The sequence below is a fragment of the Pezoporus flaviventris genome, unplaced genomic scaffold (assembly GCF_033815535.1).
Source record: "Pezoporus flaviventris isolate CSIRO_AGI_PZ_B2104156 unplaced genomic scaffold, CSIRO_AGI_Pfla_v1 ptg000007l, whole genome shotgun sequence".
Taxonomy (NCBI): Eukaryota; Metazoa; Chordata; class Aves; order Psittaciformes; family Psittacidae; genus Pezoporus; species Pezoporus flaviventris.
The window spans coordinates 5,905,294-6,049,472 of NW_026892555.1; positions in this window are offsets into that span (position 1 = coordinate 5,905,294).

Sequence of the window (144,179 nt, forward strand, 5' to 3'; positions counted from 1 at the left end):
GTTTTTGCTTGGCTGAAATCCAGGCAAAATATGGTTAGATGCTGAAGTGCAGTGCAGCTCCAGTGAAGGTGGTTTGTGTAGGTGGAGATCTGGCTTTATCCAAAATGGTTTGGCTCTTGCATTGCTAGGCTGAATATCTTACACCAACCCACAAACTCTTCTTCAGAATGAAACGTGATTAACCGTGTGTTCCCCAAATCTCTCACTACAATGAGTTCAATAGACATAGCATTTCTACAGGAAAAGTGCTTTAGCAGAGGTCTAAATATTGTGCCATTACTGTTCCTGGGAATAAGTCTTGCTTTCAGAAAGTGTATCTTAGTGAAGAAATAAGGAATGGAAAAGATTAATTATATGGAAATGGTTCATATGTTTGTTATTTTAACAAGCAGTTAATCAGCACTGTAGCATTTCCAGGAAACATGATCAAGTTTAATTTATTAATGCCTTAATAGCCTCCAACAAACACTGGAAGTAATTAGACCCTTGCTACTTCAGACTGATGTTTTTTAGAGATGAGTGAGTCTGATTGTCTTGAGAGTGAATAAATCCAGCTTCTGGATGCATTCAGGTAGAACTCCAGGTATTGCTAGGTGAGTTGGGTTTTTTTCTGGTTTGGAATAATAAAGCTGAAACAAGACAGTGAAGAATGGAGATTTGACTCAAGAGCAGTTGACTGGGATATGAAAGACTGTAGAAAGAGTAGGTGAGAAGAAAAGTCTCCTGAATAGAGTTTATAGACCATATTATTTTGACAAACCAGAGACAGTGTTTTTCCAAAACCCACGTAAGTGACACAAGAGCCGAAGGCCTGGTTTTGAGCATGAAATGGATGAGCAGGATTGTATTTTAAAAGAGTTTCAGGTCCTTTGTTCCATGAAATCATTAAATATTTAGAAGTCTGCCTATTTTTAATTGCAGTCTTCATAGCTTTCATAAGATACAGGTTCTTCTTTCATTTTTATCACAACTTTGACAATTGTTTTTTGTGGACTACAGAATTAAGTCCCTTTTAGCTTTATACATACTTGTTAGTGGCTCATGGTAAGCGGTCCCCAGGAGGTTAATGAAACCTCATAGTTACAGAAAAGTGTATGGTGTTTTGAGGGCTGACAGTGTTCTCTGAGCCTTATGAGCTGCTGGTGACCATGTTCAGGAGGTGGATGAATATGCATTCCTTGACAGGAGCAGGAAAGTGAAGAAACACAGAATGGAAGAAAAAGGTGTGTTGGCAAGAGATAGGGAGAGGGAACTAGACTGAGATACTCCAGACATGCAGGTCAGCTGTATATGATGTCTACTTTCATGCAAAAATCTCTTATTTCATGAAATCCTAACTTTTATTTTCTTTCTCTCATTTTCTTTCTGCATTTTATTAAGGAGATCTGTAGTCTCAGATGTGAAAAAGACTTCATAAATGATATGTTGTTAATCTGGGGTTTCCTCCTGTCCCTCCCTATCACAGGAGACACAAAGTCCTTTGTGAGTCATTAACTGAAAGTCAAAGCCCCTTTGTTGGAGAAAAAAAGATAAAATGCCATTTTTATTTTCAAGTTAACCTCACCTTAATGAAAGGTTCATGGCACGACAACCCTTCAAACTAATGGCCTCTGATTATTCTCTCAAAAGACCAAACACAAATACATGCTATTATGAGCCTTCAGATGCTGCATCAACTTTGCACTCGAAGAATCAATTTTGACTGGACAATACAGAGCAGTCTACAAGTATAATATTTGTCTTCCTTGTCTTTAACCATTGAATATTTTACCATTCATATTACACTAAACCACCAGACTTTTCAGTCTCTACTGCTCCCTACAGTCTGTAGAGAGAGAAGTCTTTAACAGTGTTATCCAGCATAGGTGATTGGTTAGTTGGCAGTTTGTATCTCCCAGGGAGTTACATAGGCAGCCCAAACTTACCCTCTATTAGTGACTTTTTTAGGCCGAGATCATGATTTTGATTGAAAAAATGCATAGAATCATTCCAAATTTTGGACTGCATCTGGAATACTGTGTCCAGTTTTGTTTCCCCTGCTACAGGAAAGACATCTACAAACTGGAACAAGTGTGGAGCACTGAGATGATCAGGATCAGAGCACTTGTCCACTGAGGAGAGGCTGAGAGACTGGAGCTTGTTCAGCCTTAAGGACAGCTTTAGAAGACCTAACACCTGCCTCTCATGAAACTAGAAGGCCTCACAACCTTGCAGGTTAATCTAAAGGTAAAAATATCTATATGCTTGTATCAGGGCTTCTTTCCTGTGACCCCAAAATGTTGGTTCACCTTTTAATTTAAATCAACATTTAGTCATTTCCAGCTGTTCATTCTCTGGGGACTTTTGCTGTACTTTAGTAATTCAATTTAGTTAAATTTAGGCACAAATATTGCTGTAGGAAATGTGCTGTAGGAAAAAGAATAGTGATGCTATCTGTGACAGCAACGTTGTGACAGGAAGAGCCACACTGTGACTCAGAGTGGAACTATGAGTGAAAATACTCTGTTAATAGGAAAGTCAATTTTTTGGAGGTGTAGGGCAATGATGTCATCTAAGGTGAGTTTCACTTAATGTATGAGAGTTAGAATGGAAAAGGCATTCCCCCAAAACTCCTTTAGTTTGGATAAAGCTTTGTTCTGGGATCCGTCTCAGACCTTGACCGAGAGTACATCATAGTCTTAACTATCTAAAAAGCTTTAGGTGGAATCATAGGAGTAGATTCCAAAGTTTGAGATTTAGGTACATGTGGAATAGATGTAAGGTCTAATTTCCCAATTTAAATACATCCTGCAAATTAGATTAAGAAAATCTCATCTCAATTGTGGCAGTCACAGGGAGAACACAGATGTTCAGTGTTTGCGGAATAATGTTTAAAGGCATCAGTCATTCTTTGCTAAGTAGCTCAAATCAACACATTTCCATCTCTTCCAGCATAGCTATACCAGTTATCAAATTAGGATCTGCAGCCATTCATTTCAAGTGCTAGCTTGGCACCAGTGCTTTGCGGGCACCCTGATATAAAGACTACTTGCTAACAGATGCAATTGGTTCTCAAATATACATCATCCAGTTTTATTCAGCATTTACCTGCCTCAGTTATCTTTATGCAGCTAATTCACAGATGCAGCAAACCGCATATTATTTCATTTAACTGAAGGATCACTTATCCTGGTCCCACTGCCAAATTTGCACAGCATTGGAAATATTAACTTATTATTGCTAGGGATGGCTTTGTTTGTTTTCTTTTTTAACTGTTAGTATTGGAATAATTAGGTTTTCCTTGGAAGGATATAGTAATAAAAAAACAAATATCAAAGAGTTCCAATTACCGACTGTTTCTGAATGGCACTTGGGATAGTGATCTGCACTTAGATTTTATGGTGGGTTAACATTGGTTGGCCATCAGGTATCCACCAAGCTGCTCTATCACCCCCCTTCAATCAACAGGACAAGGGGAGAAAGTATGACAAAAAGCTTGTGGGTTGAGATAAGGAAAGGGAGATTACTGATCAGTTGCTATCATGGGAAAAAAAAGACTAGAATTGGGGAAGAGTAATTCAATGCATTGCTAATCAAAATCAGATGTTGGATTAGAGCACATCCTCAGATCCCTCCCAACCACTTTTTTATTCATTATAATGATACTTTCCCCAGTATTTTCTCTTTCCCTTCACTAACTTATTGTGGAAGAAGGAAGTCTTGAGACAAAGAAAGCTTTTATTTAGTGACCTTTAAAGAGTGACCTTTTTTTTCCCCTCAGTGTTTTAGATAAGAAATGTTTTCCATGGTGAATTTCCTACTAGATAAACTAGTCTTTGAACTTCAAAAAGGCTGTTTGCAGGATTGGATTCTCCATGAATTTTTTTTCACTTTCTGTCATGATTCTGAAAATAAGTTTCCCAAATATTTGGCCTATCCTGCAAGCACATTTCCCCCCCAAAAAAGGGAAACTGGAAAGATCCAGTTTCTTTGATAACCTCAGGCTGTGTAAGGGAGCTGCATGACCAGATACCAGTATATTTATGTACGTGTCCTTATTCATTTTTCCATTTCTATTGTGACAGCAGAAACAATAAGTAATTAGCAATTACTTATTGCAATCACAATAGATAATTAACTGTCATGAACATCAATGGCAACAATAAGTAATCAACTGTCATGAAGATCAGCCCTTAGGGTGCAAAAAGTTATTATCCCCCTAAACAGACCCACACAAGAAATTGCTGTGGTCACCAGCTTCCTTTTTGTATTAATAAACTGCTGATATTTGTAGCTTAAGAGACCATTGCTCAATGTGGACCGGAGGAGGGAGGAAATAATTAGCTGCTGGCAAACAGGTGGGAAGGAAATTTATTGTCATCACAGAAAAATGGAAGAAGATGCTCTCAGTCACAAATTGTTTCAAGTAAATCTCACACACATTCTACAGGTCTCAAAGGTCTGCTCATCTCACAGAAGACTGTGTGATGAATTGAGTGCTGGAGTGTCGCTGGGATTCCCCAGTGACATGGCTACACTGACTGTGTAAGCAGCTGAATAAACAAGGATACCGTAAAGTATATTGACATCTATGAACTCTCTGATGATTCTTTTTAACAGGAGCAGGTCTGGATTTGTCATGGGTGGGGAAATAACAGAGACAGGAATGGACAGAAGTGAATGTAGCATACTTTGCCCCCTCAGTTTGTATGATTGTGTCTACTGCTGGTTACAGGTCTCCAGTTTCTCACGCCCCAGAGACATTGGGGCAGGCCCCAGAAGGTTCTTTTATGTCTTTTTGTACCAAATAAGAAACGTGACTGAGATCGATTTGCATTGTCCATGTCTCTTATAAATAATGCTCTCTTGTTACTGGCAGGCAAGAAAATCAAAACCATAAAAAGTTAGTCCAAGGATGGTCTTAGAACAGATGAATGCACAATCCTACTTGCTCCCATCCCCAGGGGATTGCCAAACCATAAGATACAATAATAACCTAAAACTCCCACTGAAGTCTTTTGTCGTACTTCTAGCCAGCTACCACCTCACTCCTTTTCCTCTTCTGATCTGTCAAGACATGTATGAAACTCTTGACAGCAGGTAGGCAGCTGGTGGGTCATGATTGTGGCTTACGACACTGGTAATGATTGCCCTCTTGATACCTTGTGTTTCCACCATCTGTCTGTCATATTTGCCTGCTGTTTTATGTTTTATCTTTGTATTGTAAAGTCTTTGGCTTTCTTTTGACATGTATTTCTGAAGTGCCAAACACAATAAGCTTCTACTTCAAAAGTCCTTGACTTTTCCTATCTGACATACAGACAATAATAAATAATAATTCACTATTTTCTTAAGTAGTTAGAAAACCAGTGTCTGGGTTAGTCATATTCTCAGAGATGTATAAGCCTGTTCCTAAACCTGATAGAATTTATGACTTATAGGAAAACTAATAACTTTTGTAATTTTCAAAAGAAGAAAGCTATTACACCTGGAAATAAAATATTAAGCGAAGTGGCCACAGGAGCTGAACTGGAGCATTAGTTACACCTGCTTTTCTGTCCCAGCAATATGAATGTGCTGGACACATTCAGTATGTGATATCTATTTCCCCTGTTGCTCTTTAATAACTACTGCTATATAGCTTTTTCTCTAGGAAGAAAGAGTAATTCTCCTGTCCATCACACAAGATGTAACTGCATGTAGAGAAAATAAAAGCATTGGTGTTACAGATGTATCTTTTGTTGCACTTATTTCCTTCAATGTCAATTCTACTTTCAACATGCCCCTCAGCAACAAGTGCTGAAACTAAACAATTAAATGTAACTTGGAAATTGAATATCTTTGCTTTTGTAGAGGTACAACACTTACTGCATGTGCCATACCTGAAAGCACCTTCTGAGTCAGTGTACTTATTGTAGTGAAACACTGAAAACTGATAATAAAGAGCAAATAAGACATGAACATGTGTTACAAGACCACAAAGCATTCAGTAGCACTCTGTTAGCCTACACACACAAAAATGTGAGTAGTAAATTGGTTGTTTCTCACTCAGAATATGGCTGGAATCTTATTTCCAATTCCAAGTTTAAAAAATTCAAATTAAAAAAAAAATCAAATGAATTTGGATTTGGGAAAAGGGACTAACAAAAGAAGCTATGCACAAAATCTACAAACACCTATTCTGTTATTTCCTTAGAACTATTCCTCCTTGAAAATATGTTCTTCATTAATTTTCATCTGTTCCTCTTCTGCCACCAGTAAGTGGGTAATTCTCTTTCTTGATTCCAATACATTCTGCAAATATCCAGTTCTTTGTGGAGGCATCACTATATGGAGCATGGAGTAAATACAGAGATTCAGTAAGGAATAAGTACAATCTTAGTCTAAAGAGATCTAATGGTAAGGAAAATACTTTAAGATAAACATACCTTGTTATTGCATTCACCTATGTACAACCTGCGCAGCAGAAGATTACATTCTGCTTCTTTCTTTGTTTTATTAATGGGTGACTTATGAGCAACATATGTAAAGATCCATGAGTTCAGTGAAATTATCTGAAGATTTACAACTTTCATTATTCCCTAGGAAAGATACAGAGAGAGAGGAATGTTGAGGTTCCATTTCACTGACACTGTAATAGAGATATAGCCATGACTAGTGGTCTGGCTTCTGGCATCCAGCAAAGCAAGCATGGAAATACCACTCAAAAGCTCAATTTTCACATCTTTAGTGTCCTTCCACTCTTTTGTCTTTTTTCTTCTCTGATTTTTTTTTGTTTGTTTGTGTTTTTTTTTGTTTTTCTTTTTTTTTAATATTGTTCTAATCTCCCTAAAAAAGTCACCCAACGTGGACTTTCTCAATGTCACAGGGGCTGGCATGGAGGAGAAATGTGATCAGCCACAGTACAGAGAGAGACTTCTTTCCTGGACAGGTAGTACCTTATGAGAGCAGTGTATACCAGTGATGGAAACTGTCACTCTTTGTGCTAAAACCCAGATGGCACAGTATCACCACTGTTAAGAAAAATCTGATATTTACAGTGAAATGATATGACAGTTGGATGGTTCAATAACTTTTTTTGTTCTGTTCTGATTCCTGAGTTTACCCCTGTGGAGGATTTCTCACCATCTCTGTCTACCGGAAAATACTGACATCATTACATTTCCTATACTACTATAAATAACACCTTTTAAACATTCATCTGCAAACATGCATTCTAATAAATTATATCAAGAGTACTATGATTTACTACAAGTTATTGAATCTGAAAGCTCTGTGAAACGTTTTTGATTTGGAAAAATCTATGCATTAATTTTTATTTTTTTAATAATGTGAGAAAAATAACAAAGTTTGAGTCATCTGTTGGGATACATCTGTGCCACCTGAGGTTTGGTCTAGCGTTATCGAAATCAATAGAAGCTCTTCTGTCAATTGCATTATGTACTGGATCAGACCTGCAGAAAATTATGCATCTATTTGCATTGATTACAGGCACTTTTTATTCGCACTCCCAAAACTGGCTGCAGTATTATCACTGCTTTTTAGAAAGGGCAATGTAGCATGTCAGTTTGAAAGATTGGTGCCTTCTGGTCATACTCAGGAATAAACAGTTGTAATTTCATATTTCCCAGGTCCAGCCTCATAGTGAGACACTACTCCAAAGCACATTCCCACTTCTTTAAAGCCATTGTTCCCATCACCCAATTGTCCCTCTCTATGTCTTGACTGCATCTCTAAGATTGCAGTCTCCTTTCTGCAGGGCTCAGGCTTCACTTCCTCACACTGAGCAATCACACCAAATGTCCTGAACCTGCAACTTCTTTAGCTACTCTGGGAAAAAGTCCTATTCTGTTTAAAATTTATCACATTTTAGAACTGTGGAGCATAACCTTTATGGTCTAAAAAGAACAGCACATTGGAGGTTGTCAAAATCCGACAAGAATAAAGAGCTAGGGGGTTACTGTTTCCTGGGGATCATGGGAAGGTGGGAAGCCTGGGTCTAGGACAATGTAGATTAGTAAAGAGAAAACTGGGCTGGGACAAGGATTCCACTTCTGTCACTGGCTTTGTGATGTGATGGTCTAACTTAAGCTTAGCTTCCTTATGGCACAACTGATATAAGCACCACTCTCATGCAAAGTTACAGGAGCTTTCCAAGAAATTGGAATAAATTTTGATTTATTCAAGGCTGAAAGTTAAATCTCTCTTAATTTTGCCTTAAATACTTTCTTGCATTTAAATTTATACATGGTGACATGATAAAGCAACTTGCCACAGACTTGAGATGGTTGTTCACGACAAAGAGGATTTTAGAACTTGCCTCTGTCATTAAGCCATAATAAAACAATAATAATAAAAATTATTAAAATAAAAAAAATCTTCATAGTTAAACTATCACACAGTGATTTATTAATATGTGGTCATTAAAATCAATTTACTGACACTGACTATCGGCATGCCTAAAAGCCTTAGAATTTCCCATAGGAATTCTATTGGAAAAGTAAAAAAAGAAACCAAAGTTGTAAAATCTCACTGGAGCAGCACAAGAGTCAAAACCCACCAGGTGCTTTTTAAGGAAGAAAGGAAGGAAGAAGGACTTCTTAAAATTTATCAAATGCCTTATAACCAGCATCTTTTTGTGTGTTCCTCAACCTCACCTTTATTAACTTTTACTGACATTTTGAAATATGACAGAGTTAGTTAATGAAACTATCAATAACTCCCCCCCAGTTGCAAATACAGTACAGTGTATTAGATTCAAAGCCTTCATTTCTGTTTTGCATAATTGACATCATTATCTGTCAGGTTGCTGGGCTCAGGTTTGCAGTCATTACAAGATCATTAGAAAAATGGTTGTAATAAGTTCAGAAGGCCAATCCGTTCTATTCTAATCACTGGAGAAGAGAGTGCTGATAGGGGCCTCAGGGAGAAAGTATTGAAGCAGCTAGAGGATTTTTAATGACCAAATCAGGTTAGGAAAATACCACCTGTGCTTCAGTGAACAGGATAATTTTCAGCTTAGAGTGAGGATGAGTGTAAAATGGATTTGTAATCACTTTTACTTTCTCACTATTCTTATTTGATTTTTCTTTTTTCTTTTTGCTTTTTTCTTTTTTTTTTTTTTCCTTAAGGATGGGATTGGTGACTGGAAATCTACAGAGCGGATCAGAAAAAAATAGGCAAGAAAAAGCCAGAAAATAAGGTTATTGAAGGAGAATAAAAATAATATCCTGCAGTAGATGAGTGATGAGTTGCAGGTCAGAACAGAGAGTTTGACGGAAACATCAAACATTTCAAAATCAAGGGGAAACAGTTCTGTAACCTAGAAATAAGAAGTGCAGTCTTTTGTTCAGTAATTAGTGGGGAGAGAAAAGCATTGCCCACAGATGATTCTGTCCATCATAATTTAAGCGTCTGATGCGATTGCATGGGTAACTTGTCTGGGATAATCTGCTTTTCTCCATTCACTCTAGAGTGAATACAGTTGAGTAGCAGAGCTAATAAAGCTAATTCTTAGACAGTTAAGCACTCTCTCCAATAGTTAAATAACTCTAAGTTATGATTAACTCTAGTAGGCTCAGGCACACTGACTCTGCCTTAAACTGGGCATTGTACTATTCAGTTCTTCATCCACAAATTGCTACTCCTCTCTTTTATCTTGCACATCCAGACATCTCCAAATTGCCCTCTTCCATATTGTCTCTTCCTATTCTTTGGAGATACCCATATAATATTTTTTTCAGAAAGACTAGAGTTCATTTTATCTATAGTCCTGAGCAGACGCCGTAGGAAACCCTAAGCACAAGTTAACATATAACATCCTTTATCAGCACTCTGTAGCTTTGACTAAACAACATGTTATTTCTATTCACAAGGCTTCTAGTTAGGCAGGCAGAGAAAATTTCCATCTGTTTTGGATGCAAATAGAATGAGCTCATGTCTGCTCAGAGGGCAAGAGCCCATGTAGGTGTATCCTACGTCTGGCTTATCTGTTAGATAATAAATTAATCACAGCAAGAGCAATCTCCTTTTTGTGTGTTTGTACAGCCCTCAGCACAGGAAATTATGAGTTCTGCTGAGGTCTGAAAAGGCCACTCCATTATGAAAACTAAAATTTAGGAGGAATGCACTGCCATCCATATATTGATTAAATAAATAAATGGAGGACACGAAAGCCAAGGTGAAAAATATTCAACAGATATATTTCTAATGGAAAGATAATTTAATTGAAAAATAATCTGTTCACAGTATTCTCATATACGCTATTTTATTAGATCCTATCACAAAGAACCCACTTATTCTGCATCCTTTGGAGGATATTATAGGGAGGAGAAAATTCAGACTATAGGAATGGATAATATGGGGGATGAATGAATCTTTCTGTATCTTTCTTTACTATATCTTAGATTAACTGAGGTAGGTAATTAAAATAATCTTTTTAAAACCAGTTGTAAGGAGACTGAATAAGAAAATGATGTCAGGTCTTTCTTTTTAACTTTACCATTTTTTTCTCTCCGTCAGACTGTTCTTTCTTTTTCAAGAGAGGTTGGTAGCTTGAACACTTCTTTCTTTCTCTCCTTTTTCCCCCCAGTTCCTTTTTTCTTACAGGAACCTTTGACTTTATTATGAAACACTGCCACCCGTATGAGGGGCTATTTAAAGCAGGGAAACAGATGGTAGTTCCCTTCCTCTATTTATACTATCAGGTTTGTGTTTTATTTTCTTCAAAAATAGGGGTTTGGGCCAACAAAGAACAAGTTATGCTGCATGAAAGTACTATATATTACCCAGTAAATGAATCAATAATGGTCCTACCAGTTATCAGGGAAATAAGATTTTACTTCTCAAGCACACAGAAATATGAACCCGATATCTTCCCATTTCTTTTTTTTTTTCTAAAGTTTGAGGAATCAGACCATCTGACCTTGGTCATTCCCTTTGAACTTGATATAATTTGATATAATTTGATTGAATTTGTTCCTGCAATCATTCCAAAAGATAATGAATTATTGGGAAAGTTGCATTTACCGGAAATACCAAAAGCTGATGCACTTTTTCGACATTGCTGCTTTTGAGATGTGTTCTCTATACATTTTCATTAAATGTTTTGTGGTTTTAATGCATGTTAAAGTCAATTTATATAGTTGAATTTTTAGCACACCTCCTACCTTTGAGACTCCTTAGCTAACCCTGGATTGTTAACGGCATTTTCAGCACTAATGTAAGATTTACCTCAGTGAACTTGAAAATTGTAAACTGTCTCCCTACTTAGTCATTAAAAAGAAACAGACACTTCTGGCAAATAATATTTATGTATGTTAGATAGGATGACAGCCATTTGAAGGAATGTTTATCCATTGACTATAGCACCAGCTGACATCCATTTATCTGTAACTTCACATAATCTGAATATTCATAAAACAAACTTTTTTTTTTTCCCCATTTGTTTCTATGGTCTTATGTCATTGTGTGAAGAATGACAGCTTGAACCCTCTGTATCTGAGACCACCAGTAGTTCTAGGCATTGCATTTACTCAGCATTGACCAAAAACTGTGGAAGAATTTCCACTGAACCAGGCCACTATGCCAAAAGAATATCTCCTTTCGCACTTAACATCAATAAGCAAACAATTCTGTAATTATAAAATCTACAATCTGAAGCATTTAGTTATGTCTGAAGAAAAAGATATTAAACACATGCTAAAACCACAATTCTCCTCAATAGAGAAAGCATGCATCAGTATGCATGACACATACAACCTCTATCAGCACACAGCACTCATATGAAGAACAATTTAGCTCACAGTCGTGGAGAAGTGTTCCCACAAAGCTCAAATTCCTATTTGAATTCCTTGCCTAATTTGTGAATCATTTTGGTTCTAAAGCTCATGTCAAGAATTTAATACAAGAAACTTGCTACGGACTATGTTCATGCTGAGATTTGCTCATCGCCAGAAACTCTTTAAGGACTCTAGATGAGAACAATTAAACAAGTGAATTTAGTATGTGATCTGATTCAGTTACGGTCTCGGGCTCTAGGCTCAAGGTACACGCAAAGCTGTTCCCCTTTTTTGCATGATACTGTTTCCAAAGCTGCTCCTGAGTTGTGTACGTGTCAATGTATCACGGTTTAGCTGATAGCTCTCCTTGTACGGAGCTTTTTGACCTCAGTCCTTCATTAATCTGCCTTGTAAATTCTGCTACCCTTTTAGGAGATCAGTATGCTCTTCTGGAAATCTGTCCACCTGACAAAATACATCGCCCTTACTCAGAGAAGTGCCTCGCTATGTAGTGCCATTGAAATTAATGACTAAGCTGAATAAGAAAATATTGATACAAGTAAAACGAGTAACAGAATATGGGCCATAATTGGCACAGATAGAAACTAAGGTTTTAAATTCTTCCTTTTGCTTCTTTTATTTTAAATGAGATGTTTGCATAACTTAATTAAAATCTCAGAAAGTCTTATATTTTCCTGGCAGAGATTTTTTCTTTTTAATGAGGGCTGTGATTTCCAGTGATGAATTTGGAAACCCACCACATTCTGTTATTGATGAGTCCCCTTTCTTAGCCTTTCACTTGATCAAGTCAGTATAAATTTAGTAACTGCAGACTGAAGTTAATATTTTTCTTTGAAAAATCCATTTTCTACAAAATCGAACAAACATTCACCTTTCTGTTGACAAGTGTGGGCTTGTTAGATGGCCTTTCCTGATACATGAATATTATACTGCTAATTGGATCTGCTTTAATATTTAGCTTTGCCAACAAGAGCATGAGCATACTGAAGTAACCACAGAAAATATATCAGAGCCAGTTAGCTTCTTCAGGCATCTTCACCCTTTCTTTCCCTGCTTTTATCATAATGAAAATGTGCTCATTTCTAATTATTATTTTTTACCTTATAAACAAATCTCTGAGATTAAATACTTCCTCTGGAAATAGATCTCTTGCATGAGAGCTGGCAGGGCCTCAGTGGCATTTACGGATGAAAACTTCATGAAGGTTTTTTTTATCTCAATTGGAGAAACCACTTTGGATCAACTTATGCCTACTAAATCCATCTTGTAGAGATTTCCTCCTGAGCAGATATTCATTTTTGCTTCAGAAATGAACTTATAGTAAAAGAATTTTTAAAGACACTGAATGTCGGAGTGAATATCATCATCATCATCATCAGCAGCAGCAGCAGCAGCAGCAGCAGCAGCACTATTATTTTATCACCACTATTATTACTATTATCACTATTATTACTATAGCTCTTATCTATTTGCAAGGTATACAGACTTTAAGCTAACATGCAGATATTTTGATCTGAGCACACACTACTATACAATTGCTTGGGATTATGAGAGATTCAGTGTTGATGTAAATTGTGCCAAGAACATCTTCCAACTTTTTGTCTGTAAAGAAAGGTTTTGTATCCTTCACGAGACTACCTGTGGCTCAGCACCTGTCAGAAGCTTCCAAATGAGACTCTTTCTGTTACAGCATTCTGTACACTGCCCAGCTGCATCACATCATTGAGAAAGAAACTGCAAACAGGACCACGAGTGGTGTAGAAGTGGGAAACAAGGGAAGTAATGTGCTGGTTCATGGCAGGAAAGTTTTACTAAATTATGTTGCATAAATGGGCAAGTGAAAGAGCATGACCAGCTCTACAGTTTCTGCCAAAGGCTCTGAGATCACAGCAAGTCACATCTATAGAAGTAGACTGAGAGGATTCTGAGAAATCATTCACTTAGTGGAAAGAGCTGTGGTCTACAGCAAAACCAAAGAAACACACATAGCTGCGTAAGGATTAGATCTGAGCTACCAGGCTTCATTTAATTGCCATTTCTTCTCCAACATTTGGCTTCCATTAGCAATATATGATTACAAGAGTGCTTCCTACAGAAAAAGGAAAGGATAAAAGGGGTTGTTGACCACAACTCACTATTCTATAATAGCTAACAATGGTCAAGCCTTGCAATATGTAACTCAAATAACCAGGCATATTATTCAAATACCTTAACAAAATATCTAATCCTTTCTTTGGGGTGTCTTATACTTGAAATGACTAATAATCAATGTTTTATGTGTCCGATTCATGCCTAAGTAATTGTATTATAATTTTCCTCCCACAGAGCATATCTGCATTACAGATCTTGCTTCTGAAAACTAAAAACAAACTTGAGGAAAGAACAATCAACCAGCAGTGTTCAACACTATGGAGCTTTTCATTTTCTTTTTACTAAAACCTTAGACAGGATTATACTTCTTCCATGAGAGCTGATTCTTTCAAGTATTTAGAAAACTGTAGTAACTGAATGCGTAGAACACAACATAATACTCTGCCATCTGATATGTAAGTAATAAATTTCATTTTCCTGTTTTTCTAGGGAAAATATGCAGGTGACAGAAGGTAGGTAAAGAGAAGACTTTGTTATCTGACAGTGTCTGAGAGTGATCTAAGTTTCCTCATGACTTTCCCATGGAAAAGCATCTTAATTAATGGATGAAATGAACATTTTCCATGAAGATTTGAATTCTAATTGAAACTCTGATTATAATCCCCAAGGCCAAAGCTCCTCTTCCATTTTGCATTACTATACCTTGAACTCCAACCCCTAGAAAAAGTCAGAGTTGTTATTCAAATTTTAGGTGGAATTCTAATTCTTGGTGTCATAAGAACTTAATTATATTAAGCATTGTAGAAATACATAATTCAGGAAAGTTCAGATACACCTTTTGAGTATATGTGATTATCAAAACATAGGAGGGGATATAAGGACACAGAATTATTCAGGCATCAGTGACAGAACAGGAATTGCTTAAGGTCATAATAATTCACTGGACCTAGCACTTGTTATTAGCGAAAATAGAATTTATGCTCCATCAGAAATCAAACGGTCTCTCAATTAGATCACAGTATCTCAAATGTCAAATCTCACCATTTTCCCTACTTCTGGGAAAGAAAGTTGTAATGCCAGAAAGATTTTATTACTAGTGGTTGTATTCATATATTTTGAAAAGGAACATAAATATTTAGTGTGGAGGGCAAAAAAAGACTGTTCTTTTGTTTACTTACCTACCATAATTTGAAGGAAGTATTATTCACCTCCACCATCCTTGCATTTTAACTTTTCTATTTGCAAATAATATAAACGAATGTAGATATGAATGGTTTAAAAACAGACATGTAGATACGGATGAAGTACAAAAATACCTACTGTCCTTTATCACAGATTTTTGTTGGTTCTGGAATTACATCAGCAAAGCAGTTACTGACAAATAGATCCTCCTGATAAGGGAATATTGCAAGATTACACATTGCTCGGAAAAGTTCTGTTATGAAGCAGAAACTAAATAAAATTTAAGATTCTGCAGCTGAGGATTTTAAGTCAAGGCAATATCCTGATCCTCAGTATTGTGACCGTGTTCTACTACCTAAACAAAGAGAGAAGGAAGAGAAAAAAAGTGTTGACTTTGCATTACTCACTAAACACTTAGCACACATGACTGGGCATGACCTTTCTGTTCAAACACATGCTCTCATCAACCAGGACAATAGAAGATGTCAGGCTGTAATGTTTGATATATATTCCACATGCTTGGTGAGCTGGATATGGCCCATTTTACTTTCCAATGAAGTAAGCGGTCCTGAACACACAATCATTTCTGGTAATTGCTTTTCTTCTTTTACTTTTTTTCTTCCCTCTGCATTGCAACGTTGGATGAAATGGTTTGGGTTTATTCTTGTGTTTATGCCAAAGTTTATACAGCTTTCTAACAAAGGCATTTGCCTTTGTGCTTAACTTGAGGTTTCAATGAAAATAGAATGGTCTTTATGACCAAATGTCATCAAGTGAACACTCAGGGAGTTGATGACATTTTAGGGGAATTTCCTGTTAGATATGAAACTAAGATATTTATTTCTTATGGACATGAATCAGTAATAGGTTGTACCATACAAAAAGATTTCACATTTAAATTAGAAAAAAATAAAAAAGAGTAGACCAAGCTGCTTTCCCATAGCAGCAATGCTGACAGTGATAAGAAGACTGTGTAACCAATTCCTTGTGCTCCCACTGGAATCAAAATCTCAGCTGGTAGTTACAAGGGTAATAAATTACCTATTTTTCATCTTCTTCTCCATTAAGTCTTAAGGATTTAATGGTGCCTTTGATCACTGATGGAAAAGCTGGAGAAAGAGGGAGAAGGTGGGAGGCAATTTCTTCTATTGCAACAGGAGTTGCACCCTGATGTTATTTCTTGTATTTCACCAGGATCAGTTACAAAACTTTAGTTATTTTTATTTTTTTTTCCTACCACTTCATTTGCTACCTGAAATATTCATCCTCGTGCTTTCTGACAGAAAATACAGCACAGTGGAAACAAGACCCCCTCCACTACTTTTTATTCCCCATCACCTTCTTTCTTTAATCAGTGGTACTCCTGGGCTTCACAGCCAAGCCAGAGTCAAATCTGAAGCACAAATTATCAAAGAACCAATACCATCCTCACCAAATTCAAATAAAGGCTGTAAAGGCATACACCAAACAAACGGGGTTCTTTGCAACAGCTTTGCTGCTTTATAGGGGTTCTTTTGGTCTTCAGCAGACCTTAAATAACACATCTTTGTGATACAATGAGAAAAGCTCTATTTTCCTTCTCTGATTGTTTTTTTTTAATCTTTATTCTGTACAAAACCCTCATGGTTAAGTTCATATGATAATTAATATAATATTTTGTGCATATTATATCCTTAAAATCCATATGAGGGTACCAAAACATGAAAGTTGCTTCACCCATATCCACCTAGTAACTGTCAGTAACGTTACATAGAAGTCTCATAAGCAATGGAACCTGAAGAATAATCTGCACTGCCACGATGTAATAGCAAAACTTGGATTTTGGCCATAATGTTTAAGTCCTGGCTGTATTTTTTTGCTGAGAGTGTAAAGTTCTGTAGTGAAAACTCCAGACTTGGATCTTGGTTTGGCTTTGTGTGTCTTGCAAAATATGGCATTTCAGCAGATAATGTCTCCAGTCCAACAGAGCAGGTTTTCTAGCCAAATTCTGACACAGTGTGATGCAGGAGTATTATGAATTATTTACCTGAAGGAAAAAAAACCACAAACTATTCAAAATGAAATCTTCTCAAGATTTGATTGGCTGAGACGTGCTTCTAAAGAGGTGATTGTCAGGCACTTCTTATGTGCACAATTTGTTTATTTTCATCATTTCATTATTGACCTATAGTAGGGGCTCAAACCAGTGTCTGTGGGAGTCACAAATGTTTCTGGCACTGCAGCAATCTGCAATAGATTGTCGCACTTTTTAATTTCTATGTAATGCATCAGGACACAAAGACCAATCCCAAAATGGAGTTCAAGGATGAAGACAATGAGAAGTCTGACCAAAGCAGAAGACATGCTCCCTTGGAGAAGTTGAATACCCAGGATAGGTTCTGGTGTCTTGCTTATTGCTGCTTCCTTGCCTGAATGACTGAGAACCAGATCTCTATCATATGCAAGTTGGGTTACTGTGAAAGCAATATAGTAGAAATCAACCAGAAAGCTGAACAAAAGGTCTGGAAAAGCATATGTAACACATCAGGGATTGACACAATGGAGCAGTAAAACTGAATCCTGAAAGCAAGATGGAAACAATTGTCAGATATAAAAAGTAGTACGGCTGACAGATGACAAACTTGTTCTTAGCATTATCACTCAGAATTACATTCAACTCAGGTTTTCATGTGGCTTGCATGTCTATAGAAAATCTCGTGAGAGGTGGATATCACACAATCTGCCTAAAAAGGCTGTATTCCCATTTTACACACATTATGGTTTTCTGTTCTCCAGATGCTTCCCCTGATCATCCTGGTGATGCCTTATGTGTGTTCCTCAACATACTCTCTGGTCAGATAATGAAGAACTTTTCTCCTTGGAACATTTTTTCCTTTGGAACTCAGAATCATCTTAGCTCCTAAGTTTGAAAATGGAGCTGAGCAGATATTTCTGCTGCTATTTCCTCTGGTCATGTTTCAAACAGAAAAACTTCTATCCAATCAGCCATCTATTTTCAGGACATGATCTGCCTGAATCCCAAATAGGCAGAAGCCTCCATTATGCAAAATAAGTTTGGATACCTAAGCTGCACAAAACTAAGTATCCTTCTCTCTCTCATCTTTTTTTATGCACTAGCCTAAATGTATTCTATGCCAGTGATGGCCTTCTGGATGCTTCTTCATTGGCTATTTGGAGAAGCTAATACACCTTAATGCCTCATTTAGACTGCTTTATCTGTTTGGGCCAAATACCCGTCTACATTTCCTGCTGTGCTGGCCAGTAGCAAATACTCATGGTCACAAAGAAAATCTACAGTGAAGCAAGAAGTAGAATCTGTGTACTTCAAACCCCAATTTATAACTTAATAATGTATTATTCCTCTAGAAAACAAACAAACAAACAAACAAAAAAAAAAACAGAACAAGCCCCCAACCACTGTACTGTGAGGATTTAGTACCTCCTTTTTAGAACCAAAGAGAGGATTATTTTGCCATCAATTTTCTGGGACTCATTTATTCCAATAGCACCAAATAAGGCTCATTCCGGAAACATAAACTTCATTGTGATTTTAAAGAAACTAATCATATGTCTTGTATTAAGTACACATTTAAATGTCTGTGTGACTCAGGATTAAGAAATTAGACTGTATTATTTTCATATTCCTGCCCCTCATTCTCCCAAATCATCCTACTCCTTCAATTCCTTCTTATTATTGTTTTCATTCACTTGTGTTAGTTTTCAGGACTGAAAGCTTTTCATGATAATAGTTTACTTTAATTTGATTATTTTTTTCTATGAAGCCTAATACAATAATTAGTAAAATTTTGCATGTTAAAACACATAAAATAGTTTGCATAATAAAATAAAAATTATAAAACCACAACCATTAACTTCTGGAGAGGGAATTGGGTGACAGCACATCAAGAAATCTATAATGTAATACTAGTATTAGCAACTTAAACATTTCCAGGATGATTCCCTGATACTGCAACCATCTGTCACAACATCATATGTATCCACATGATTAAACTCCGAAACTACACAGCTAAATCCAAGCAAGTTTAGGAATAAAAGCTACTAAAGTGTGTTTAAAAGCTTACTCAGTGCCAGTTGTCCAAGGCTAAAACCATCTGAAGAACCACTCTAACAATTCAGTGATTGAACATTTCCTGATGCTGTTCAACTTCCTACTCTTGACATCGTCTAGATATGCAAAAGCTAACCAAAAAATCTGTAATAAGAAGCCATTTAAAAACAACAAGGATTGGTCAGTGTCTGATATATACAGAAAATCTAAGCTGAGGTCTGCAAAGGACCTTAAGATCATCCAGTTCTAACCCCCCTGTCATGGGCAGGGACACCTCACACTAAACCATGTCACCCAAGGCTCTGTCCAACTTGGCCTTGAACACTGACAGGGATGGAGCATTCACAGCCTCCCTGGGCAACAGTGCCTCACCACCCTCACAGTAAAGAATTTCTTCTTTATAACCAATCTAAACTTCCCCTGTTTAAGTTTGAACCCATTACCCCTTGTCCTGCCATTACGGTCCCTAATGAATAGTCCTTCCCCAGTATTCCTATAGCCCCCTTCAGATACTGGAAGGCTGCTATGAGGTCTCCATGCATCCTTCTCTTCTCCAGGCTGAACAGCACCAACTTTCTCAGCCTGTCTTCATACGGGAGGTGCTCCAGTCCCCTGATCATCCTTGTGGCCCTCCTCTGGACTTCTTCCAACAGTTCCATGTCCTTTTTATGTTGAGGACACCAGAACTGCACACAATACTCCAGGTGAGGACTCACGAGAGCAGAGTAGAGGGGCAGGATCACCTCCTTCAACCTGCTGGTCACGTTCCTTTTGATGCAGCCCAGGATACCGTTGGCTTTCTGGGCTGCGAGTGCACACTGAAGCCGGCTCATGTTCATTTTCTCATCAACCAACACCCCCAAGTCCTTCTCTGCAGGGCTGCTCTGCATCTCTTCTTTCCCCAACCTGTAGCTATGCCTGGGATTGCTCCCACCCAATTGCAATTGGCGTGGTTAAACTTCACGAGGTTGGCATCAGCCCACCTCACAAGCATGTCAAGGTCCCTCTGGATGGCATTCCTTCCCTCCAGCGTATCAACCGAACCACACAGCTTGGTGTCATCAGCAAACTTGCTGAGGGCGCACTCAATCCCTCTGTCCATGTCAGAGACAAAGATGTTGAACAAGACCGGTCGCAACACCGATCCCTGAGGGACACCACTCGTTACTGGTCTCCAGCCGGACATTGAGCCATTGACCACAACTCTTTGTGTGCGGCCATCCAGCCAGTTCTTTATCCACCGAGTGGTCCATCCATCAAATTGATGTCTCTCCAATTTAGAGACAAGGATGTTGTGTGGGACAGTGTCGAACGCTTTGCACAAGTCCCGGTAGATGACATCAACTGCTCTACCCTTGTCCATCAGTTCTGTAGCCCCATCATAGAAGGCCACCAAATTGGTCAGGCAGGATTTCCCCTTAGTGAAGCCGTGCTGGCTGTCACCAAGCACCTTGTTGATTTTCATGTGCCTTAGCATGCCTTCCAGGAGAATCTGCTCCAAGATTTTGCCAGGCACAGAGGTGAAATTGACTGGTCTGTAATTCCCTGGGTCATCCAAATTCCCCTTCTTGAAAATGGGGGTTATATTTCCTTTTTTCCAGTAGTCGGGAACTTCACCTGACTGCCATGATTTTTCAAATATTATGGGCTTTCATCGTGGTTTAATGACATGGAACTTACAGTGATGCCCTTAGAAAAAAAGTGAACTTTCAGTTCTCATTGAGCTCCTATACTCAGCTCCTGGCACTCGAGGGCAGCCAGCCCAAATCATTTGGTGGAACTATAGTGGGAAGATCTGAGAGCACTCTGAGACAAGAAGCTCATGTTATTAATTTAGGCTCAGTTATTAAAATGTTAATGAAATATCAGCCACAGTACAGAGCCAGGGCAATAGAAAAACGAGTAAGAAAGCAAACCCACGGGGTGAGAAACATTGTGAGGAGCCTCAAGTGAGGTTCAGCTACACAGAAATCTGTAAGGCAGCTTGCTTTAGAGGAAAAGACATATACACACCTTTTAAAGCGGAATAGGCAAAGAAAGGCTGATGGCTAATCTATGGCATTTTTTCCATACTATTTTTCCTTTCCTTCTCTGTACTTTAAGCTCAGACATGCCCCTAGGCACTGTGTCCTTAGGCACCTCTGGCTTAAGGCATGCATAATATGTTTGTCATAAATGTCCATAAATTTAGAGTCCTACCTGCAACATCAGAAGACCAATGTTTATTTATGCCTTTGAAAAAGACATTCAGTAATGCTGGCTGGAAGATTTCTTATCTTTGAAATGTAAGTAACTATTTTCATCTTTATTTCCCCAGAAGCATTACTTTAGCAGTTGAGGGCTTGACCATACTTATGTGCAGCACTGTACTTTTTTCTGCCAGGTCTTCTGTAAGTTTTACATACCTGTAAGTTTTGCATTTGAATACAGACTACTTGGAAAAGTTTATATGAAGTAAAAGACATGGTTACTTTGGACTTGTTTGAGCAGTGTGGTTAGGCAAGATGAGCTCCAGAGGTGCTTTCCAATCTCAATCACTCTTTGTTACTGTGCTCCAAACACACAAATACATCTGTGCTTGAGAATGTGCTTCTTTAAGTCTTTGCTTTCTGGTATCACCCTTATTTCAGTCTCCTTATCCTGTGGATGGGTGTGTTGTGCAGCAAGGTTTGTAAGCGTGTAAGTGATTAAAACCCCCCAAACAAGAAAAGCAAAGGAAGAAAGACAGACAAAGCCCTTGGCAGCAGGACAAATTGGAGATTCAGTAACAAGAAATCCAGCTTTGCCTTAATGCAGTTCATCACACCATCAAAATGAACCCCTGGCAAATATGGGACAAAACTTCTGAACACAGAAGGACCCTTTGGTGGCAAGGGACTGTAATGAAGCATCTGCTATGCTGAACGCATATAGATACAGGAAGGGCTGGGGAAGAAATATTTAAGGAGACAATAAAAACTACCTAGCAACCAGCACACTGCTGAAAATTAACTACTGCCTCATAGACCACAAAACGAACATCCTACATTTCCTGAGCCACTGTATAATACATCTAAATTATTGGCTTTCTTCTATTCAGGAGTGATATGGGATATATTATACATGTTATCTGCTTTATCAGAACAGGTGCCAATTGAGAAACTTCTTAATATGCTACAAGAATATATAGTGCCTTTACTAACCACTGCAGGGGCCCATTACCCTAATGCTAAAGACATTAGTGAAGTCTACAGTGCCATAAAGATATCTGAAGAACACAATAAAGTGTAATATAAGGATCCCTCTACTACTTCTGGGCAGATTGGTGTATCCCTAAAGCATGATGCCCTACCACCCACTGACTGTAATGAGGATCTGGAAGGCAAGAGAGAAAACTTGGATCATAAAGACTTACTGCATGGCTTTTGTCTCCACCAGTTCAACATGAGTTGTTTGTTCCTAGTTTAACTTGCCTCTGTATTGACAAAGCCTCTTGTCATGTTAGCTTTCCATTTACATGCATGAAAACAAGGATGAATGCATTTCTAAGCGCTGGAAAATATTCAAATAGTGACCGGCACTTAGGTCTGTGTTTGTACAGCACCAAATATAATGAACAATGCACCCGTATCCATAAGTTCCAAATTTTGTCACATGAGAAATAATAACTTCCATTGCAATTATTCTGTGCTTTGTTTTAGAGTTATTATCTACTTCTCTCATAGCATTGTTCATATAGTCTATTCCTCATTAAAGAGACATAAACAAAGATAAAGTAAAATAACAACAGTTGCCAATTTAGGGTTATCTTCAGCCATAAACTCATGTTCCAATGTACTCTTCACATGTATTTATTCTAGGCTGGGAAGCAAAAACTGAAATAAATTATACCTCTTCTGTTTCCATACATTGAGATCTTTATTTATCAGCATGAAGCTGGTGACTTAAATCAACCCAGAGGGGTTCCAGGAAGCTTGAGCAGCAGGAACAGAAAGCAGACAAGAATAAGCGAAATGATAGCTACTAAATGGAAGCCTCTTGATGGGAGCTAGAGAGAAGGTCTCAGATTTCCTGGAAAGTTGTCAGAGAAAACAGATACTTACTGTTCTGGACCAATACTCACTACGGTGACTATGTTGGTAATACTGCAGAGCAAATTGTTGAAAATCTGGAAAATCCTTCATTAACAGTGATTGCCATAATCCAAAATCACTTTGACACTTCCGGGCCACCATATTGCAGCCAGGTCATATTAAAGTAGTCTTTCCTTCACCACCACAACAAAAAGGTCTCATTACTGCATCTAACTGAAGTATTAGAGTAAGAAAAACCAAACCGTGAAGAAGTTTGAGTATCACAGGAGAATTATCTCTTTTCACAAAACCAGTAGAAATTTCACTGTTTTTTTCCAGTTTACTGAACATATTTAACTGGCTGCAGTCCCTGCAGTGTCTGAGAGCCTCATAATCTTATCCTAATCACACGTCTGCAAGACACAAAACTGTAATTTTTCCTATTTTACTGGTGGTTCTTTTTTAATATTCCAAATGGGTCTAGTTAATTATTTAATGATTTGACCAGTGTTGAAGAATATTTAATTTGGGGGCTGGAACTAGATGATTTTAAGGTCCTTTCCAACCCAAACTTTTCTATGATTCTGTGATACTATAACTAAAGCACTGGCTTTTTTTTCTCCCTGTTTTTGCTTTTTTTTTTTTTAATAGTTATTGCTATTTTCCACAGAAACACAGATATTTCATTGAAATTATTGAATGTATATGAAATCCAGAGAGAAATCTCTTCACACTGTAGCTACCTCTACACCAATAAACTACGTGTACCCAGAAGCATTGCCAGACACTGAGATAAGTTGGCAAGGAGACCTGCATCTATGTTAATGAACTGTCAGTCAACAGAAGAGCTCAACGGCTTGGAAACTGCTTACTGGGATCTCTGGAATGGTCTAATTGTTAAATCTTGTCCTTTGGGACAGTGTAGCTGCGCTGGGTCAAAATCACACCATAAGAACCCTCTGAAATATTACTAGTAGAGGTATGTGAGAATCCTGAATAAAAAGACTTGACATTTTAGGACTAACCCAATTTTACTTTCTATCTCTCCATTACACACACTGAGAAAGCAGAGATTGGTCTGATTTCACACAGTTCCCAATTATCAGAGGATAAAGGACCAAGACTACAACATTCAGTAAGAAGGCACACTGAGTTGCCTGTAGGAATAGATATCAACTATGATCACAGAGCACAACTCACTGCAGTGTGTCAGTACCAGCTCACATGCCAGCCTTCTTCTACGGCAATAGAGTGAGCCTAACACCACCCAATTATGGTAATAACTCTTCTGGATCTGGACTTGTTCATATTCAACGACCTTGATTTTCCCCATACTGGTGGATGCAAAGATCATCTACAGTGACCGAGAGACTTTTCATGGGAAAACAAGTCAAAATTGAACCATGCAATACTTTATCCCCCTCCTTAAAAAAAAACAAAAAACATTTTTGTGTGCTCCATCTCCTACCTATATTTATACAGTGGGTTATTTTAACCTTTACTCTGTTTTTCTTTATATCCAGAGTGTTCTGTTTCATTGTAAAGATACAATCAGCCCATAATTTTTTTTTAATTCTATTAAGGTATTTCTGTGGAAATAAAATCCAGTAGCAGTGAGACATCCTGTTTGCTTGTAATGCTTAAATTATCATGATATCAGACCATGCTTAAGACAAAGTCTGAAGCAAAGCCAGAAAAAAGTTTGTTTTACCTGTCTCTTACTACAGTCCCAGTATGCTCATACCTTTGGTGCAGACAGGCATATTTGTTACTGTTTGATGAATGTGTGTGAATGAGCCAGATTATAAAATCTGACTTTCTCTTCTTATATTTCAGGTGGTAAACCTTTGTGGGAGAAGCAAGCCTCTCAGTTTTTAACACTGTCACTGTCTTCAGTTGTGATTGGGAAACACTCATGCAGAAAGTTTCAGACTTGGAAGACTAAATCTTAAGTGTTTGTATATGAATATAAGTTTCTAACTTTAGAATTGTAAGCTTTAAAATAGTAATAAAATACAGAAAAATAAGCATTTCTCATTGTTAAAGATGGGTAAAAATTCAAGAAACAAAATAAACTCAAAGACAGATATGTTGACTCAAAATTCCAAACCTGTCCTCTAGTTAGGCAGATATACAGATTATGTTATCAACAGAAATACACACTACCATTGTATTGCAAATGTAATTAGATTAGATATTTACTTAAGTTCATTTCTAGCAGTGGCCAGTTGTAAAAAATACTTTTTCTGTTTAAAAACAAGCCTCTATTTTTTACCAATCACCTAACAGGAATAGAAATATAGAAATTACTCTCCCTTCTAAATCATATTCTTGATGGGATCAATTAAAAATCATTCATAATTAATGCAAAAACTTGTTTGTTTGTCCGTTTGTTCAATAATGAGATCTAGTATAGAATATAAAAGTTTTTTTTTTTTAATATATCTAATTGGAAATATTTTTTAGAAAATAGAGATAATTTCTCTATTTTTTATAATAATTTTACAATAATAATATAATTTTATAACAATAATAGAACAAGATAATTTTTAGAAAATAGAGGTAAACTTTTTAAATTATAATCTATTATTTGGTTTGAAATTGAATTCAAGGTATATCATGTTTACTGTTGTGGGTGCTTTGCACTTCCTCATTTTTTCAGCAAGAATTTGTCTCATATAATGTGCTAAAGTCTCTGCTCTGGGTGAAGGGAGATACTGTATCATGAATGTTTCACCTTCTAAATGCTTCATGGTAAAACTCTGTTTTTAGGAAGTCAGACCAGTGTAAAGATGAGATAAATGAAGTAAAATTTCTCTAAGAATACATATGTGGGATTTGTCTTAGAAAATGAAAATGTTCCATATGAAGCAACTTCCATTAAAGGTCTGTTTGAAGGTCTGTGGGACAAGGTTTATTTAAGACTTTTTGATCTGCTTTAAATAAAGAATTTCTATTATTGAAACCCCAGATCTGACATTTCACATAATAATCCCTGAAACAGATTTTGCATTATTTTACTTGATCTGATATTGGAATTAATTTCTTCTTCTGTTAACACTCCTATGAATACTTGTATTGTTAGCCTGACTCTCTCTTCTCATAGCTGTCTTTCACCACACACAGCAGAAACCTACAGATCAAAGGAAAAACATTCCATATTATACAATATGATTCTTCTTTTATCGCTGTTGCTGTCAACAGCAGCATTTTTCTTTAAAATGATAAGAGAGAATATGAAATATAAACAAATTGTTTTCATCTACAGCTGTTTACCATATCATTCAATTAAGAATTTTATATTAATTATTAAAAGACCTGGCAAAAATCCCACTAGAACTCCAAAACTTTAGTACACATGAAATACATAAGCCCTACTACTTCCACCAATAAAGATGGTATTAGCATGTGCTGTTCATAAAGTATTCTAAAACACAGAATAGTTAGGGTTGGAAAGGACCTTCAGATCACCCGGGTCCAACCCCCCTGCAAAAAGTTTAATTCTTCTGAAATCTTGAATTCATGCTAAAAGCTGATTGTGCCTTCATCTGAAGAAAACGTACATATTCTCTTAAAACTTTGCTGTTTCATTGCTTGGCTGCATCAGAACCAATAACTGACAACACCTATAGAAGGAGCTTGAAACAGACAGTTGAGAAGTGCCCAAAAGCACTCAAAGGCTCTTCCAGATACCCAGTAATTAGTTATCTTATTGAAAGCCAGGAGGCTCAGATCTTACATGCAAGCTGTAAACCTTCCTGGTTTACAGGAAGACCAGGTTGGACGAGGCCTTGGGTGATATGATTTAGTGTGAGGTGTCCCTGCACATGGCAGGGGGTTTGGAACTTGATGATCTTAAGGTCCTTTCCAACCCTAACTATTCTATGATTCTATGATTCCTTTTCTGTTCTTTACTTTGCATAACCTGAAATTAGACAACATCTTAGGTAAAAATCCTTACAAATGCACATTTTAGAACCTCTCAATCAAAAGCATAATCAGGGAAGAAATGAGCATGTAAGAGTGCTGTAAGAGTGGTGTACTTGCAATTTAGAGTGTGAATGAATGAGGAAATATAGAAGAACTGGCCAGGATTTTGAGAGGAGCATTTTTTGACTGTTTGGAAACACCAAGGAAATAAATCTCTGTAAATGCCAGCGCACTAATTTTAGAGTACAGAAAGATGGGAGTTTTGATTGTTTTGGTCATTGCTAAAAGCACTCAGTTGAAAGGGAAGAAGTTTCTAGTGAATTTAAGCCATGAAGATAAGAAGATGGATGAGAAAACTGTCCAGAGAAGAGAGAAAGATGGAAGAAAAAGAAGACGGGATTCGCAGTTCCTAGAGCTGAGGAAAGATCATGGTCATTGAGGAGGAGAAAACAATAACAAAGAATGTGTTTCTGTTGAACAAATCAGGATTTTTATGGTGGAATGATCAGAACTCAATGAAAACCAAATTTGAAGAATAGCAGGTTGTTCTCAAGACTTGATACAAGGTTGCAGGTCAGTTAAACCAGTACAGAAATAGGCCAGAAAAGCTGCAGCCTTTGAGTCTTGTTGGCCAGCTGTAAACATGAAGAAATGCAACCTGAAGACATACTTCTTGTCTACACAAAGTCCTATGTATCAGATCCAGGGATCATTCAGCATTTCCTTACACACTACTTGTCACTAGTATTACTTGGGTGACAAAAGATCCATTCCTTTGATGCGTTTCTGTATTATCATTCAATACAACAGACTAATCTCTACATGTTTACTGGGAGTAAACGTATAATGCTAAAATGGAACATAAGCATTTATTACTTACATATCATTCTAAAAAAGAGTATAAAACTTTTCCTGCAAAGACAAACTAACTTCCTTTTTGTGTGGACTTACACATACTTTTTGTGTAGGTAGTTCTTGCACATACTACTGTAAAGCCTTCATGCTTTCAGAAAGATCTGTTTAATACTAGAGCAAAGCCTGAAGGTAGCATGCACCTTTAAGTAGTTAAAAATCAATAATGGATGCAGGGTTTCTCCAGAAACACTGATAAATCTTGTAGTACTTTAAGAGTTACAAGGAAAATCTTGCTTGATGGAGGAACAAGTGAGATAGATGACTTTAAATGGGATAGAACAGGGCAGTTGCAGTAATTTTTCATTTCAGTTCTACTGCATTAAAATATTACTGTGAATTTATTGGCCTGACTTGATTCAGAATTATTAAACTTAATTTCTACATAAAACTTTACTGGGGTTTTTTTGGTTGGTTTTTTTTTCTGCTTTTTATAAGAAGAAGGGAATTGTGTATTTCCCATTAAATGAAAAATGCAGTTCTTGCCCTCCTTTATTTTTAGCACCATTTCTTTGAAGAATTTGTGCAGGGAAATTGTTAATTGAAAATCCTGACAGGATCCCCAGAAGTCAAGAATCCGACTTAAAATGAGTCCAAAGTTTTACTGAAATACCAGTAGTTCTTAAAACTAATTAGCCTCTCTTTGTCAAATGCATGCTAATGAATGAAGCTGTTCCATTCACCGCTTCAACATAGCTGAATAGTTTTCTAACAAGTATTTTCTCACTGTTATGTTACGAATATCTTGCCAGATTCATTCTGCCTGAATAGCACTACAGACTAGTATCAGTAGTTAAGGATTTATTCATTGAAAAACAAAGGGAAAAATTCCCATCAAGATCTGCAATTCCTTTGTTTACCTTCCTTCTCAACTTCTTTTTTCCTTCTTTTTTCCCCTCTGGGCAAGGGGCATGTGTCTGTGCTTTTGAAGGACTGAAGGTCCTTCCTAGCAAACAGCTCCGTTTAAAAGGCAGCCTGCTTAGTAGGTGCTGACAGCGTGAGTCCCGTTCTACTCCATGCACAGAGTAGCTTAGCACTGCACAAAATCTGAACTGTAAGCCTCCTTGCTGTGCATACTGCTGATCTCAGGCCTAGAGAATAAATTAGCATCTGTCACATAGGCAAGGCACCCCAAATTAAAACAAGTGTCAGATCAATTGCCAATTTCTAAGTCAACACAAGGAGGTTTTCCTATTTGCTCTTTGATCTGTGCCATGATTCTAGGATTTTCTTAGATATTTTTGTTTTAATTACATGTTCTAAGAAGCAGTTCTTTCTGTCTATGTTGCTGGTTGCAGAGGAGCTCAAGCATAGATGAGGTCCTAGCTCTGAGGTGGTTCAAACATCCTGCAGAAAGATGGTCCCAAACACCCCACAACTCAGGTCAGATTCAAACCCCTAAACAAAGCCTGAGCCATGTGCATTTATGCAATTTACCTGGACTGACCCTCTCCAGAAAGCTCCCAAACATGGCTCGTGGCAGTGATTTCTGGCACAAGTCTGAGCATTCCTGGTGCACCTGAAAGGTCAGGCTTGGTTTTGGGAGGAGAAATACTCATGTTGACCTGATAGAGTGCAGAATAACAGTTAGTGGTCATGTCAAGTATTTTGAGCCCCACTGCTATGTTCCATAATAAGAAAATGGAGGATTATTTTGTTCCTGGTTCCAATAGAGCCCCAGGTTTTAATTGGATTTAAGATTTAACCTTATCCATCATTGTCTGGAAAGGATTGTGTTACTGTTACACAAGGTAAACATCCATCAGCTTATCCCAGGGATCCAGTAAACTTAAAACATTTATGAAAGATGTATTTGCAGCTGAAATCAAGTAATTGATCTCTGTGTAGGTTACGTCTGCTTCACTTTTCATGAAGCTCAACAATAAAACAAGTTCATTAACAAAGTTATGATAATTGAAATATTCCTTTAAATATTAAATAAATAATTCACATTTCATAACTGTAATGCTTTTGTCTTTCTAGTGCAATGTTACTTGTTATGCTGCTGTCCTGTTGCCTGGCAAAAAATATTTTATTAGCCAGACTTTACTGAGCTTCAATTCTTCGCATCATGTATGAGCTCACATTACAAATACAACTGTTTTGATCTTATGGAAAAAAAATCCAAACCCAAGTCAAACCAAACCAACCAACTAAACAAACAAAAACCCCCACAAAACACAAACAAACTAACCCACAACACCCCCAAACAAGAAGAACAATCCCAAACACAAACAAATAAAGAAACCCCAAACCCTTGAGCAACCCTTTATTTGCAAATGCTTCCCCCTGAAGATCATTTAGGAATAGCTTTTTATTAATAATAATTTTAAAATACACTGACATAACTAGGATGTAATCTGTGTCTAAACTGTGATTTGAGCACTGGTCCAGGCTTAGCTTATCTGCAGAATAGCAGGAGACCTTTTGATGATAACTTGAATCTGGAGTGGACCAAACCTGAGTGAGGTCCTTGTTTTACCCGTATTAAGTATAGCAGCAGCCACAGCTTCTGTGCCTAACAGCTTGGAGTCTAGCTCAGACAATTATCAGACAGACAGAGGACAGGGAGATGCAAAGATGGAAGTGATTCAGCTGAGGTTACATGGCCAAGATTAAAAGTAAAGGTTTTTCAATCCCCTTTCTCAGGTCACCAAGCCCCACTGCCCTTCTCCCTGGTAATGTATTCTGGTCTTTGGATTTGACAATGTCCTTTCAGAGCATGGGATGATGTCAGTTGATTAATGTTGCAGACAGGAGATTGCAAGATCACCCAAGGTTAATATGATAAACAATTAGAGAACTTAGGATGCAGCAGAAATCATACTGTCTGACAACTGTAACAGTGGTGTAACTCTGAAGCAGCCTCCCTCCCCAAATGCACACAGTCTGCCCCAGCATCAATAATAATTCACATCTCAGTGCTGTCAGAGATAAATATTGCTGATCTCAAGGCCACTGAAATCATCCTGAACCGATAGTTACAGCTGTCAGCACGATAGAGCAATAAGAGGAGACAACACAAAGAGAGCAGTTCTTAGCTTGCATTTGCCACCAAAGCTCTCAATGACTTTTAGTAAAATCAAGTCAGTCATGAAATAAAATACTGACCATGATGCTTACAGCTGAGATCCCAGCTTTGTATATTGGGCACCCTAACAAGAGTATTTTGTGTTAGAAGTGCTGGGAGTTCACAGTCCTCAATGAAGTAATATGACTGAAAGTCTGTCCAGTCAAAAACACAAATGTGAGCACTTCTGCAAGTCAAGCTGCTGCCTCTTTTTAAACCAGACTTTGAAGGAGGCAAGAAGGGCCCAAAAGACTGTCAGCATACATAAGAAAGGAAGTCTGAAGAATGGGAACAGTCAGAAAAGGGTCATAGGCACTGCAATAAGGAATGTACTGACACAGGGATAAAGGAACGGAATGGACTTTACAGTAATGGGTACAAACACATTTACCGAAAACAGCTATAGATTGGGGCAATGGTACAGGAATGGACAGCATTAATGTGTCTGTTCTCCTCCACTTTAGTTCTATTATGTCAGTGACATCATTGTCCAGTTTTAGTAGTGTGTAGGTCTATACAATGTCCAATGATCTCTAAAGTTAGGCTATCTACATCCTTGTCTGGTAAATCTACATTACAAATAAGTTGACATGAATAAGAGAAAATGAGAAACAGCTTTCTCAGAATGCTGAAGAAAACAGTGTTCAGGTTTAGTTAATTTAACTATGTTTTAGGTATTTAGTCTTTCTTAAACAATTCACAGTTTAGCATTTGGAAATAAAAACCTCTTCAAAAGCTGAAACTGAGAAATTATTCAGTGTATGTTGAGGTTAAGATTGGTTTTAGCTGAGCAAGGTTTTCATCAGAAGTGATGTGATGGGCCCAAGCTCATTTCTTAATAAACTATTCATGCAAAAGATGCACCATATCAAAATTCAAAGATGTCAACATCCCAGGCTAAAAGAGGCAGCAGTGTCATGGCAAACCTGCAAAATACCAGATAAATTAATATCTCACAGTTTAAAAGCCTGAGTATCTGTGAATTTACCAGACGAGTATCTGAAGTAAATTTGAACAATGAAATCTGCTGACTTCAGATCATATTATTTAAATATCCCTACAGAAAAAAACTAAAATGAAACAAACCCTCATATACCTTAATAAATGAAAATTGATTTTATATATATTAATTTTCATCAAGTCTCTTTAAGATCCAAACAGCTGTTCAGTTAGCTGATACTGCCTCAAAGTGTCACTCCTATTTCTTCAAGAAAATAGGTTGAAAATGGCGACCTGCCAGTAGCTCTTAGATTTATTTATTATCACGGATGTTTAAGTAGGGAGTGATGGGAAAAGCTTTTAGTAAGATGGCGTGATTTCATGCTAGAAAAGCGTTGATTATCTGTTTAAAATTTTGGAACAAGCAAGTGTACATTGATTGTACAAATAAAAAGTATCAGAAGGAATTTTTCCAACAGGAAAGAACTGAAGTGTAGAACAATTTTTAAACAGATTACTGCTAAAATTAAATGTAAACCAGACAGAAGTTGGTAAAATTTTTAGTGCCTGTTTAATAATATTATTAAATAATAATAATAAGGCTAATATTTAATAATAAATAAACCTTTACAAAACACCAGAATTCTGCAATTTATGGCAAAGCATTATTGGTTTATTGGGTGCCTTTGTTACTTCTAATGCTCTGCACTCCTACTGTCACTGCCATTTAAACCTGTCTTGGTATGTACAGGAATTCCTTTGGTATGTCTTTGACAATGTTGTCTGCATAGTTGATTATTATTAATAATTATTAATATCAATATTAGTAATTGTTACTACTAATACTAATCATATAATTTAAAGCAGAAATGTATGGCTTGCTGCCAGGTCAGATTCAAATAGTTATATGATAACACTAAAAAGTCATGACAGGAGAGATCCTTTAGCTTAAAAAATTAATAGTTTCAGACAAGCTGTCAAGTTTTTAACACTAACGTGCCCTAAATCTAAAAAATTATATACCCAGAGACCAAGATTCACACTTGATTGTACCTGACTAAGAGGTTTTCAATTTTGTAATGATTTTTGGCACTAGAAATATGCCTGTAAGGTTCAAACACTTTAGAGAAAAATTGCCTGGCAGATTCTCTGCAGTCTTGTTTGATGACAAGATCAGAGTGAATTGACTGGAGATGTTAGCAGCAGTTTTAGGTCCTGGTTTTAGAAACTTTGAAAACATACTGTGAAAGACCATGAAAACTTATGAGGAAGTGCAAAACGTCACTGACAACAACTTTATCCTGGATGCTGTGTTGGGTCATAAAGAATATTGTTTGACTCCTCACTGAGCTATGGGAGTTACAGTTTCACCACAAAAACCTCACCTTAACACTCAGCAAACCAGAGCAGCGTCAATTTTCTTCAAGTGTGAGAAAAGAGGAAGACTTTATCAACAGGCAGTGTGATGTTTAAAGCTTAAGGAATTAAACAGATATAAGCTGTTCTAGTTCTTCACTTTCCACTTAGAACTGGAAAGAAAGGATTTCAGGTACAGAGCTTTGTCTTTTAAAATCTATTCTATTTTTTCTGCTTTTTCTGATGCCAGCTGAGTGTCACGGTTTCAATACAGCTACCAACGGAGTACCCGCAGCCACATGCTCACTCCCTGCTCCTTGGTGGGATGGGGAGGAGAATCAGAAAAAAAGGTAAACCTGTGGTGTGAGATAAGAATAGATTCATAATTAAAATAAGTGAAATATTACAATAATTATAACAAAACAACAACAATAACAATACTACTACTAAGTATAAGAAATAAAGAGAAAGATAGGAATAAAACAAAGAATGACCCAAGTGACTCTCCAGCTGCTGACTGATGCCCGGATATTCCCAGCCAACCCCCACCAGTTTCTATACTGGGCATGATGTGCTGTGGTATGGAATACCTCTTTGGCTAGTTTGGGTCAGGTGTCCTGTCTCTGCTTCCTCACATCTTCCCGTGCCCCTCCTTACTGGCAGAGGATAAGAATGAAAAGTCCTTGATGGGGTCAGTATTACATAGCAACAACTAAAATCATCGGTGTGTTTTCAGCATTGTTCTCAGACTAAATCCAAACCACTGCACTGCACCAGCTACTAGGAAGAAAATTTACTCTATTCCAGCTGAAACCAGGACACTGGGAATTGAAAAATCAGCTCCAAAGTCCTGTGGGAAAAGCTGCTTTTGTAGCACACTCAGACTACAGAGAAATAATGGAAAGGAAATCTGATGATAAATTTTAATACAAAGCACTAAAAAAATTCCATAATTATTTGTTCCTCATGGCCAGAAGTTTCTGAGAAATGAAATATTCTGTGAACAGATTAATTTGGAACCTTTAATCATGAGCTGGGAGATTTTTACCAAATTACTGCAAAATATGAACTTTAAAATCATCAAACAAAACCCTAACTCTACAACAGCAGTCACAGGCACTTCAGGTGTGACACAAGCACTTGTAGCGTGCTTATGGCTGACTGACACTATTAAGTATGAAGAAAACATTGTCAAAGACATACGAAAGGAGTTCCTATACATACGAAGATTGGTTTGAATGGCAGTGACTGCAAGGATGTAGCACATTAAAAGTGACAAAGGCACACAACAAACTAATACTTTGCTATAAATTGCAAAATTCTGGGGTTTCTAAAGAATCATTTGGTACAAAAGCCACCAGGGATTGAAAATGATGCACTACACTGAAAGCTATAAATAGTTTCAACAGCAACACATATTTTTCTATGTAAGCCTTTCTGAACAGAAAGGTATTTCATTTGTGGTGATGGAAAAATAATAATTGTCTGTGATTTATTGACACTTTCCCAAACAGATGATAGATATATATGTTGAAGGAAACGAAGGGAGGGGAAAAACTCACAAGTAATGGAAGAAAACATGATATTTTGCTGTAATTCTTTTTGGTGATCCCATAAATGAGGTGTGCCCTGGTATTAGATATATAGAGTGAAAGAGTTAGGTGGAAAGGGCAAAAGCTAGAAAAATCCATGAAGCAAAAATGAAGCCAAGATCATTTAACTCCACTCACTGTAAATTAATCTTTCCTCAAGTTACCGGAAGTGTAATAATCAGTATTTTGTTATTAATCATTTTCTGATGTTACAGTCTCTGAATCTTGTTCTGCATAGCAGTAAAGGAAATACTGTATTTTCCTTTTAATAAAAATGGCTGCTTTGAGTTAAATGAATCCATGGGAAAAAAATAAGAAAAATTAGTCAAATAATGTTACAATCAGAGCGCTTATCAACATTTTAATCTTACTCTGCAGGCTTTTTTATGTACTGTAACATAGAATATAATTGTGTCATTGAATTGCTGAGGTGAGCAGCTCGAGAGAGGACGCCTTCAACACCGGAGCGGGGGGAGATCAGCGTCCAGGAGCCTCAACTCAGAGCAACAAGAGCCACCGAGGGAGCCTCAAGTCCTCGACGGGACCTGCCCAGGAGCCGGCAGCTCAGCTGACGAGAGCGAGCAGCTGACTCACAGGGGGCGGAGCCAGGAGCAGCGGCACCAGCCCTGACTGGGTAAAAACCTGCCCCAGGGAGCGCGGAGAGCAGAGCGGGTGGAGGCCGTTTGTGTGGGCAGGAGAGCGGGATGGTGAGCCCTCGGCGTGTGATGGTGAGCCCTCGGCGTGTGATGGTGAGCCCTCGGCGTGTGATGGTGAGCCCTCGGCGTGTGATGGTGAGCCCTCGGCGTGTGATGGTGAGCCCTCGGCGTGTGATGGTGAGCCCTCGGCGTGTGATGGTGAGCCCTCGGCGTGTGATGGTGAGCCCTCGGCGTGTGATGGTGAGCCCTCGGCGTGTGAGCAGGGCCCGGTCCGGGAGCTCCGCTCTGGCTGCCCCGTCGGTGGCAGCGTAGGCACCCAGACAGAGCCGATGAGAGGGGAGGCTGCAGTGCAGAGCTCGCGGTGTAGAGAGTGCCTGCACCGGTCTGGTGAGGGGAGGGGGCACAATGGGCAGGGCTGCACTCGGTGCTCCCTGGTGGAGGTGCTCCTGCAGCAGGGGCTGAGCTGCGGGATGCTGTCAATAGACTGCGAGATGTCAGGGAAGCTGAGAGGAAGCAGGAATGCTTGCTCCCGGCCCAAACTGTGCAGGGGCCTCGACCTTCACCTCCAGCTCATGGAGGAAAGAAGGAGGCCGTTAACCTGGGAAGCTGGGAATTAGTGACAAATAAAACCAACAAAAAGAGAAGGTAAAGGACAATTAAAAGCAAGGGGCTTCCCCCTAAATCCCCTGTCCCCACGCAGAACCGCTTTGCTGTCCTGCAGGGGGCTAATGAGCCCGGCAGAGCTCGGAGTGCAGAGAGTGCTTGCGCTGGTCTGGTGAGGGGAGGGTGCACAATGGGCAGGGCTGCTCTCAGTGCTCCCTGGTGGGGGTCCTCCTGCAGCACGGGAGCCTGCTCTGCCAGGTGGATCTGTGGCCTGTGATCCAGCTGGGGCCGCATCCTGCGCCCTGCCCGAGGTGTGGGTCTGGCTGTGGAGACCCTGAGCCTGCCGCTGATGGGGCTGCTCTGCTCTTTCCAGGTCTGCTTTGTGTGTGGCGAGAGGGGGGCCACCATCACCTGCCAGGAGGTGGGCTGCGACCGCAGGTTCCATCTCCCCTGTGCCGCGGAGGGCGGATGTGTCACCCATTACCTCGTGCCGTACAGGTATCCCCTCTACCCTTCTCCCCATCGCGAGGGAAGGACCCAGCGCTTCTCGTCTCACCCATCCCTCCCCTCTTTCCCTAGTTCCTTCTGCTGGGAGCACCGCCCACAGCAGCAAGAGCTGGCGGCTCCAGAGGGCATCAACTGCATCATCTGCATGGACCCTGTTGAAGGCAGAACGACCTATGGGACCAAGGTGTGCCCAGCATGCAAACATGCCTGGTTCCACAGGGCCTGCATCCAGGTAGGAGCCGTTCTCTTGCCCTGAGCACAGCAGGCTCTCAGCAGCACCAGAGCCTCACTCACGCTTTTTCTGTTTCTCCTGCAGGGACTGGCTATGTGTGCTGGTGCTTTTTCCTTGCAGTGCCCTCTGTGTCAAAATACGAGACTGTTTCTAACAGAAATGTTCTTCATGGGGATCTGAATCCCAGTGAGGTTGATGTCCTCCTGGCCAGCACTGCGCCACGCCTGGACCTGCCCCCGCAGTTACGGCTCTCCGCTGACCCCCAAGTCTAGGCTTTAGCTCCAAGCAGGAGTTTGAAACGGGGTGTGGGTGGAAGAGCGGGGAGGCCCTGCATATGCCTTATGCTGTGGCAGCAGGGGCTCATCAAGTTTCCTTTCTCCATCAGACAAGCGTCAAGGAGAGACAACAATGCATACGCAGAACTGTACCAGAGGCACAGGAGCTGCGATGCCAGGGAGTGCCTTTGTCCAGGAGAGAGAGGGGTGGCAGAGCCAGATGGGTAAGTTGCCAAAGATGCACCCCGGGGCTCGGCATGGGATCTCTGTCTCAGCAAGGGCTCAAAGCAGAAGAGCTGATAACAAGAGCTCTGCTGGACAGTCCCGTTCTGTGGGCACTTTATCCTTAGAGACATGAACCCATTTCTTTCCCCAGGCCCTGGCAGCTCTTTCTGTGCAGCTCCTGCGCTGCTGTGGGCACTCACAGATGCTGCTCCAACCTGGGGAACAGCCATGAGGCCAGATGGGAGTGTGACAGCCATGCTGGCCTGGGCAGCTGTGTCAAAGCACCCGGGTGCTCCTGGGCTGGGGCCAGGGGCCAGGCAAGGCTGGGCAGTGGGTGTCTGGTGTGGGCTTGGCAGAGCCTGTCTGCTCCAGGAGGGCTGGGGCACCATTCTGGCCTACACTGCCCCAGGCTTGGGAGCCAAGCCATTATTGTTCCTGCTTTCCCTTGTAGCCTCTAGTGCCAGGTCAGAGCTTGCTGGTCCCAGCACTACCGGCCCAGCAGCATCGGGGCAGTCTCCTAGATCTCTGGAACTGGAGTTCAGCAGCCCCAGCACCAGCAGCCAGGCAGCATCAGAGCAGACCCGCAGGTGCAGCACCACCAGGCAGCAGCCATTGGTGGCATCCCTTGGCTCTGCACCACTGCAAAGAAGCAGGAGCAACGGACCCGGTGAGCCCATGCGAGTGTGAGACTGCTCCCGTGTGCAGCGTCAGGCCCAAGCTCCTTATGCACAGCCCAGAAGATGCTCCCAGGGCAGCCACACACCAGCAGCATGAGCCAGGAGGCAGACAGGCTGTGTCCAGGCTGTCCCAGCGCTCACCAGCACATGCGAGCCACAGCCGCAGCACCGCAAGACGGCGGCCGTCAGCACCATCCCGTGGCTCCAGAGCACGACAAAGAGGCAGCGCCTCAAGATCCACCAGGCCCGTGGGGGTGCGAGACCGCTCCTGCTCGCAATGCCGGGCCCAAACTCTCAACACACGGCGCAGAAAATGCCGTTAGAGCACCCACACGCCAGCACCACGTGCAAAGAGGAGCACACGCAAACAGGCTTTGTCGCAGCTATCCCAGTGCTCCCCAGCACGTGCTAGCAGCTGCTGCAGCAGTGACAGCCAGGAGTCATCAGGGAGCAGGAGCTCCAGCACTGACAGCCAGGAGGCTTTATAGCCATGACACAGTTGCCTGGCACCAGACACTGGCACTGCAACAACTGGGCCATGCCATGGCTCCCCAGTGTGCTCCCATTTGAACTGTCACACCCAAACTGCCTGCACGCAGCCCAGAAGACAGCAGAAGAGAAGCCAAGCGCCAGCACCACGTGGTGAAAGGAGCACCCACAGCCAGGCAGGGAGGGGCTGTCCCAGTGCTCTCCAATACCTGAGACCAGGAGCCCCAGAACCATCAGGCATCGGCCATCGGCAGCATCCTCTGACTCTGCAGCGCGGGAAAACGGCAGCAGCTCCATCCCCACTAGCCCCACATGGGTGTGAGACAACTCCCACTTGCAACATCGGGCCCAAACTCCCAATGCATGGCCTGGACACCTCAGTGAGACCAACAGTCTTTCATCTCTGAGCGACCACTGTGATCCCCCTCCGTTGGCACAATAAAGGTGGCCCTTCATCTCTGGACTGGGAGATTCCAGGCTCCTTGGTTGGCTTCCTCCTCCTCTGCCTTTCTCAAGGGGGAGCATCAGTGGTGGACTTGGCAGTCCTAGGGTAAAGGTTGGACTTGATGATCTTAAAGGTCTAGCTGATTCTAGTGATTCTAGTTGATTCTGTAATTCTATGTACTGTTGGCAGTCACGGCTGCTCAGATCCCACCACATCTAGGTGCTGCCACACCTCACTTTCATCATCATAACACTAGTTCCCACAGAGAATCAAACTCAGCACTTCAGAAAGGCACATTTCTCAAATTAGCTATCAAAATTGGCTTTTATCATATTATTGATGCCATCTTAGCCATTCAAGGAAGAGATCTCTTATTCTGCAGGTTTTGTCTCAAAAATTCTATTAGCAATGAAAACAAATAGTTTTATTAATTCACAGGGTAGCAAGGCAGGGAACAGTCACATCATTCCTCTCCGCAGCAGTTAGCAATGGAGAAAAAGCAGAGCTGTGGTGTTTTTTTTGCCTGCATTGGGAAATGGTACAGATACCTCTTGCAGTACAGCTTACTCGGGTAATCCTATATATAAATACAGCATACCTTTTTTCTCCATAAATTCTGTCCAGTCCCACTGAAGAGGCTGGATAGAGTAAAAGAGGAGAAATAGCCAAAATTTACATCAAAGAGAGGTAATTTCCAATTATAAGTAAGTCTGATTGCTCCACATACAGTAATTCTTCTAATATGTGTCATTGCAACTTCAAATTTATGAGACTTTCACCATATTCTGTAGGAAATACCTTCACAGTTCAATGGATCTTACTGACAAGGCTCCTTAGGTGTCAGTCTAAATGCTCCCATCCTCATCCCATTACTCTTAGTTATAGCCTATATTCTAGCCTCAGAATAATTCTACTCGCACGTGGTGTTGATATCCTCCTAACATGTCAAGCCTCCACTAGCCTCTGGCACAGGAAGACATTAGAAGAATATTAGAAAAATATAATAGACTAAATTAAAATAGGTCCTCGACAGGATCTGCCCAGGAGTTGGCAGCTCAGCTAAGGCCAGCAGCTGACTCACAGGGGGCGGAGCCAGGAGGAGCGGCACCAGCCCTGAGTGGGTAAAAACCTGCCCCAGGGAGCGCGAGGGACCAGGGTGGGTGGAGGCAGTTTGCATGGGCAGGCGAGCGGGACGGTGAGCACTCGGCGTATGACCAGGGCCCAGTCTGGGAGCATTGCTCTGGCTGCCCCATCGGTGGCCAGTGTAGGCACCCAGACAGAGCAGATGACAGAGGAGGGTGCAGTGCAGAGCTCGGGGTGTAGAGAGTGCCTGCACTGGTCTGGTGAGGGGAGGGTGCACAATGGGCAGGGCTGCACTCGGTGCTCCCTGGTGGAGGTGCTCCTGCAGCAGGTGGCTGAACTGCGGGATGCTGTCAATAGACTGCGAGATGTCAGGGAAGCTGAGAGGAAGCAGGAATGCTTGCTCCCGGCCCAAACTGTGCAGGGGCCTCAAGCTTCCCCTCCAGCTCATGAAGCAAAGAAGGAAGCTGTTAACCTGGGAAGCTGGGAATTAGTGCCAAAAAAAAAAAAAAAAAAAAAAACCAACAAAAAGAGAAGGAAAAGGACAATTAAAATCAAGGGGCTTCCTCTAAAATCTGTTGTCCCCATGCAGAACTGATTTGTGCCTTGCAAAACTTTGGAGCAGATTCTCCTGGAAGGCATGCTAAGGCGCATGAAAATCAACAAGGTGCTGGGTGACAGCCAGCATGGCTTCACTAAGGGGAAATCCTGCCTGACCTATTTGGTGGCCTTCTATGACGGGGCTACAGAACTGATGGACAGGGGTAGAGCAGTTGATGTCAGCTACCTGGACTTGTGCAAAGCGTTCAAACTGTCCCACACGACATCCTTGTCTCTAAATTAGAGCAACATCAATTTGATGGAAGGACCACTCGGTGGATAAAGAACTGGATGGATGGCCGCACACAAAGAGTTGTGGTCAATGGCTCAATGTCCGGCTGGAGACCAGTAACGAGTGGTGTCCCTCAGGGATTGGTGTTGGGACCGGTCTTGTTCAACATCTTTGTTGCTGACATGCACAGTGGGATTGAGTGCACCCTCAGCAAGTTTGCTGATGACACCAAGCTGTGTGGTTCGGTTGATACCCTGGAGGGAAGGAATGCCATCCAGAGGGACCTTGACACGCTTGTGAGGTGGGCTGATGCCAACCTTATGAAGTTTAACCGTGCCATGTGCAAGGTCCTACGCCTGGGTCGGAGCAATCCCAGGCACAGCTACAGGTTAGGCAAAGAAGAGATTCAGAGCAAACCTGCAGAGAATGACTTGGGGGTGCCGGTTGATGAGAAAATGAACATGAGCAGGCTTCAGTGTGTGCTCGCAGCCCAGAAAGCCACCCGTATCCTGGGCTGCATCAAAAGGAGCGTGACCAGCAGGTTGAAGGAGGTGATCGTGCCCCTCTACTCTGCTCTCGTGAGACCTCCCTTGGAGTATTGTGTGCAGTTCTGGTGTCCTCAACATAAAAAGGACATGGAACTGTTGGAACAAAGAATTGCCACAAGGATGATCAGAGGCCTGGAGCACCTCCCGTATGAAGATAGGCTGAGAAAGTTGGTGCTGTTCAGCCTGGAGAAGAGAAGGCTGCGTGGAGACCTCATAGCAGCCTTCCTGTACCTGAAGGGCGCCTGTAGGGATGCTGGGGAGGGACTCTTCATTAGGGACTTTAGTGATAGAACAAGGGGTAATGGGTTAAAACTTAAACAGGGGAAGTTTAGATTGGATCTAAGGAGGAAATTCTTTCCTGTGAGGGTGGTGAGGCACTGGAATAGGTTGCCCAGGGAGGTTGTGAATGCTCCATCCCTGGCAGTGTTCAAGACCAGGTTTGACGAGGCCTTGGGTGGTATGGTTTAGTGTGAGGTGTGCCTGCCCATGGCAGGGGGGTTGGAACTAGATTATCTTAAGGTTCTTTCCAACCCTAACTCTTCTATGGCTTTATGATTCTAATTGCTTAGGTTGGAAAACAGATTTAAGATCACCAAGTCCAGTCATTAACCCAGCACTGCAAAGTCCATCACTAAGCCGTGTCTTAGTGCTGTATCTACACATCTTTTAAATACCTCTAGGGATGGTGATTCCACCACTTCCCTGGGTAGCCTGTTCCAGTGCTTTGCAACCCTTTCGGTGAAGTAATGTTTCCTAATATCCAATCTAAGCCTCCCCTGGTGCAGTTTGAGGCTGTTTCTTCTCATCCTATCACTTGTTTCCTGGGAGAAGAGACCAAACCCACCTTTCTCCATCCTCCTTTCAGGTAGTTATAGAGAGCGATATGGTCCCCCCTGAGCCTTCTCTTCTCCATACTGAAAACCCCCAGGTCCCTCAGCTGCTCCTCATAAGACTGCCCTTCTCTAGACATGATGCAGCATCTCCGTGTCTCTTGTAGTGGGGGAATAGGAGAAGCACAGGGACAGAATGAACACTTACTCAGAGTAGTAATTGTCTACTTTGCTTCACAGCCTGTGACATCTCCACCTACCTAGGTGGGGAGGAAATGAGACAGCCAACTTGCCATCCCAAACCAGTAACATATCACTTGCTATCAACGTTGCAGATAGATAGCCCCATTTAATGAAATACTTCTCTTTACTTCAATAAAATGTGTAGTAGATTTCACCAGAGGTTTCTGTTTACTCTTAATATAACTTAAAATATGTCCTAAGAGAAGACATTTTTTCTATATGAAGCTTAAAGAAAAAGGTTTATATGAAGGCTGCAAGTAGAAAAAAACTAAGCCATGATAAGCTTCCTTCAAAGCTCAGTAACATTTGCTTTCTCTAATTCTCATTATTTTAAAACACTCTTGTTGACCTCAAATTTGAACAAAGCACTTTCACTTCTGCAGCAGATAAATAATCTTTAAAGTAGTTAAATAAAACTAACAAAATAAAATCCTGAGTTTACATTAGAAGCTTCCAGTACTACATCAGGGCTTAACAGCAGTACATCATGAGTCATACAATCTAGTACAGGACAATGATCCATTGGAGAAAAAAGGGGTAAGCAGAATTGGACAGGTATGCCCCTGAAGCTTGCAGCAGTATGCATGCAGGAAATCAGTTTTAACCCAAAATGTCCAGTATAAATCTTGCAGCTGGAAACTTTCAGTAACATCCATCTTCTTAAGTACTTTAGATAGATAGAAGTAAATGGAAAAACATTGGGTTTTGTCTAAGCTTTTAAGGAAACAGGGGCATATTAGATGTGCTGTGTTTCAAACAAACCTCATGCTATCAGAATCTGCTCCTGCATTAACAGAGGTCACCCAAAAAGCTGCACAGGAGCTAAGAAGGGTCTGGCTGTCAGTGTAAAAATACAGCTTTTCTTTTGTTCTCTTGCATGAGAATTCCATGTGGCCATAAGAAATCTAACTTGATAAGGATAAGTAATTACTGCTACCATAGCAGTACCTGCCATGCCATGGTCAGCTCCCAAATCACCTTCCCTGCAGAGCAGCCTGTTCCTGCTGCTCCCAGTCAGAGAGGCAAAGTTGACCTGTGGGTTAGAGGGAGGTTGGGTTACATTTAATGGTAGCACTTAAAGGTATATAGGAGCTCTGGAGAGCTGTCCTACTACAGCAGTGCTGCCTCAGTGCTCCATTTGTTGACAAACAATCAATGTGAGATCAAAGGGCCTAGCAACCCAGAGGTGGATTTTTCCCACAGAAGAGGGAATAAGTTCACACACAAGGATGGAACATCATAGGAGATAACATATAAATTGCTTAAATAAATAAATAAATGAAGATTTTGTATCATTGAGAAATGGGTAACTCGAAATACTGACAGCTACAAACATGGCCATCCAGACGGCAGACACATGAATTGCTTGTTTGAAGATCTAATGAAACATTGACAAAACCTCTGCTATATGTTATAGAGGAGGGATTTTTTCATCTGTTTCATTCATATTTGAAAATAACTAAGGAAGAGAAAGGGAAAGACATTTTAAAGGAAAAAAGTTAAGACATGGAAGCAAATTTCCCTTAAAAGACTGCTCTTCCTCTATGGGCATACGCAAAAGCTGTAACATTACATTTTTTTAATAACTAGAAAGCTCTAAACCAAAGCTGAGGCAATCCCAGATTGATGGAATAATACCACACAAGATGAAGAGGAGAGAAGACAACTGGCATTAAACTTTGGGAGAGGGAGTGCTTGGAGTTGCCAATGTACGCTGGAGAAAGGATAAGAGAGAAAAAAGAAATAAAAATCAAGAAGGAATTCTTCATTTCTGTAACTTCCATGATGGAACTGTTCCCCCTGTGGGCTGGTTATTTTCCAGCTCAGTAAGGATGTACAAACTCCTCAGGGCCTTTAAAGAAACCATCAAAGGCTCATGTGAAAAAACAATTTTTCTGTTAATTATAGTCACTAAATATATAGTGCTGAAAATCAAAGCATATAGAAAATGACTGCTCCAGTTATCTGTAGATGTATCCATGTTAGTCTTACTAACCACTGTAAGAATCCAGATAGTGATATAATCCATTTTGGTAATTTCTATGCATCTCTTCAGCTCTGAATGGTGCAAAGCGCACACAAAGCCAAAGGACAGGCTTTTCCCCATGTCAGTATCAAGGGTCATCCAAACTGCTAAAACATCCATTTTTGGCACCATCTCATTGCATTCTCCTATCTTCTCCCCAGGTTTTTGTATTCAGAAATAAGAGCACAGAGTCCATGAAAGCAATAATAATAAAAAAGATTAAAAAAAAAAGAAAGTAGTAGTATTTTTTTCCATATCTATAGGTCAGAAATAATGTCAGCTCAAGACATCAACTACAGAAGAGAAATATGAATTATAATCTGATTTCAAAGTAAATTTAAGAGCCATACTTAGAATCATATTCATACTTAAGAGCCATTCGTGTGTGCATATAAAGCAGTGAGGCTGCTGGTCCTCGCTAATCTGCTACTTAAAAACTGTTGCCTGGAGGGAAGAAAGTGCATTTGTCTTCTCTTTACTCTGACGATTCAGTGCAAGGAAGCCCAACACTTACTGTATCTGCAATGACTGTTCCACAAATCGACTGCGTTGTTTCAATAATACAATAAAACAAGAATCCTTTAATGAAAACCAAAAGCAGTCCTTTAATTCCAACAATATGTTTATTGCATTACATTTCTGGTCAGGCTAATTTTTTACTTCAATTAGTGAGAAACACATTTAAGATTAAGAAAAAATCTTCAATTCGGTTGATATGCTGGAGGGAAGGAATGCCCTCCAGAAGGACCTTGACACACTTGTGAAGTAGGCTGATGCCAAGCTCATGAGGTTTAACCATGACAAGTGCAAGGTCCTACACCTGGGTCGGGGCAATCCCAGGCACAGCTACAGGTTGGGCAGAGAAGAGATTCAGAGCAGCTCTGCGGAGAAGGACTTGGGGGTGTTGGTTGATGAGAAAATGAACATGAGCTGGCTTCAGTGTGTGCTTGCAGCCCAGAAAGCCAACGGTATCCTGGGCTGCATCAAAAGGAGCATGACCGGCAGGTCAAAGGAGGTGATCCTGCCCCTCTACTCTGCTCTCAGGAGACCTCACTTGGAGTATTGTGTGCAGTTCTGGTGTCCTCAACATAAAAAGGACATGGAACTGTTGGAACAAGTCCAGAGGAGGGCCACGAGGATGATCAGGGGACTGGAGCACCTCCCGTATGAAGATAGGCTGAGGAAGTTGGGGCTGTTCAGCCTGGAGAAGAGAAGGCTGCGTGGAGACCTCCTAGCAGCCTTCCAGTATCTGAAGAGGGCCTATAGGGATGCTGGGGAGGGACTCTTCATTAGAGACTGTAGTTATAGGACAAGGGGTAACGGGTTAAAACTTAAACAGGGGAAGTTTAGATTGGATCTAAGGAGGAAATTCTTTCCTGTGAGGGTGGTGAGGCACTGGAATGGTTTGCCCAGGGAGGTTGTGAATGCTCCATCCCTGTCAGTGTTCAAGGCCCGATTGGACGAGGCCTTGGGTGATATGATTTAGCGTAAGGTGTCCCTGCCCACGGCAAGGGGGTTGGAACTAGATGATGTTAAGGTCCTTTCCAACCCTAACTATTCTATGATTCTATTAGTAGGGCATAGTATTCAACTGTTTCATGATAATTGAATTTACAAACCATAAGTGGTGAGTACATGCCCTTTCTTTTAAAAGAAGGTGACCACTTTTCTGATTAATGTGTCTTCTTTTTGCTTTTTAAATGTATTTGAACTTCAAGGAGTATTAAATGGAAGTAATTAAAACTGGAATTGCTTTTAAGTCATCTTACTATATCCCATTTTACCTCTTCTCCATACACTGAACTGAAGCCCATGATTTTAAGATTGAATTTGCCTACACTTGAAACAGCTGTGTTTATTAGCAAAAAAAGAAAAATATAATTTTCTGCAGGAATTTATAGCTGGGAAAGAAATCCCTTGACTTTCCACAGGAGTTATGGCCACCATTGTTTTCCAGACAACCAAATTACATAACTTCTCTTGCGAACTTGAATTTTTAGGCACACCTCAGAAAAGGCAGAATGCAAGAAGGAAAATACCGGAGTGATCTGAATCAGCTCATTACAACGCAGAAACTCTAATGATGTTCATATAATAAGACCTTAACCTGGGACCTTCAAGATACTTAATTCACAGAGGTAGATATGAAGAATCCTGCTTGACTGCAAGGAAATGGAGATGTGAAAAACAAAATAATTTCCTGATAGAAGGGGGTACTGTAATCAAGGACTTTAGTCAGAGCATTAAAAGCAATGTTAAGGAGTATAATTTCAATACTGACTAGCCAGAATGCAAGGAAGAAATTACCTTTTATTTTCCCCTAAAATGAATCTGTTTACTTAGTTAGATCTATTGTCCTTTTATCAGGTAAAAAGAAAAAATAATTGTTTAGCATGTTGTGAGAAGAAGGCAGGGTTTAGAGGAGAAGGTTATTTACGCCAGCTCTTGAAAGAAGGCAGGTTTATTCTCTACATAGCAGTACTAATTAAGCTTGAAAAAAATTACACATATCATCTTTGTTCTGAGTCTCTTGTAAGTAGTTTTTTTGCTATACTTATAAATAAGGGGGAAAATGGTATTGCCTGTGTTTTTTTGAAAAATCCTTTATTGGTTAAGCTGTAAATGGATAATCAGATTGAAGTATTTTTTTCTTTTTCCTTCCAGCTAAATATCCTGAAGTTTTACTTACCCAGAGTATCTGGTGGCATAAAAGAAATAAAAGTTTAACTTCAGCCCTCCCAGAAAATGGGAGACTTCATGCGTGACCAAATACAGGTTTTTTTTTCAGACGTCACATGTTTTTACACGGATCTCACCAAATTTTCTGCAATCAAAGGACAGATGATCCCATATGAAATAATAATCATACTTTCCAAATCATCCTCAATGGCTGCTTCCAATGGAGCTGTTAATATTACAAGATATTTAAATACTTTGTTGGCCTTCATCAATTCCAGTTTAATTTTGCAGAGTACAAAAATCAAACACTTCAAAGCAAACAACTCCTGCCACTGATTCAAAGACCAAACTGCAACCTGTATAGATATGGAAACACTTTTTCCAGTTGTTATACTCAACTAAAAAAACCTAAAATATTGGTGGCAATATGACAGTCTTATATTTAAAAGTTTAAAGTGTTTAAATCTAATGACATTATTATGCAATTCAATGAACTCATCAGATATTCCTGATGTTAGACACAGAACAGAGGGATGAAACCACTTGCCCTTACTGAAGTACTTTACAGTCACTCTTCCTAGTAGGGGAGACAACTTTCCATAAATACTCTCATAACTGTGAGGTACATTTGGAAGAGCCAAAGTTGCCACAATTTCCTCCTCAAACTTTTCCCTGCCTCTTTAGTCATTCTGAATTTCCAGGGTCTTTTGCCTTAACAGCTAAATAATGTTACATTTAATCTTCCCACTTACCCCTGCCTAATGCACTTGCTTTGCTTTATTAAGACAATAGGAATGCCCTTTTATTTAGGATCTCATTTTCTTTTTTATTTATTTTTTTCTCTAATTTAAGACTGATGACATCAGCCCTTCCTGGTCCTTTGAGTGAAACCAGTTGCATCATTAGCACTGATCACCAGAAAACATTTACTGCTTTCAGTTGGAAAAATACCTATTTTAAAAGTTTTTCCCTCCAAATATTTTATGAACTTTTTTAATAAAACTAATACGGCATTGCAAAAACACAGAGAAAAAGAAAGAAGTTTCTCCCAGACTTGAAAAATCTTAATTCATTGTGAAGGTAGTTCCCACATTCAGGAAGAGAGAAATAGCATGGCTTATTGCATATATACCTATATTCCTCATGTCTCTTATCCATTGTCATTTATTGAGATTGGAGGTATATTGAGATATTGAGATTGGATTCATGATAGACTTTTCCTTTGTATAATATATTTCTGTACGTTATACATAACAAAATCTTCTTTGACCTTGCTGAACAATAAAATGTTTGGCCAACAATGCATTAAAGTACCTTACATGTCATTTTAAACTGAATCAGCAACATTATTTGAATCTTCCAGAACAGGGAAGTATAAATTCCACAACTAATTTGTATAACTTCTTAAATTATCCCACATCTTAAATGTCTCCCACTAACAACAACTGAAAATGTGGATAATTGACCTCATCAATTTTCCTTTCTGCATGCCAGTCCTCTAATTCCTCTTCCCCCAGCATTGAATCTGAACTCAAATAAAGAATGTACAACTTGCTACAAGTCATTCTAGTGAAGGTTCCTCCTTTAGCCACAATTCTGAACAGGGGCTCAGCACAGTATTTTTTGATAGTAACAGGCTTGGAAATGGTCATGATGGTTTTCTGTGCCAAGTATGTGGCAAGGCTATGTCATTTATAACTTGAGGTTGTTTTGTTGCATCAGGAGCAATGCTCCCTGCTACTCTTCCAACAAATAAATGATATGTGTACAAAACAAAGACAAACAAACAGGCACCATAAGTATACCTATATAAACAGCTCTTCCACAATGATCCAAGGACTCCTTAAAGGGTGGTGGAATAGGGACAAAACCAAACCAAAACCCTTTTACTTTCAATTTCTTGTACTTCTTATTAGGATGAAGTTAACCTGCTGGTGCTTTCCAAATCTCCTCATAAACTTCCAATAAGTAAATATGGCCCTGGTGCAAATCCTTCTGTCATCTTGCAAGATGTCATTTTACTTAATTCCCTGTACCTAAAGTATTTGGAGGAAGAAAACCAGCCTGTTTTACAGTGATGTATGATACTAAATTCTGCCCGTATTTCTGGCAAGCAATATAAAAACCACAAGCTAATTAAATTCAGTACTGGATATTTGTCTCGGCAAAGATACAAAGCAACAGAGCAGATGTAACTGCACTGCCTGAAAGAACTCTGAAGGGCTTCATTGCATTTTTTCATGTCTGGATTAAAATGTCTTATTTATTTTTTGTCTACTGAGGAAATTCAAAGAAAACAAACTCAGGTGGAGGTACTGGGAGTCAGCCCTGGAGAAAGCAGTTCATGAAACAGATCCTACTGGAAGGTATGTCAAAACATATGGAAGACAGGGAGGTGGATTAGAGACAGCCAGCATGGCTTCACCAAGGGCAAATTGTGTATCACTGATCTAGTGGCATTCTACAGTGAATGACTGCATCAGTGGACAAGGAAAGAGTTTTTATGTATGTCATCTGCCTGGACTTGGGTAAGGCCTTTGGTATGGTCCCCCCAAATATTTGTGCTGCTAAAATGGAGAGATGTGGATTTTATGAATGGACTGTTAGATGGATAAGGAATTGGCTAGGTGGCTGCATCCAAAGATGTGACTCAATGCCCAAGTGGAAACCAGTAATGAGTGATGTTACCACTGAAGGGCCTGTATTCAGACCAGTACTACCTAATATCTTCATCAATAATGCAGACAGTAGGATTGAGTGCACCCTCAGCAATTTTGCTAACACCAAGATGAGTAGTGCAGGTGATCTGCTTGAGAGAAGGGATATCATTTGAAAGCACTTTAATAGGCTTAAGGACTGACCCCATGTAAATTTCATGAAGTCCAAATGACTCAAAGGCAAGGTCTTATACCTGTCCTGCAGCAATCATCAGCATCAATTCAGGCTGGGTGATGAATGTATCAAAGAAGGACTTCAGATGCTGGTAAATAAAATTTGGACAGAAGACACCAGCGTACACTTGCAGGCCAGAAAGCCAATCATACCCTGGGCTGCATAAAAAGAAGCATTGACATAGTGAGAGATATAATATTCTAGTCTAAAAGTTATGTCACATCTGGTCTTGTGTGTATGACTGATTGCTTTGGGCCAGCCTGTCAAAGACATTTGGCACTCAATTAAATTTACAAATTAGGTGGGTACTGAAGGTTTATTAAGATCAATTGCAAATCTCCTGTGTTCAAGGTGTCTCTGAAAAGCCTGGCAGGTATCTATCTACATAATCAGGAGCATAAACAGCTTTGAAAAATATACCCTTAACCCATATAAGTGTGTTGCTGTAAAACAGATTTTGAAAGAATCAGCCAGCTAGAAATAAAGAGAAAAGCTAGTAACATGGAAGAGGTATACAGTGCTTAAGGAAGCATGAAGATGATAAGATATGATGGCAGAAAGAAAATTCTGGCTGCCAATAAAGTGATTTATTATTTAATCTCTCATGATCAACAAACAAAAATGAGAAACAGAATGTAAAATCTTGTATATGTAAAGATTGCTATAGACAGAAGCTCTCCCTATTAAAAATATGCATCTTGGAGAATGTTTGCCACAGGAGGTCTAAGATAGTATTCCTCAGAGTAAAACACACTTCATAGTTTTCATATTCACAGTGATCATCACATATTAAATTTCCATGGGTCCAAAAAAGTCAAACCCGAAAAACAACCAGATAAAAAACCCAAGCCCACCTTTTGATATGTATAACCATTACTCTTACATCCTGCAAAGGCAATCACAGACTAATGGAGTTAAGGCAAAGGTTCTTCTATGGTTGAGTTACCTCATCTTTCTTGATGTTTCTTGTGCTTTGTGTACACGGATATTGGTATTCAACAGTGACAGAGGTTAGATATGATCTTAATGGACCCTTTTCAGGCTGCTGTAGAGCAGAAAATATCACGTTTACATGATCATTTGTGTTCTTTATATATAAAGTAACAAGACTAGTGAATGACCCATGTAGGATTCAGTACTGTCCTGACTAAAGAGTGTTCTTTTGATGGGTAAATAGGGAAGCAGAATGTAACATACATATTATAGAATAGATTCAAAGGCAACATGAACACTGAAAGCAATCAAGATTTATCGTTAACTTGAATAATCCCCAAACTGCTGAGATTAAGACCATTTTCCTGAAAGATGATGCTGATCTGACTTTGGACAGGCAACTTACTGCCTTTATTCTAACTACAGACTGTCCAGAGCACAAATATTCTTCTTCTAGCCCCAATCCAGCCATATGGTGTGACTGGATCTGCTTTGCCTCCCTACCTTTCCTCTTTTTCTTGCCCACCCACTACACAAGTTCATCAGTGTTGATTCTTTGGCCTTTGTTCTGTCCATTACTGTTTCTTCTCATTTGACACCTGCTGCCTAACTTCAGGCCTGCTAAATAAATGTTTTCCCTTTTTTCCTTTTTTTCCAAGAAAAATGTGGAAAAGATAATAAGAAAAACCTAGGCAGGGCACCCAGGTTATTGATCCTAGCCTCCTAGACTGCAAACCACCACTATAGTCTCTTCTTAAGGCAGCACAGACAAGAGCAGACTTTCCCTAGTTACTTGTAGCTGAAAGTCATCAGTATAAAACCCACATTGCCTCAGTTTGTGCCCTCTAACATAGGTATAGTCTATGGGATGAGCATGTATTTTGGTAAGTCCAGTGCTAAATCAATACTGAACATATCTTAATAAATCAAGGACTTTCCATAGGACTTTTCATAGGAGAAAAGCTGTGAAGTAGCAATAGCTTTTCTTACAGCAGATTCGATCATATAGAAAAAGTAACTTTGATGTCATTGCAAGAAGACTTGAAACTGTTATCAGCGCAGTTTATAAGTTCATATTAAAGCTAGTCAGGTTGCCTACATTTAGGGTATTTTCACTTAGCATCACAGCTGTCAAAAGCATCTTCTCTTAGTTGACCAGTGATTTCTAATCCACCTTCACCTAAGCAACAATGAAAGTTTGCTCTATTTAGCTTCTCTCCTTTCCTGTTATTTCTTTGAGTCCTCCAATTCAGGTGTTTTCCTACTTTTGCTCTGGCTGCCGTGCAGAGCTGAACATCTGTCCCACTTCCCCTGTTTCTATTTCAGCGACTGTCAAAGCAATCTCCAGCTGCACAGAGATCCTTAATGCAGAAGCATTTGCTCTTTAAGGCAGAAATTGAAATAGAGATTATTTTCAAGTTCTCCTATAGAGCTTTCCCAGAAATGCCTGTACTTGCTCCATGATGCTAACTAGCAAAGGCTTAAAAGAAATCATGCCAGCAACAACTACAGCAGGCAGAGGCTGCATCTCTCCATTTAAAAATCTTCTTCTTCTCATTAGCATAGCTTCAACTCAGGCTGCTTGAGAATGTGGAGGCAACTCACATTTGAGCTCAACTGCACAAAATATTCCCTACTATTGAAAGAGTGGTTGAAATTAGGGGTCACAGCAGATGTTTTCAATAGAGCTGTCAAATGGTGTGTAAATCCTGATTTGATTTACAGATCTTCTGGCACAGTTCTGTCCGTGACGTTAGCTTCAGTCATTCCTGCATAATACTTAATTGCATTAAAACCTAATCTAAAGGAAAAAAAGAACTTCCAAAGCTTCAAAGCTTTTTCACTGCCATGATAAATGTAACGTCCAGCTTTTACTCACTCTAGATCATTACAGTCCAACAAGTAGCACAAGGGAAAAGCAAGAGAGACATATTTGGAGAGGATTAATGCCTTATTACAGAATAATGCCTGTCCCTTTGTCCCTTCTAGAAATATATCTCCTGATCCTGACATTATATGTTTATATTGAGAGAGCCATCTGAACACTGAGGTCCTGGCTATTACATACAGATACAGACACAAGTATGGGAACACTTGAAGCATTCCCAGCGAAGTCATAGAATCATAGAATAGTTAGGGTTGGAAAGGACCTTAACATCATCTAGTTCCAACCCACTGCAGTGGGCAGAGACACTTCATACTAAACCATGTCCCCCAAGGCTCTGTCCAACCTGGCCTTGAATACCGCCAGGGATGGAGCATTCACAACTTCCCTGGGCAACCCATTCCAGTGCCTCACTACCTTTACATTAAAGAATTTCTTCCTTATATCCCATAAAGTCCCATGAAGTACTGTAGTAGCACAAAAACTACTGTTATTCTTAGACCTCCTCTTTGGTTGTTTGTTTTTGTTTACCTTATTTCTATGAAAATTACCCAATAATATCCCTTTTCAAGATTTTTAATATTACACAGGGTGTGGAAATGATGCAAAGTGCTTACCAATAGATGTTCATGCCTTATTCTTTCTCCCAGTCCCAGCTGTAAAGCAGACTGCGAGGGTGGTGAGGCTGGCATGGGTTACCCAAGGCAGTTGTGGCTGCCCCATCTCTTGCAGTGTTTAAGGCCAGGTTGGATGGAGTTCAGAGCAACCTGGTCTAGTGGAAGGTGTCCCTGCCCATGGCAGGGGGGTGGAACTATTTATTCCCTAAGGTCCCTTCCAATCCAAACAACTCTGTGATTCTCTGATTTAACCAGGAACCCCAAAACAAAAACAATAGTAGGAACAACTGGGAGAAGAAAAGATTGCCCCTGGGAAAAACAGCCTGAAGTTAAGGAAATGGCCAGAATTTTATCTGCTGTGCAGCAAAATCTCTTCATTAATGAAAATTAATTATACTTATTTCTTTTACCCAGTATTCAACATAAAATGTCTCAAGAGCAGGTGTTTTCTCTTCTACCTCAGTTGAGAAAGTCAAGTCCCTTTTCTGTTCCTGGATAAACAGTGTAATGTTCTGCAATGGAAAACACTGTAATGGATAAGAAAATTTAGACAAATGATGTTATAAAGACAAGCTGTTTCATTCTTCTTTCAGTGATAGCAATGCTTTCTGCAAGCTGAGTGAGCAGCTATATCAGCAGTATCAAACTAGGACAGAGGGATTTACCCTAAACTTTTCTGAACAAGCCTGTGCGTAATTAAGCATAAATTCTGTCATTTGTCAAAGTTATTTCTTGGTGGAAATTGAAACTGTTCCAGCTTCTACAAATCTGAAGGTAAGCTTCATGGGGTCAATAGTATCAGATTGCCTTGGAAAGAGGAATGTCAGTGTTGGAAAGAAGGTTTAGCCCTCCTAATTCTCTTCCCACAGATAATTTGAGCTAAGTTAACATTCACAGTGACCATTTACTAAGTGAACAGAGTGAATGAAACTGGGTTGTTTGTTGTTTTGCTTTTGTTTTTTTTTTGGGGGGGAGGGCTACCTAAAAGGTTAGTTTGTCCCTTCACTGGCATACAATTCCTCCAACTGAAACCAATGCTGTTGACAACTGTCTACCCTCATCTCTAATAACAGGGCATCCCAGGTGCTTTCATAAGCTTTTGAGTTTCTTTTGCATATTTTCCTGTAAAAATCACATAATATCTGAAATTTTAAGTATTTGTTTATTTACTATTGCATCAGGAGGGCAAACCTTATTTGCAATTCCTTTCTGGTCCATTCAGGCATGCTGGCAAATGGGTAGTCCAAATGCATAGAGCAAAGGTCAATGAAACATCTGCTTTCCTGGTCTTGTTATTACCAGTGTGCTCTTTTCCAGCCTATGTTGTTCCGGAAATCTTTCAAGCATATAATGGATGAAGTTCCTTCATATCTGAACCTTCAGCTCTAGCTGACACCTCAGTAATTTGTTTCCCATAGCAACTCATTCAGGATTCTTGACCTTGGTGGAATGGGTAATGTGGCAACTCCTAACTCAGCTTCAGCACCTCAGAGAGACTGCAAGTAAACCATGACAAGTGTATTTGCTTTGCAGCCTCATTTTGTGTTTGGTGCCTTAATTTTATTAACCCTGTTTTGCTCTGTTTCAGCAGCAGTGCCCCATAGCACAAGCTTCCTCTAAGATTTCTTAGTTTTAAAAAGAGATCCACTTCAGTAGCTTGTTGTAGTAGACTGCTATAAAATCACCCATAGCATTCAGAGCACCTGAGAGAAGGTGGGAGGGCATCATAGTGTTTCTGTTTTAATTCAGACTTCTCTGATGAGTTCTTTAAGATGCACTGCTTACTTTTTAGAGACAAGAACTGAGCAATTCCTGCAGAGATGCTTGTATGTGAGTACTTCTGAGAATGGATGTAGTGATAAGTCAATACGATGAAGTTCACATTCTAGGTTATTCCTTAATAAGAAAGTATAGCAACTATATGATTGAGTGAGCAGTTCCTTAGCACCTCAAGTATCTGCATATTTGCCACTGAATTAAGTAAGCAATAATTTTAATAATGCATTTTAAATTAACATTTTCCCATCTTATTTAACATAAATAACATTTTTAGAGTGTGTAAAAGTATATGCTTATGAGTAAAATTTCTTATTTTTTTCCAGAAGAAACAAAACAAATAAAAATAGAAAAAGGAAATATTTTGCCAGAAAATCAGTAGTTTTCCATGTAGAAATGCTCCAAGTCAACTCTTGAGACAATCGGGTCATTAGACTTCAGCTCTTTACGCTAATGGAAGGGATTACTTGTTTCAGTAAAGTACCCATAAAACAGAGATGATAACGTAATAGGTGATGACAGCTTAGATGAAACAAAGCATCAGAATATTATGGGCATTTCTCATGGAGTTTGGCCCACAGAAAGGAAGAGGATATATAAGGTATCAGATGCTTTAGTTTCCATAAAGCACAGAGGAAGCGTTATTAAATGTAATAAGAAAGAAAACAACTAACCAACAAACCACAGATTTTTCTTACCAAAACACTTGAAAATACTTGTAACATTACATGTTCAGTTACTTCAGTTAGAAAGAACTTGTGCATTAAGCTGATTGTAAAGAAAAATTAAATGACTTTTGAAAACCAGGGAGAACACGTTTGCATGTATGTGTGTGACAGGGAACATTTCCTCTTCTGCACCAGGTTTCAGTGACAGAAGGGGGACATTATGAATGTCAGCAGTGACTGAATCCCATGTATGATAAGGTTATCAGAGGCCAAACCCTGATTCATGCAATTATTTCACTATGCAATCCTTAAAAATTCTTTTGATTCATAAGTGCTTGTGGAAACAAAACCACAATAAACCAGAAAGAAATGAACAGAATTCAAGCTGTTGTGCAATGTGCATTGGAAAGCAACAGTGAACAGCCTGTGAATTGTACTGTAACTATAAACTACAGGCAGCAGAACACCTGGAAAGAGAAATCAATTATTCAGCTAGAAAAAACAATGTGCAATAATTAATATATAATATCTTGCATTTTACAAACCTGCAGTCTGAGAAATGCTGTGACTGAAAAGAAAGCAGCAGCAAGATTTCCTGGTCTTCCCTGTACCATTGTTTATCAAACAAAAGACCCTCTGAGAGCTCAGAGCTTTCTGCCTGCACAGCTAAGGAGCCTATCCAGCCACACTTTTAAAGCTGACTTGCAAATGGAACAGCAAAATTCCATCATCTCAACGCAATAATACAGCGAATATGTATTTAGTATGTTTCAATCCAGAGGAATTAACATGCTTTATATAAAATCATGGCAGGAATGAGTCTGACCTTACAGCAGTCTAAAGCAGGAGTAACATGTTAAAATCTGGATAAGCCCTTCTGTTTCCATATTGACAGATCTTGATCAAATACAAGAATTAGTATTTTTTCTTCTGTACAGTATAAATTGAAAACTCTTCCAGTAAGAGAGGAGACACTGATTCAAAGATAGTATTTTTTTCTAACATCCCAGACTTTAAATGAAGCCAGCAAATTAAAACTTATATATGAAAAGGTTATGATGTAACTCCTGATTTTTATAAATGTATGCTCTGAGGCTCTAAATTATTCCTAACTCTACCTAAAAGAAGATAACAGACCCAAGAAGGGTCAAAAATGTGTCAAAAAATTTCAGAGAAGAATTGAGACCATGATAACGAGTCCTGTCCTTGCCTTCTGCCCAATGGGTTTACCATGACTGGATTCAGCAGGAGACACGAGGTGTAAATCCCCATATCTCCAACCATGTTAAAAAGAAAGTTAATAAAACTGGTTTGCTTCCATCTGTATCTGTCTTGAGCTACAACTCCATCTCAATTTGATATTATACCGACGGGGCAGATGTTAGTATGGATTTTCTGAACCCAGATATGCTATGAAGCCTTTACTCTGGTAGTAAAACATTATACAAAAAAAAAGAAAGACAATTATGATCGTCCTCTGCATGTGCATCAGGGGAATATATACATGAGGAAAGGGAAATGCTGTTTCAGCAAAAGGGTAAACCTGTAACAAAAGCAAATACATAGAGATGTACCCCTGCCCATGGCAGGGGGGATGGAACTAGATGATCTTAAGGTCCTTTCCAACACTAACTAGTCTATGATTCTATGATTCTACTGTGAGTAAGAATAAACTTTGTGTTTCTTTCTAACCAGCAGTGTAGTGAAGGTCTGGATCAGCCTTCCAGTATATGAAATTGAAATATATTTTGCATTGAAGATCAGAAACTTCAGGAGGAGTGTGGTATCTGACACCATAATAGAGTCATTGTATCAATGTCCCTGCATCCCTAAATAATCTTATTAGTGTAGTATTGCAATTGTAGTAAGTGACTCAGTTTGGGACTGTAAACCAGATACTGATCCAGATTACCTACCAACTAATAATATAAAAAAAAAAGAGTGAATTTACTATGGATGGCTTACAACAGTCTGAGTAACATCAGGATATATTGTGTCAGGTAAGCAGAGTTTGCAAAATAACCCATCTCATTATTATTATGGTATTGACTGTATGTATACAGAGGCAATTGAGTCACAGTCTTGCTAAGATGCTGTAAAGGAGCACACAGAAAGATGCTGTCCTTGTATCAGAGTATATTCTAGTCTTGCTTACAGAGCCCGGGTTTCCAATTCTCAGTGTGCTAAGGACTTTCAGAAAATGTCTTTTCATGTTTCTTTTGGAGCAGTCAGGGGCATTGCTGGAAACCAGTCTCTACCTGCAAAGAATTGGTAGCAGATAAAATGTTGCCTAGAGGCAAAAGGGAAAGAGAAAAGGATAAATGGTTGGCTCAAGGACACATTAAAAATCAGTAGCAGCAAAAAAAAAAATCAACACCCTGTCTCCTAACTCTTGTTTGAGTGTCTTGACAACCTGCCTGGACTGCTCCTTCATCCCTCTCTTTCTTCCAAAATAGGAGGTGTGCTGCACTGATTCATCAAAAGTGTTAATTATCTTGGGTCTAAACTGAGCCAATGCTTCCTAACTGAAATACAGTGCTGGCAAAAGAGGCCAGTTTTGCTTTGGCCTTTATTTTGTGTTATACAGTCATGATTATGATCAGTACCCCATTACAAATAATTCTAAAAGGAAAAAAAAAAAACACAAAACACCCCTAACAAAACACCCCCCCCCAACCCAAATAAAACAACAACAACAAAAACAAACACACAAACAAACAAAATACAACCATTTTCCCTCATTCTTTTCTGAGCCACAATATTCTCGGGGGGGTGGGGGATGTCTTTTATACTCACAGCAAATCATATAGCACTGCTAGATTAACTAGGTACAAGGTCTTTCACAAAACGATGCCACATGGAAAGCATACGCATGTGTTCTGAAAAGCATCATGTTATTTACACGGTCCAAGTGAGTGCAGGTAAGAATTAAGCAAACATCAGCTCTAAGCAGCTTCTCAGCTTTCCATACTGGTAGCAGATTGGCCTGTGGTGTACAGAAAAGGCTATTGTTGCTTTTTAATCTCCTCACAGTGTAGGGAGCTACTGTTCTGTCTCCTGTGCTGATAACACATAAATTGTTTATCCTCCAAAGCAGCCTTCACCTGACCACCAACTGCACTCCCCTCTTGCCAAGCTCCTGATAATCTCTTCCCACCTCTTTTTCAGTCTGTGCTGTGTTTAGCTTGAGAGATTTCTGTGGCCACATACAGAAGTAGAATTAAAAACATCTTTTTTTTCCTTTTCCTCCCCTCCCTTCCCCTGCTTTCCTGTCTGTCTGTGAGATGAAAATCCACTGGGGGAAAAAGGAAGCAAAATGCAGTGATAGTGCTAGTATGCCAAGTATAACTCCAATTCCAAATCATATTGTGAAGTTTCAGAGGTGCTCTGAAATAATTAAAGGTCACAAAGAGGAAGCCAGATTCTCAGCAGTGTAAATGGCTATTTCTCAAAGTCTGCGCCATGGCTCCTGGCTTGTCCATTGGCAACAGCTAATATTTAACCTTCTGAAAATAAAGCAAGCCTCCTTTTTCTATTTTTCTTCCCTTTTATTTTTTTCCTTTCCCCTCCTCCCTCCTAGAGTTAGATTACAGTAATGGATAGATATAAACATTGTCTGGTCACAACAGAAGTCAACGAGACAGCCTCACCTTGAATGCTGTGTAGCCGTCTTACCTTCCAAACAAAAGATGGGAAGAGAGGTGTACCAAAAGGTACTAAAAAAAAACCCTAGGAGAAATTAAAAATAGCAAAGAGAACACAAAGCTGATACATAAAGGTGCAGCAAAGCAACACTTCAGGTTTTTTCCCTTCACTATGTGTAAAGAAACTGCAAAAAATAGTATCGATATAAATTGAATAAAATAAATTACTTGGAACATGTTTTTTCCCCCATATGATTAAAGAGAAGGAAGTAATTTGAGTGTGAAGAAACATGGAATGGTTTGGGTTGGAAGGGACCTTAATGATCATTCAGTTCCAACCCTCTTGCATGGGGAGGAGCACCTTTCACTAGACTAGGTTGCTCCAAGCCTTGTCCAACCTATAGCGATGCTGGGGAGGGACTCTTCATTAAGGACTGTAGTGATAGGACAAGCAGTAATGGGTTAAAACTTAAACAGGGGAAGTTTAGATTGGGTATAAGGAAAAAGTTCTTTACTGTGAGGGTGGTGAGGCACTGGAATGGGTTGCCCAAGGAAGTTGTGAATGCTCCATCCCTGGCAGTGTTCAAGGCCAGGTTGCACAGAGCCTTGGGTGACATGGTTTAGTGTGAGGTGTCCCTGCCCATGGCAGGGGGGTTGGAATTGGATGATCTTAAGGTCCTTTCCAACCCTAACTATTCTATGATTCTATGGGGCAGCCACAGCTTCTCTGGGCAACCTCTGCCAGTGTTTTACCACTCTCACAGTAGAGAATTTCTTTCTAATATCTAAGCTAAATCCACCCTCTTTCATCTTAAAGCCATCCCCTCTATGTTCTGTCCCTGCAGGCTCCTGTAAAAAGGCACTCTCCAGATTTCTTGTAGCCCCCTTTAGGTATTGGAAGACTTATAAGGTCTCTCAAAACCTTCTCTTCTCTAGGCTGAACAAGCCAAGCTCTCTCATCTCTCAGACTGTCTTCATAGGAGAGGTGCTCCAGCCCTCTGATCATCTTTGTGGCCTCCTCTGGACTCACTCCAGCAGCTCCATGTCCTGAACGTGGCCCAGAGATGAACGCAATACTGCAGGAGAGGTCCCACCAGAGCAGAGTAGAGGGGCAGAATCATTTCCCTCAACTCGCTGGTCACACTTCTTTTGATGCATCCCAGGATACAGTCGTCTTTCTGGGCTGCGAGTGCACACTGCTGAGTCATGTTGAGCTTCTCGTCTTCCAGAACTTAGTGAAACTAAATCACAGCAAAATCTTGACAGGCATGATGAAACTCACGTGGGTTCCTTAATACTGAATATTCCATCTCCGCCTTGTGATGAACACTCAGTAAAAGTCACCAACACCTCTGCTGAATAAAATGGTCTCTTTAGAAGCTGTGATGCTGCAAAGAAGGGACCTAACTTCAGTTTCTCAAAGCTGACTCTCCTGTTGAAGCTTTTTATCTGAAGTCAAAATCACTGAGGCAAAGACACAGCAGTGCAAAGAATGACGAGTCCAAGGACAAGTTGAAGCACTGATCCCAGGGATGACTTAGCTGCCTCCCTAAGATGAAAAGCAAAGATGAAGTAGGACCTCAGTGGGGTGGTTATCTGGACCAGACAAAGCTGCATCACAGCTAATCAATATTCCCAGAGCTCTGTTTTCTCTGCTTCCCACCCCTGCAATTACTGCATGTGCTGAGGTGCTAACTCTGAGTGAGGAAGGATCGTGGCTCATCACCCGAGCAGTGGTGTGGGTTGAACAAAGCCTTCTGTAGGAGATGATTCATCCTGACACTTCTGTTAGCGCAATGATATGTTTTCTCCAAGGTGTCCCAAGCACTTTACCAAATGCCAATTTTGTTCCTTGGGAAGACTTTAAATAAACTGAGTCAGACAAAAGTCAGTCTGGTTTTTAAGGAAATATGACAAGGCCTGGGCAAGTAATATCCTACCACTTAGCAGTGGATAGGGCATGACAGGAACAAGTTTGCCTGATCAGGTAGATGAGAGGGAGTAAGAAACTCTGTTGTTTTTGTCCCTTATGGGTCAGACTGAGCCATCCCAGTTAACCCACACTTCTCAGACTGGGTCTTTGACTTGTGCTAAATCCTTTGTGGTTTACCTTCCGGTCCTATGCCTGCAAAATGCCAGCAGATACAACCAGGATGGCAAATTGGAATAAGCAGTCCAGGAGTGAGATGGACAGGATACATTAGTGGGGTTCTTACACCCTAAATGGAAATAAAAAGAATGCTTCTATTTTTCTTTCATCTGTGGATTGTAGTTAATACCAGCATCTGCTCCAGCAAGTCAAAGCAATGAGGGTGTCAGAGGTGTTCCATTGTGTCTGTGGATGGGAGCAGGGTTGGCTGAGACTGCATGCCTTACAAAAAGTAAAGTTGTGCAGAGGATTGCTCTAAATTTGTGGTAACAGGACTATCCCTGTAAATGAACAGATGGATGTTCTGCTTGTGCCTGAGTTTTCAGAAACCAAGACAGCAGGATGAAACTGAAGAATTTGGTTGTATTCTAACAGAGTCTTGGGCAACATGGTCTAGAGTGAGTCATGGCAGGGGGGTTGGAACTAGATGATCCTGCAGTAAAGCCATCACAGGTACTACCTGAAAAAATACACTTGGCAGCATGCAGTCATACAACCCCGCACTGATATGACAATTTAGAACACAAAGGCAACTGAATCAAAAGCATCAACGTGCATTTAAACATAGGTGATTTTAGCCAAAATGCCTGTACTACATTTCCTAACAAGGAGGTAGTTTGGATTAAAATAGGCTCCTGTGTTTTGGGCTCAAATGCATAAAACACAGGGTTTAAAATCAGAGATATGGGCTATGTAAATATATAGGTGAAAGGCTAATCCTACTTATATCATCTTGAGAAAGAAAATAATGAGATAATTAGGAAGTCAGAGTACAGGTTTAAGAGTCAAACTATTTTCCATTAGTTTGTTTAGACAAATCAATCTCCAAAAATTTCTAAAAATGTTATTTGGCAATTTTACCTGCTTTTAAATAAAACAGTTTCAAGCAATTTTGACATTTTAAAATACGTAAAACTTTTAGAAAGCTAAAATAAGATCTAATGTTTTACACTGGGATTAAGCAAAGCAATTTCGCTCATCCCAGATGAAATTTCTTAAATGTTTTGATTTTTCAAAATTCTGAGTAACAAAATTTATCCAGAACAATTCTATACAGATGTTATTGGGAGTCTGCTCAAAGTGAATATTTATTTGTATAACAATATATTCTGGTGAACAGTGAATATATTCTTCTATATGGCTGGTGAAAGGGCTGGAAGGAATGTCCTGTGAGGAGTGGCTGAGGATTCGGCCTTGTCTGGTTTGGAGAAAAGGAGGCTGAGGGGCAACCTCATTGCTGTCTACAGCTACTGAGGAGGTGAAATGGAGAGGGAGGTGCTGATCTCTTCTCCTTGGTGTCCAGTGGTAGGATGTGTGGGAATGGTACAAAGCTGCATAAGGCAAGGTTCAGACTTGGCCTTAGGAAACATTTATTTACAGAGAAGAGACCAAACACTGGAACAGGCTTTCTAGACATGTGGTTGATGCCCCAGGCTTGTCAGTGTTTAAGAGGCATTTGGACAATGCCCTTAACAATATGCTGTAACTTTTGGTCCAGTTGGGCAGTTGGGCGAGATGAGCATTGTAGGTCCCTTCCACCTGAAAAGACTCTATTCTGTTCTATTCTGTTTTATTCTCCCATTCTCCATTATGAATGATTTTTTGAAATTGCTAAGAATGTCCATTTTTCTATACCATTTAATCCACAAAATTCTACCAAGTCCTTCCACACCCTTTATTTCAGCACACTACCTTTTGTGGTGTGATACCATAATGTGCCAGAATATTAAATATCTACTGTGTCAAATGTCCTCTCTATGAGAAAAATCTTCAAAAGCCTATGTATGCACACTGTTCTTGAGATATCTGCTCCTTGTGCCAAAATGCATCAGAATATCCATTTAGTTTTAATTTTGTGCTTATATTAGAGAGGTGGGAAAAAGTCTTATTTATTCTAAGCACTTTTGTTGATGACACACAGGTTGCTATAAATGCTGGAAAGTCAGATCAATTTTATGAGCAATTAAATGGGGTCTGTCCAAACGTAATTAATTTTATGGTGGAGGTTGAGCAAGGTGATGCTATAATATTCTTATACCTCTGATGAAAGGAGGAAAAGATAGCTCACTGGCTATTAAATGTTTCCAGATGTTCACATTCCATTTCATTATTTATATTTCAGATCTGTTAACTGTTTTGTTATTAAAGTTCTTCTCTTCTGGATGGTTAAATGTGCAATTTATGTATGCTCCACTGAATATTATGTATACCAAGGTCTTTATGAAAATTAGCTATTCACTTAATAGACGGTGGCTATCTTCTGCTCATTTGCAATGTGACCAACAATTAGATGTGTATCAGTGAAAAGAATAGTTCCCTCAGATTTCCAGATAAAAGGGAGGAAAAGGCACATAATGAGCCATAGCTGGTTTTCTTATAAACTGAATATGGAAAAGTTGAGACTTTAGGTTCTGACATTCACAAAACATCACTGAGATATTCTGCGAGAGGTATAATTAAATTATACTCTCAAAGAAGTGAAAGTCACCACAGTTCAGAAACAAATACAAGAGAAGAGTGTCTGAACAAGACCAGGAAAATGAGATGGAGGAGTATTTTATTTCAGCCTGACATCCAGCATTGGGACTTAAATATAAGAAAATTCTGAAAAATTGCAGTAGGCAATTATGAACAAATATGTCCTTTCAAATACTCTTTATCATTCATTTGTTATAGATGTCATTCTCTTTGTAGTCTGAGCAGCTATTTAAATGTCCGCATTTCTTTGAGATTATTGTTAAATTTTGTATCTTAAAGAAATTTTCTGTGGGAAAAAGAAAATAAAATCCCACATTTAATTGACCATTTAGTGAAAAAAATAATTTCATTTTACTAGCTATGACAAAATGCATAAAGGTGCACTGCAGGCTCATGTAATGTCCTTCATTCTTTGTAACATGGGTCAGGGAAAACAGATGCTCCTAACCCAAATTCTTTCTACTTTTTAATTTTAAGGGTTTGACTCTTGTTTTCTTGACACTCTGACAAGGTTTTTATTGTTTGTCACTGTGGGGGGAGATTCTTTGTCATAGAATCATGGAATAGTTAGGGTTGGAAAGGACCTTAACATCATCCAGTTCCAACCCCCCTGCCATGGGCAGGGACACCTCACACTAAACCATGTCTCTCAGGGCTCTGTCCAAACTAAGGCCAGGGATGAGGGATGGGGCATTCACAACTTCCTTGGACAACTCATTCCAGTGCCTCACCACCCTTACAGTAATGTTATGCCTCACACTAGAGCATGTTGGCCAAGACTCTGTTGTCCTCGAACACTGCCAGGGATGGAGCAACCTGTTCCAGTGCCTCATCACCCTCACAGTAAAGAACTTCTTTCTGTTTCAGTTCCTGAACTTCCCCTGTTTTGGTTTGAACCCATTCTGTTGATTTTTTAATCCCTTCTTGTTTTAAAATTCCCTTCTGGAGAAATATTCCACCAATGCCACACAGTACATTAGATGAGAACTTACAGAATTAGGTACTATGCAAAATACAGACAGGCATTACAACATGATCTGCAATATCTCAAACTTGTTCTTTGAGCATTCTAGTGTTATGCTTGTATTTTTACTACAGCTGAACATTAAGTACATATCTTCAGAGATGTCTTTGTCCCTTTCTTCATCTAATGCTGTTAGTTTTGAATGCCGCAAGGTTTGACAAGTGATTTAAGAGCTCCTCGTGCCTTTTTCCAGCACAGAATACATTTGCCATTAAATAACCCGTTTATGTAAGATGAAGTCCCTCTGAAGCTCATCAACAGGCTCTTTGTCCTTGACTAAGGCTGTAAGAATAATTAATATTTTGGTCTGGCTGCCAAACAAAAGCTGATTAGCATTTAAAAAAGTATATAAATGTTTCATTGGTTTTACCCAAAATGAAAACCTAGAATGAGCAGGGTACTGTACTTGACAATACTCTCACTAAACTTTAAATTAAACACTGTGGTGCTCACATAGTTTGAGGAGTCTAATTAATGAAATTACTCAAAACTGCTGGGAGAGGTGACATTCTCATCCTTCTTCAATAGCCAGGTAGATCGAGTACCCGTCTAAAATGCAAAGAAGGGGCCATTGTGCCTACAGATTGAGATGGCTCTAAACAGCTGGTTGTAAGGCAGACTAAGAAAATCTTGTGCAAAGGTTTGGATTTTCCTGTGGCAGTTGTTCTGCTTTTCTCTCCAAACCCCTAGGATGAGAATTCAAATACGTTGCACTAGTACAACTACTGCAATAGTATCCAGTATCTGAAACACTGGATTGTACTCCAGTATCTGAAATGCAGTCATGATGGCTTGCTTCCTGACACAAGGTAGGATGGTGTCAGTGGAGTGTAACCCTTCAGCATCCAACAGTCCATCTTTTGCTGAGATATACTTTAAGCCTGATAGCTAGAATATTCACATTATTGCACTCTGTGTAAGGGAAATAGAACTATTTCATCTCCTTATGGCATCTTCTAACTACCAGTATATTGGAAAGAAAAGTTGCCAACTGTTTGACAGTCTAGTTATTCAGTCATTTTTTTCCACAGCTATCTAGTCTACATTTGACACTGCAATTGTGAAATAAAAATCAGAAATAGTTTTGGCAAAATGAGTGTTCTTGTCAGATATTCCCCTGTACCCTTTTTCTTCTTCTACCTTCCTACCACCTTCACCTTTTCCTGGCTGATCACTCATCACCTGAAATGATAATATATGTATAGATAACAGATTAAGCTCTGCAAACCCAGAGAAGTTCATTGTTAACTGCTTACTGTATTGAAAAAAAGACTGTTCAATCCTGTTTTCCCCACTCTTTTATCCAGTTCTTTGCTGTACCCTGGTGTTGCATGTTCTTATATCTTTTAAAATGCAATGTAACCAACTTTGTCAAAAGTAGTCATAGAATAATAGAATAGTTAGGGTTGGAAAGGACCTTAACATCATCTAGTTCCAGCCCCCCCTTGCCACGGGCAGGGACACCTCACACTAAACCATGCCACCCAAGGCTCTGTCCAACCTGGCCTTGAACACCGCCAGGGATGGAGCATTCACAACTTCCCTGGGCAACCCATTCCAGTGCCTCACCACCCTTAAAGTTAAAGAACTTCTTCCTTATATCCAATCTAAACTTCCCCTGTTTCAGTCTGAACCCATTACCCCTTGTACTATAACTAGCGTCCCTTGTGAAGAGTCCCTCCCCAGCATCCCTGTACGCCCCCTTCAGATGCTGGAAGGCTGCTATGAGGTCTCCACGCAGCCTTCTCTTTCCCAGGCTGAACAGCCCCAGCTTCCTCAGCCTGTCTTCATACGGGAGGTGCTCCAGTCCTCTGATCATCCTTGTGGTCCTTCTCTGGACTTGTTCCAACAGTTCCATGTCCCTTTTATGTTGAGGACAACAGAAATGCACACAATACTCCAAGTGAGGTATCAGGAGAGCAGAGTAGAGGGGCAGGATCACCTCCTTTGACCTGCTGGTCATGCTCCTTTTGCTGCAGCCCAGGATACCATTGGCTTTCTGATCTGTAAGCGCACACTGAAGCCAGCTTATGTTAAGTTTCTCATCAACCAACACCCCCAAGTCCTTCTCCGCAGGGCTACTCTTCTCTGCCCAACCTGTAGTTGTACCTGGGATTGCTCCCACCCAGGTGTAGGACCTTGCACTTGGCATGGTTAAGCTTCATGAGGTTGGCATCAGCTCACCTCACAAGCGTGTCAAGGTCCCTCTGGATGCCATTCCTTCCCTCCAGGGTATCAACCAAACCACACAGCTTGGTGTCATCGGCAAACTTGCTGAGGGTGCACTCAATCCCACTGTCCATGTCAGCGACAAAGATGTTGAACAAGACCAGTCCCAACACTGATCCCTGAGGGACACCACTCATTACTGGTCTCCAGCCGGACATTGAGCCATTGACCACAACTGCAAATTCTGTAAATTTGAATTTATTATTTCTCTTTACTTGCTAATTAACTAAAAACAATTTTATGACACATGAAATGAAGTTCATTAAAGACTGAAAACCTTTGGCCAATCAAGTCTAAGATCTATTTCAAGAAAATTGGCAAGAGTCAGTGGTCACTGGGCCTTATGATTGCTATATACCGTTGGAGATTTATTTTTGTGCATTGGTTTCCATAGGCCATTTGATTCTCTGAATGAAGATTATTCTACTCTGAGAAATGCAAGTAAACTTTTAAGAACTTTGATAGTTATTTCCTTGTTTGTTTCAAAGGTAAATGGAGGTACTTTAGTCAGAGAGGTTTACACTTGCTATATGCACAGTGCTTTACATGCAGTTCACTACTGCCAATGACTGTAATGCGGTCAGAAGGGTTACTTGAAGACAAGAAATAGATGTTATGGGACCAGGACTGAAGCTGATGAGGGTGGTTCTGATTCTTTCAAGACAGCTGTCCAGGGAAACCTCAGAGTGCTTCCAAAATAAAGTATTTCAGTGTATCAAACATACACTGAAAAACCTGAGATATTCATAAGATACTAGCTGTCGCTTTCCATTTAGAATAACAGTTTGAGTGCTCTATGAATTGCTCTTCTCTTGTAATGCAGTGGTTAGAGCATTGACTCAGACTAGGAGATATCCACCTTCCACTTCCTACTTTGTTAAATGGGACTAACTCCCACCGTAGCTCCAAGGAATATCCAGTGGTGGTGCCTGAGGGAGGATAAACCCTCAATTTCCTATCATGTTGCTTCTTAGCAGAGCTTGAAAAAGTGCAAGACCAGTGGACCTGAAATACATTGAAGAAATGTGACTGCATTACCTGATAGCTGGGATGTTCTCCTGAAAAAAATAACAAAGTTCATCTAATTCCAAAATAAAAATAAAAAGAATAATCATAAATTTAAAAAGAACAGTATTAGGACAACTGGCTCAATAGCTCATGCAGATGAGAAGGTTTTTCTCAGTGCTACCCACATATACCTATAACCCTTTGGGAGCGCAAGCCCAGGCTTGCCTAACAGTAACTTCATCCAATAATTAGATGGAGAACCTTAAGATACATATCCCATGTTGATGTCACCTATGATTCATGACCTTAGATACAGCAGGTAAATTAACAGGAAGTAAGATTTATTTAATGCTATATAACAAGCCTTGGGGTTAGGAGTCCAAGCTCTTTGACAGTCAGCCTTAGTCATTTGAAGGAAGCTATTTCAGTAATGGATTATTACAACCCTGGGAGTACTTTGGTCATGGTTCATCACCATGGTACACCGTGGACCTTAACAGTGTCTTACAATGTCAATATGTGCTTTATTTAAGGTTCATATCATTTTAGCTGGTCAGAAAGGATAAAACTCACCCCTGCGCAGCAGGCCAGAACGTGGTTTATTCATCATGCTAGTCCCACAGGAGTCCTCAAAAGGTGTTTTAACTGAGATGGAAGTAACACATAAAGCTTCTGTGAGGTCTTCTGCACACGGATTTCAGCTCTGAATTTCACAGATTTCATCATCAATCAGATTAGCTAAATGGCATGAATAACTCTTCTAGCCTTACCTATGATATCTGAACCTTGCCTTTCAGTGTAGTTTTGGCCAAAAGAAGTTCATGGAAAATAATGCCAGAAAAAGAATAGTAAGAACGGAGGAGCAGCTCTTTTAGAGTAAATAATTTGATTCTTTTGACTTAAAGCCAAAGAACTCAACATCAGGCATCCACCTTCTGCCTGATGGCCAGAAAATAAAATTCTTAAGTGCTTAAATCCCCACAATTTTTGTCTGTGTTCCACCCCCTTTTCTTTCTCTGTTGTGCTGCTTGCCAGAACTCCACAAACAGGGGAGTTTTCAATGTGCTTTTATGTAACAAGAACAAAGTTCAACATGACCTTCCCTGTTGAAAAATATTTATTCTTTAAAAAGGATTAACATTTTTGTTTAGCTTATTGTACAAACCTTTCCTCCGTTTTAATCGTTGTTTGAATGTTAAGATGATACTTTCAAAAACAGTCATGTAACTTTTTAATAACAATAAATTGAAATCCAAATAAAAGATTTTAATCAGGGTTTTTTTTTTCATTTTTCATCACTTTTTGTGAGTTTATTCATCTTGAATTCCTTAACAGTCCCCTGAGCTACCCTGATGTCCAAGTTTACTGAAAGTTTCTGTTCAGTTCTGCCTCTCCATATTCAAAATGTTACTTTTTTTCTAAAATAGGTGTTTTAAAAAGGATATATTAAACTACACACAGCTATTTTCTGTATGAAGTTTATATAAATAGCACCTTTTTTCTGAGTCTGCTGTTTTATCAAGAGATCAATAATCACATAAACATGAAAGCAAGTGCTACTAACAAGCATTCTGAATCGAAGCAGATTGATAAGTAATTTCATTGCTTCACCAGGCTCCATGTAGCCTTTAGGAATTCAACACATACATAAGATTAAACACGAACTTTACTATTTATATTTACTGAAATCTGAGAAGTCAATAGTGCTCCTTCTAGAAGAAACTATACAGGACAGTCCAAAGCCCAAGTATTTTGTATTTATATGCACCTTCTGCCTCACTATTAACAGTGTTTATATGCCTTTGGGCATAGACTAGGCTCAGGGAAAACACATCACTTCATGCCCATTTTCTCCACAGAGTTTCCCTTAAAGCATTTTATACTTGGTCTAACAGACACAAATGTACTTAGGATAACATGAGGGAGAGAAGCCAAGATTTACAGAACACAGAAATGTAAAGTTAGGATTTCAGTAAATGACGTATTGATAGGACAATGGGTGACGGGTTCAAACCTAAACAGGGGAAACATAAGTTGGATATAAGGAAGAAATCCTTTATTGTGAGAGTGGTGAGGCACTTGAACAGGTTGCCCAAGGAAGTTGTGAATGCTCCATCCCTGGAAGTATTCAAGACCAGTTTGGACAGGACCTTGAGCAAGTTGGTCTAGTGGAAGGTGTCCCTTCCCATGGCAGTGAGGGTGGAACTATATGATCTTATGGTCCTTTCCAACCCCTAAAAATTCTATGTTTCTATGATTCCATGTTAAAACCAGTATAACCAGAAAAGCAAAACCAGAACATGCAGAAATCTCAGTTAATAAAACTCGAATCACAAAATAGAACTATTAAAGTTTTAGCTTATCTATTATACTCCTATTAATGTGAGGTAGCAATCAGTTCTTGTCACAATCTCTAAGGTACTTTTGAAGCTGAAGTCATCAAACACAGTTCAGTCATTATGATCAGGCCTACAAAGGCCAGCAGGCTGTTCCCATTAGTACAGTTTTACTATGCCAAAGGAAGTATATTGAGTCCATTAAAAATGAAAAGACTCATAGTGGCTTCATGAATTACTGTGAATCATTTCAACCCTTACCAGTGCATAAGGAATATCCACACTTTTGTTATTTAGTACAACTGTGCAGTGCTCCCACTAAATTATATGCAGCAGGACTATTGTACTTAGCGTGGTATGTGGCTGTAGCTCTTCCTGCATTGTCTTTTTTTTTTCCCCCATAAATTGCTTACTTGGACACTCATAATAACAAAGGCAAATCTTCCATTTCTACCTGTGCAGAACAGTAAAGCAGTAGCTGAAATGAGGACTGTGATTTTCAAACTTGTGGAACTATTAGAACTAGAAAGGGAAATATTTCAACCCTTCCTTGATTTATTTTCCCAATATGCTCAGTGATGTCCTGTTCAACTAGATAAAATATTGATTGCAGAAATTCCATATAGAATTATGACTATTCTAGATGGACTTATGTTCACAAACACAGCACTGGAGAGAAACAGGAATGAGGAACAGATTTCCGGACATCTCTGTTTTTCTTGTATGTCTTTAAGCTTGGCTAAGGCAATTAAAACAATTGTCTTAATTTTTCTATATGCAAAAATAGGATTAGTAAAATATCACAGCAATGTGCTTTAGACTTTTCTTCAGCATGCCAACACAAACAGAACAAGATTTATTTACCACCTAAGTGTTTAAAATTTCATCTAGGAAATGCCACTGATTTCAGCAAGTTGTAGCATGAGTCCCAAGGCTTGTACACTGCCCTAAAGACCAAATGTCACTCATATTCAATGAAATCACTGCCCTCTGCACAATTTGCAGAAATGTTCCTTTTCCTTCTGTCAGTGTGGTGCTCATCCTCTCTCTCACTGGTTGAGTACTTTGAACTCTTCTGTCCTGTACAAATATCTGTTCAAGAATCCCTCTCCCCAGTGTTTTTCAATTCTTTTCCAAGTAATCACTTTTAGTTATGAAAGGGACGAGTCATTCACAGTTTCATTCAAACATGTTTAAGCCTTTCCATCAGACCCATTAGGAAACTCTTTTTCCTACTCATTGAGGTTGCAAATGGTCTACCAATCAGTAACAATTATTTCACTGTGTGCACACTGAGCTGGCAGTGTGCACTTGCAGCCCAGAAAGCCAACCGTATCCTGGGATGCATCAAAAGGAACGTGACCAGCAGGTTGAAGGAGGTGATCCTGCCCCTCTACTCCACTCCCAGGAGACCTCACTTGGAGTATTGTGTGCAGTTCTGGTGTCCTCAACATAAAAAGGACATGGAACTGTTGGAACAAGTCCAGAGGAGGGCCACGAGGATGATCAGGGGACTGAAGCACATCCCATATGAAGATAGGCTGAGAAAGCTGGGGCTGTTCAGCCTGGAGAAGAGAAGGCTGCGTGGAGACCTCCTAGCAGCCTTCCAGTATCTGAAAGGGGCCTATAAGGATGCTGGGGAGGGACTCTTCACAAGGGACGCTAGTTATAGGACCAGAGATAATAAGTTAAAACTTAAACAGGGGAAGTTTAGATTGGATATAAGGAGAAAGTTCTTTACTGTAAGGGTGGTGAGGCACTGAAATGGGTTGCCCAGGGAAGCTGTGAATGCTCCATCCCTGGTGGTATTCCAGGCCAGGCTGGACAGAGCCTTGGGTGACGTGGTTTAGTGTGAGGTGTCCCTGCCCATGGCAGGGGGGTTGGAACTGGATGATGTTAAGGTCCTTTGCAACACTAAATCATAAGTAGTCTATGATTTTATGATCACAACTAAGTATATTTTTTACATCTCTTTCATTTCAAAGATTTTTTTAACCTACTAGATTACAGGTAGTAGGTTAAATTTCAGCCAGTGAGAGGGGTACTAAAGGTCTGTCAATTATTTTCAAGTTATTATGAGTTATTCTGGCTAAATACACACAGACTTCACTACAAGATTAGTAATATTATATTTTGTGAAGTGACCCTGAAGTCACACCCCAAAAATGTCTTTGATTCCACATAGTGAAAAATGGATTATAAATAAATAGATAAATCATATTCTGCTCGTATCTGTATTAGAAAAAACAATTCTCTCAGTAGAGCTGAAGAGGTAACATGAATCAGGTTATCCTGATTGAACAACTTAACACTTGTGGACAGCTGAAGGACTGAAGCAGTTCTAAAGGTGTGGACAAAGAACAGTTAGCGTTAAAAAAAAACCAAACCAAAAACCAACAACAAATTAGAAACTGAAAATACATTACTACACTTTCCTTGTATGAAAAGTTATGTGAGAAAGATAAAGCTTAGATCCCAAATTCAGTTGAATTCCTAAACGCTCTGTAGTCTTGCCAAAATGCAACACCACCAATATTTGTCCTGTGATAACACCACCTCCTCTCAGCTCAGAGTGGGGACACCACAAGGATCACTATTATAGAAACACGTTTAAAAGGCTCTGATTCACCCATTCTAATCATGCATAAAAGACAGACAGTAAGAGTTTGGAAGCACTATTCCCAATTTATGAAGAAATACACCCCATGAGCTATCCCAAGGTACTACCACAGCAGAGCCAAGAGTTGAGCACTGTTTTGTTAAAAAAATAGTGAGACAGAGACAGACATAAACGTACCACCTGTACCTACTTTATGTAAGATTAGACACTGAAGTAGAGCCAGATTCTCCTCTGTCTCCGTTGTTACAGTCACCCACTCCAGCACAAAACAAAACTATAATTCTGGCAGTATGCCAACACCAAAATAATGTTGAGGGTCTATTATAAATGCAAAGCCATGGGAAGAATCAAAACCGAGAAAATTAGTACAAAGAGGTAAAGCAAGTAAATAAAACAACTGTGGAATAGGTACTTCATAATTCAAGAGAGAAAGTAATATCAAAGGAATACCAAATAAATCAGATGACTTATTTCCCTGTTGCTGTATTAACTAAACTACTGCATGAGATCCTTAGAAGACAACCTGTTTATGACATTGTTAAAAGAAGACCTGGGAAATATCACTACAGTTTTTGTGTTTCTCTCCTGTAAATTTCAGTCTCACAATCCTGTGATCTAAATTCTTTCCTATTTTTCTTTTTTTTCCCTCCTTCTACCCAATCTTTTGTTTCCCTGACATCCTAGACCTTCCTCTCTCACCCTGCTTAAGGTTCAAGCCAAATCTTGCCTGCCTTTCACACCTTTAAGCACTTCTAGCCTCTCACATTGGTGCTTTTTATTCCAGTTCCTAATAGCACCAGAAGAGCTTCTGTTAAGAGCCATCTCAGCTGTGATGCTGCAGCATCCTAAACAGACATGGGGATTGCAATGACATCTCTGTCAGGTCCCACTGAGCACCCTTGTTGTCAGAATGAATCCTGCTGAAGAAGCTGGTCCCTTGGAAAATAACTGAGAATTGTGAAAGGGATAATCACAGGGATAATCATGGGATTTCATGGGATAAACATGGGTCATCTCTGAAATGCATGATGGAAAAAGAAGGGCAAATAAAAAATATTTTTAATTCAGAAGATGGCACAGCAAAATTTGAGAGTGGAAGGGCCCTTAACAGAGCTCAGAAGAAAAACTGTCTGTTCTATTTATTTATAGCGTACAAAGAAAGGTCAAGACAAGTTTCTGGTTTCAAAAAGGGAAACTCTCATGAGAGTTTCTTGTCTTTCTCTTTTTATCCAGCACAGAGGAGACGTGGACTAATTCCTATGTGTTGTTACAGACTTTCCTTTAGCCTGATCTGAGATAGAAGTTTCACTGTAAATAGGCCCTTGCTCCTCAGTTAGGCCTTTGGGCAATGCAGAGCATCATGAACTAAAGACTCTGCTGGCAGAAGTGGAAGGAGAAATTCCATCAAGGAATTTCATCCTTGATGTGCCCATATTGGCTGAAAGCCTTACAAAGGCCTCCAGAAAGCTGATAAAACACCAAGGACTCCTCTAAATGGTCTCTTGTGACTCCCTTCATCCCTGCGTATGTCCCATAGTAATGAAAGGTGACAGACACTGTTACGCTCTAGAGGTCCTACTTAGTATAGATTGCAAAACCTGCAGCTTGCTTCTTCCCTAAGCCTTTGATTGAAAACCAGGATTTGGACCCCAGCGAGGGATCAGTTTATTATTCTGTAATAAAAACAATGGATAATTTGTTGCATTCAAAAATTTGAGCCTTGATTGCAAAAGGCAGAGATCACCCCAAAACCCCAGAGAGGTATTTTCTTGTTCAGGTTTTAAAAGCAGTTGTAATGTCATTACGTATCACTTAATCCTCCATTATGAAGTGAGAAATGAGGAAAAGAACAATGAGATCTGAATTACGCCTTTCATCTTCTTCTTAAATGTCTCAGTCAAAATTTCATATATTGACCTGAATTTCTGGGGAATTATCCCTTGGAATATCCCCAAATCTTGTTGCTTTTGTCATCTGTCTCTGAACCATTGCCTGTTTATCCCAGCTGTTCCCTGATGCTGAAATAGTACAGCACCTGATTCCTTTACGTAATGCTGCTAAGATTCAAGTCTCCAAAGATTTGCATGTTTAAATACAAAACCTTTTAGTGCAAGCCCATCTCACATAAACTGTTATTGATAAGACCACAGGCATACACAGCTGACTGTCACTCAGGTGTTTACAGAGGCAGAAATAAAAATCCCATTCCGCCTCACTTTTAATCAATCTTTGTCACTCCACAAGTTTCTTTTATCTGATAAGCTCTCCCGTGGCTAAGAGAAAGGAAAAACAGGAATCCTGTAAATGGAAGCCCTGCAGCCCAAACCAACAGACTGAAGAAGACACAGCACCAGGAGGAATAGAGCTGAAGGTTTTTAGGCCAGCACAAGTGACCCAAACACTCTCCACAGCTAGAGATGTGCTGGCTTATTGCTTAAGCACACCAGCAGCACACTCTGCTATAGCCACCAGTCCTTCTCCAAAGGTGTCATTTTGTTCACTCAAAACACAACATGCACTCACAGTCCAGATTTATGTCTTTTCTTGCCCTTCTCACCACTCATCTGAGCCAATCCCCACCATAACCACTGTCACACTGAGACCATCCCTGCTGGCTCCAACCCACAGCAGAGACCTGGCCTGTAAGAGCTAGCCAGGAAGGTAGCTAATCTATCACAGGTAGCCTGGGCACTATTCCCATGAAAGGCTCATCTGGTTTATGTGGCTCTAAATTATATCCCAATGGCTGTTCTCAGCATAATGATGTTCAAGACTGAGCCTGCTCCCTGTGGTTGCCTAAAATGCTGATGTTTAGTCACATCCTGTGATAAATTGGGATCAATTCAGACTTCTTGACAGGGAAACAGGGACATAGACTGGGTGTCGGCAGTAGCTTGAGATGCACGGCTAACAGCTGGGCAGATGTAGTCAGCACAGCATCCTGCCATGTACTGTGTTCAGATGCAGTGTTGACTCTTTCCCTCTCCCCACATGATGCTGACGGTGAACCATTTAGCTCCAATGTGACCCACACATAGACCCAGATTCCTTCTTCTCTGGTTGGATGGTTCATGAATAGTTTTTCTGAGATCAATGAAAAGCCACAAAAGACCTTCTAAACAGAAGGAGTATCCTGACCTATCAGGAATATGAAATGACTCAAGACCAATGAAAAACAGGGGCTACCAGGGGCTTTGGACCAAGCACAAGAGTTAAAATACTATGAGAGACAGTTCTGGTGGGAATACCAAGGCATTACACCTTGCATGGTGCTAGGAGTTCTGCTAGCATTCATAGAAGTCATCTGCTGGTGCTAATGTGAGGGCTAACCTTGCTGCTGAAGAGATGAGTGAAGGAGAATGAGGCCCCTTTGGAGACTGGCACAGAGCAAGAGCTAAACAGAACGTTTCTCATATCTCCAAACACAAGAAGTATTGCACCAAAAACAAACTTGCAAATTTCTTCTGGGATGCTGCCATGAAGATAAACAGAGGTCAACAAGAAGGTAATTTTATCAGTAAATAGAAGAGTAAAGGGAGTAACATAAAGGAAGAGTAAAGAGACAACATGGCAGCAAGTACAGGGAAGGAGGGAACATCACTAGAGAATCCTTCTTCAAAAGAACATATTTGAGCTTTCTAGGGAACACTTGATGAATGAGTCTGATATCAAAAATTCTGTGATAAGAGTTTCTAATTAGCCGATGAACTGTGAAGGTGGAGAGGAAGAGTAAGAAGTTTGTTTTAGGGTGCACCATGAAAGAACATACAGTGAAAACCCAGACCTTCTGACTTCTGTTCACAGTTTATATTGGCTCCTTATGAGGCAGGAATATCACAGCCTATGCTTTCCTCATGGGAGCTGGAACAGCATTAGGTTGGATAAAGTTGGCCCAAAGTGTCCTGTTCACAAATTTTGACTGCATGGCTCCTGCTGGGCTAGCAAATGTTCTGTAGCATGCAGCAGGCTGTGACAATGCATATGGCATCTGGGACACTGCTGTGAAAATGATTATTTTAATGTGTTTTTTCATGAAAAGCCCAGCTGGAAAGTGTGAGGCAGGGTTTTCCAGGTAGCAAGAGCAAGAAGGGGTTTCTGATAAAGCCATGAACTTTTGGTCTCCTGACACCGTGTTCCTGTCTGAGAGAGGGAAAGTGTTGTCAACATTGCTCAGGGCAGATGGGGACGTCTTGTCCAGCATTCACACACTCAGCCTATATTAATATCCATTATGGTCCATCAAGGGCTGTGAGTGAGTGGCAACATTTAAAATTCTAATACTTAGAAATCCTTTTGCACAAGCACTATATAATTACTATATATACACTATAATTACTAAATAACTATAATTATACTATATATGGTCATTGGAGAGTTGGTAAAGATTCATCTAATGATGTTGCTGATTGTCACCATGATGGATACAGTCTCTGTCTAATGGTAGCATTTACGCCTGTTTTGACACTGCTACAGAAAAACAACCATCAGCCAATGGAGGTGCTGAAGAGCAGCACTCCAGTGTAAAAATGCACTAAACCCCCTAAAACCACTGCCCATCAGAACATACAGCATACAAACCTCCATGACAACTTTACATTGAATCTACTTCATAATTTTTATAAAAGTCTTTTTCTTCTTACTGAAATTATTTTTTATAGTTTTTATTGTATGCTATATTGATTTTGATCAACTATTCTAGACCAATATATATATATTTCTCTCAAAAAAACCTTTTTATGGAGATTCTTCAAAAAATTTGCATTTCCATTTCATCCTATTTCTCTCCATCCAAATTCTCTTCACACATCATGGATAGAACTGAAAAAGAACGCTAAGTCTGCACAAGGCAGAAGACTGCCATGTCACAGTAGATGACTAAGGTGTTGATACGCTTCCTATACCGTCCCATGGTGATATTTGTTGGTTCAGCTATGTTGTGCAGGTCTGAATTTCTGACGAGAAATTGATCTGGTATTTGACTTGGACAAATATTGATAGATGGAAGAAATTAGCATCAGTAATATAAAACACTAGTGCAGCAGCATCATGTTATTGCAAGAATGCAAAGTATGAATATGAAAAAGAGATTCTGTACAGTAAAAGAGAACAATTACAAGAGAGAGGAGAAAGATTCTTGCTTCTAGCTTTTTAAAACAAACTTCAAGTCCTCTATCTTTTAATATTATTAGAATATAGAATTATTGCTTGAAAATTGTAGGAACACCAAAAAAAAACCTATATTAAATCCAAAGTCAGTTACAGTTTATCAGGATATTCTCCTTGCTTTTCTACTCCTTCCTGTATTTTATTAAAATCTTGGTTTTCCTAAGGATTATAACACTTATGTCCATTAAAACTAATGGCTAAGCTAGGAATCAGGATTAAATTTATCTTCTCGGCATTTCTGGAAGATTTTAGCAATAAACATGATTCTTGGGGGACAGTAACTTTTATAAGGTAATTATCATATTTTTTTTGGTTTCCCACTGTCTACCCATGGCTTTGTTAAGCAGCTAGTTCTGTGCAAATCCAAATGCCTGGATTCCAACATTTCTTTTGTTAACATGCTTTAAAACATTTGTTATTTAATTCAATCCAATTGATGTGTAGAGATTTATGACTTGGTAATTACCAAGACAGCCATAAGTTTCTTAAAAGGTGAAATACACGGTGTTAGAACCTACAGGGATGCTGGGGAGGGACTCTTCATTAGGGATTCTAGTGTTAGGAAAAGGGGTAACGGGTTAAAACTGAAACAGGGGAAAATATAAGGAAGAAGTTCTTTACTCTGAGGCTGGTGAGGCACCGGACGAGGTTGCCCAAGGAAGCTGTGAATGCTGCATCCCTGGCGGTGTTCAAGGTCGGGTTGGACAGAGCCTTGGGCAACGTGGTTTAGGGTGAGGTGTCCCTGCCCATGGCAGGGGGGTTGGAACTGGGTAAGCTTTAAGGTCCCTTCCAACCCAAACCATTCTATGATTCTTTGATTCTGTATTTTTGGATTCTTGAATCCAACAGGAGCAGGGTAAAGCAAGATGAAAATTTCCTTTTCAGATGTACAATGGAGCTGACAGCTACAACTGAAGTGAGATTGTGTCTTAGAAAGTTGTTTCTGAAAAGAACAAAACCATTTCCAAGAAGAGGTGTCAAGTTCATCCAGGACTTATATGGAGTACCCGCATGTATTAGGTTTTCAGGGTAAGGTCTAGGGGGACAGATGGGGGCCAATAGTAAACCAATAACACCAAACAAAACTAAACAAACTGGATTTATAGGTGATGCTTATTTTATTTTTAATTCCTGGAGTCCCATTTTCTGCAACTCAATTGTCAGTTATAGCAACTACCATGCAAGCGTGCAAAGCGCAATTCATGTTATCCTGATTTTAATTGATGCCTACAAGAAATTATTCTTTTAACTAATTGCAGCTGCTCTCTGCTGGGAACACAGGATTGAAGGAGAAGAGGAAAAAGGATAGGGGGTGGAATGACAAGGTACTTCCAAAAATGAATGCTTCATAGATTATTGATTTAGTCTAAAAATACTGAGAAATCTTGAGTTGCTGCAAAAGGTTTTCTTAGGGATGGAGTGGTCAGTATGAGACTTACAGGGCAAACATCCTTATAGGCCCCCTTCAGATACTGGAAGGCTGCTAGGAGGTCTCCACGCAGCCTTCTCTTCTCCAGGCTGAACAATCCCAACTTTCTCAACCTATCTTCCTACAGGAGGAGCTCCAGTCCTTGATCATCCTCGTGGCCCTCCTTTGGACTTGTTCCAACAGTTCCATGCCCTTTTTATGTTGAGGTCACCAGAATTGCACACAATACTCCAAGTGAGGTCATATAAATAAATAAAATCTTTCACCTGGTGAAATACAAGAGAATAGGGAAAGACACCTTTATAATCTCAGTAAGGGTAATATTTACCATACCACTTGCAGGCAGGTAGTTTTGAAAAGGCCAGAACACCCTAATCTATCCTCAAGCACTGAAACTGTTACATGTATGCAAGATATTGTCATGTTGTGCTCATAACATGCCATTGAAATGAAATAAACATTCTCCATCTCTCTCTAAGAATTAATGTTTAAGATTTGCCATGATTTCCCTAACAATGCCATTTTGTGGCTGCAAGCTCTACACTTCTAATTTTCCTTTGAACATCTTGTCTTGTCTCTGACAGCAATCAGTTTCACATTCCCTTCAAATGTTCCTTAGGAACAAGCTACACAGAAGTAAAAAGAGGCAAAGAATTCTGAGACTACATGCAACAGCTTCAAATCTTATCAGGGTCAGCTTCCTTTGCATGTATTTTTACTCTGTACAAGGACCTTGATCCTTTAAGAAACCTGTAGGCTCTGGGCTCTGCCTTTTAATGAATTTTATGAAATTTCTGATGGAATTTGTTATATTTGCCTTTCCTACCTTTAAAACAATACATAAATGCATACATGGCTGCTAGTGCTTTCAGAGGAAACTGTACCAATACAGCTATTGGAAGGTTCTTCTCCCCTTCATGTGGTTTGTACTCAAAACCTGTACCAGATTATTCAGCAAAATTGCCTTATTTCATGTTTTTTCCACCACATCATATGGGTATGACTCCAATTCTCTGACAAGGAAATCAGAAATGGTGGAGTTAGTGATAGACACTGGAGAGATGGGGAAAACAGAGGAGATCACTTAGGGATGCAACTCCACTTCCTCAGGGAGCCCCTTCAACCTCTTACTGCCACCAAAGCTTGTCATCATCTCCCCCTGTACGTGGCAGCAGTCATCTTGAGCCCTCCAAGCATAGTCTTTTTCCCAAGGAGCAGTGATGCTGGAAGAAATGAGGGATGCTTCTAGACAATTCCCCTTCCAGAGACAGCCATGTAAACCAAAGTCTCCGGTTTAGTACAGAGCTGCTGAGCTTTGCTGTGGTCTACTAGGGACCCCACTGCAGTCAGAGAATAAGAGCAGAGCTGGGATGCTGTGAGAAGAGAGCAGCTGGGGAGAAGCAGAAGTGAAGTAGAAGACATCTATTACCTATGCTGGGTTTATGCGGTAGTCCAATAACTAATTCAATGGACTCCTAGAATAATGATATTATCACAGATTGCCAGTAATACAATAATAAGGGAGGTGTAGTTCCTCCCTTTTGATTCTCCTCAGTCTACCAATAAGGCTTAGGAATTAGTGGAACCCGGATCTTCAGAACTATCACAACATGATGGCATATAATCATTTTCTCATATACAGCAAAACCCCAACAATTTGCTTTCTGAAAGAAGTGAACATAACGGAAATGCATGATTCAGTATAACCTCCTATTAGCTGCTGACGTATGGATATATTTTCTCTGTGAGAAATCTTCCTTCTGACTGATGGATTCAGACACACCTTCTCAAACTGATCACTGCCTGTTCATTCCTTGCATTATCCACCAAGATGTGACTTTACAGCTGTACTTTACTGCCATGCTTTATTTTCTCCTTGTGACCAGCAGGTCAGGAGAATAACAACAGTCAGGAGAATTGAATTTCACTTACCAAATGAAAAGAAAGGGGGGGAAAAAGGATACACAAGGTGCAATGCAAACTTGATTGTCACCACTACTGAACTCTTAAATCCTGCAGGTTGCAAAAATTGTCTTCGGATACTTAGTTCTACAGGGGAAATGGGTTCAAACTTAAACAGGGAAGTTCAGGTCAGATATAAGGAAATTCTTTACTGTGAGGGTGGGGAGGCACTGGAACAGGTTGCCCAAAGAAGTGGTGAATGCTCCATCCCTGGCAGTGTTCAAGGCCAGGTTGGACAGAGCCTTGGGTGACATGGTCTAGTGTGAGGTGTCCCTGCCCATTGCAGAGGGTTGGAACTTGATGATCGTAAGGCCCTTTCCAACCCAACCCATTCTATGATTCTGTGACATACATAAAGGTTACTTCATGACTTTGCAGCGCTTTGGTGCTTTTCTATTAATCCGCACCACCTATCCACCAAGTGGAAACTGGAGATATCATCTGCAATTCAGCAGCAGCAGAGATAAGCTTTTCTTTTGGCCTTTTCTGATTCTTGTCCTTCCCCATGTGCTGAAGAAAAGAGAGTCCTGCATGTTGTCTGAAGACAGTCTGTACTCTCATTCTCTTCTGGGGTAGTTTGCAGTGAAATAGAAGATCCATTTATATTATGGAACAAGCCTCAGAAACAGAGTACTTAGCTAAAGGCTACACCTGCAGGTGCTTTCTTCATGTGCAAATGATCCCCTCATAAAGAACACATAGGGAGAGTATTTGAGTAGCACAAAACTCTTGACAAGCTAAGCAAAAATGTGGATATACAAATGAGAAATGCCCAATTTTTTCCCCAGATCAATGCATTTAGAAATGCATAACAATATTGATTAAAATTTGGAAGAAAACATACACTTGATGCAGATGAAATATTCAGAAAGCCTAATTCATATACCCATTTTGCGAGGGTTCATTGCTGTTTTGGTAAAAAACTTCATCACATCTTGAATCATGATAACAGATTTTTACCTACATGCTCAATGATTTCTTTTTTATTATTTACTGTATTTCACAGTATCACAAAATAATGTCATCTATCAATGCTGGCATAATACAATAAAGCATAAAATATTTGAGTTTAGCTTGGTAAAAATATTTAAGGGCATCTGCCAGTTAGCAGTGACTGAAACAGCTTTTCTGATAATCAACTTCTTTCCTGTTTCCTGTAGTGAAATGCTTGAACATTTAAAGAGTCTACTACTTGCAGTATAATTCAATAATTTGTATTAAAATGTTGAATATTTTGATAAAAACCTCACATTTAAGGACACTGATTCATCAAAGGAAATGAGGCATTTCTGTCTTTACTAATAGCAGTTGCCCTTTATGATTTTGAAAATAGTTATTTCAACAATATGTGGTCACTTCCAGAGCTAAGCTACATTGACATATAGAATAGCATTAGATCACGTATCATGAAAAGATGTGAAAGTGACTGAAATACACAAAAGTAAAAATCAATCCATCAAGGTGTTCTAGAGTTTCAAATGTATTTTCCCCACTTTATTATTCATAAAACTTAAAAGATTTTTTGTTTTCAATCTAACTTAAAATAAAAAAAAAAAACAAAAAACAAAAAAAAATCCAGAAATTCACAACTTCTTGCTTGGGTTTTTTAATTTTTTTTTTTATTCTTTCTTTGGATCCTTTCACACTGGCTTATTTTCAAATACAAGGGAGGAGATAACTTAAAAAAAAAAAACCTAATGAACTTTTTCATTTTGTAATTAATTTTTTTAATCGCGGCAGGACCACTATTGTCACTCTTGGTCTCAGTCTGGCATTGCTTCCTTTCTCATAGAATCATAAAATTGTTAGGGATGGAAAGGACCTTAAGATCATCTAGTTCCAACCCCCCTGCCATGGGCAGGGTCACCTTACACTAAGCCGTCTCCCCCAAGGCTCCGTTTGTTCAACCTGGCCTTGGACACTTCCAGGGATGGAGCATTCACAACTTCCTTGGGCAGCCTGCTCCAGTGCCTCACCACCCTCACAGTAAAGAACTTCTTCCTTATAACAATAACCTGTTATTAGCTTGTTTTCTTTGACTTTGGTTGTGACTCAGCACCCACCATCCCATCATCTAAACAGGAAGAGATTCTGATAGGAAGCTCACACTGACTTCCATGGGAGATCACATAGCAAAAAAGCAGACAGCACGTGTACATAACTCTGTTGGCCTCATCAACAAATAGCACTTGAAAGTCAAGCCCAGGAGGCTCCGCACTCTTCCCTTTGGCTGCCTCATTCCGCTCTGACAGAAAAAGATCAAGTGAAATTTTGTATGTTTTCTTTGTCTTCCTTGGAGTGGAGTCGAGTCCAGAGGGAAATCACGGTCTTATGGCTGTGAACAGGAAAAGTGGTTAACATATGGCCCTTTACTTATGGGGTCACCAGAGGGCACCTTGACACAAGCTGTTCTCAGATTTTGATTAGCTGAATCTACCTTAGGACTTTTTCATTGCTGCCAACATAAAAATACAGATTTCTTCAAGTACTGCTATGGGTGAGAGCAATCCCAGCTTTGTAACGTGATAACCAATCACAGCAAAAGCATCTTGGTATGTATTGGTGGGTATGTATAACATATTCCCTAAAGTAATCCATGATGGAAGCAATCTTTTAAGCCATCCTGCTTTGTTCTGTGCAGTAACATAGAAGTTACTTTTCTGTAGTCTAATTTTAGGTGACCCGAACAAAATGAGCCACCCTAAATAACCCTTTTTTCATTGAAGGTAAACTTCTCCTTGCACTCAGCCTCAGTTTGCCAAAATTAATATTGTAGGTTTTGGATCGTCCTTAAAACAAAAGTTCTGCTCAAGGAGCATAGTCATGTCAAGATAATTTATCGTAGGAATTCTGGTTGGAAGACAGAGATGAGAAGTAACAGGGAAAGTTTGAGGTCTTCTTTGGTCCTTTGGTGGATATTGGTGTTTGGTTTGTTTGGTATTTTGGGGGAGGGTTGTTTGTGGGTTTTTTTCAATACTCAAAATCCAACCGTCTTGGATTCTAAAGAAAATTCCTACACAGATTCTTTTTTTTCTTACATTTTCCATTTTTCTCCACTCATCCAAAGAATTCCCATAAACTAAACCATAAACAAACACAGCGCAGTATAGGAAAGTTTTACCAAAATCATGGTATAAGAATACTAAGAATAGGATAGGAATAGGATACAACAGGATTATTATGTTAAAAAAGTGGAGGGGCTCCAACTGAGGGTTACCAGGGTACTTGGGAGCCTAGGCCACAACAGCTGCAGGGAAAGTCTCAGGGAGCTCAAACTACTTAATCTGTTGAAAAGGTGGTAAAGGGACAATCCAAGCTGTTCTTTCAGTACATTAAAATAAACTACAGGGGTGATGGAGGCAAATCGTCCTCTACAGTGGCATGAGATGTAAAAGGAGGCAGCAGCGTGGCATGTGAGATATAACTGGATATTAAGTTAAGCCACACCACTAGGAGGGCAGTTTAACACAAGAACACAAGCATAACTGTAGATTCTCCATCCACAGAGGTTTTCATATCTTGGCATGTCAAACCCAGCTGGCCTCATCCACAGATGCTGTTTTTGACAATAATCCTGTTCCAAGCAGACAGCTGGGCTAGTTGGCTCTGGAGCTTCCTTACAACCAAAATTGTTATGATTCCACTTTAACATACCATGGAAAATGCCATAGAAAAGGCTGATTTAATAAATTACACAGGGATTTCTTTCATATCTGATGAGGAAAACAACCCGTCAGTGTTTGAACTAGGTGCATATAAACACACACTAAAAAAGTCTTCATCCCATTTTGCAATGATCTATGGTGAAAATTTGATAAATAACATTATACAATTGAAAATACATAAAGAAAAAATGCAGTGGTTCAGGCTGCAACTCTCCAAGTATAAGTGTTTCCTTTTAAAAAAACTATCTTTTCATAAGACTTCTTAACCTCTCAGAAATATTTGGCATTGTTGCACTGGATACAAATGCAGCCCATCTGAGCAAATGTCTCAGGGAAACAGCTGTTGAACCAGCAAAAAGGATTTCTTTGGGCCACTCTGTTCAGGCTGAGAAAATACTAAGTCCATTTATTTAGAGCTCTGCCAAATGGAATTGGGATTCCCAGCCTGCTGTTGTATACAGGATGAAAAGGTACCCTCCATTTTTGCACACCCCCAGGACTCTCTTTCACTTGGCATAATAATTGTTTCAATGCATCTGTAATGACTACAGCTGGGCAACATTTCCCTTAAAAAACACAAATAATGTGCACAGCTTTTAGCAATCTTGGGCCAACTTGTGGCTGGTTTTCAGTCAATCTGAGTACATATTTTGGGCATATTCCTATGCCAGATTTGTCCACGAATGCTTATGCCAGGAAGGGTTTGTCAATGTCAACTGGAGCTCACACCAGCCAGTTGAATACGTGGTTACAAACTTAGCAAAGAGAAATTCAGGTATATTTTTGAGCCCTTTCAGAACAGATCTCAGTTCCAAGACTCTTGAGGACAAATCTACAGAATATAAACTGAAAGCAATAATAAATTGCCCTTCAAACCCTTTAGCGCAGAAATCTTCCGTTTCACACAGACTCAGCTGGATTTTCTTTGCTTGTATTTAATTAGGTCTATATTTTTAGAGGACTGTTACAGGTAACTTTTTGCTTTTTCTTACCTTTTCACAGTAAATAAGTTTGAGCCCACAAATTCAAGCATACCCACCGAGACAAGTGCAGTTAGCTATGAAATGGAGGAGAAAACTCCAAGTGTAATAGAGTAATCCCTTTGCCTGATATGTCTCCTTCGATTTTCATAAGTGCTTTACTTAGTTATCTGCACGTGGTTGTCTAGGAAGCAAGACTGTAAACAAGCCTGAGATAGCCCAGAGGTTATAAGACACTTTTAGTCTTCTTACTTAAAAATCTGTGGTTTATGTATATTTGTGTGCGTTAACATGCATATATGTTATATACATACATAAAATCATAGAATCATAGAATAGCTAAGGTTGGAAAGGACCTTAAGATCATATATATAGATGTATGGGTTTAAATTTAAACAGGGGAAATTCAGGTTAGATATAAGGAAGAAGTTCTCTACTGTAAGGATGGTCAGGCACTGGAATGGGTTGCCCAAGGGAAGTTGTGAATGCTCCATCCCTGGCAGTGTTCAAGTCCAGGTTGGACAGAGCCTTGGGTGACATGGTTTAGTGTGAGGTGTCCCTGCCCAAGGCAGGGGGTTGAAACTGGGTGATTTTAAGGTCCTTTTCAACCCAAACCATTCTATGATTCTACATGTGTGTATTTATATATATGTATCCGTATGCATATATATGGAGAGAAAAGGAGAGGAGGGAAAAGAGAGGAAAGACCTTTTCCTCTATTATTATTGTCCATTACTGAAGACTTAAGCCTATCTTTGACAATGAAATAGACTATGGACTTGGAATAAAAGCAAACAAAAACAAACTTAAAGAAAAAATCCACACTTTGAATAAGGCAACCTCAGCTGTTCAGCTGATAGGCATTCAGAGATTTCAGCTCGTTAGCTAATAAATGCACACAACTACCGACAGATATTTGAAAATGTTATGGAGAAGTTCCAGAGATTTAGACATGCTATCAATCTCCCAGCATTTGACCCTGGTAATTACTGTTTTGTAAGTCTAACTTCCAGCCCTACTAAACAACAGAATGAGTTTCAAGTAAAACAGACAAAAAAATCTCAGAGAAACAAAAAACCCAGCCATGTAGGGTATCAGAGCTGTGAGTAATAAGCTCTGTGAGTCTGTAGAAAAACCATAGCAGTCAAACTTGATCGCTTTTCTTAAGAAAGAAACCAGTGACTGAAGTTAAAAAACAATGACAGAACAGACGACATACCTGGATCACACTAAACACTGGCTATGGCATCACAGTCATTAAATTTGAATATAAAAATTGACAGAGCAGAAACAAGCTATGAGGCCACGGAAGATAATGATAGTGGAGCAGCAAGTTTGTGGGATTAATCTAAAACTGAACAAGGATCAACAGCAGGCTGAGTCTCATCAGCTTCCCTAGCAGTGACTTGACGAAAGGAGGTGAGCAGCATGTAGAAAGTATCTGTGGCAAGGGATGCTACAAGCCCCTGTGAAGTAAAACTTCCAGCAGAAAGGTATGCACAGCAGCTATATAGGTTGAGAGAAAATAATCAGCTTAAGACCATGTTACAAAAATACAAGACAATATGCTGCTCTGGCATGAGCAAACATGGCATCACACTGGGAATAATAAGACCTGAGTGCTAATCTTAGCTCTGCTGCAGATTTTAGGTATGATGGTGTGCCAGGCGTTGTGACTTTCTTGAGTCTCTCCTTTTTCTCCAGCTGTTGGCTGTTTAATGAGTGTAGGCTCTAAATGCTTCATAACAGGAAACATTTAAAACTTAAACAGGGAAGTTTAGATTAGATATAAGGAAGAAGTTCTTTACTGTAAGGGTGGTGAGGCACTGGAATGGGTTGCCCAGGGAAGTTGTGAATGCTCCATCCCCAGCAGTGTTCAAGGCCAGGCTGGACAGAGCCTTGGATGACATGGTTTAGTGTGAGGTGTCCCTGCCCATGGCAGGGGAGTTGGAACTGGGTGATCTTAAGGTCCTTTCCAACCCTAACTATTCTATGTTTCTATGATTCCTGTTCACCAATTTTATAGCACCTAGCACACCAGGACAAGGTCTGGACCACAGCCTCTGTCAACTCTTGTTTGCACAAAATCATAGCAGAAATGCAAACAGTCAAAATTCCCTTACAGCTGGTCTAGCAAGAGGATGAATTATTGCATGATTGAACACATCATCATGTGCTCCATGGATAAATATCTAGTCTCCCTCCACCTTCTCCATGTAGTATTAACCATTTGTGAAGCATCATTTATTCACCATTCATGCCAATAAGGAATTAAGAATGGATTCTGCCTACTAGAGAAAAAATCATTTCCCTCTTTCACATGTATTTGCAAGTGTTTCCCAAGAAACAGAGAAAATTCCAAGGGGGAATGGGATACTTATGCAACAAAAATATATGTGGTCTCCAGTGTTAGAATGCTAATGCTAACAGGAAAATGTGAAGAGGATATTAAACTTCATGCATCAAGGAATGTTCCATTATCTTTCACTGAAAGCTGAATCTGCATTACATATGGGGTAACAGCTCAGTTTCCCAAGAAAGGATAATTCATTGAAATTTCAAGATGTATATTACATTTGATAACATGCTCGTCTTGCCTTACCTCTCTATCAGAGGATCAGCTTACCCTGCTTCTTACCTAGTCTTTCTCCCTAGACCATCTTTGTATCAATCACAGTCATAAAGTGGATTCAAGACTACAGAGGGTCTCTGAGTTTAGCCTTTATACACCAAACAGTCTCTTCACCAATAATCTCTATGAGATCATAAAACAGCAGTGGAAATACATGCAAAAGTAAACAGCATGATACCATTTAAAGGAGTAACTTCTACAGAGTAACTTGAACTCCTTGAGCCCGAAGCAGAACAAATACAGACAGTACATCTATTAGCTACAAATGAATAAAACAGTATTTATAAAATGGGCAATTTAGATCTGATTAATGTTTATAAATGTGTTTACTTAAGAATTAGATATTAACCTATAGCTTTAAAGGGTTTAATTAGCCTTGGAATATTGTCTCAGTGTACAATTAAAAATCACTAATTCACAAAGGAAATGCAAAGAAAATCTGCACGCACAAATGAGGTCAATTAATTAAGCAATTTACATAAATTTGAATGGTTATTTTCAGGGTATCTTTGACATTTTGCACTTGTTATTCCCATCACACCAGCAAAAATACTTTTCTTCCACCCTAGTTATATGTTATCTCAATCATCTCATGGGATCACAGAATACCAGCACACACTGCAGTATAACAGCTTCTACACACAAGCTTTCTGAACCGTGCAGAATCTAGCATCCCATTTCCAGCTGTACTACCTTATCACCAGCAGATGCATTTACAGGCTGTTATAGCTTCATTCTTACCTCCAAATGGAGAAAAGAATATGAAATATGACTTCATCTCCATTACATTTTTACACCCTGAATACCAAACAGATGGTAACAATTACAGATGGGAGTATATTTCTCACACAAGAAGCCAAATACTGCATAGCTCACCAACTGAAATCTGGAACGAGTCATGTAATGCATTTAGTTTATCCGGATCTAAATTGGTGAAAAAGGGTAGAGGAATTTGGACTAACAGTTAGATATTCCCATAGTTACCCTGGGAATACTACAGTAGCAACCTTCTCTTAATACAGCTGTGTCCATGACATTCCTGTGTCTTCTTTCTATTATCCCTATAACAACCAAGGCAAATTTACTAACTCGGATGTAAGAAGGAAGTAATACAGAGATCCTTCTGTGGCAATTCCTGCATGTACTTATTTCCCAGAGCAGTGCCTAGCAGGAGGAAGAGGCTGTAACACAGCCTGTCTTGTTTTCTATGGCTGAGCGGTGTCGATCCACCAGACCGAAGTCATGATTGAAGAGCTGACAGTGTGCTGAGGGAGGCTTCCCAGCATCACCGAGGCTTCAAGTCACTGATGTGCCATCAGCTCAGGATCAGAAGCCAAAGCTGAAACTGCTGAAACAGCCTCCTCTCTCCTCTGGTCTACAACTCCACAGCTTCTCTCAAGGACATATTCCTCTGGTTCATGTCTGCTTTGGTAAGAACAATGCAGGACCTTTATCCAAGGCTGACAAATGAACTTAATGCCACAAATTTATATTTCATCTACTGATGTAATTTTTGCATACATTTTACAGTACATTTCATGGACTGTATTATTGAGAACAGTGATTAATTTACTCAGTACTTCTATTTTGACCCCTTTATTTAATATAGTCACAAGTGAATTTGTCAGTGGTGCATTTCTTTACATACATAGCGATTCCTAAGTCACAACTTCAACTGATGCAAATAGGCACTTGCTTACCTGAAGCCAATGAAATAAAACTGCCTTGCACAAGTTGAAAAGCAGGCTTTTGTACACAATGTGTCACATATTAGCATGGAACTACAAAGAAATAAATAAATAAAAGAAATACAAAGGTAATTAGTAAAAAATACTTTGAGTTTGCTTTATTTTGCATCACTCAGAATCATCTGAGATTATAAAAGAGAACTTTGTCTATATGCTTTTTTTGCCAGACTAACACTTTTCCCACATGCATTTGTGTCTCAACCATTCCAATAGAGGAGATAAACAGATCCCTTTCTCTAACTTACTCCTTCTCATCTATTACATAAAACTGCAAATTTCTGACAAACAACCTAGCAACTCAGTTTTCTTTCACTTAATGCCTTGCCAGCCCATTCTGCCTTGTTTATGCTGCTAAGTACTGCTAAGTCACTAAGTCTCTCAGGTATACTATTGTAATCGTTAAAAACCAGCAGCAGCAGAAGGCAGAATTTATTTCCCCAACTTCCACACACCACTGGTTTCTCTATAGAGACTGCTTGCTCAGCACCCACAGTGTTTCCATCTGTTTCAGGCTCAGCCTAGTCGGGTAGAAAGCAGAACTTCCAAAGAGCTTTAAGAAAAAGATGTATTAAGAAGAGAAGTGATTAAGACAACCAACAGCTGGTAAAACGTCAGAGAAGATCTACGAGATCAGGACACACACATTTCCCATGTTTTGTCTGTTTCTCCTGAAGTGCCTGAGAGTACTTTAGTTAAAACTACCCAACCAAACCTATTTTATCACACCACGGATCACTGAGATCAGAGTTGCCTCCTCTTGAGAACTTTGTCATCAAGCAGAAATCCTTGTGACCCTGTTGGAATTGCTAGTGATAAACATCAAAAAACAGAACTTCCTTGTAGCACTGCCATCTTGGGTGACATGGTTTAGCGTGTGGTGTCCCTGGCCACGGAAGGGGGGTTGGAACTAGATGATCTTAAGGTTCTTTCCAATCCTAACTATTCTATGATTCTAATTTGGTCATGAAACTATTTACCAGGGGTGCAAGAGTCTTACTGAACCCAGGGTTTCTTCACACTTTGGGTTAGCGCTTGAAGTACTAACTCTGTGGTTATTATGAAGGTGCTTCTAGTATTTTTCTATACTTTTCTGTAAGAAACTTGGAAGATTTTGTTTTATTCCTGATGGGCGAACAACAACAAGAACAAAACCTAAGTTATTGTACAAGATGGTAATCACATGACCTTCCCAGCTAAAATTCAATGTTAAGTGTACTCTGCGGCATTTAAAAGCTGCAATATCTGTTATAAAGTTTATGACCCTCTGGGAATTACTCCTTGATTCTTGTGAGAAAATGAAGTTGAAAGGGGTGCCTGGTGAGCTAAAATTCAGCTGCACTGTGAGGAGCCCAGATTTACCTTTTCAGAATGAAGGCAGCACTTTTATCTGCTGTGGTGCTTGCAGAAAAATAGCTGTTGTGCTATGATAAAAGATATAAATTGTTAAAGATTTAAAAGACACATGGGCTTTCTAGAGAAGTTAGTCAAGGAAGACAGTTTAAAATTGTCTAAGCTTCCTGCCTGTATCTTTGGCAATTCTTATGCCCTTAAAGCCCATGCTAGTCGCTTATTGAAGTGTGAAGGATCAATATGCCACAGAGTCTTGCAATCTGTGAGCTACATTCTGCCACAAGCGCTTAAACAGCGTACAGACCTCTGTACAAAAGTGAACACAATCCCCATGCTGTGTCATGACAGAACATATAGCCCTTGTTCCCTCCAACACATCACCTCTATGCTACTCATTCTCCTTCCATATTCCTTCCTTCCCCCAGAAGAGCTGAAATGAACACTTACTAAGTTGGTATTTTTCAGAGGTAGGTGCCATGCTTGCAAAGTACTATTCTTGTTCCTGAGCATCTCATGGCGGCTGCATGGCCTGGCTATGAATATAATAAACATCTCTGTTAGCAAAGGTGCAAACCACTGCACCTGCTAATGGTGGAAAATGTATTAGCACATTCTTAAGCACTGATATCCAAGGGCAGACATAGTTTCAGGCAAGGATATAGAGATTTATATAGAATTTGGCAAAAGTGATTTTGGTCTGTGGAGAGTTTAAATGCACATACTACCAAGTTTTCCTTCAAATTCTCTGCAGATTCTTCAGCTATGTCTTCACTAATAAATCAGAGACAGGGCACAATTCTGAACACTGTCTTGAGATTGTCACTACAGATTAGTTATTAGCACAGTTCCTAGAATGGGTTTTGCCCAGGACAAGGAGCTTTCTCTCAGGCAAAGCTCAGGTATGGTATGGGATTTTCTGCAATAGGCAGTATGGATGAAGCTACTCTGTTTTGAAGGGGGCGAGAATTAACCTTATGAATATGAATGCAGCTATGGCACTTGCCTTCAGAGCCAGAAAACAAGGCCTTTCTTATGCTATCTCCTCTTGACAAAGATATCCCCAACGTAGTGAAGAAAACACAACTTGAGTTTATACTGGCTGCTTGAGAGGGTTATGTATGGCCAAGGAACACAAATCTGATACCATCTTGCTCATTCTGGAGCCTGGGAGGGTTCTTTCAATGAACTGTACCCAAAACTGCAACTAGTTTTTGTTTTGTTGATTTGCTCCAAACGAAAACTGAGAAAATGATTAATGTTTGTGCACATTAGAGGATGAGTTGGTCCCAGATGTCAGAGTGCACTGGTGAAGTATTTATTTAGCAGTAAAGATTCAGCAGATCCTCAGCTACTATAAATTTATTACAGTACTATTAAAAAGAAGTGTCATCTCTCTCCAAGGGCAATGAACCAAGACAGAAACAGCAGGGCTATTATGTGAGAAGGTGACAGGGATTACTCCTGGCCTTTCCCCATAAAAAGTGAGATGGGATTTGGGAAAGGCATGAAGCTTTCTAAACCCAGGAATAAGTCCAGTAGAAAAGCAGAAGAAGGGGCTCTGAGCCAAACACAGATGATGAAAACTGGAGAGCACAGAACAGAGCAGCGGAGTTTACATGTAATCCTACCTAACTCCACCAGATTGCCTCTAGTGGAGTCATGGCTCAAATGAAATCGAAGATGACCACATTTACTGAGGGCTTAATCCAGGGTCCTTTCTCTCACTAAGCTTTGTAGAGAGCAGAGAGAAACTGATGAAATCTTCTCCCAAAAAATAAGACAGACTCTGTCTTGCTTTCATACTAAAATTGTTGGGTAAAAGGAAGTCCTCAAGGGTGTTTCAATACTTTAACCTGAACAGTGGTTAAGCACAAAATGGATGCTATTGGAGTAACAGCTTCTGGGTGAAAGTTCAGATGTAATAGCATTGAAATGCATTGAGAAGAAAAAAAAAAATATGCTGAGATAAGTGAGTCTGGGGTGATTTATGAGCAAATTTCTGGGTTTTCAGCAGAACAATATAGTTTCATAAAGGTCTATATAAAGGTGTGATAATGCTTTCATCTATTTATAATGCAAATTAGAGAAACAAGTATTGAGAGGAGAAGAAAGATATATTTCTTAATTAGAAATTTATTGAAGTTTTTTCCCCCAGTGAAAAGATAGAGTTATTTTTATCTGGGAGATATATGTAATAGTGCAGGGACACAGTGCTATCCTGTATATGATTTTGTTGTGATTAAACCACCTTTGTTACAAGCAGCTGTACCAGATGACCTCTAAAATATGAGAATGATCACTCTTCAGAGCATTTTCTAAGTCTCAGCTTTGGCAGACAGACTCACCAGCCCCAGGTGCTACTCCAGTCATCTCCCCATGTCTTCATCATTTCAATCTCGTCTGGAATTGTAAGCCTCAGAGCACCTGAATGTCTTTTAGCTGGTAGCAGCCAGACTGGCTTTGTGAAGTCTGGAAGAAGGAAAGAAGCTAGTTAAGCTTGTGAGCTTGAATTAAATGGCTGACAGTGAAACCTGCTAGCACTGCTCCTTAGAAAAGCATGGGAGGCTTTTGGACACAGTAGCTAGACCTGACAGCTTCTTACAGGTTTGCAGTTTGTCCTTGGAAAGAAAGGAGAAAAAAAAAAAACAAACCCAATCCCCACAACAATACCTCTTCCAAGCAGCGCTTAGTTTGTTTAGACACTAACTTTTATTGTTTGCTAAAGAATCTTTAGTAACTCCTCATGAATGACATTATTAAATGTATTTTGTCAATGCTCTCTTGAGTACTGAGATTTCCAAAGGTATTGGCAAGGTCCATCAACAAACACGTATGATGAATTTAAATTGCTGTGGAACAAGAGGGAATGTTTTGACTCTGAGACTTCCTGAGACAGAGCTGGTGCTTTTGTTCTTAATAGCTTTGACACAGTTTTCTTCCCTTCCTTCATTTCTTCACTTATTTTTGGGCATATTCAAGCTCTTAGCTTCTACAGTATCAATTTTCACAGATGATCTATTTGTAATAGGAGATGCAACAAACTATTATTTCTTAGTTATCTTCTGCAGACCAGTCATGACAATAATGAAATCATAACCTCTGCTGTTCAAGCATGTCTTTGCAAAATCGTTCTTTTCTGTTAGAATGTGCAGGCGGCCACTTTCAGAGAAATGATACTGGGCTACGGGGAACTATAATCTGACCAAAAAAGTGGGGTAGATGTTCACATGTAGCACAAAACTTTTAACTTTGTTGATACCAGCGCTGATGTGTACATACTGATAGCTGGCAATTGTTACATGCAGGTTATGGCACTGCTTCCTTTAACAAAGGGGAACATGACATACTCTTCCTTGGTTCCCCATTGAATCATAGAATAGTTAGGGTTGGAAAGGGCCTCAAGATCATCCAGTTCCAACCCCCTGCCATGGGCAGGGACACCCCACACTAGACCATGTTGCCCAAGGCTCTGTCCAACCTGGCCTTGAACACTGCCAATGATGGAGCATTCATAACTTCCATGGGCAACCTGCACCAGCTCCTAACCACCCTCACAGTAAAGAACTTTTTCCTTACATCTAACCTAAACCTGCAGTTACAAGGATTTCACAAATGAGCTGCCAATAGCCTTTTGGAGACCCCGTTCTTCCAAATATAAACCAGCACAGTGACATCAAATATAAACCGGAGGTGCTCCTTTTTCATTTTACACCATGGGGCAAAAAGCTTATGAAATATCCACTGAATTAAGAAAAGTCATCCCTCTGCAGAATTTGTTCATCATTCACTACTTAAGGTTGCTTTTTGGGGTATAACTCACAGGAGAAGATCACAGGCCACTGCTTGGCTGAAGTTCAAGTTCATTCTTCCTCCAATACTACGTTTTTGTTGGGATTCCTCTACTGGATTTTCTGCTATTTCTTATTAGTTGTTTAACTGCAGCATAGCCTATTGAAACCCACAGCTGAGAAACTGCTGATGATACTCCATGACTTCTAAGTGTTGCTATCTTTATTAACTTTCATAGCAACCGGACAGCCTGATGATTAGCTGAGCTAAGCTGTAAATCCTAGCTGATATCCCTAGACACAATGTATTTCCTAGCACTAATTTAACCTTGTTTTCACAAAAGATTAATGTACACAGACTCACTTTAAGATCTTTTTCCACAGATGAATATTTAAAGGGTTCTTCATCAGATCCTTGCAAAGTTTCTCAAGAACCCAAGTAGGAGCTGAAGCCGCAAGCCACGTCTGTGTGTATTTTAAAGGCTGTTTATCACAGTTCGACACCAGAGACAATCTCACCAGATTTCTAAGTGAAGCAGGAGAAATAGACTGAAAATAAGAATGTCAGAATCACTTGCTCTTGCAACAGCCTTCTCTGACACTTGATAGCATTAAAGCCTCATAAATAAAAGGGTGACATGCTCAGTGTTCATTAATGAGGGTAACTCTTATAAGTCACATTTAAAAGCTTGTTTCTCCTCCATAAACAGAACTAGTCTCCACATCAATATCTTTCATTTTCCTCTCCTAGTGCAAGGTTTTTCCTTAGCAGCCACTATGAAGAAGAGTTCAGATTAACTGAAAATAAAAATGAAGGGAAGAACAAAAGAGGAGAGAGAAAGACGATGTGAGCAAGGCCATATGCATACAGTCATTTTATTTGGTCGATGCTGGAACAACCACAGTGCTCCTGTTCTAAAACTCCAGGAGACTTATCAAGGTTATCTGCCATGAGCAAACACTGAGCAAAAGCCATATTGCACATCTGCAGTACTTTCCAATTCAGCATTGCCTAAACAGCACTGCACATCCATAGCACTTTCTCCCTTTGCATATTACAGTTGCAGTTTAGCAGGGAAATATTTCTGTAGTAAACCTCAAAAAAATCTTTCTGAGATGAAGACTGAGCAGAAACTAAAAGTGCATTTTCCCTGTTGTTTGTGACACAGGTTTTTATCATATTTCCAGAAGATTATATATTCTTTTTAATTACAGAAATCTTCAAAACATTCCCAAAGCTTATTATGTTTCCTTCTTCATTCAGAGCTGTAACTTATTTCAGAGCCACTTCAACATTCCCTTTGACATGTTTGACAGGAGACTGATATCATATTGCTGGCTTTTTCCATCCTCCTCATTTCATGATTAAAAATAGCATAATATTAAATAGCTTGGATGAGATATGTTTTTATCCCAAGGAGATAAATCTTTTACCACAGATGGGCAAACATGTTTGACTAATAAAAAGCCTCATTGATACTGCAGTCAGGGAGCCTCTTTAGCATTTATTTGCAACAAATCTGAATTCTGGAGACTTCAGGAAAGACTATTTGCAAGAAATGTGAAAAGATCTTACACAAATAAGCAGCTTTATTTGCAAAGCTTTATTTTTTCAAACTTATTCTTATTTGTGTTCATTACTCAGAATAAGTAATGAAGGGTTATTTCTAATAAATCCAACAAGGGGTAGCCAATAGGGTTTCAATCTGTGACAAAAATCCATTCAGCAAAGCCTATATGGAAGATAATACCTTTTCTCTTTTCAGTCTTACTGGTATAGATCATGGGGGGAAAAAGAACCCACTTTTGGGTTCATATCTTTTTCATGTCTCAGACAGAAGTAGCAGAATTTAGAGTTCTTAATCAGGCAAGCAAACTGACATAAATATGGTTGATACTTCAGAAAGAAATATTCTTGAGCATGACAGTGACACATAGAGGAAATGGGATTTTCTCAGGACTTCCAACCACAAGCAAAACCAAACAGAAAATGCTACTTCTTTAGAACCAAAGCTTTTCTGTAAAATGTATCAAGAATGTAATCACATGATGTGTGCATTTGTGGGGAAAGAGTGTATTTGTCTTTCTTTTAATTGATAGCCGATATGTAAAGGCATTAAGATAAAATTAAGATAAAATGGAGACTTGCATTCTAGCCCTTTCCTGACTCAGGAATACAGCAGTGCTTCATTTTAAGACTCCAAAGCTGTCTAGGAAGGAAAAATCCCTATTTACTCTCCCATTTAATAGAGAGGAATGGACATTTCAATAAAACTGAAAATATCAGTCATACACCAGGAAATTCAGCTGCTATACACCTCTACCAACAACTTGCAGCATTAGATCATAAACCTAGAGGAGTAATTTTGTAAGCTGGTAGGAGTGAGAGCTGCTAGTCTCTAGTGAGCCAGCCAGTGAACTGGGATGTAAACCAAGCTTTTCCTATGTGTATATCGTGAGAATTTCCCTGTAGTTTTTTTTATCTCTGATTCGGAAGTGTCAGAAATCTGGGTTGGAGGGTGAGGGAAGTAGTTATTCTAATGAGATTCCTACTGCAAAGTAGAATTGGAAAGTGTGCAATTAACAGTGTGAATTTGCCTCTTTTTTCCTGAAGGACTGTAGTCCCGAAAAAACCCACACAAATACCATTAAAACAAGACCTAAATGACATCCTAAACCCAATTTTAATCACTGGAAAACCTAAGACTATTCAAACCCCATATAAAGTTTCCATATGAGCAGTGTAAGTGTTTTTTTCCACTCTAACAACAAACAGTCAATATAAGAGTTAAGGGTCACCCCTAAAAATGGGACATACAGCATTTCTGATCATGCCTCATTAGCTGTGGGCCTCAGTAACTTGGAAGTACTTTGGCTATATTTTGATCTCTCTAATTATTCCCACATCATTAACAGACATAATATAAGCCTACCTCTTTAGCTTTGCCAAAGTAATGACACTATTCTACCTCTTGGCAGTTGCAAGTGTGAGGGAGTAACAGTATCAAATAAGCTATCACTGGTGATAATGACTTTCTCTGTTTCACATGTAAAATGTAAGAGCAACAGAATCCCATTTATTTGACATGGAAAAAGTAATAAAACCCAGTTTCTATCGATTTTCCCCCAAAAATGATAAAGGCATACCTCCAATAGTTACACCACAGCTTCATGGTTAACTTGAGAGAGCATCTTAATGCTGTTAATTAAATGAGAAAAATATGTATTTTAAAAAATGCATGTTTAAAAAACCAAGAAGTTACTCATTGTGTATATCTCTTTGTCAATTCCTGTATAGATTCAGGAAAAGAACTGCAGCATCCAAAGTGTTCATGTTCATTTTCAGGACAAAATGGTGCTGAATGGTGTCATTCTGATAGTTGGATCAACAAGATCAACACTCCCAAGAGTGAAAGGGAAAGGAAACAAAACAATTTTATATCTAGAGTCAGATGGATCAGAGTAAATTGAAAAATGGGAAATACCAGTAAGAGTCAGTGACTGCTGGCTGGGTTTCTAAAAGGAAAAATAAGAATAAATTATTTAGAGTGCCATAACCATGTCTGTGGCATATTTTGGTATTTACACGTGATGCCTGTCTAATAATCTCAGATTCCTTTGCTAGTCACTGAGAAATAGACATGGAATCATAGAATTGCAGAATGGTTTGGGTTGGAAGGGAACTTTAAACCTCATTCAGTTCCAACCCCCCCTGCCATGGGCAGGGTCAGCTTGCACTAGAGAAGCATGCTCAAGACCCCATCAACCTGGTCTTGAGAATTTCCAGGGAATTCTTCACAATCGGGGTACTGAGACACTGGAACAGGTTGTCCAGAGAAGTTGTGGATGCCCCATCAATGCTGGCCATGCGTCTTTTGAGGTAGCCCAGGATACTGCTGGCCTTCTTGACCACAACTGCACTGCCAGCTCATGTCCTGATGTCAATATCCCCAAGTTCTTCTCATCAGGGCTGCTTTTAACTCATTCATCACCCAGTCTGCACTGATAATGGAATTGCCAGGACCAAGGCGCAGGACCTAGCAGTTTTTCTTTTTGAACTTTATGAGGTTCACATGAGCCCACTCCTCAAGACAGCCAAGGTGCCTCTGGGTAACATCCTTTCCCTCAAGCAAATCAGCTGTACACTCATCTGCTGAACTTGTTCAATCCTGCTGTCTATGTTATTATGAAGATACTAAATATTATTGGTCATAATACAGACCTTTGAGACCCATCATTTGTTACTGATCTCCATTTGTATATTAAGCTGCTGATCACAACTCTTTGGATGCAGCCATCCAGCCAATCCCTTATCCAACAGTCCATCCATTAAATCCATATATCTCCAATTTAGCGGCACAAACATTTGGGGGATGGGGAGTGAGAGGATAACAAAGGCCTTACAAAAGACCAGGCAGAAGATAGCCATTCTTTTTAAAAATGATTCTTTTAAAAAATGGGAGTGATGTTTCCCTTTTTACAGTCACTCTGTCTTCACCTGTTTGACACAACTTCTGAAATACAATGGAGAGTGGCTTAAGAACTAAATCTGCTAGCTCTCTCTGGACCCTGGGATGCATCTCACCAGGTCCCACATCTCCTGAGAGTGTTTAAATCTTAGTGCTTTGATTTACCCCTGTCAAAGAGTAAAATTTAAAAGGGACCCTTGCCCCAAACAGGCTGAAAAGCATTTGCTTTTTTAATAACTGATTAGTACACAAAGAAGTTAAAACCCATTTGATGCGTTGCATTTGTCTAATTATTTATCTTAGCACAAATAAATCAATGAAGTAGTCATTCAAATAATGAAATACTGAAATTATAAAAAAATATTGTCATCAAATATGTCAAATCAATCATAAGAATCAGTTTCTATGGCTATGAAGGCTTTTAACAACAGTAATCAGCAGTTAATGCTGATAATAGAAGGAATTAAAGGGATAACGTTAATAGATTTAAAAATCAATTTGACTTATCAGATTTCATAATAGTAAATAAAAGTTACTCAGGTCAAATTCAATAGCTCATTTTTGAGAATAAAGATCATCTCATTTTGCTAGACAAAGACTTAAGCAAGCCTTCACCTAAGTGGTTCTGACTTAGAGTGTCGCTAGTTATTTCTAGTTTTGAATGCAGTGCAGCAATAAGATACATTGTGTGTTGAAAAGACTGAATGCCTGAAAAATAGTTTCCAAGTGAAATGCCAGCTGGAGAAAGCCTTAAATATTTGTTTTGCTTTGTTTTCCAAAATCCTGGACAATGGGAGAAGAGATGTTTAGAAAAACACTGAACTATAACAGCTTTACAGTTTAAATCTGAAACGAGCATAGGAAATTGTCAGTATTGTACAGAAGGCAGTAAAATTATACATACTTGGGATTATAAGGAATTTGTATCCAGTATATCCCTTCTGAGCTGTATGTTTCTGTAGTCTCTATGAGCTTAATATATTTAAAGTCACAATATGGTGAACAGAAAGCTATTTGCTCCAGGAAACAGTAGAGATTCAAGGCATTGTCTAGCCACTGTGTAAGTATGCAAGGCAGAGGAAACAGAGAACTCTTGGGCAAAGCACTGCAGTGATGGATAATGAAACTAATCGTAGAAGAATCTGGAGCTTTTTCACAGCATAAAACCAAGAAACTTTCTGATAGAAAATAGACACACACCAAGCAAACCATGTCTTCAGCCTGTCAGACTAAAGGAGACAATATAGATATATAGTCATCTCTTTATTGTGAGGCTTTCAAATGGTACTGTGACATACTAGATCCTTTCTTGCATTGCAATTACTGACCAAATTAGGGGTAGAAATATTCAGTTTCAGGTGATGCTGATTCTAATCCTTGCATCATTGAACCAATTGCCAAGTAAAGCAAGGAAATATGTGCATGTAAATAATAAAATGAATAAATAAATAATATATATATACAGATAGCATAAACTTTGTTATCTGAGCACTTGAATATATCAAATGGACTTTATCTTGACAACTTCACTGTGAAGTAGGGAAGTGTTATTAAATTTTGAGGGCGAAGACCTAAAATACCTAAAAACAAAGGGTCAACATTAAAAAATAACCAACCAGTAAAAAAACTTATGCGAATAAAGAACACCCCCACCCCCCCCAAATAAATGGATCTCAGGCACTGATCTTTCCAGACTGCTGCTCTGATTTTTGTATTCTACACGTAATAGGTTTATTTGGAACATTTGGAAACGAAAAATGATCTGGATCATGCTGCTTCTTGAATGTTGATTGAATTAGAAGAAAGTTAGAGCTCTCCTTGGCTTTAGGCACTAGATAGCTGATGCCTGATCCTGTTGCATCCTGTTGCATCCTGATGCAACCTGAGTTGCATCACTACAAATACTCATCATGCTCTAGGTCTTTGAAGAAGGAACTGTTTATCTGGCATTTGTATAGACCAAAGGTAACAAAGTCCTACTCTTAGTGACTCAGCTTTCTTGACCCTAAAACTGTAGTAATAAAAGGACTTTCTGAGCAATGTAACAGCTATAGAAATAAGACAGAAGCATTTGTTATTAAAGACAAAAATACACATGAATACAGGGAATCCATGGGCTGACTAAAACCTAATCCATTCTGTCCAGGAAATGTTTTCTGTGAAAGAGAAATGATAATTAAGCACTAAGAAAGCAGAAGGTTACTCTGATATTTTTTCTCTTGTCATCCTAAAGGTTTTATCCAGATTCCCAAGTCTAAATCCTGTATTCTCAATCTGTTTCTTCTCACATGTTTTGCATTCTAACTTAAAATGTTCAATAATCTTGTTGCTTGTTTGAGCATCCATTTATTGCAAGGTTTTGGTTGTTTATTTTTGACATACAAAATACTTGGGTGTGATTGCACATATTTGAGTATTTTTACACTCATCACCAAGATTTTAGCTAATATTCACACCTACCAAATTCACAGTGATGCATATGCATGTATACAAGGAGGAAAAAACATTCTTAAAGGAAAAGTATAAGTAAAGCAGCATTAGCTGCTACGGTGCATGAAAGTTACTGAAGTGCCCCATTCCCTTTTGAGAAATCTTTTTTCTGAATATTGTCAAAGGACCATGCCCAAGATACATCTCAACTATTGAGCATCCTTTGTCAGTGCAGAGTCCCATTGATTTTGGTAGGATTTTGTGTTACTGGATCCAGGTGCCAAACTGGAGCCAAAGGCAGGTAAAAAGGACCATTGATCTATGATGGTATGGTGCTTCCTGTGTTTCTATGCTGTTGAATCACATCACGTTTAAAAATCATTGAATTAAAATGAATATGCCTGCAAATAAGCGTGAGGCTTTTGCAAAACACAGCACAAAGTGTGTCAAATTACCTTCTGAATGATTCAGCCCAAATTTCTAATGGAGTGGGTGACAAAATCCATAGAGTTTATCATTAAAAGTATGCAGGTGCATGAATATGGGTGAATTTTTCTTGGGTGTGCTTCAGAGACCTGTAAAGCCTCAGACATTACCAGAGATGTGCCGAATTAACCATAAATAATTCAGTTAGCCCAAGAACCTCTGCATCTGATATTTTGCAGTGAATTTGCATGTTTTATTATTACCTTTCCTTGTACCTACTGCAGTTACTCTTGAAACAGCTCCTTGGTTTGTGAACGTACAGCAGGTTATTGAAAGGAAAGCTCTTAAAAATCTCCAGATATGCTGTGTGGAGTTTCTCCAGGATACATCAATACATTATTTGGGGGTCACAGACTGATGTTATGTGACTCTAAATGTCAAACATGAGAAAGAAATAAATTACTTCTCAGCTCTGGATAGATGGTTCTGTTCTTATACGCAATATTCTATCTAATTTCTTGATTGCTTTATAGAAGATCATGCCCCTAATAAAAGTGCTTTTCCTTCTGCGTTTTTGACATTGCTCTGTTTCTTTCATCTCCTTCAGTAAAACTGATCCATGAAGCCCGTTTGGTTCTTATATGCACTTAGTTATCCTAAGTATAGAAAAATACAAGGAATTAGTTAAAATTAAAAATTGCTGGCAATTAAAAAGTGCTGGCAAAACAGAGCAAGTTATAAATACAAAAGGAAAAATAGTAAGATTTGAAAGAGAAGATGACTATTTTGAGCTGTACTCAGCTGTAGGATCTATAGTCCCTCGAGGAGAGATGGGTGGTGTTTTTTTGACCTATATATTTCCATTGAAAAATACAGAATGATGGCAATCAGATCAGCCATCTAAAAGTAACATAAAGTAATGTTTTTTCTCAGTTTTTAAAGTAACAATGACGTTTTTGTTTGAAATTATTTTTGCAAATGCACTTGTGAAGGTAATTTGAGACAAAAATCATCTTTGTTCTTTTACAGCTCTTGAAATAAAAGACATTTTTACACAATGGTAACAAAAAAGAAACCCAAACCCTCCTTTTGGGAAAAACAACCTATTTTGTTCAATCCAAAACATTTGTTTCCAGAGCTGAAAAACCCCAAGTGTTATTATTTTCTCAGTTCTATTCCTGATTTTAAGCAAGATACCCAAGGGCATTGTATAGCTCAAATATCTTTTTGTCTCTTTCCACTAGGGAATGGCATTTTTCTTCACCTATTGGGCTCTTATGTATCTCAGGAGAGAAAGATAATCTTGAGATGATACTCTTCATTAGGCTGCAGGTGATCTTTGCTCAAGTTCCAAGGTGGTCTTATGCTGGCATTGCATGTTTGTGGTTGCAGAACACCCAGCAAAAAAGACCTTGCTCACTTAAATTATTGCATATAAACTGCAGTTTTCTGCCTTTCACCAGCTGAGGTTGACAGGACAACTCACAAACTTGAGAGTGAGTTACCTGAGGTGGCAAAGGAGTCCCTGCTGCAAGGATGAATACGTGCTTTGGCTGACTTCAAAGTACAAATATAATAAGACACTGAACCCCTAAGGAATAACTTTATTATCAACTGCTATACACTATATCAAAATACATTTACTATAAGTAAGCAAAACTGCAATTGAAGATTTGATTACTGCAGGGAAGACTTGATTCCTGTGCTGCTTCTAGGGTCCCAGTGCTGCTCCTTAATGACGTTTTGAACCTCACTTTCCACTGTTTGTTTCTCTCTATCTCCAAATCCTGTCACCACTTTGTTTAAACTCTTATTTACTCTTCAGTATTAATTGACTTTATCTGGGGCGGGTGTGGGGGGAGGGAATAGTGTTGTACATCTGTCACAGGCCTCATGTCACATTTACCTCATGTGGTATTCATAGCTGCGTCTGCCCACATCATGTTGTCATTACATTAGGTGCTAGTCAGCTTGTTAGGCTAGGTGGTTCTCAAAGCCTCTGATACCACCAGAACAACGTTTTCCATTGACTCTGTAAACTCCATTTATGAATCATACGTTGCAAAAGAATTCTAGGAATACCATCCAAAATGCCAGGATGCTGCAAGGGTTGGTGACTCCATGGGAGCCTGGATCCTTGGGGAACGAGAGGGAGGATATTGGTAGGCAGTCAGAAGCACCCCCAGCACAGAGCATCAGGTACCTCTGTGGGAATGTTGCAGCTACACAGAACAAAGTAATGCTATTTTATACCAGAAAATCTGGTGATCTCATAAGTCTTAGATAAGAGGAAAAGGTCAGAAAGTTACTTCTTTGGAAGAAACTGTTCTGTTTCCTCTGTATCTCTCAGACTGACTTTCCCTTCACTGTATAATAATAAATACTGTGATCAGTTTTTAAAACTTTTACACTTTCTCAGCAGTTTCGTATATAAGCTTAATTACACGTGTGTATAAATAAATACACATTTCCAAAGACGTGTTTATATTTAAAAGCTTTAGGGCTTCACAACATTATACAGAAAATATAAAACATTTTATATACAGAAATACATGACCTATGTGGAAAACAAGAAAAAACCCCAAACAAACCAGAACAAAACTCAAAAGAATTATGTAACACAGAAGCCTTTAAAAAAAGCCAAGAGGCTACTGAATATGGAAATCTAAGTATTTTCAAGTTCTCGACTTGCAGCATCTTTATTTTGGTGAGCATTAATAGCAAAATTGCACTGGTAATTTAAATCCCATCAGAACTTGTTAACCTTGAATCAGAATTCATTTCCCTTTGTCTTAGCTGCAATAATCAGTATATATGGAAATCAATTTCACATTTCTCCATTCCTGTTTGCTTCAAGTCTTTGAAGATTGGTGAGGGGAAATTTCAGCTGGATGGCAGACATAATAACATGTGCAGCTCTGCAGTTCTAGGTTGCAGATTAGCTATTTAAATTCTACAGAAGAGTGCTGTAGGCAGCTGACTCACAATAAGGGGGTTTTCAGATTCCAGCTTTATTGCAGGCTGAACAAAGCATATGCAAACACAGACGCTAAGTCACTTGCCAGAGGTCACAGAACAAGTCAATGGCGAAGCTCAGGAAAGAACTCTTCACGCCCAGGCAGAAGCTTTATCAATTTGTGTTGATTTGCAACATCCCTTTTTGGAGAATTACTGCTTCTGTAAAATCTTTGATTTGAATGAAGCGATTCACATGGGGAATCGTAATCCATCAGGATTAGGCCCCAAGCCCAGACCTGAATGCTGTTTTGTGGCATGCTGGTAATGAATTGCTGGGTCCAGTTACAAGTGTACTGTCCTTTACGTGCTGAAATAAGCCTGTCTGTATATTGTACATATTTTTCTCCTATATTTGAGTAACCCCTACACAAATAGCTCCTCTCAGTGGTGGATCTAACTGTCAGCAAAACACTAATAACGTTATTACTGTTGCTCTGTTGATATTTTCCTGCCATTCCTACAGGCAGCTTGGGGAGGCGGACAGAGAATAAACTTGAACCATACTCACATTTGAATATAACTAGGTGGTACTCAAACCCATCTGTTACTGCATTTCCAGTTCTGTGGAAAACAAGAGAGTTCAATAGTTTTAGGATTCCACTTGCCTCCATTCTGAATACAGAATTCCAATGCAGTTTTTGTAAGGAGTCAAAACCTATACAAATAAATACTTCTCCCACGTTGTGTACAGCCCAAGAGGAAAATGAAGACATTAACCCGAGTATAGTCCTCTTACATGGGAAAAACTATAGGGAATCACATTAATGTTATAATTACTGTCAAAGCACGAGATTTAGAAGGGAGGAAGAAAAGAACTTAAATTTTAAAGAACTTTTCTGAAAGGACTTGCATTTTCCACAGTAATATCTCCCATTAATTTAACATGTTCATTGTTTTCCTAGCTGGAGCCATCAAATTACTCTTCCTTTTTTGCACAGAGTGCTGATATCTACTGATGGATTAGTTTGTTTACAAAGTCTGCAGCTCAACAGATTCTGAAAACTGCTGCAATTCAGAAGTTAATAGCTGGCTCTCTTGAAAGTGGAAGGTCAGAATTAAAACTCCATGTACCATGAGGCTGTCACTGTGAGTATGGGTTTGCAAATGATCTCTGAGGCACAAACAGTACATACACCAGCAAAATTTATTACATAACTTTTCAATACTTACGAATATGTTTGAGATTGACTTTGATATGTAAGTCTGTGAGACACTTTAAAAAATAGAGCATTTTGGAGACCATTTTGACAAACAATACTTCCTTCAACAATTGGCCAGCAATGGAGGCTGTGTCACTACTAAGTGCATCTAAATTGCCTAGTACTATTAAGAAGTCATTTAAGCTTCAGCAATGTTTTGTCTGATTCTGAAACTGAGCTCTTAAAATGTATGCCTTGTCCAAACACATAATGAAACCATTATTTTTTACTTTCTTTTTAAGCCGGTCTTCCTCCACAAACACACACACATCCCAAGCTGAAAAGAAAATAGCAAATGATGATGACATGTTCTATCAAACGCATGAGTGAAACAGGATCTATCACTGTGTCAGTCTGGATATAAGAGCTTTCTTCAGGACTCAAGGGGATATTAAAATAAGAAAGCCTTTTTTAGCACTTTATGTGATTCATGATTTAGAAGGAACATCCATGAGTCTGTAAACCAAGGAACAGCTTAGGTAGACACCCAGCGATATGGAATAAGCAAAAAGGATTTTTGATTAAACAAACCACTCAAATGGACATAGTAATTCAGACATTTCTGCAGTAAAATGAGTGGGAGAATGCTTCTGTGGAAGTTACTAAGTACAATTTACAAAATCCTACAGACTCTTGTAATTTGTTTCTCTTATATCCCTATATGTTTGTGTAATGCATAGAACTGGTAAGAGTCAAAGCACTGATGGGAATCAAATATAAATCCTATGTTCAGTACTCAATGGAAATAGAGCTTTTTTCCTCTGATCAATCTTGTAGCCATTTTCTCCACTGCTTCAAATGTAAATGCATAGGGAGAAGTATAGACGGTTAAAACACAGCCATTGCCCAGTCTCACAACACTGCACTAAGCAATTTAGAAATTATTGACAACAAATTTAAAATGAGGCTGAATGACAGACTTACAAAAAGATGGGGATAGTAATGTGCTGAGTAAATGTAAATTTCACATGATTGTCATTACATTGCCTCAAACTCCAACTTTCAAGTGTGTCTTCATACACTGAGATTACTGTTCAGCATGCCCAGAAATAATCCTGGCTTTCTCAGGCTCTCCATTCCATCCATATTGACGACACTTGCATTTAGACTGCAAGATTTCTTGGCCAGGGGTTTGCATTGTTCATATTTTGTATGGTCCTCACTCAAATGGGAACCATTGCATGGGTCTCTAGGCAGTACAGAACTTGAAATGTATAGCAGAAGGAAAGTGGTAAATATGTAATTCACTAACTTCAGTAAGTACTTCATAAGTGAATGACTTTTCATGCATTTATGATAGCTTGAAGAAAAGTAGGGAAATTCAGAGTAGTGTGATGGCATGGAACCTGGCATGGCAGCAGCTTCCCAAGACTGGAGACTTTGTCATTACAAATCCACAGCTATGAAGGTACAAATCCAGAACTATCTTTGGTTAACCATATGCAATCACTGAAGGCACCAGAAGTAAAAAAAAATTGCATTGCTTCAGTGGAGAGAAGAAGGTAGAAATAAAAAGGTTCTTTTCCATACAGTGGTCGAGAATTCAGCAGTGATTTAATATTCAAATCAGTTGTAGTTTCTCACATGCTTATCTCAGGACTTAATTATTAAATGCTTTGCTGGATCAAAATCTTTCCCTTTGATGTGCTACCGTAGTAAAAAGCAAGGCACTGCCTAAACTCAGTAGCAAATAAGTAACTTGCCCTTTTCTTCCTGACCAACAGATTGTGGCCTTTCAATATGCCTTTCCTAGTAGTCTTCTTGAAAGCACACCTCCTTAAGGAGGGATCTATAATAGTAAATATAAATGTTGTGAATCTGGGGAGAGGGAGAAGGTTCTGCAATAAGCCAGTCTCTTAAGCTACAAAAGCTCTTCTTGATGTATATCAGAAAACATTGGGTTTTAACAATAATATCTGATGTAATGCAATACAGTGAAAAAAAAGCATTATTTATATTGAATTACAGTGAAACTGAGAACCTATCACTAATTATACTTTGAAACAAAAACTATGTGTTGTACTGTAAAGAGGAGTGCATATTAAATGAAGACTTATCACTGTATTGTTGGCCAGCAATTTTATCTATGTCCAACTTATTTATTTAGTAGTTAAATTTAGAACTGGATTTTCTCCAGAAGGTTTCAGTACCTGATCAGCTTTAAAGTACAGCATCAGACCAATGAGTACAGTAAGACAATATGCTTTCACTATAGTATAAGTGAAATTCAGCACTGCCATGTGAACAGGTTCAACTAAGTGTCCCTTACTTCAGCTTCATTACTTCAGCTTCATTAGAGTTCAGCTTTCTAATCAATAACTGAGTCAGCCATTGCTGCAGGCAGTCTAAGGAGATAAAAAGTGAGAAAAAATACTTTTCTTGGAAGTATCATTTGCAGGGGATATTAGCTCAAGGGTTCACAGTTACATGCCACCAAAGCACTGACTCAGCCACTGAATTAAAATGCACTGGGAGAATGAATCACTTGAAGCAAGTGGAAATTTACATCTACAGACATTGTTCTGGTCAGAGTTTTGAATCCAAAATGCTCACCATGGACAGGAATGTGAGAAATACTGGTCTCAGCCAAATCAGTCACTTACTTAAGAATCATCTGTACTGGAGGCATGTGGTTGTGATTCACTGAGATTCACCCTCCAATAGCAAACAGAGAATTATTATACCAATCCCACATATGCACTATTAGAGTTAGCTGATGGGTCAATCATCCCTCAAATTACAACAAGTTGTCTGGCATTTGACATGAAATCTCCAGTTTCTGCCACTGTGAAACAAATTGGGTAAGAAGAAAAGACAATTTCTTTCTGCATTTATTTATTTATTTTTTCCTTTTAGTTTGTTATTCCAGCACACATGCAGGAAATCATAAAATGTGGGTAGCCATTTAAAATAACCTCATTGCACTTCCTAAAACTTTTAGAAGGCTCTACCAAGCTTGCTTATTCTTTTTACAACTAGCAGATGTTTAAAGTACTTACCTGAGAGCCTGAACCAGTAGCTTTGAATTGGCAATCACGGAATCAGCAATTCTGGGCTATGGTTTTAACTGTTGTTTGCTACTGTATGACTTCTGGCACTCTTCCCTGCGCTCTGCCTGTATTGCAGCTTCATCCTGCTTTTCCAAGGGTCCTACTGTTTGATGTGTTGCAAAAATTTGCATTCCTGCAAATCTACAAGAATATTCATAGGGGTTTTTAGCAAAGAAATGAAGCAAACTGCAAAAACAAAGAGAAGAAAACTGGGAGTAATAGCTTGAGTCCTCCTAATTTTCCAAGACTAGAGCCTTGTGCATCTATTTCATGTTGTTCCTCAAAGAAGTGATGATTATGCAATTATACAGTTTTTGTGCATAGTCCTGTATAAGTTTCGACTAAGTAGCAGTTTCATGCCCAAACAAAAACACCTTTGACAAAGGTCATTGTCCTGAAGTCTAGGTCCTTCAGTGAACCTTGATGTGTCTAAAGTAGCATCCATTAGGTTCTTCAAAGAGAAGAAATAAGCTTGCTGGTGCTCTTGACAGCCTGAGGATTGTAAGACTAACACCCATCAGCACCTACTAAAGCACTGGCGCCATTAATGTGATGGGAAAACGTTGCAGCACAATTTTTGGAGGAGGGAAGTCCACAGGACTTTTCTAAAATATGTGAGATTGTGCTTACTTCATGTATGTTGCAGTTCTGATTCCAAGTAGTCAAGTGCTTTTGAGTTTTGCGGGATAAAAGCACATGCTTAAAGTGGACAAGACTTTGGGCAACATGGTCTAGTGTGAGGTGTCCCTGCCCATGGCAGGGTGTTGGAACTGGATGACCCAAACCATTATACGATTCTATGATACAGGTTTGATGGTCCTTCCCTCCTGAGGATAAGCTAGGGCACAAAATCAACTGAGACACATGAGTTGTTTCCTGGATCTGGACAATTCTGGGAAGCACACATATATTAACTGTTAGACTGAGAAAAAAATAGAGAGGAACTTCTTAACCAGGTGAAGTCAAATCAACCAAGGTAGTATTTCAGTATCAGGCTTAGGCTGTTCATTATATTTGGCTCAACTGCCTTTGCTTGTCCTGTGGATTATTTTTCCCCCCTACAGGCCAATCACTGTCGCCTCTCTGCTTATTGTCATCATATGCCACTTATAAACTGAATCATAGAAATCACACTTCAATATAAGAAATAATTTCCCTTTTGCAACACTATTCCATGTAGCAGCTATTAGAGGAAACATAATACAGAATGTAACTGGGTTTTTAATTTCATTTTTATAGTTAAAGAACATTTCTTGAAATTGGTTTTCTTGTTCTCACTTAAAAAAGGCAAGGCCACCTGCATATAGATAATGGGAAGGGAAATAAGTTTTTTTTACCTTTTATTTTAAGTAAAAACCTTGTTTTTTGTAGTCAAAATCTTCTAATGGATTGATGATATCTTGACTGTATTTGATTTACTTCTCATCAATGCAATTTACAGAAAATGTTCTAGAGAAACAAACAACATAGTAAATACAGCGACGCACAGTATAGCCATATCAGGTTTCTCTCAGTTTGGTCACTTGCCAATGCAGCATCTGAGGATGAAATGAAAACTCCAGTGTCTCCACAATTCATCCTTAGGATTTTGTGATTTGTATGAAAGAAATTATAAACTCAGTAATGCTGGAACAGAGAACGATGGAAGGGAACTTAACGTTGTGTCATCTGTGGGATTAATCCAACAGAGAAACGAATATTCTTGGACAGATACACAAAGTAATGGCTTCTCATATAAACTTTTATTATAACTGCAATGTGGAGCAGACACATTACACAATACCCCAGTAATCCACGTCTCCCTATAATCCTGTATGGGAGTCCTGTAGGTCAGACCCTATGCCCATGCTTCGCTAGTATGAAAATTGTATCATTAAAGAGGGAAGATGGGAAAGGAGGTAGATGGCCAGCATTCATGTATCATTTTTGCTACAGAGCTGGAATATTAGTCAGGACACATAGTCCCTGTAGCTAGAAAGCATTCCTACTGTCATAGCATTCACTTACCTTTGTCATCTAAAAGTAGAACTTACACCGTGATGCAACTGTGATCTAAAAACAACTTTCATGATCTAAACCCTACATTAGTGATCTAAAATCACTTCTTTTCTTGCTTAGCTAGAAATTGTCTTGTCTGGGAAGTATCTCTGAACAACCCCAGAGCTGTCTAGTGAATGATTGCTTCTGTCTTAGTCCCATGGGAATCATGGCATATTCTGAAAGGATTCTGCAATCTCCTTCTGAAATTCATGATGAGACACAGTACAAAAAAAGATCATTATAAAACATTCAACTTTCTAGATGATGTAGTAGCTGGGATACTCAACCTGGGTTTTAGTCTTGGATCAAAAGATGACATCTACTTTCTGGCCCAAGAACTCATTTTATCTTGTGTACATGACTTGAAATACATTGGGATTCTAGATGTTACTGAGTTCTGCTTCACTTGTCTCTTTGCTCTCACACAGAACATTTGCTATGAAATAGTAACAGAAGGGTAGGTTTTATTTTTTAATTAATAACAATTCACAATTCTATTTTTCACACCCCTTCAGACTTTCAAATTTTATATTAATTCCTTCAAAACTAGGTAAAGGGATCTAACTGTGGGATAGTTAAATTCTTAATTAGACATATTGAAAACTTTAGAGAGAACTTTAAAAGGCTAACTTTGGGCAAGTTTTCCAATAGGAATGATCTCTGCCTTTTGAAAGTCCAATTATCTATTGCTCATGTACCATACTGGAGTTAGAAAAACTTGGCAACCTGAGAAACTTGGCGCCTATTTACTTTCTACCATCTCTAATCTTCAAGTGCTTTACACATGGATACAATGTGAGATGTTACTCAATCACGCTCCTGCATAAATTGTAGTGAAAAAGAGAACTGATTAGCAAATCTGCCAGTAGGTGTGACAACAAAATTAAGTTTGAGGATCCGTGCTCTTTTGAGATTCTTTTTGCACCAGCCACCACCAGCCAACTACTTTACTTGAACTGCAGACTTAGACTAAATTAAACCAATGACTTAGTGTGAAATCTCCATGTCTCATTAGACAGACTCCCTGAATCACAAAGTCCTTGTTGCTCCAGAATGAAAAGCCAGGGGTTTTATTTCATTGACTGGGTTTATGGCAATGAAATACAGTTACATCAGGAAAACTCCTAATCTTTTGCTGTATCCTTTTGAGAACTGCCCTGCTAATGGCCATTCGTATTAATTGGATATCTGAAAAAACCAGCTGTTTCAGTACAATTCTTCATTCCCTGATGCTCAGTCATCCTGCTAATAGTACTTGCTGCTACCCATCAAGAGATAATAGACTCAATATTGTGTAACAAGAGTAAACTGGATATTTGCCTAACATCAGTGTCTGTTCTCTGACAGTATCAGATAACTCACCCAAACACTTTTAGAAGTTTTAATTTCTTGACTCTGTCACAACACACATTGAACCTGACCCTCTTAAAACATTTATGGTATCACTTAGTGCTAGTAAACCAGTGTATGACCGCACAAATTGAGGACTTGGTACTTACTGAGTTCTTCCAGGTCTTCTGTCTTGGCATCAACCTTTCTTCAAAGACCGGGATAGACAGGACAATGACTTTGAAGAGAATCTTCATGTATTTCATCTCAGTTGTCAACATCTTTAGTCACTGTAAATGAGAGTAATTCAGTGTGGAGATGATGTGAACCAGCTCATTTAGCTTTTGTTTTTCACTGTTTGCTTTTTGACCTGTTCAAAAGCTAAAGTTATGAATAATAAATGTAAACTCATCATGCACCATGAAAGTTGTGGAGAAATACATCTTTCAAATGCCATTATTTGATAGGATGTTCGAAATACATTCCCACTTTTCCACTAGTTAGTTTGTTTTCAAACTTGGAACAGCTGGAGGTAAATCCCAGACAAAAACATAGAATCATGTTCTTTTCAGATCAGCTTCAGAACATGTGCAGTGCCTTTACCATATTTATCAAAAAATAGCTCCTTCTTTGTACGTTTTTCATCCCATGGGTGTTTTGATCTAATGAGAATTATCTTTCATTTCAGGGTTACAAACTCATATGTACAAAGCTAAAAGGGGTGAGGTCTTTGCTATCAATCCAGTTGAAGATTTCTACCTTTTCTGATTGACTGCTTGACCCCAGCTGGAGTACTATGTTCAGCTCTAGGGCCACTGACACTAGAGGATTGTGGACCTGGTCAAGGACGTGGAAGGCCACAAAGATGCTCAGAAGGCTGAAGCACCTTTCCTATGAAGACAGGCTGAGAGAGCTGGGCTTTTTCAGCCTGGGGAACAGAAGGTTCGGGCCGGGGGGGGGCCTTAGAGCAGCTTCCAGTGCCTAAGGGGAGCCTACAAAAAAGCTGAAGGAGGACCTTTTACAAGTGACAGGACAAGAGGGAATTGCTTTAAACTGAAGGCGGGCACATTTAGAACAGACATTAGGCAGAAGCTTTTCCCTGTGAGGATGCTGAGGCGCTGGCACAGGGTACCCAGGGAAGCTGTGGCTGCCCCACCCCTGGCAGTGTTCATGGCCAGGTTGGACAGGGCTTGGAGCAACCTGCCCTAGTTGAAGGTGTCCCTGGCCATGTCAGGGGAGCCTAAGCAGATGATCTTTAAGGTCTCTTCCAACTCAAACCATTCTATGGTATGACTGACAGGAGGACAATATAACCCCAAAGCTAGCTGCCATTATAAACCCACTGTTGACTCAAGTTTACATAGGTTGCTTTAAGACTGAATTACAACCTAAATTAAAATTCAGTTCCATCTATAAATGTCAAAGTTATGGGTGGGAGCCTGTTACTATAAGTGCCTTCATGTATGTACGGGTGTTTTACTGTTAGAACTACTCCTACTAGGGGTGGAAGAGGTAACAGCGGCTGCCCTGACAAATTGCCTCCCTGAATATATAAATGGAACACTCTTTACAATATTAATTGAAGAAGGATCCAGGAATAATAAATACACATTTTATTCTATAAATCAGTTTGACACACTATGGCCTACTTGAAACATACCCATCTCTGATGATCAGAAAATTAATTAATATAAGAGAAAGCAAATGAAAAGAGAAGACATCCTGGAAGATTGTTCCAATTTCCAAAGGAGCTTATTAACAAAGATATATTCCTGTTGTCAAAACCTTTTTTTCAGCCATCTTTCCTCAGGGCTTGTGCATGGTACCTATGAATAGAACCACAGCCACTTACAGGAGAGCTAAGACATATGGAAAATCCCTTACTAGGATGTCTGTCTAACTTCACTGGGAGATTGCACATATTTCATAACTTTCTGAGCCATAAATCTTTAGAGCAGAAAAAGATCTGTAAAGGTTTATATAAGATTCTACTGCTTCTCATATATGGTATGATACACCTCATAAAGCGCTTTTCATGGGACCCTAATAGTAGGCACTGGGGGAAAACAGGTTCCAGGCAGGGCCAAAGGCGGTGAAGGCAGAGGGGGAGGAAGCCAAGGAGGGAGCAGCAGCAGCGGGACCCCGAGGGAGGGTGGAGGAGGAGGAGGGCAGGAGGTGCTGCAGGCCCGGAGCAGGGATCCCCTCAGTCCTGCAGAGACCCCGCGGGAGCAGAGACCCCCCTGCAGCCCGGGAAGAAGGACTGCGTGTGGAGCGGTGCAGGTGGGAATGGGAAGAAGGGGAGAAGAAAAGTGTTTCTGTAAAGTTTGCCTATTGTTTCCCACTGCTCAAATTATTGGTTTCTTTAAAAAGAATGACAATAAATTTAATAACTTTTCCCCACTTAAGCCTGTTTTGCTCATGACAGTAACCGGTATATGATCTTTCCATCAGCTTCTGAGCTTTGCTATTTTTTTTCTCCAATGAGGAGGGAGAGTGAGAGAGCAGTTGAGTGGGAGTTCGGCTCTTATTCAAAGTTAAGCCTCTGTGGTCCTGTTGTCTTTTAGATGCTGTGCAAGTTTAAAGGTCTCCTGAAAGAAACAGGAAAAGGCATTTCCCAGATGAGAGTGACACCTGTGTCACTTCACTTTCTGTGAAGTCTCTTTTACAAGTTGGACTGGCTGATGCTCATGGTCTTACCTAAGGTGGCTCAGATTTATGAACTGCAGTCTTTAAGTCTGTAGATTTGGTCATGTGCCACTCAATAAATAACACAAAGAGCTTTCATGACTGCCAGAATCCCTCTGTCTCGGTGCTCAACAACTTCAGATCAGGTTCTCATGCTGAGTTATAACTCTTAGCAAGTAGGCTGTTGCCTTCTTCATCAGCTGGATTGGTTTGCACTGCAGCCCAGGACAAAACACATTGCAATCTCTTTTTGAACAACTCTGTCACATGGATCTCAGGAGCATCTGTAACATCTGAAATTCTCAAAACCACTTGCTAGAAGTGAAAAAAGTAATGCTGACCGTCTCCAAGTGTAACTTAAAGCATCTGCATAACTAGCAGACTCCAGTGATCTGTAAATAGTAAATATTACCCATTCATGTAACAGAATGTTAGTTGCAAGAATTAATGTAATATATAATTAATTTAAGACGATTCATTAGGAAAGTAAGAATAAGTCGTTCATGACTTTAATTATCCATGTATGTTTTGGGTGTTTTCAGTGAGACAGAAACATAGTTTTTAAGATGTAGAAGAAACCTTCATTGTTTCTCGTCTTTTTCACAACAAGCTACACATCTGGAATATGTAGTTGAATATAATATAATGTTGGAAAATAAATTACTTGCCTAATGCTGAATATAACCTGCAGAGATAACTTCAACATCAGAGTCCTGTGACTGGTAAACAGGAGCTCTGTTTACATTACTTAAGGATGTAACCAGTATTTACATCACTATAACTAAAAGGTTTTGTTCATTTTGACAGATTTTAGCTGCAGACAAAGCAGTAATCTGGTGTATATAGCGTTGTGAAAGAAGTATAACCATGATAAATCAGTGTCTCCCTAATTGTGATGAGCTGTGTACAGAAAGACACTGCAGCTCTCGGGGGGGGGTAATAGGAAATTCCTACACCTGGCAACAGGAACTGTGTGGATGTGTCTACAGCCAAGTATGGCCCCACTTCTATTAGAGTAGGATTATCACAGAATCATAGAATGGTTTGGGTTGGAAAGTACCTTAAGATCATCTAGTTCCAACCCCCCTGCCAAGAACTGGAATATTAAAGCAAAGTTTGAACCATTTTATTGTGGAGAAAGAATGATCATCCCAGCCCTGTATAAAGAACAAACTACAAGACCAAGAGTCTTGCTTGGAAAACAACAGCTTGAAGCAGGGAAGAAGCATCACAGGAAAAATGCAGTAGAGGTCTGACATGGAGAAGGTGAATAGGGTAAAAATGGAAAATCTGGAGAAGACATTTCAGCATTTATGGACTTAAGATAAAGGCATTTTTGACAGAGATTAGAGAAATTAATGAGACAAATATCTATCACGGGTTATTAAATAGGAACAAAACCCTTCTGGTTAAGGAAGCTTCTGAATCACCAATCAGGATGTGGGGAAAATACTCTATTAAACATTCTTCTCCTGTTCTTGTCACTTTTTCCTACACCACTGAAGGCGTAACTGCTGGGCTAAGCCACCACACTTACAAACAATTCCCCCCGGATGGGTTTTAAATAAAGAACCTTTTGTTTAAAAGCAAAGTAAACAGCAAAGCTTCTTTCCACAGGGAAGCTTCTAGCAATGATTTCTTACTGAATTGTGTGGACAACTCTGTTTACATGTGCATGTAAATTCATGCAGTGTTGTACACAACATTGATTCAACATGGTCAGAACAGACAATTGCCTGCACAGCCAGAATCGCATCACGAGGTATGACACACATGAAAGTAAAAGCTTTTTAATGTTCTTACCCACACCCATTAAATATACACACTCATTTACTCCCATGCAGACACTGCTTTAATTGCATGCTAATTTCTCCCTTTTCAGTATTGCAAACGGCTGTGAGGTAGAGAAACAGTGATTACAGCCATTTTAACCAGAAAGAAAAAGGATTTTCCGTTAGCAGCCAAAGCACACAGAGATGATGTCAAATCCCAGGCCCTCGCTGGAAGGCCCTGCTTCTCCTGATTTCTGGAAACATATTCTCAAAGTGGCTGAAAAAGTCAGTCATGGCATTGAGGGAGATAGTCCACACACTTAATATAATTTCTTAATAGTCTTTTTGGTGTAATTTAATTTTCAATAACAGCATAAACTGAATCAACATCTTGATCTATGTGTTTTAATAGGTAAAATGCCTTGTACATTTGAAAGCTCTGTGACTGCTTTATTACAATTTGTAGTTTGTCCAAAGAGAAAAATCCCCCTACAATTCTATTTGTCACATTATTCTTTTGAAACTATCAAAATCTTTTCTATAGCTAGCAAATAAAACAAACATAGTTCACATTAAAATCAATACTCATTGACTTTTCAATGCAAAACAGTTTCTACCTCAAGAGTTTTTGTTTACCTTATTTTTTGCATTGTATCATGACACATCTCTTTAGCCAGCAATCTATATTTTTACTAATAACACTTATTCAGCACATTTTCACTTCAATTTATTTAGGGCTGATCATCCAAGCAGAAGAAAACTTTGCAAACGGTGTCTAACTAAAAAATGAAGAATGTCAGTAAAAGTAACACCTTTCTTCATAGTTTTTCTCCTTGTGTGTTTTCAGAGCTAGGTCTGCTAAGTCGATTGACAGCTGGCTGTGTTTCTTCTATGTGCTTCTAATCTGAATTTCCAGGTCTTCCGGACAAAAAACATATAGGAAAAATACTACTTACCATAAACCCACACTGAGCCGAGGACCTGTTTTATTAAACGTTATAGAACTGTAGTGTGAAGATGGGATTCATCTCCTAGCTTTATAGATGAAAGTACTGAGGATGACGAAATGCTCACAAAGATGTTTCACAAAACATCTACTTACTGCTACTGAGGATGACAAAATGCTCACAAAGGCTCTCTAAGTACCTAATACTTTAACATTCCTGTGAAAATAACTCATAATTACTGGTAAAGAGACATGTAATGTTAAGAATTCATTTCTACTGTTTACCACAGGTAGATGGTACTGCAGATCCTAAATAAAAACTATTATTTTTCTAAAATGGTAGTGTATGAACATCCATGTCTTAATTCCTCATATTTTACACTGATATATCTTCATCTGTACACATTTGCATCATCTTTTTTTATGCTGTATCATACAGAACAAATTGAAAAGGCAATATGTGGAATTTTGGTTGCTGGACAGGATTCTGTTTCAAGTTTGTATCAATGTGTCTTGTCCTTTAAGGTAATTTATAATTTTGATCAATATATCATGAAAAAATATTTGAACTTTATGGATATAGCTTTCAAAATTTTATATTCTCTGTAAGGTGGTGTGCAGTGCAGTAATGGACAGCACACACGAAGTTTAGAGTTGTCTGTACAGTTCTGAAGATTCAAAAACAGTCAGTCTGTAGCAAAACTTCACAGATGTTGTCCATTCCGTATTGTCCATGTCTTCGCCCTGTGATCCAGGCTGGGTTTCCCTGATAATCCTGCTTGTTCTTTTTCTCACATGCAGGTCTTTGATTTGGTATTTTTCTTCTACTTAACTTGAATTCCCTATAGCTCAGTTCATCCCCAGAACTTGGAAATTTCACTTTCTCTCACCTCCTACTTGTTAACTTCTCTTTGGACCCATTCCACAGTCTTTTATAGGTGAACATTAATTCAGTAAGGTTTTATTCCCTATTTGTTAAAAATAGCTATTCCCTCGATTCTTAGTTCTAATTTGATTTGAAATTCTTGTGTGTGGAGCTGTCTTATACTTAATGTTTGTCTAGTAATGAACAAGGTGGAATGCACTTTTTTAACTGGATCTTCTATATGGGTCCTTCTGCAGCACAAGAGGCACCTAGGACTGTAAACCATAGGTATTGAAGTCTTTTATAATCTCTTTTGCCAAAGCAACAAAAACTAAAGAAATGTTTACTCTCTGTGTCTTCCTTCCTTCTGTATATAGAACACTTCAAAGACTCTTGATCTCCTATTTCCTTAAGGGAACAAACCACAACAATACAGGCTGGTATTTGTACTAGCAGTTAGTACAGTGTTTATTGTATTGAGCCTTCAACAAATGTAGATATAATCTATGCCTGAGAAAAAAGACTAGAAACAAAATGCCTTGTACTCTGAACTGGAATTCAGATAGGATTAAGCAGAGTAAGAATAGTAACAGTGGTTTTCAGGACTGAACTACCAGGTATCAGCAATGAAAGGATAAATATTCTTTCAGGTGCTGTAGACATCAACCATACTCTTTCAAAAGGAAAAACTGTATTTTTCTTGATGGGAAGCCCAAGCAAATAGAAATGAGCTTTCCTGGTTATGACAATGAAGGTGAAAACTGCCATTAAGGTTTCCTGCACTCGAGAAGAATATGGGTCAGGGAGAAGAAAAATGCATAAGCATTGACTAGTAAATACCAAGCTCACAATTAATATAAGCCAAGATCCTGGAATCATCAGGTTCTTCTAAAATATGTTAGTTTGCTATTCTGTATTTTCTCACAGCATATAGATAATGCCATTTCAAAGGCAAGTCCTAACTAGGATGCTCGAGAATAATTTAGTGAAACATCTTTGTTTTGTAACTTTGAAATCATGGGTTTATTGCAATGGAGGGAGTTTACAAGATTAAAGTATTGATGAAACTCATGCTAGAAAATGTTTCTTGGGCTGCAAAATTTCTGCACAACACAACAGAGATATATCAACCTCTGAAAAATTCAGTGAGGATGTGTCGTGGTTTAAACCCAGTCAGGTAATTCGTTCGCTCACTTCCCCCCCTTTCTTGCCCTCCCCCTGCTCCCGGAGGGACGGAGAGGAGAACTGAAAAGAATGCAACTCCCACGGGTTGAGATAAGAACAGTTTAGTAACTAAGGTATAACACAAATCACTACTGCTACCACCAATGATAATAATGATAAAGGAAATAACAAGGGAACAGAATACAACACCTCAGCACCAGCTGACCGATAACTCGTCCCCCGAGCCCGACCAAGCTCCAACCGATACCTCCTCCAACCCTGCAGTCTCCCAGCCCTTCCGGCTAACTCCCAGTTACCTCCTGGGCATGACGTGCTGTGGTATGGAATAGCTCTTTGGTCAGTTTGGGTCAGGTGTCCTGTCTCTGCTTCCTCCTGGCTTCCCCTCCTCCCTGGCAGAGCATGAGGCTCACAAAGTCCTTGGCCAAACCAAAACATCTCTATCAGCTCTGTTCCCGAGCTGAAAGTCAAAACACTGCACTGCACCAGCTATCAAGGAGGAGAAAAATGACTGCTACTGCTGAACCCAGGACAGGATGCCAGTAAGGCAGACTGCAGGGGCAGGGAAACCAGAGACAAAGCTGTCACTGGATTATCATCCAAAATGAGTTCCCACAACTTACTCTGATGGAAGGGCCTTCCACTTTCACTTCCACCTCACCTATACCTTGAAATAAAGCTCCTCTTACCAACACGCTTACCAAGCCATAGCTTTTCTCACAGCTTAAAGAGCCTCCCACATTCTTCTTTTTACTACTCTTGCTTAATTTATCAGCTTTTTACATAGAATCATAATATCACAGAATGGTTTGGGTTGGAAAGGACCTTAAGGTCATCTAGTTCCAACCCTCCTGCCATGGACAGGGATGCCTCACACTAGACCATGTTGCCCAAATCATTTCTGCAATTTACATACTAAGATTTCTGGAGCAACAACTCCAGAATGCATTCATTTAATAGGCCTCCTTTTAAATATGCCAGACACATAGGTATATATCATATATACCCTAAAACATCCTAAGTGGCAACTGGTGTCTGTATGTGGGGAACTTAAGAACTTGAGCACAAATACAGGAGTTCAGAGAATCATTCAGCTGACCTGCAAGTAAATTTTATTCTTACAATAGTTTTCTCTCTAGTCTCAAAGTACTCAACATTCCATTGATTAACATGGGAAATTAGACTGATTGCATATGAAGATGCCTGTACTCACCTGCCTTAATCTAGAGCTGAAGTTTTAAACTTTAGACCTGTTTTAGGCTTCCTATGTGATCTCTGCTAAGTCACCAGCAGTTTTGTATCAAGTATTCTCAAATTAACATTTCTTTTCTAGGAAAAGGCACTGTGAAGTTATATGCCATTCTTTAAACTGAGTGACATAAACAACCTAGATGGATGCGTTTCTCAGAAGAACCACTTAGCTACAAGGTATGGCTTATGGAAACATTACTCCCAAGTTTCTTTGCCATAGGTGACAACCACTGTGCAGTTTCAGTATGCAGTGAATAAACACACAGTACTATGAGCTGATGATCTGCAAGACTGCTCTTGGACAAATCAGTCAATCTGATTAATCAGCTTCAAGAACAGTATGCGGTATATGGGATTGTCGTGGTTTAAACCCAGTCAGGTAACTTGTTCACTCACTCCCAGTGGGTGGTGCCGGGCTGGAAGCAATCGAGGCCCCCTCCAGGACTCTCCTCTTCCCTGCTCCCGGAGGGATGGGGAGGAGGATCGAAAGAGTGCAACTCCCACGGGTTGAGACAAGAACAGTCCAGCAACCAATGTACAACACAAATCACCACCTCTACTACCAACAACAACAATGATAAGGGAAAATAACAAGGGAAGAGAATATGATACCACCGGCCTAGAAACGAGTTCCACCCGGAAGCCCGTGTCCTTCCGGGTAACTCCTAGTTACCCCCCACCCCGGGCATGACGTGCTGTGGCATGGAATACCTCCCTGGCTAGCCTCCCAGGCACCCTGTCTCTGCTTCCTCCTAGCTTCCCCTCCTCCCTGGCAGAGCATGAGCCTCACAGAGTCCTTGGTCAGGGTAAACATCACTTAGCAACAACTCAAAACATTGGTATCACCAGCACTGTTCCCAGGCTGAAAGTCAAAACACAGCACTGCACCAGCTACCACGAAGGAGAAACATGACTGCTACTGCTAAACCCGGGACAGGGATCTTGAACTACTGCAGCCCAGATATAAGCCTGCAAATCCACTAGTAGAGCAAAGTGTTGTTTCACATAATTCAGTGAAGTTCTTATCATTAGGTACTTCTAACACACAAAAGCAGAACAAAAACCAAGAACTTCATAAGGTTTTGGTAACATAACAGGCAGTATCCATCTCACCAAATGTATGATTACCAGAAGGAACTTGATTAATTGTACTACACCATGGCTATACCTAGTGGAGAGAAATGGATGTTTTCACTGGAAAGACATCTGGCCTATTTTTGGCCCCTTCTTCAGGAGAAATGTACATCTTTCTTATAAGTCTTTTTTACAATCCTATTTCCTGTCATGATTATATGGCATTATACAGGATAACTAGCTCAAACCAGGTACTTTTAGTGCTCAACAAGGTAAGATTGTCTCCATATACATACTGATGCCATTCTGAGCATCTGGGACTGGAGAAGAGTGTGATTTTCCTAAATTCTGTGTAACATTTGCCACCTGAGTGCAGATGTCTCTACTACCCCAGAGCATCTTGAATGATACTAATGCCCATTTTAAAGTAACTTGATTTATCCTGCGGAAGTCTACTGCAGTCAGATGAATGTCACCTCTCTTTCCCTTAACCCACTTGAAGTAGCTATTTATCATTCAAACTTGTGTTACTTTAAGCCTTTTTCTACATAGCACTAGAACAAAGTAGGACTGAAAGACAGGAATGAGAAAAGAAACAATTTTAGATCATTTACTATACAAAACATATCAGTGAGTAAGATAGTCTATATAAAAAATAATAGTCCACCAAAACAGTTCATTCAATCTGAATGGAACAATTTAAGATAAAAAATGAAAAACCTTGCTGGAATCAGATTACAACTTTACATTTTTAAAAATAAATATTTGCAGGTATACACTAAGTTATAAGCTGTAATTAAAATTGATGCTATTTATCTTTTCAAGAAATAGAAATTACCACTTATATGATTGTTTCGATTGCAACATTAGTTGTCTCTTGAAAGAAAAACTAAAAAAGAAAGGACATATTTAATAGACTCTACATATTTCCTGCTATTCAGAAGTATAAAATAGTATATTCAAAACCTTGTGGTGGGCAAAAGAAAACATACCTTACATGCAAAGTCAAGAATGTCTTATTAGTGTAGTTGAAACCTTTACAGCCAACTGAAAGGATTGTTATTACTTTAGACTAAAGTAATACAGGAAAATGCATATTACATTTTATACATTTTCAATGGTGCTTTATACCTGCTTTTTTCTTCTGTGTTGTGCTACACTATGCTGGTATTGAACTTCATATGTGTGAAGTGTCTTATCAAGATATTTGCTCAGTTTACTCGTTTCTGCCCCTAAACCCAATTTTCCCTCTTCTGTATTTTTCTAACTGACCATTGGTGAGTTGTTTATAAGCTTGTGATTTCCAGCACCATGTTGCATCCCCTTCCTCATACCTGTAGTCTTCTGCAGTGCATCCTGTGTACCCACTTTTGAGGACTCCGCTATTTCCCATAACAAAACTCCTCTATACTACATCACTATGCTAGGGTCATAAGTAGCTGACGCTACACTGGACAAATACTTTTTATCACTATCTCTGTAAAAATTATGGTTGTACCACGCAACTATCCAAACCCAAGCAAAATTGTAATAAATTAGGCAATAGCCAACTGATCATTAGAAACTGCTGCTACAGCAAAAGAAGCTTAGACAAAGCTCCAGGCAAGCTGAAATGAAAATAGACAAGTCCTGAGGTCTTGCAGAGTTAATTTGAAGCTCATGGTCTGTTAATGACAATGACAGAATGGTATTTACTGATCTGCAGGGCTACAAAAAGAATGCATAATGGCATTTTTGTGATGAATGTTGTTTAGTATGTACACCGTGAGATTGGTAGTCCAGACATTTTCATTCCATTCTTTAGTCTTCCCCAGATGCATCACATCTTTTATTTTTCCATAGCTCAGCTTTCTGTCCTAAGAAATGGAACAAAATTGCATTTGTTGTACAGATATCGCCAAGATCAATTAAGTAATGCTTCAGGAAGATTTCAAGATCCTCTGAAGGGTCTTTAACTTGTGAAGTGCAGAACACAGAGCTTTACTGCAACTTTTGAACTCATATTAAGCTTGAACTGCTGGGAATTCTCATATATTTAAAGCTTAACCCAAGATTTACTCCAGGAAAAGAATCAGAATACAAAGCATCCAGCGAGACTGAACTCAGGAAGGAAACTAGACATGGATGAAGTATTACTTGGTTTGGTTTCCCCCCCACATCTTCAGGTCTTGTCAAGCAGCCATGAAAACCAAAGTGCACTGTGACTTCGATGCCCTGGCTATTTTACTCTGTGAGGAGCATCAGGGAGACAAATTCTTCATGCTTTGTTCCTCTGGAGCAATGTTAAGATGTGTGTAAATCTGCCCCAGCAAAATCATTAAGCTTGCACCACTACAGAAAATACTCTAATGTTAGCATCAGTATGAGAACGTGGCTCACTTTATCCTTTTCCTTTTTCATTACTATTCAAGCCTTCCTCGAGTAAAACTCACACTGAAGTCAGAATGGGAAAAAGGACCACGAGAACACCGGGTAGTAAATAGGACTTGTCTCCATGCAAGAATACCAGAAGGATGCAAGGAAATTACTGGTATTTCCTCAATTGATGGCTTTGAGCAAAGATAATTCAGGCATTTGTTCAGAAAGACCATACTGTCAGAGATGGAGAGCTGCCACTATATGAAGGATCCCTTCTTTGCTCATACTATAGCTCAGGATTGACTGTTTTGCTGCTGTCTGGCAATGGAAGAATCATGACAAGTAGGACAATCAGTCCCAAAGTCCTGGAAGGACTGTGGTTCGTCCTGCAGCACAGTGTCCATGACTCCAGTGACATTTTGCCCTAACATATTTTCCAGAGGAGTTGGTACAAGGGGAGAAAAAAAAGGTATAGAACATAGCTGTCCTTGGTTGTCATCAGCATACACTCTGCATTTTCAAGTAAGAAAGACTTTGTTCTACTTACTGAGTAGAGTTGATTTAAGTTGATTTAGGCAGACATAAACATACACAGTGCATCTGGCTTGAGAATCCTAATGGACACTACTGTGATCTCCACCTAACACTAATCCAGTAGGGAATTAGAGGACACGAGTGCTTAAAAATGTGCCTAAATTTTTTACACCAAAGACTGTAGACACCAGGCTTTCAGTTCCACCAGGAGATGCACTACCAGTTCAAGAGCATAAACAACTTACTTCAGAGCCATTATCTGCCTATACAGTCTGCTGAACTGCTGGAGATTTAAAGTGTCAAAAGTAATTGCGTGGATCTGTGATGTGTGGAGTTTTTTCAACACAATCTGTAACACTGATTAAACTATTTCAGTTATCTGGGTCATCAGATCACAATGCCAAGTCATTGATTCATTGCACAAGAGTGAAGGAAGCCAGTTAAGGATTTGTTTTCACTGTTTTTATCCCCTTATCACTGCAATTGAGTTAATAAAATATTTTTTACATTTGTAAGACATAACGACCTTTACTTTTCACAGAAATGGCTGAAGATTTTTACTGAGCTCATGTATTCCATTTGTGTAGCAAGGTTTTGGTAATGGGTGGGATACAGGGATGGCTTCTAAAAGAAGCTAGAAGCTTTCCCTATATCTGACAAAAGAATACAGATTTACCTATCAGTTAAGTTTAAATTTGGATTAGGCATGTGAAGCTTTTACGTCAAAAAGTTAAGGAAGCATGAATGTTATCATCAAAACATAGGCAAATTAGGTTCCCCCTTTTCAAACTAGTTTTTTACTTTTTTTATGTTTTCAGAGAAACACAGCCTAATCACAGAACTATGTGTATGAGAGTCAGAGGGCACTATCAAATAGAAGCATTACATTTTGTAGAGACATGGTGCCGGGTGGTTAAGGAAATGGTGCAGCAAGTGAGAAACTTGATTCCAGTCATCACACTGTTTCCCTCTATATAAAGGCAATGAAAAGGACTCTTGGCCCATGCCGGATCCTGAATGCCTTGTGCTTCTTCACATTGCACAGTGATTAAGTTAAAAATGCCATACCTCCTTGTCTCAGCCATCTACATGGTTTCTTTGTCTTCCTTGTGTGATAGGTATTTTTGGCTGCAGGGTTTCAAAATCTATGCCTTGTCTTTCTGCTATAGTGATTAGCCCATGTTTTGGTAGCTAGAGGGTAAAAATCTTCCACTCTGGGCTGGGAAGTAGATACAGATCTCTTGCTTTTTGAACAAGTATGCTGACATCGTGCAAAGAGTGGGTTGTCATCTCCTTCTCTGATTCTATTTCCAAATGTCCTCTTTGAGCCTGATGTTTGACCTACACACTTCCGTAGCATACCATAGGTTCTTGACAGTCTCTGGCAGCAACCAAAGTATGAGGCTCACAATGAAGCATTTTGGAATCAAGTCTCATGTTAAAATATGGCTGAAACTTTCTGTTCTAAAATAGAGAAACTAATGCAGGTTCAGGTAGTCTTGGAAAAATGGCCTAAATCCTCCCAAAGGCTTGCCTAACATAAAGCGCAAGCTATACAAATTTAACATTCAGATGCTACAGCTGTGGAGAAACCAGATTGTCTAAAAGAGTGATTTTCCATTGACCCACACTGTTATTTAAAACAGCAAATGCTGAAGGTATTATCCATCAGCATCATGCAGTCTGACCAGGAAATACAGCACAACTGGAGAGCTCGAACAACAAATTCGGTTATAGCATCACCAGTTATTGATGAAAAAAGGGCAATATTCTTGTTGGAAAACTAATAAGGGAGCTAGAAAATTTCTCAATTGCTTTTTGGCAATTTCTTCTGAGAAAGGAGGAAAATGTTCTTCAAAAATTATTTGTTATAAATTACTCCCTCTCTTCTATTTTTAATCTTTCCTCTTCAGAAAGAAACTTACACCTTTCACGGTTTGCAGTCTTTGCTGTGCCCATTCCTTATGTTTACCAGACTTCATGTGAGTCACCATTTGGTTACTTCAGCATTTACAATTGTAGCTGTCTATTCTCTTGGCATCTTATATAGAACAAGACATATAACAATAATCTGAGGTGATCACCCTATTTCAAATGAGGGAGGAAGCAAAGAAAGAGGAAAGGTTAACTGACACACATGATTCCCTTTTTCTTCATGTTTTCCTGTCTTCTGTCAGTGCCAACAAATGAAATTACTGTCTTTTTGTGGCTCTCAGCTCTCTTACCATCACTGCTTTGCAGCCTCAGGTGGTTTTCATCAATACCTGACTGTATGCAGCTTCATATATACTTCTAGATCTTAAAGTGCATCCTTCAGCCAACAAGCTTTACTATTGCATCATTCCTTATTGCCTTAACAGTTAACACATTTGTTATAAACATTCACCAATCCTGCTCTATCTGCCTACTGTTTTGTGAAAAAAACCTTTGCAGAGAAAAAGGCACTCTATCAGGTACATTTCCTCCAGGATTTTATTCTTCAGTTAAGTCTATCATTCTCCCTGAGCTAGAACATGTCGACTACCGAACATCTCTCCTGCAAACTACTGTGCCATTTATTTCAGGAAACAATTTATCATAGTCCCGTATTCATCTCTTTAGCCTTTTAGATACATATCAGATGCAAGCATATATTTGTTTCAGCATTCATCTAAAAGGAAGGATTTAAAAACATGGAATACATAGTACCTTGCTACACAGCTTCCTTTAGATGTATTGTTCTTCAAACACTATGCTATACAGAAGTTCTGCCATTTTTAAGACTATGAGATTTCCTACTCTGTCACTAAATCTCTATCAGATTGCTTTAAGATGACAAAGTATTAGAGTAGAATTTAAAAAAAATGAGAAATTCTAGAGATTTGTTTTTCTCTTTTTGTTTTTCTCTCCTTTTGTTTCTCCTACCTTGACAATTGTACCTGTTTATATATCCTGGTTCTATACTAAAAAGAACATGCCAAGAGATGGAAGAGTGAAGGTGGGCCTGGGAAGAAGGGGAGAAGAAAGGTGTTGTCTTAATGTTTGTCTTTGGTTTCCCACTACTCAAATTATTTTTTATTCATTAGAATTGCCAATAAGTTAAATTACTTTTCCCCACTTCAGCCTGCTTTGCCCATGACAGTAACTGGTAAGTGTCATCACTGCCTTCTTTTCAACTTATGCTTTTCCAACCCATTTTCTACCACTATCCTGTTGAGGAGGGGGAGTGAGAGAGCAGCTGGTAGCCAGCCAATATCGACCAACCACAGGATGAAGGTATTTTTTGTTTCATAAAGATGTTTGTTAGCATGAGACCTTAGGAAGCCTTTGGAAGTGAAAAGAAATAAGCAAGAAATTGTAGGAGGTTAAGGTGACACAAGCTGAAGTGTTGTAATGAGCTAATGTACCCATATAATGCACCATTTAATGGTCCATCCTGCCAGTGTTCAAGGCCAGCTTGGAGAGAGCCTTGGGCAACATGGTCTAGTGTGAGGTGTCCTTGCCCATGGCAGGGGGTTGGAACTGGATGATCTTAAGGCCCTTTCTAACCCAAACCATTGTATGATTCTACAATTCTGTATGCATTCTACGCTGTAAATTCACTTATTGGTTGCTATCAGTCTTGTATAACTATCTGTGCTGTTTAATAGAGATCTCTGTCCCTGAATCATGCAAACATACATTTACTTTTTATTAGCCTTTGAAGGAGAAATAAATTGGTCTTTAAGAATTTCTAATGTTCTTTAAATATTTATGAGTACATTTTAGTGGAACAAAAATATTTGCTTTCTCAATAAATAAAAAGTAAAATAGTAATAATAGTATATTATAAAAACATTCAGGACCACATTCTGTCTTTCTAGAAATAGAAACTACATGTTTCAAATGTTTCTGTCACTTAAATATTTGCTTATGTTTTACATTATAAAAAGACAGAAATATATGTCACCAAGAGGAAACACCGGGGGTATAAACCCAGGAATATCTATAGTTTAGAACAGCCTTTCCAGTACTTGCAGCATCTTTTTTCAGTTTTGAAAATCAGTTTCGCAAATCAGTTTCGCTGCTGGTGGACATTCCTTGTGCCACCTTGAGGGACTCATCCAACCAAAGACATCCATAATGCAGACCCATTTTTGTCATTGATCTGTTCTGAGCCTGGGCAAGTCAGTCTCCTTGTTTGCTTTTCCTCTACCCTGGTCAGCTTTACCTGAAGGAAAATATACTATAAACTCATAGGGGTGTTCTTCATGTGGCGCCTGATATAACCTGGTCTAGACAGCAAACTGAGGCTTTCGCAAATGCTGTCAGACCACAACTACACACTCAGACAAGCAAAACGTACATAAAGTACATATATATATGTTCTGGCTGCCTCAAGGTAAGCCAGTGAGCCCAATCCTGACATTATGTCTAGTTTACAACATTTCACATAACTGAAACTTTTAAAATAGCAATCAGAAATTAATGGAGTTTACCACACTTATGCCTGTTAATATTCTAATAGAATTCAACAGAAAAAAAAATGCTTGTATTTAATTGATGGAAATAAACTGCTGAGTCATATGACATGGTCTGAGAGTTTTTCAGATCCTATTAAAGACAACAGATTACATAGGCTGATTAAAATATCAGTCAAAATACTTCCAAATAGTTGCAGAACTTCTCCTAACAAACCCATCTGGACAGAGAGCCCCTCCACTGAGATTTATCAACATGCCTTTCTCAAAATTACAAAGTAATATCACAAAACCCATGGTTGTTTCTCTATTTGAGCTCATTTCCAGCAAGAATAAATTTACTCACTATGCATGTGCGATGGTGAAAAAATATAGCCCTTAGAAATCTATTTTGTCCCATTAATTTTGACATAAAATTTAAGACTATGGAGTCATAAAGCATAAATTAGGTGTCACCCTGCATTGATCCTTTACAGAAAAGGAAGCTGATCATTCTTAGTTTATTTCACTAGGAAATTATTTGCCTAGATCACTTCAACGTTTAATTAAATTGTCATATAACACATATAAAATATCAAATAGAAGAGTCTTTTGCGGTGCCACTACATTAATTTTTTGTCATCAAAAGTGTTTATCTTGTTAGCAGCCTAACTTAAACTTGCTTAGCACCAATTGAGTTTTATATCTGAATACATTTAGAATATTTAAATTCCTCCTTGTTATTACACTCTTGTTAAACTTTTAATTTTCTTTTTTTGTTGTAATTAGCATTGGGGAGCTCAATTCCTTTAACAGGCTTCTCTTTAATGTACATTTTGTATTACTCCACTTATTTGTGCTGAGATCAATGAAGCAAGTGCAGATTTGCTAAGTGAAAAAATATTGCAGGAATACTGTACGGTTTATGAAATACTTCATTAGCTTCCTTTCCTAAGGAAGAAAGGTTTATTATGTATTAGCTTTTTGTCTTCTGAGTCCCCACACCACTGATGTCTGAAAGTGATATTGTTATCCAAATCTGATGGAAAGGGATATATTTTAATAGTAATTAAACTGCAACCATCAGTCCTAGAATATTTTCTGTCTATGGAAGCAGTGTCCTCCCAGACAAACACCTAGTCACAGTACAGAAGTTGAACGAGTTGAGGACTGTTTCCAGTACATGCTTTGTTGCTGTTTTGGAGATGAAGAACCAGTACCAGCTAGTATAGCCTAAACCAGTCTTTCATGGCCAATCAGGTATATCAAGCCAATTCAGGTATATTTAACATATTCTTCATGCTCAAGTGTATCTAAATCCTTACATGAAATGCAAGCTCGGAGTCCAGCCACTTGGATAAAAGCAAGAATGAGGCAGGACAGGACATGTGAATGCTCCATCCTTGGCAGTGCTCAAGGCCTGGTTTGATGGAGTCTTGGGTGACATGGTTTAGTGTAAGGTGTCCATGCCTATGGCAGGGGATTGGAACTGGATGATCTTAAGGTCCTTTCCAACCCAAACCATTCTATGATTCTATGATTCTGTCTAAGTGGCTTGTATTTCAGGGCAGAAAAGTAAGAAACACAGGAATTTCATAGGTTTGTGGCTATAAGAGGTCAATCTCCAGACCAGGTACATCCCAGGTTATCCTTGTCTCCCAAATATCCAGACAGCCCAATTCACACTATTCCTTGGTGTCAGACATGTTGTGCCCTCAGAGACATCCCAAACTTGCCTGAAATCATCGTCCTCTGTAAGAAGTCTTGAGTCTGGTACTCAGACTGTGTGATTAAGATCAAGCTCCTTATTCCTTCTCCTCAAGTAATAAATCTTTGGAGAAATTTGTGAAGCTTAATGTTTGCAGTATACTTTGAGATCACTGGCTTTAAGTGGTGTTATCACTGCAGAGGCAACACTATGAATACATGGCTGTATTTTTCAGGAACAGGAACAGGCCCAAGAGACAAAGCACTCTGCTCTATTGTCTGCTTGTTCTAATTTAATAGGTAAACATCCAGAGAAACTTGGGTGTTTTCCATCCATCCAGAAACAAACAAGCCAAACTAGAAATCTCCCTCCCTCACCAATGCTGTCCAGGCATTAAGGACAGAAAGTTATTGAGAAGGGTTGGATTTTTCCACTTTCTTTTTCCCGATTAGTTATGTATCTCCCTCCCCAATCCCCAGTCACCATTATCCAAAGTAAGTGCTATTAATTTGAAATTAATGGGAGGATAATGATGCAGCTCAGGTTACAGAGCATCGCAAGGAGTTTGTGCTGCAATACCAAAGTTCCTTTTCTCAATCCTGGCTCTCAAGAAGTCCATTACAGTTTACCAAAAGATGTAAAGAGGAATTCTGATGGCTGCAAAGAGAAATAAGTTTCTTGCCTTTGGTTACCCTTTGAAATGCCTTTGAGTCATGAAGAGGTGGACATAATACAGAAAGAAACAGCAGAAGCATCCATCCTCTTGACTGAGGGGCTGACAATCAGCTGAGCACATACAAATGAATATTTCAGGGTGAACTGAATAGCTCTCCAGAGTACGTTGAGCTTCATGACTCTAATAGAAAACAAGACACCTGCCTAACATGGGATATCTACACATAGAGGTCTAGATTTGTCTTAAACTAATACTTACAATCTTGAATCTCATCCATCTGTCAATAAAACACACACCTGGGGGGGGGGGGGGGGAGCAGTGTTAGTTCTTGATCCCCACTTGGTCCTGAACCATGTAACCTTGCAGTTTCTAGCTGCAGTGAGACATACACTGGAAGTAGGCACTGACCTTGGTTGCCACCATCCCAGCCTCTTCAAACTAATAGAAACTACAGGAACACCTCCCCATGGCATGTTTCACACAAAAATGCCAAGTGCCATAGACTAAAACACCTTCTTGCCATGCTAACCATGAAACACCACCATGTGAGAGAAATACACTGATACTGCAGCACTGTAAGTGGGATACATACTGATGTGGGGCACAAGTGAGTGCGTTGATGGTAGTTCCTAGGAACTAGAAAATCCTCCTGAATAACAGGACAAAAGTGTGATTTTATTTTCAATTCTGAATGATTTGTCCTGAGTTAAGGCTCATTTGAATTGTGCTTTAACACGTTCATAACATTTTAGGTTTGACATCATGAACAGAAGCTTCTCCACTGCAGGCATTAAAGAGAAAAGGCAAGCTCTGGACTCTCACAAAAACAGATGCTTCTATGTCTTCTATAGTACTACTCTTGTAAACAAAACTTTCAACCACTGCATCTCTACATACACGACACATTTTTCTCCTGAGAATCTTATTCTGTGTGCACAAAATGGCATTAACACCTACAGCACACACTGTACCCCTCATTTCCACCTCCGACTCCTGAAATATTAACTATAACCCAGCATCCTTGGGTCACATTTCAAGAGATAAAAAAACATCAGTTTGGGTTTTTTTTTGCAGCTATCGTATATTCAGCTGTGCTAAAGGTTTTTTGCTTTGGTTTTGCTTTCCCCTCTTATTCCAGACTCTTAGAAGCAAACACTGCTGGTGCTTTAGTAAGAATTATTTTACTTACACTCGATTATGAGCACAGTTTGGGACCCAGAATTGTGAAAGCATAATGTTTCTTGAAAAGAAATAGGGAAAAAGGAGGGTAAATAATAGGCACAACTTGATTCTCTAAGCAACAAAACTGCTGTGGTGTCTTAATAAAGCCAATCCCCTACCCAGGGGATCCCCCAACAGCCTTTTCCACCAGAGCAGACCTTATCCAAGCAGGAAGTTCTTTTGAAATGCACTTAATAACCTCCCTCCCCTGCCTAAAGAGGCTTATTGGAGCTCTGAGATGGCAAGATCAGGGTCCAGTGAATATTCCTGCCATTGTTGCAACCCAGCTTCTAAGTTTTAATATAGCTAATGGCAGCAGGTGGTTTCTAATACCAAAAGGTCACTGAGTCACAGGAAGCCACCTGGGCCTACTGCAACTTTCCAGCTCACAATTACTATTACCTATTATTGTTCTCTATTTATAATAAATACATCAAGATCTTGGGGGAAAATAAAAAAGAGAAGCGGAATCCATCCGGAGATGTAGGAATCTTTGCCAGAAATGAAATGTGAAATTTCAATTAAAACCGACAGCTGCTCCTAATCATGCAGCCAAAAAGGAAGAGCCAACCACAATAAAACGAAGTCCAGACCATGCCTATCTTTCATGCAAATTTCAGGCCTTAATGTGTCATTTCCTGAAACACTGGCTAAAAAGACAGACTGGAAGAAATTCCTTGGAGCCCCTCATATTTAATCTTACCTCCAGTACCAACTTTCTCTTCTATTTATAAGGATGCTTTTCCTTTTACTGACAGATTGCATTTTGGGTCACTTTTAACATGTAGCTTAACACACCATTCCCTGCAATGCTCTGGTCCCAAGGGGACAGGAGAACAGAATATAGCAACTAAATCTGCTGTCGTTCCAAAGCTGACTTTTTTGATATTGCTGTTGTGAGATTATTGAACAGCTGAGGATTCAACACAAAACCCAGAGGTCAATTTCAGTAGCTAAATGCAGGTGTTAAATTCAGGCAGCTGCTTCACTCTCCACTATTCAGTCACACAGGACCGGCTGATCTGCACCTGTATCCTTTGCATCACTGATTGTCTCAGGTAAGGGAAGTACCTTTATAAACCTGGCTACCAGAAGTACAACACCATTACAGCCCAATGGCTGCTTTCTGACAGTAGTTTCCTGTTTGTTGCAATGTGATACCATTTTGAATCGTGTTACAGAAATGTCTTTTAGGGTGAAAAGGAATTGTACAGATGTGGTCTCTGAGAATGATAAACCAAGAGAGACTCCAATCCATGCTGACAGCTATACTGCCTTCTCTTCCAGTCTGGTCAACCCTTGATCAACCCTTACTACTATGAAAGGAAATAGAAGAGATCTAAACAAAATCTATATGGAAATCCACATTTCATTCATAACTGTGTTTACCTGGATCATTGATACATGAGTACGAAGCATAAGGTGGTAATTTGTGCTAACAAGTTTCACAAAATACATGTGTTATTTGAAATTCTTTTAATCACTTTTTCAGCTTGATTGCTGTCAACATAGATGGGTTTCTCTTTATATTATGACAAAGTAGAATTGGTTTCTATGCTATTTACCTATGCCTCTTCCTTGTATTTACCCTCAGAGTTATCACACTTAAGCTGTGTCCTGAAGACTTGCAAATGTATGTAACAAACAAAGCATTCCTAAAAAAATTTTCAGCTAAATTTCAAGGTTCACAAACATGCTCTGAAATAACTGTCAGGGGTTTGTATACTCAATCGTCTATCAGCTAGAAATTGCAGAAACACTACTAAAAGAACACAAAAAGCTGCAGTGGAATTCCCATTCTGTCACTAAAGTGTATTAGACAATTTCCTGCTCATTTATGAAAATGTTCCAGAATATTTGCACTATTTCTTCAGTGGTCTTTACCAGAAGGGTTGGCTTGATAACATTTCTTTTGTTTTATGACATCCCACACTCTGAAGTCTTGACCTCATTTCTGCCATTTAGGCCAAATCATCCAAGGAAGGAAAACTGCAGTTTTGGTGATCTTTTCCACAAGTGTCCAAATGCATCATTAAGGTCAGCACTCCCATATTTTCATCCTTATTAAAGTTATATAAAACATTTCTTTCCTATCATAATCTTCTTTCCACAACATACTGTTGCTTCAGACTTTGTAACCGTATGAAGCCATCTCAGCACAAAATGTCTTTTAATGTATATATATTCTTTGCTGGTTCTATTTGCTCCTCTCACACACAATAAACACAGTAATACTCCTTGGCTACCTCTGCTTCCTGTTCCATTTTCATTTTGCCATGGTTCTTCCAGGAAAGCCCAAGTTCCAGTGAAAACAGAGTTTGAAGCCACATGTGCCAGTCAGAGTTGAACATCGAGTGGCTGGCATTAACAGAGCCTAGAGGCGTGATTTTTCAGCAAATGAATGAGATAATCAACTAGCTGCTGGCAGAATGATTCCTGATCTGATAGTATTCCAAATGTCCCCTTTTCATTTACTGCAGATCATCTGAATGTCAGTCTCGGATACTGCACCAGTGTTTCTCCAGATTTTGGAAGGGAATGAATGGTTGTTAAGAGGTTCTTTAAGCTTGTAATTCCTCATGCTAGGACAATGTTCATTGAATGGCAGTGTGATATTACTTTAGCTAAGTGTAAGCATCAAGTTTCTTGCCTTTTGTTGATCTGGTTTTCCATAGCTGATTTCAAAATTAAACAATTCTCATATAAAAAACTGTTATTTCTTCTAATTTCTGATTTTAACATTTAGCATGTTGCAATTGCATTTAACAAAACCAAAAATACCTGGAAATGTTCACTGATATAGATCCATGTGAGAGAAATTTAAACATCCTTCTGATTTTTACCTCCAGTGAGGAATTCTTATTTGTTTCTTACTGTTCTTTACCCTCAGTTTTTAACTAGTGCTTGCACATACTTTGCATCTACTCTTCATTGCTATAGCTTACTGCAGAAGGAAGCACACTCAGATCTGTTCCTGGGAAGCTGTTGACAAAATCTGTTTCCTGTACTACAAGCAGGACTTGTTTGTTCTGAGTGAATACTGATTTATATTCAACCTCAGCATAAGCCTCAGTTTTAAAGGCACTGAACATTCAAGGATTCAAGCTGCCATAACAGACCAAACCAACAGAGTTAGCAAATACTTTGCAGTGGCAGAGATTCACCAATCAATTGTGTGAATTACACATTGAGTGTTGAAATGGGTTAGATCCAAGTAATCAAAGTTCTTAACAAGATATTTTAGAGGTAGAAAAAGAGGCATCAAAGTTAAGCACAACTTAAGCAAAGCTTCCTGCATTTGTTTTCTACGTTTAATAAAGATCTGAATTAAGTCAGGACAGATAACAAGGGAAGTCGCTCTTTTATATAAGGCAATTCTTTAAAATTCCCTTTACACGATAGCCCCTTTTCTCATGTGCAACACCATGAAAAAACCCTATTTCTGCTTTGGCATCTTGAAGCTTTTCTTTATTGAAGACATCAAACTCTTCCTTCACACAAAAACAGAGACATTTTTCTCCATGTTTTCTGTTCTCTAAACAAATTTAGGAGGAGCATAAATATTGAAATACAAAAGTTTTCAAGTATGCTGGAGTATAAAAGAAAGTATCATAAGAAGGTTTATATTTACTCCATTACAAAACCCCATTCATTAGGCTAACAATTTGTTTTAACTTATAAACTTGGTAAGTCACAAATTTCCACTGTTACAAGTTACAAGGAATTAGCAATGACAAATTCTCATTTCCTGATTTTGAATTTATACTACAATAGTGTATTGTATATATTTAGTCATCATCTGGCTAACATTAAAAGAAACACATTTATTTCAGTGCTATTATCAGTTAATCCTTATGTGACAGTATGGGATTTCAATTATGTGGCTTGGTTGATACGCTGGAGGGAAGGAATGCCATCCAGAGGGACCTTGACATGCTTGTGAGGTGGGCTGATGCCAGCCTCATGAAGTTTAACCATGCCGTGTGCAAGGTCCTACACCTGGGTCAGAGCAATCCCAGGCACAGCTACAGGTTGGGCAGAGAAGAGATTCAGAGCAGCCCTGCAGAGAAGGACTTGGGGGTGTTGGTCGATGAGAAAATGAACATGAGCCGGCTTCAGTGTGCGCTTGCAGCCCAGAAAGCCAACCGTATCCTGGGCTGCATCAAGAGGAGAGTGACCAGCAGGTTGAAGGAGGTGATCCTGCCCCTCTACTCTGCTCTTGTGAGACCTCCCCTGGAGTATTGTGTGCAGTTCTGGTGTCCTCAGCATAAAAAGGACATGAAACTGTTGGAACAAGTCCAGAGAAGGGCCACGAGGATGATCAGGGGACTGGAGCACCTCCCGTATGAAGACAGGCTGAGGAAGCTGGGGCTGTTCAGCCTGGAGAAGAGAAGGCTGCATGGAGACCTCATAGCAGCCTTCCAGTATCTGAAGGGGGCCTATAGGGATGCTGGGGAGGGACTCTTCATTAGGGACTGTAGTGACAGGACAAGGGGTAATGGGTTAAAACTTAAACAGGGGAAGTTTAGATTGGATATAAGGAAGAAATTCTTTCCTGTAAGGGTGGTGAGGCATGGGAATGAGTTGCCCAAGGAAGTTGTGAATGCTCCATCCTTGTCAGTGTTCAAGGCCAGGTTGGACAATGCCTTGGGTGAGATGGTTTAGTGTGAGATGTCCCTGCCCATGGCAGGGGGTTGGAACTGGATGATGTTAAGGTCTTTTCCAACCCAAACCACTGTATGATTCTATGATTCTAATTTCCCAGAGAAATGGCAACTTCCTCTTGTCGGAAACAATTCCTCTAGAAAGTGGTTTCAGGTATGACAAAAGCAGTCAGAAACATCTTCATGAATGCCTTTGAGATTCTGAAAATTCCTGATAGAAAGCTAAATGCTGTCTACAGGAAGCTCTGTAACATTTGAGATACCAGCGTTAGTCTATAAATAAATGAAAATTCATGTTTAGAATTACTTGACATTTTAGAAATGTCTATTTGTCACTGTCAACTTTCCTTTCAGACTTTCCAAGTACTACAAATTGCAAAGAGCAGCCAGGAAGTAGTTCAGTATCTCTTCATTGCCATCAAACAAATGGCTCTATTTTAATTCAGAACAAAACTTGTTGGTTTTATGCCAGTTTAAGGATGATAAAATGTTGTGTCTGTAGACTGTTTGCATTAAAATTGTCTTTATTTCCAGACTCACACTGCTGTGTGTCTGGTTGAAAAGTTGATGAAGATGTCTTCTGGGTTCTAGGAATCCAAAGTGAAATGTGGGCTTTTTTTGTCACATTTTGGTGACACCTTAAAACAAACATCTTCACACCTTCCTCAGTATGAACCTGCACTGATTCCCTCTGATTCTTCTCCAAAACAATGTAAGCAATGTACGTAGAAACTGGACATTAGTCACCTCCCCATTCATAATCCATCTCATTCCACACTAGATGTCCTAGAGCATCGCAGACTTCTGTGTGTGCTAATAAATGTTAACATATGACCTACTTGAGACCTGTATGCTGCAAGATCAGTAGTTGAAAGCTATGCAGGATGACACAAACATCTCAGACAGCATTGGATGCTTCTGGTCAGACAAATTCATCACACCCTTTGGGTCAAGCAAGATAGACATAATACTTTCAAATAGAAGAGAGGAATAAGTTATGAAAATCAACATCTCCCTATCACTATAATCTATTTTTTTCGATAGATTTGGGAAGGCAGTGTAGCCATTCATATCCAACAGGAAGTCAAGAAGCAAAAAGGAATATGTGAAGGTGTTTGAGCCCCATCAGGGAGGAAATCTCAGTGGTGAATTCTGATGTTTTTGAGAGAAATGAAATGGTAGAGCATGAGCAATCAGATTTTGAGCTGCTGCACAAACCACCCAGAACTGCTGCTTGCATTGTTACCTCAAGTGAAGAGATACTGAAGTGCCTACGTTTTCTCCTTGACCTTAGAACTGAATCGGGCTTTCACTGTGCTGTATTTGCACAGACATGAAGAGTCAACACCTATAACAAAGGCACCCAGAAAGTTTACCACTTATGGTGCTGATGCTCTGAATAGGCTAGTACGTACTGATTCCTACACATGAAAAGCTCCACTGAATTAGATAGAGTGTGATTATCTCCAAGAAAGGAGGTCTAAGCTTTTGGAGGACGTGTAAGAAGCAGTGTGACAAAAGCAATCCTATGTTGCAGAGGAAAGCAGAAGCACTTTTATACATTCATCAATGCAAAGGGCAAACCAAGCAGGTGTTCATCTAATCACAATAATCTTGTTACCACAGTCCTATTTATTTCTTCTGCCTTCCAAACTTACTTGCTGCATCAGACTGACTGATGCAGCACAACTGTGTTACCTGTCTTTGTATTTTCTGCCACATGGGAATGATGGCATTTGTGCCAGGTGATTATCTTTGAGACAGCAATCTATGTGTATGGCTTGAATTGTAGAGAAATGTCTACAGCATAACAACAAATGCCACTCAGAAACCCAAACTGGCTTTTAAGGTATCTTAAGGTATTTTATTATACTAAATCTTATGGTGAAAGCATTACTAAACTTATGAGAAAGCCTGAAAAGGCAGCCCTGATATTTTATAGTAATCACTGCCTTGCACTTGCTACTAATTACCTGGCACCCCACACATAAAGCACTGGCTTGGAAAAGTGAAAAGCTGAAATGGCCGATTTGCTATTTGTTTTGAAAGTTGTGAAGGATGTAGAAAGAAATGAACAGATTAAGGTAATTTCTCTATTAATTTTCTTACCAAGTATCAAAACCTTAAACCCTTCATGTTAAGAACAACTGTAAAAAGTATTATTTAAGCCCACATAAAAGGCAATATTTTTAAAAGTGTCATTTCCTGATTCAGTAAATTAATACACAAGACAAATTCCTCTTGGCCAGTAACTCTACTGAAGCATAAAACATACTTGCTTTTGCAGTCAATATTCTAAGTTTCAGGAAATATTTGTGCTAGTCTGGAAAATACAGATACTATCTTTTTAAAGGCTGCCAAAAATAATTGGAAACATGCTGGAAATGCACTGGAAACCTGCATTGTGACTGTATTAATGTATCTTTACATTATTTTTTTGTTAAAAATGAGCCTCCTAAACATTATGCTAATACAAATAGTAAGTGGTAATAAATAATTGTAATGCAGGATCACATAAATATTGACATTTCCAGCATTTGGAATTTGTTTTAGGAGGAATTAATTCTACAGACCATAATGTTCACCTGTATGAGAAATAAATAATTTTAATGGTATTTGTTCCCCCTCACCTTAATTAGTTTAGCATAGAAAAAGAGAGAAAGCAGAAATACGTAATAGCAAAGAATCAACCAAATGTATGCATGTACACATATATGTATCCACACAGAATAATGTTTATGTATGATGTGGATGCACAGATAGCTAGACAGACAGATATAACCACAGTGGCGAACATATTCTAGTATGCGTTTCAGGGCTGTGAGAGGAAGTTTAAAGCAGAGTTAAATGTTCAGACACCTCCTTCTATTAAAATTGTGACTGATTAGTTGGGCTCCTTAAGGAACTGTAGTTTGAAAGTTTAAACAATGCAGTTTAAACATTCTTCCTTCATCCTCTTTTCAAATATATCCAACCTCCATTTCCCCATCTCCAGGAGCTCCAAATCAAAGCCTTGTTTAACCAAAGATTAAATTGTAGTTAAATCTGAAGTTTAAATTTTAGTTAAATTTTTCCCCTTCAGTAGGAAGCAGCATTTTAACCAATTGACTTAAGGCTCAGTCCTAATTGTAAGCTTTGGGGACCAAACCAAAACAAACCACAAAAAAATATCATTGACTCCAATGGCTTTGGGTTAATTCCTCATTTTAGGCAGCCAATACCAGCATCTGGGAGAGGCACAGAATAAAATCACGCTTTCAATCTCTGTTTGCACCTGTACCTGCAGAAGGTGCAAGATCTGACATTTTCTTAATGAAGACCTCATTTCTACACCCATTTAAACTACCTTTTGTCTAATACATCATTTAGCCTATTATTGATCCTTTAAAAGTGCAGTGTTCTCATCTCTTCTTGAAAGACTTTTAACTCTTGGCCACATGCTGGTCACCATTGTCCCTTAGCCTCTGAAAACACTGGAGGTTTCTTATTTTCCCCTTGTTTAAATTTGTAGGTCATGTTCCTTTTTGAGATTCAGTGTGAATCAGATTTTCTCATTTTATTAACCAGATTCAGGTCACAACCCTCCTCAGTCTGAAAGTTTTAGATGTGTCTCAGAACATTATCACACACATACACACCCAATAGGGTCTTACCTCCCTTTTTGCCTGCCTGTAAAGATAAAGGGCAACATTGAAAAATCTGCTGGAAATTTCGGTTAAACTTGTTGGCTGCAATAATAAATGAATAATAAAATAATAAATAATGAATAATAAAAATGATGAGTAAGTATTTGCACTCATTTAACTGAGGGGTTTAGTTGTTGTTGGTTTTGTTGTTTGGTTTTTGCAGGTTTTTTCATTACCATTTTGGTTTTATTCAGCATTTACAATGCTCAGTGGCCTAAGTCCTTATATACACAATGATAGAACACACAAGTATACAAGTATTTTGTTTTAGTTTCCAGTGGCAAGAAAAATTCCATTTCTGAAGTGTGATAAAAATTCCACCAAGAATTTTAATAACAAATAAAAGTGCTCAGCATTCCTGATGAAAGAAGAAATAAGAGCATAAAATATTCCCAAGAGGATATAGGACAGTCAGACAGGAATCTTTGCTCTTAGTAGTCCGTTCAGGGTGTTTTAGTATTTCTTTCCTCAGTCATAGTTTCCTCCTGTCTGTGATTGTTACAGAAGTCTGCACTTATTAAAGAAAGTTCCTTTTCATTTGCTGACTGGTATTTTTACTGATATTTTACTTCCAACAGGAATTTCTCCTTTGTACTGAAATTCAATGGCTACAGGAAATTTATTCCCCATGTACCTCCTTTTATTCTATTACATTTTACCTCTTTGGAAATTCAAGATCACAGCCAAGCTTTTCTGTCTAAGTCCAGCTCTGCTGTGCAAATAAAACCCTATCAAATCCCTTTTCTTCTTGTTACATACAGTGATTCCACTAAATCCACTAAATCATTCAGATGAGGAATGTTAACAGAGGAGATGCAGTGTAAATATAAGCACAGAGCAATCACAGCTTTGCCTCTTCTCTCAAGCAATCTCAAAAGC